General features: G+C 40.4%; 1 protein-coding gene across 1 annotated transcript; it reads left to right on the plus strand.

Annotated features, from left to right (window-relative positions):
• Positions 1-19,540: 19,540 nt before the first annotated feature.
• ANOS1 (anosmin 1) lies at positions 19,541-110,783 on the plus strand. Its single transcript, XM_081001337.1, has 14 exons — positions 19,541-20,049; positions 35,053-35,100; positions 67,456-67,518; positions 71,636-71,858; positions 77,019-77,203; positions 78,914-79,043; positions 93,637-93,842; positions 95,307-95,451; positions 98,842-98,985; positions 103,806-103,903; positions 105,075-105,246; positions 105,711-105,931; positions 106,067-106,205; positions 106,653-110,783. The coding sequence occupies exons 1-14, from the start codon at positions 19,804-19,806 to the stop codon at positions 106,709-106,711; spliced, it is 2,079 nt and encodes a 692-aa protein (XP_080857463.1). The 5' UTR covers positions 19,541-19,803; the 3' UTR covers positions 106,712-110,783.
• The last annotated feature ends 33,396 nt before the right edge of the window (positions 110,784-144,179 follow it).

Raw genomic sequence — 144,179 nt, forward strand, 5'->3', positions numbered from 1 at the left:
GTCACAATCAAATACAGAGTGAAGCACATTTGATCGTATTCATTTCAGTGGACTTAAGAATGCAGCTGCAGTTTGGGGTTTTCTTTGGGAGTCAATTTCTGCAGCATTTATTCAGACAGTGTTGCCACATCCCTTTCTTCAGCTCATGGATACTCTTACTAAGCAAACACTTGCTATAGTTATTTTCTTTTTAACTTTTTTTCAAATTCCATAGACACCTCCTTGAATAAGGCTTATAGGTCTTCTGGGGATCTTTCCAATTTACCTGACAGGAAATCTTTCAGCATGGTGATTTTTTTTCTGAGCAAACACTATCTGCACTCCTGAATCTGAGCTGGGATTTATGTTGTGCAATTTACTTTTGGGTTTAACTCTTTGATTATTCTCCAACGTCCCTCACCCCTGCCTTCCTGTTATTGATTTTGGTTGAGCACAGTTTCATTGTGAGGAAACCTTTAATATATCCACCAAAGTTTGCTGTTGCAGCTTTCAGCTGTTACAGAGTGTTTTATCACGTACTATTGTGTACCAAGTATTAGCCTATCTGGAGGACAGGGCGCACCTGTGAAGAAATCACAAATTGGTCGCTGCAGAGCTTCTAATGATGCATTTTCTGGTTAATCTTTAGGATGTGGTTGGGCATATGGGAAGAGGTGGTCTTTCAGGATAGGGGAAGCAGAGGATAACACACACAACCTTGAGCTCCTGAGTGGAAAAGCAAGATACAAAGATATGTTGCACAGCGCTTTGTTAACCTATGGAATATAGGGTGGCGTTTTGCTGAGGATAACAATACGTGAAAACAGTGAAGAACACAGAAAGTCCCAAGTCAGGCCCACTGGTCCATGTAGCTCAGTACACTGATGTCAGGAAATGGTCTGGATCTGAAGATTGGGGAATGCAGTCGCAGGCAGATCAGCTTCTCTCAGAAGATGAGGGGAAATATTTGTGCCCCCCAACTCCAGTGTTTTCAGAAGCAGAGAAAGAGGCAGACACAGACACAGAAGCTGAACAGCTTAGAGAGGAGTTACCTAGCTACGAGATAATGGCAAGGGAATCAGAAGGGAGGGGACAGCTAGGAGAGATGTCAATCGAGAGTGTGGGGGACCCCTCCCCCACAATGGAACGAATCAGAGAACAAAGGAGGCAGAAGGAGGGGAGGAACTTCCTGTTGGTGCCTTTCTTGCTGCGGAAATCAGAAGGAGGGTTTAGAGTAGGCAACTACCCTCCTTGCGGGGGGCTGTATATTGTGCTTGCAACACAATGCTATAATAAAAGGACTATAAATATACCAACTGCTTGTTAATTCTTACCTGTGAAGTTACCGAAGGGAGGGGGATGACTTGCCACACTCGACAGCTGACCAGCCGTGGTCTCCAGGTTCTGGACAGAAGTCAATCCCAGTCCTACTGAGAATTGAGCCTGGGATCTTCTGCTGTGTGGAACAGCCCCTATCTCCATCACCCAAATGCATCTTCTTCCACCCCTTTGCTTCTCCCCACCTCAGTTTTGGTTTCTGCTTTCTTTGCCCCTCCTTTGCACCCTCATGTAAACTATCTCTGCACCTGCCTCATCCATTCCACATTTCCTTATGTATCTCTTCCCCACTTTCTCTCCTGGTTCCTGCTCCTGGTTCCTCAATCTCATGTCTCTAGGTGCATCTCTTTCTCTCCCTTCTCCTATTTCTCCTAGCAAAAAGTCTGTTATGTGAGTCCAATAGTTTTATTTTTACTGGCAATTGACATGGGTGAATTAGGCATCCACTGTACATGAATATTTGTTTCCTAGCCCCCCCTTTTTTGGGGGGGAGCATGATTATTGCTTCCCTTGTCCTCCGATGTTTGTGATTTTGCAAACCTCAGAGTTCAGCTAGGCATGCTTTCATACCCTTCAACTGCCCTGGAAAATACAGGACATTCCATTTTCCCCTGTGAGAGTATGGCAACCATTTTGGGCCCCTTGCTTGCTGACCATTTTGGGCTGAGACCTTGCCCCGTAAAGCATTTTTTGGGGGGTCCGCAAACTGGTGCGGGTTGCATGAGTCACATGGGATTCAGTGTCCCAGATTTACGCTGTGTTGTATTGGAGGGTATGTATCTGTTATCTCCTTTTTGTGGGCGGCTGCTGCTGCTTTAGCTCCATAAGCTTTGGTGCACCATAAACATTGGGGTGGGGGTGGGAAAGAGCGAGCGACTGAAACGGTAATGAAAAAATAAAATTATGCAGGGACCTAGTATCAAGTTTAAAGTTCACAAATTCCAAAGGGCCAAGGCTAAGCTCACTGTTAGTTCTGAGGAAACTAGACCAGGTCTGAAGACAACCTGAGAGGCACTAGAGTGGTCTTTGAGAGAATTGTGGTTAAAGTCCTGTTGGTAGTCAGATAAACACAAGTGGGAGGTCTTGTTCATGTGTGCATGGATGACTTTGAATTCTGGCCGCCTAAGGGATTCTAGCAAAAGTATGCAATGACACTGAAAACAGGCTTCCTGTTTTGAACATTCTCACCTCAGTAGTAGGACAAGAATTACATATTCATATATAAACATTAATGAGGAAAAGAAACATAAGGAAGGTGGGCTGGATTTGTCAGCATGTCTTTAAAGTTCATTTTTATGATAAATATTTAATTTTTTGTGTAGGATTGCCTGGCTGACATCTGTCTAGTTCAGAATATTCTGGGACTGAAGAATATTATTTCGTGGGCTGACATCCTGATTTAGAAAGCGGAGGTCACAAGCCTCAAGTAATTTTTTCTGGTGGTATAGACCATTAATTTTAATAAGCCTTGTATTGGCTTTGTCAGGGACCGGGCAAATGTATTTGCTTACATGTACTCTTTCTGTTTTCCCTTAAAGAAATTTGAGATTATTTTCCCCCTTGTAAAATTAATTGCATGAGGTATTTATTGAATTTTCACAGGGTGAAACTTCCCTGGAATTATACTGTTCTTGAGTTATATTGGACAGGATTGATCCAGCAGCACAAAACATGATACTGGTGGTGAAGAACATCACATCAACATAATGATGTCCCTACATCTGCAGGATGCTACAGACAGCAAAATCTTTAAGCAGGTGGGAAATTGCAGGGGAAAGTGGCAGGAAAAGGAGCAGGGACATAGTGAGGGAGGAGAGGAGTTTAGGAGGGATCATATGCTTTCTCATGGTTTGCAGATATCCTGTGATGGCATAGCTATCCTTGCAAAACAGGTGCAAGGTTAGGACGCAAGATATAGCTAATCGTATCCCAGTAACATGCAGGTGAGATTATTACAATGTGCTGTATCTGCAATTGCTTTTGAAGACTGTTATACACCTTGGCTGCCATATTCTGTACCAGGTGAACTTGATGCAGTTGATGAATCTGTCGTTCAGGACAGATTATTCCTGTCTTAAAATACTTCCACTGGCTTCCAGTTTGTTTCTGGGTACAATTCAAAGAACTGGCTATGACTTATAAAGTTCTAAACAACTGCAGCCAGGGAATGGGGAATTTTGCCTGCCCACCCCGTGAGGCCCACCTTCAGAGGTGGGTGGTGACCAGGGATAGGGCCTTGTAAGTTGTGGTGCCTTGGTTGTGGAACATCTCCCCCAGACAGCTTAATCCTCCAGCGCCAAGTAAAAAAATAGTTTCATTTGTTCAACCAATTTTATATTATGCTTCTACTGCTTTTTTTTGGTCTATTCGTTTATTTGAAGAGTTTTAACTTGTTTTGTTTTTCTGGTGGAATTTGCATTTTATGGGTTGGATCTAGACAGGCAGTGCAATCAAAACTATTGGAAGCCATCACATTTTATGGCCAAGGTAAAATATGCCAATGTATGCCACACTGTGCCTGAACCTGGCCACCATTTTGCCAGTTCTTAGGTCATGTTGCTAGGTCATGTGACTGAGCTGAACAGACCTTGGAATAAGGGTAAGCCTCCCCCTGCTAGGGCTTACCCCAACCTCAACTCAGCCATATTCAGCTGAACTCTGATTAAATCCCAACTGACCTTGGATGGAGAACTTCAACTTTTGTATGTTGAACTTCAGCCAATGTAGCCACAGCTGAGTGCAAGCTTACTTGGAAATCCAGCTATTCCAGACACCAAACCCTGGCAGATCTAGGGTGCAGATTGCTCCCTCAGTTAGTTGAAATCATTGGGACTTGGGTCTTAAGTTGAACTAACCACCTGGATCCAATGCTGTGTTTAAATGTATTAATTATGCGAATCACATTGAAGGCTTATTGCATGGAATGGTGAGATACAAATATTTTAAGTAGGTTAATAAATAAGTCAAAACATGCCCACTGAAGTCAGTGGGCAACCCTCAACCATTGATACCTGTCACCTCCTTTTGCCCAGCTCAGTTGCATAACTCCTGTGATGTGTGAAACGATCATTTGCTTTCCCTGTCCCATCCCAACCCCAGAATTCCTCCACGGGAACTTCACTTGTCTGTTGTCACATCCTGGATCACAACTATCGTATGATGCTGGTTTCAGTCTTGGATGTCAGTGGAATTATTGAAGATAAATCAAGTTATTGCCATCTCATATCTCATCTCTAGTTTGGCCAAAGTTAATTCTTACTCATGTTCACATTTGCAATGGAAAGGAATTATTCCAAGCAAACGACACCGCTATGGTATTTGTGATGTTAAGGTAGTTTCGACCTGCCTACAGCTGTCAGAATCCGAGCCAAAGAAAGCAACTATATGGGGAACAAAGCACTTTTTGAGAAGGTGTCGTTTTCATGGCGGCACTTCTGAAAAAAACAACACATTAATTGGACACTGCAAAGCTAGACTAAATTAGACCCAGCAGCTGTGTTTTGGTTTGCAGACAGGTGTGCCTACAGGACTATATTCTCCCACTGAGCCTCTTCATTTGTCAACAGGCAAAATGCTGAAGGTATATATAAATGCACATACTTTGGTGAACATCTTTTAGGCTGCTCCTTCCCCGGTTTATGACTGTAAGGCAAAGTGTTATTGCAAGGCAAACCTGGGTTCTATGTACGTAATTTATGACGTAGTTTGGAATTGCTGTGGTTGGCATTATTGCGAGTCTGCAAATAATTTCTGGGCTTCTGATTCCCCCCTGGCAGTTTGCTAAATAAGTTTGGCTGGGAGAATGCTAAGCTGTTTGCTCAAAAGCACCATCCTCACGGGTGCTTCAATAATAAAAATAAAATAAAAATAATAGTAGTTATTATTTGGTTATTGGTTTGTTTCTGTTTGGTTATGTATTTTGTATTCTAATTTTGTATTTTTCTGTTGTGAACCAGCCTGGGATCTTTGAATAAAGGACAGTATACAAATTAAAAGACAGACAAACAAACAGATAGAAAATTAGTAAGGTAGTTCTATCAACCACATCTCTGGGACAGGCAACTTTCGTTTTGATCCCTGAGGAGGCGAATTGAAGCCAACAAGTCAATACCAGAAACAGGGGGAATCTAAGTCACTGACACTTGTATGGGAAAGAGATAACAGCAAATTTTGGAATTCTAGGAGGGAGGGAAGGAATATGGTCTGAACACCAGGTTCCTGGTGATTATTGGGACTGGTGGTTGTGAACAGGGTTAGCCATTCACTATATTTGTCCTAGTCTCTACCCTTCTTCAGGTGTTCCTCGTGTGAACAGAAAACTGCTGCAGGGCCATACACTTAGTCCCACCCCAAAGTCACACTGAATATACATAAGTCTATTTTGCATAACTCTCTCCATCTTGGAAACCTGATGCGATATAATGCAAGATGTGTGTACTTCAAGTAGTTGTATAGAAATGGAATTTTTGTCATGCAGGGCAAGAGACATTCCCTCATCTACAGTATGTTTTCTTTTTGATTGATTTTTTTTTACTGCATATTTATTAAAGAAATTAAAAATAAGAAATAAAAACACAAAAAGGGGAAAGCAAAACAACAATAAACAAAGACAGAATTGTCAGCCCACATCCACAACAGACATCAATAGATCCATCTTAATTTACACATACAGGTTGATATATTCCATCCAAAAATGTCCAAATAGGTATCCTTGAAGCTGATGTTTATATAAAGTATGTGGCAAGGGCATTAACTTCTTCAGGCTGTTGTGTTATAGATGGAGAGTATTTATACTTCCAGGCTCAAAGTATCAGTCCCTTGGCGACCATAAGGGCTTGTAAAAACCCATTTTTGTTGTCCCTCTTCTATGCTGAATTTCTCCCTTCTATGTATTTATTAAAGGTGCAGAGATGCCTTATTGTCCTTTGCACATGGTCACCTTAAAATTTACCCATGTATTTGAAATATAATTAAGTTTTCCTCTCTTTCTGCCAATAAATAGATTTTTTTTATAATAATTTTTTATTCATTTTCCAAACATTTTTATACAATCAACTCATATTAACTCTCACATTCATCAATTTTTGACTTCCCTCAGTTTCTCTGCAAATCTTTCATTAAAATTTCTATTGTTAACGCATTTCTGAACTTATTATTGCCTTTAACCATTCCTCTTCCTTTCTCCTACTTACTTTTTTACAATATTTCTTAATTTTTCACAGAGACTCTTCAAAACCAACATGCGTTGTCTGTGCATCACATATGCTTTTCAGATAATCTGTAAATTTTCCCCAGTCCTCGATAAACTTTTGGTCTTTCTGATATCGAATCTTCCCAGTCAATTTATCCAGTTCCGCATATTCAGTCAGTTTCATTCTCCATTCTTCCACTCTGCTAATAAATAGATTTGACTTCCATGCACACTTTTCTCACCAAAGTAAGTTTAAGGCTTGCAAAATAAACATGTCAAGGATTACGGTGCTATTACTTTAATGGGTTCTTCTGTCATGAACCTGCTGGTTTTCTGACTTCCCGGCTAAAATCTTGGTGTGAATATTGATTTGGGGCTGGTGATTATTGTAAATATTCCTTGGAAATGATTATTTAAACCTCAACCAGAATTCCTTTTAAATGATCTTTTTTATGCACTGTTAATTACTCCACATTACCAGTATGTGGCAGTGTTTTCTGTAGAAAAACAACCAATGACCTTCATAAAGCCTGATATTCAGGAAAGGTGGCTTATAGTTTCAGAGTTTCTAGTACTAGAGACTAGTTTCATATTATTGAACATCCATCTTTGTACTCCAGATTTTTCACTGGCTTGTTTGGGGACTGTATAAGTGTTGTTTCTGTTAGAATTACTTTCTGTATTGAGCTCAGAAATACCTTTTCCGTCTATCAGCAAGAACATGAGAATGCTATGATGTAAAACTTTCTAACTTATTATCCATTTCAAAATGGGTGGTGAGAAGAGAATTTCTAATATCAAAATGCAAAATGAAACCATGGCTAATGGTTGCTAAAAAGATAGTTCAAAAGGATACGTTTGTTTGCTTAGTGTGTGACTAATTCTATTATTTGTGGCTTCAAAAGGTCAAGCGTACTTCTGTGAGAAACTCAAATAATCATTCCTCTTAGGATTGCAAAAAATGTGAAAACTGTACATTTGACTTGCTTCCAAAACTGTGTTCTGTTAACCATGTAGTTTAATCCCTTTCACTGCACTGAAGGTATACATAGATACTTATAAATGTGCTGTTATGTTTTATTGGGTGTTTCCCTGACTACTTTATTTACAGAAGGATTGAACTAGTATCTGCTGTCTAGAGCTGCAGTCCCAAGCTTGCTTGCTTATAAGTGAGCAGGGTTTTATAAGACATTCCTGAGCTCCAGCTAGCCTGGGAAATCACATTGTGATTCAGACATTATTCCAAATAATGACTAACGAAGTTTAATTGTGGGTTTTTGTAATGTTTCTGTTGACAAACCATAGTTACGTCTTTGCAATCACCCTTCAAAGCTGCTGTGCATTTGAGACAGGTATGTTGAGCAGGAAAGCAAAAGCAGAGAAGCAGTTCTGAAACATGCCTTGCCAGTACATTTTATGGCTCATATTATGGTTTGGTTCATAAGCTACGTTCAGTACAGTCTATGGTTTCAGGTGTCATGCAAACTGTAGTTCATAGCTATGCAAACAAGCAACAAATCTTAGACATATACATTATGTACCTTCTTCTCCTGTCATGAGTGATGGCTCCCTTTTCTGGTCTGAGGCAAACCATAGGTTGCCATTTCATGTAGATTGACAAAATATAGCTTGCATTTGTTCTGAAAATCAGAACTCAACAATAGAATGAAACCATAGTTAGGGCATAGAAGGGACGTGGGTGGCGCTGTGGGTTAAACCACAGAGCCTAGGACTTGCTGATCAGAAGGTCGGCGGTTCGAATCCCCGCGACGGGGTGAGCTCCTGTTGCTCGGTCCCTGCTCCTGCCAACCTAGCAGTTCGAAAGCACGTCAAAGTGCAAGTAGATAAATAGGTACTGCTCCGGCGGGAAGGTAAACGGTGTTTCCATGTGCTGCTCTGGTTCACCAGAAGCAGCTTAGTCATGCTGGCCACATGACCCGGAAGCTGTACGCCAGCTCCCTCGGCCAATAAAGTGAGATGAGCGCTGCAACCCCAGAGTCGGTCACGACTGGACCTAATGGTCAGGGATCCCTTTACATTTTTATAGTTAGGACAAGCACAAACCATAGTTGCTGGTTCATAAAAAATAGGAAACGGGGAAGGATTTAGGGAATCACAGTGGGGTTGGGCAGTGAAAAGAACAAATGCATGAACCAGAGGCTGTTTTTGTAGTCTCATACCACTGAAACAACAGGTTGGCATTTTTTCTCTATGATCTCCTTCCTGGATGGGGGTGGATGCAGAATACCATTTACCTGGAGGCGAGAGGTAACCTTTCACCATATACATATGCACACTAGTTAAATGCTCACTTTTTTACATCTTCATATGATTTACTTTCTTTACCTCTACCGTTTCCTAGGGGTAAAGCGGTAGAGGAATATTCCTCATGTGCCATGTTTCTTTTTAGATTATAAGGACTGTGCCATTTTAATTTTTGTAAAATGGCTTGGCTGCAATCCTAACCTCACTTACCCAAGAGTAAGGAAGCAATAGGACTTCCTTTTGTCTTATTATGTCCCTATTATGTCTTTTTAGCTAAACAACATATCAAACTGGTGATCTAGAACATCTTCTTGCCAAACGGCATTCTCCTATTTCTTGATAATTCTAGCTGCATTCTGAGGACTGGTAATGTTTTTCTCATTATTTGCCATGATGCTACAGGTCACGGGTTATATGCATAGTTACATGTACTGTAGTAAGTTGTCACTTGGTTAATTTCCATCTGTATTCACTCAGAGTATAAAACAGATGTGTAGTGACTGAAAATGATTACACCGAGCTATTTCACTTGTTAAATGTCAACAAACACAGTTTTTGTCAGTTTATGTACTTAAGACAGGGAGCTACAGCCAATCCCAGCTCTCTGTGTAAATGTTTGCTACATGCACACATAATACGCATGTGAAATATTCTTAAGTGAACTGCACTCTGTACATGCCCAGATGATTTCTGCCCTTTAGTATTACTACTGATTTCCCAAGATGGAGCTCTCTCATTGAAAAGAAATTCCCAGACTTCAGTCATGGCTCAAATCAAGCCTTTCAAGTAATTTCCCTTGGAATTGAGGGGACTTGTACCTAAATGAATGTACAACCAAGGATTGAGTGCAAGTAGTGTTCACTCTTTATTATAGCCTGATCCTGCACACATCTAAGTTCAATCGAAATCAATAGACTTATTTCCATGTAAATGTATTTTAGGGCCGGGTTGGGTGTTCCTGCTCCTCGGAGGACAACATTTTATGTGGGAATCCAATTTTACTGGCGTAGAACAGCCAGCCTTTTGTCTGAACAACCAAGCTCCCACTTAAAAGGAATTCAAAGCAAGACTGATGATCTTGGTAACTATGACCTTTCTAACACAACCAACTGCATAATCTCTGTAACTACTCACTTTCAAATGAATAAGGGCTTTATGTCCTTTCTGCAGCTTTTTAATCTAAGGAAAGCAGAATTCATAGATTTTTTTTTAAAAAATGTGATCATGTTATACAAACATATGTTGATAATATTACTAGACATTAAAGTGAACAATGGAAAGTTGGAGAATTTTCAAACTTTTTTTTAAATAAAAAAATACATTTTAAAGTGAATTGGCATATATAACACCTGGTCACAGATTGCAAATATAAAAAGTACTGAATCTTGTCAAAGTCATTTATTGTTTCTTTCTAGACTTGGCTCTGCCAGAAAGTAAATGTGGAAATCCTTCTGTGAATCTATGCTATATCCCCCCCCCCATTATTGCCCACCAGCAAAGCTTTATTTTTATTTATTTCTTGCAACTGAATGACACTCTCAGTGCAATCTTGTGCATATCCCCACTAAGCCCCTTTGAACTCAACGAGCCTCACAGCATCGTATCGTCATGCTGTAGATGCCACAGTGTGTTGAAATTCCATATGTTTGCTCTGTGTTGGTGCTTCAATCCAAAAGGACAATAATAAATTCATCTTTTAGTCACAGGAGCGCCAACAAGTCCTGAAGCAGAGCCCAAGTTGTGTCAGTTCCTGATGGGTTTCATGCAAATCAGTAAAATAAAAATATGCATTAACTATTAAAGTGAACACATTGATCTAGGGAGGTACTGGTGAGCAGCGCTCCCCAACCCCAGGGGTTATGCAAGGGTATGCAGTATCATTGTAAGAGGGTTCCAGGAACAGCAAAGTGACCCTGACGTTCTAGGTGCATGCTTGCTACAGAAGACTGCTCATTTTAGGTTTCGGCAGAAAAGTAAGCTGTTTTATTATACAGCGGTACCTCGGGTTACAGACGCTTCAGGTTACAGACTCTGCTAACCCAGAAATAGTACCTCGGGTTAAGAAGTTTGCTTCAGGATGAGAACAGAAATCGCACGGCGGCGGCAGTGGGAGCCCCCATTAGCTAAAGTGGTACCTCAGGTTAAGAACAGTTTCAGGTTAAGAATGGACCTCCAGAACGAATTAAGTTCTTAACCCGAGGCACCACAGTATTTTATTATATTTTGGCAGGCCAGTAACCTGTCTTTCTTATGTTTCCCTTTATATTCTTATTTAATTAATTTGGAACCTGGAGCTTAATTGGATTCTTGCTCCACCCAAGTAATAATAATAATAATAATAATAAAATTGCACACGAAAGCTTATACCAAGAACAAACATAGTTGGTCTCTAAGGTGCTACTGGACAATTATTTATATATATATATATTTCGACTGCTTCAGACCAACACAGCTACCTACCTGAATCTAGAACAGGGCCTTTTTTGGGGGGGGAGAGGGGGGTACTCAAGGATACACAGTACTGGCACCTCTTTTTGTTGTTGTAAAATAATGTGACACTGACTGTAACAACTTCATGGTGAGCACCTATTTCTCTAGTGGGGAAAAGCACTGCTTGTGAGGCTGGTCATCTGTAGTGGATAGCATGGCTTGGCTGGATACCTTTCTTGACTTGCTGATGCTAGGGGTATCTGCTGGTAACGGAGAAAGAGGATTAAGAATTAAGTTGGCAATGAGATCAGCACGGTGAAGGCTCAGCAGCAGGAATAGTAGACTGTCGCTGTGCCTGCACCATACTGACCTCTCCCTTGCTCACTCCCGCTCTTGTTAACTGGCAGTGATCCCAGTACAGTGGTACCTCGGGTTACATGCACTTCAGGTTACATACGCTTCAGGTTACAGACTCCGCTAACCCAGAAATAGTGCTTCAGGTTAATAACTTTGCTTCAGGATGAGAACAGAAATCGTGCTCCAGCGGCGCAGCGGCAGCAGGAGGCCCCATTAGCTAAAGTGGTGCTTCAGGTTAAGAACAGTTCCAGGTTAAGAACGGACCTCCGGAACGAATTAAGTACTTAACCCGAGGTACCACTGTATTTGGAAGCCAGGTAAGCAGTGCTGCCCCAAACAAGTGACCACTACTGGTAATTGTTCCAGACTTGTATAGGGATACCGAATACATTCACCCAATTTTAAAAAGCAGCATTTTTGACACTTCTACACCTATAGGAAGAGGTAACATGGTTGTTTGGGGCTTCATTGACAGTGGAGTAGCGTGGGTTGTCAGGACCCGGGGCAAGGCAAGTAATTTGCGCCCCCTAACCCTAACCCCCAGATGTTGTGCCCGGTGCGGCCGGGCCCCCCTGCACCCCCACGCTACGCCACTGTTCATTGATCATTGTTTTGATGTTGTCATCTTCCTGGAAATGGGCTTTCAAATTTGCTGGGAGGCTACAGTATGTCAAAACCAGTAATAAGCATTTTCTGGTCTACATTTCATAGTCATCCAAACTATGGTTTACGGGTACTAGGCAAATGTATGGGCTCTCAAGGAGGATCTCTCAGCTGCTTTCCTCCTCCCCAGTCTTCTTTTACTCAACTATATGGCGACTGGAGGCAGAAAAAATGGCAATCCTCTGGAATCTGTGGTTGTTATATGTAACCTCATGGTAAGGCTGAGTCTCCCCAGGGGTCTAAAGTATCAGAGTTTAACAGAGCTAAGAGGGAAGTAGCATTTAACTTATATTTCTTACTGATAATATATAATCTGGAGCCAAAATATTCTGCCCTATGAGAAGAACTTTCTTACCTTTTAAAGGTTATATTCACAACATTATGGTTTAAATTAGGCTGCAGTATCTCTCCCCCTGTCATCTCACATGGTGTTGCTATTGAGGTAAAGCTAAATAACAGCAGCAGCAACAAAAGTGGGATGAAAAACAAGGCATGAAGCCAGTTTACAGTTAGTTGGGTTAGTTTGTTGACAGAACATAGGGGGTTCTTGTGACAGTGAGCCAGAACAGGGGGGAAGAATTTGTTAGTTTTTGCTAATTTCCAGAAAAAAATATAAAAGAATGAATAACTTTTTTGAGGAGCAGAATAGGCCCATTAGGGGCTGTGATGATTCTTCACATCTTTTGAATTAGCCTGTTGGGTCCAAATTCTCCAGTAAATGAAATGCTATTTTATAAGTAATCTGCCTATTTCAGTGCAATAGGTCCCACTGAAATTACTGGGATTTACTTTTGAGTGGAGATGTATTGGTGTGCCCTGCATATAAAACCACAGTGGCAATACCACAGGACCTATGCTGCATGTACTATTGGTGTATCAGGAAAAGGTGGATATAACTTACGGCACAATCCTAAGCATGTTTATTCAGAAATCCTACCGAATTCAAAAGTGCTTTCTCCCAGGTCAGTAGGGTTAGGACTTCAGTATTAGTTGTAGTCCAGTGGTGAATGTGACTCACAGGTTGGGTATATATGGGGTGGTTTTAGATCTTAACTGAAAGCAAAACATGGACACAATACTTAAAGCATTAGCGTGACCAGCTATTTTACTGATTCAACCAATAAAACACTTTTTTCTTAGCATACCAGTACAGAGGCTTAAAAAGCCAATATACGAACCCTTGAACACACACACGCTACAGAATGGAATGGAATTGTTTCACTCCCCAAGTGGCCTATAGATGAGATTCATATACACACCTTTGTGAATTGGAGGTGGGAGCAGAAAACCCCTGTGTGCATACTGAACAGGGCAGATGCCACTTTAGAACCCAGAACCAAACATGGTTTATCAGAGTTGTAACTGGGGGGTGGGTAGCCAGGTGCTTTGCCCCAGGTGAAGTCTCCAGAGGGGTGCCATTGAGGCTCTGAGCCTGTGTGTGTGTTGTGTGTTGTGTGTGTGTGTGTGTGTGTGTTGTGTGTTAACGTAAATGCATGTGGGTGTGCGGGTGTGCCAAACTGGGTCTTTGACCTGGGTGAAATAAAGTCTAGTTTCGCCTCTGGGTTTATATTGATTACTTGAATATCTGTTAACACTAGTGATTTGAGCACTCTGAAGCCCAATCCCATGCACTTTTACTTGGAGATATGTCCCACTAGTGAATTGATGCAATGTATATTTGTTCAAAATTAACAGGCCGAGTTCAATGGGATTTACTCTTAAGTAAATTGACATAAGAGGGTAGCCACTGTGGGACTTATTTGTGAGTAAAGTTACATAGGATTGGGCTGCAAATTTCTTGTGTCATGCTTATCTTCATGGAATGGAATGTGTGCTTAGCTGCATATTTAATACAAGTTAAATTCTTTCAATTCCCTGGCATTTACCTCTTAAGTACCTTTAATCTTAAGTACATCTAATGGAGGTTGGCAATGGAGTCCCCTGCTAATATATTATAGAAATGAGTCTAATTGGGACAGATCAGTTAGATATAAACAGAGTAGAAGTGATACACTTTGCAACACTTTGTTTCATTTATTTCTTTTTGTTTCTCTTAATAACATGTATCTCTATTGAAAAGAAACATACTGATGTAGCATATGCACTCTTCAGGTGTTCCTTCCATGAAGAGGCAAGGGTGGTAAAATGGGGGCAGTGGGACTATGCTTTTAGCCAGACTCCCCCAAAGTCTCATGGTTCCTTCTGCCCATGCCATGTTGGGGCCCTGTTCTACACATGGATACTGATGGCATGGTTTAGGAACCCTCATCTCCCAGGCTTCTAAATTGTCTGGAGCATCTCCACTGCTACGGCAGAGGTGTATGCCCACTGGGTGGTTATGCCCATTGGGTGGGGGTGGGTGGGAATGGCAAGGCATATGCCTTTGGGAAGTGTTGCTAAATATGCACTTCCACAGCCCCCTTACACTTTGCATGAAAGTAATGCCTGAAGAAGGCTAAAGTCAGTTAACCATATATTATAAACAGTGTGAGTATAAGGACATTGTGATGGAAATCTGAACTCAGAAAGCCTGTCACTTTTAAGACTCCAATATCCTCCAATAACACCTTCCTTTCTTCAGATATAGAATCACAGTAGAGTTGGAAGGGACTCTGTGTCCAACCCTGTGCAGTGCTGGAATCTCAACTAAACCTCTGCTTAAAAGCATCCAAGGAATTAGAGTCCAGCACCTCCCGAGGCAGACTGTCAATCAGCTCTTCCTGATGTTAAGTTGGAATCTCCTTTCTTGTGACTTGAAGCCATTGGTTCAGGTCCTACGCTCCAGAGCAAGAGAAAACAAGCTTGCTCCGTCTTCATGTGACAGCCCTTAAGATATTTGAAGATACCTATTACTGGTATATCTCCTCTCAGTTTCCTCTTTTCCAGGCTGAACATACCTGACTCCCTCAACTGTTCCTCATAAGGCTTGGTTGCCAAACCCTTGATCATCTTGGTTTACATGTCTACATGCAGGCTCACACCCCAGTCAATTGCCCTTTGGCTGCCACTCAAGAGCTTTCTGATTAAGCTAGCAGACAATATTGAAATTTCCTTTTATGCTTTGTCACTTCCCAACTATTGTAAGAGTCTGCTGGAAACAGCAAAGTGACCCTGACTTTCTAGGTGCATGCTTGCTACAGAAGACTGCTTATTTTAGGTTTTGGCAGAACAGTAAGCTGTTTTATTATATTTAATTATATTTTGGCAGGCCAATAAGCTGCCTTTCTTATGTTTCCCTTTATATTCTTATTTAATTAATAAAACTTAATTAATTTGGAACCTGGAGCTTGATTGGATTCTTGCTCCACCTGCAATATAGTTCCCTTCAGGGCTTTTTTTCAGGGGGCACACAATACCGGCACCTCTTTTTGTTGTTAAAAAGTGTGGCACTTACTGTAACAACTTCACGGTGAATATGGTGGGTGGAAAGCTGTGCAGGCTTTCAGTTAAAAGGGGAAGATGGGCTGATGCTTGAGCGGTATGGACTGAGAACTTAGCTGGTAGTTGTGTTCCTGGGTTATTAACAATAAGTCATGGGGTGCTCACTAGCCGGATATAGGCTGTCTAGCTGTATATCCACCCTGGTGTGTGTGTGTGTGTGTGTGTGTGTGTGTGTGAGAGAGAGAGAGAGAGAGAGAGAGAGAGAGACAGACAGACAGATAGACAGAGAAAATTATATCAGAAGTTTGAAGACCGTGTGACTCCAAGAATTAAGGCTTTCACAGAATTGTAGAGTTGGAGGGGACAATGAGGATCATCTAGTCCAACACCTATGTCTTGAGAGGAGTTGAGAAATGGAATGTTAGGGTTTGCAAAACAAATTAGGGAGTGATGGGGAGGTCATGGATATTGCTTCAAGTCTCATATGGAAGTACTCACTCTTGTTCTATTCAGTTTACTTGCAACCCTACCTTTTCAAACGCTTGTTTTTATATTTTTTTAATGTTTGTTTTTGGAAGTTGCTTTGAGTTCCTTTTTTTCGGGGGGGGGGAAGACTAATAATACTAATATATAATACGTAATACTTTGAGGATTCAATCTACAGTGGTACCTCGGGTTACATACGCTTCAGGTTACGTATGCTTCAGGTTACATACGCTTCAGGTTACAGACTCCGCTAACCCAGAAATTGTACCTCGGGTTAAGAACTTTGCTTCAGGATGAGAACAGAAATGGTGCAGCGGCAGCGCAGCGGCAGCAGGAGGCCCCATTAGCTAAAGTAGTGCTTCAGGTTAAGAACAGTTTCAGGTTAAAAAAGGACCTCTGGAACGAATTAAGTACTTAACCTGAGGTACCACTGTACATGCTACAGTTAGAAATGTATGCTCACACCAAGGCATATTTTCATAATACATATAGCCCAGCATGTACATGTCAGGGCCAGCCTGGTCTCTAGCTAGCAACAGCCTTAGACACATCCGTCTCCAGATTCCTGCTGATGACTGAAGTGCAGCTGAGAGAGGTTACTTGAACAAGCAAGGGCAGATGGCCAGGCTTCTCCTGTTTATGCCAGGCCTTGCCAATCCAGAGGCTTCATACTGCCTGCCAATTGCCTGGTCTCGTCTTGCACGTCCCTTATTCCCTTCTGCACTCGAAGAGTGTTATAAGCTGGATAAGCAAACACACTAACTTCCAGGTAGCTTTAGGCTGCAATCCTACACCCTGTTACCCAAGCCTCATTGAACTCAATGGATCTTATAGAATTGCTCTGTTACTAGGTTAGGATACCAGCACTAGGCTGTGAAGTATCTCTACTACAGTACTTTCAATTTACAGAGTTTGATGTCGTGTGAATGCCAGTTATAACAGCTAAAAATAAAAAAGAAAGTAGTTCTTATCCATAACTTCAGCAAACTTTTAACAGCTCAAGATGTTTGGCATTTTAAAATGTTGCAGTTTTTACCTAAGGGCACTGGACTTAATGATTTCAAAACTTCATGTTTAAACAACGCACTGAGGTTTTCTACAAGCTTCACCTGCTACATTCAGCATGAAATTGGAATAAGCACAGCTATTTGGAAACAAGTCTCACTTTAAACAGAAAGGCTTAGTTCCAAATAAATATGTTAAAGATTAGGTTGCCAAGCTATTATCTCTTGACACTTTTTTTTTTTTACAGCCTTAGGAAAAGTAAGGTTTGTAGTTCAGTTGTGCCAAGCTATGGTAGCTGGGGGTGCAAGAAGGGCTGAAGTTTCTGCTGTTGCCACAACATGAAATCACTGCCAAATTCCAGGCAAAGCCACTGACAAGACTCAGTGCAGAACCATGCAAAAATTCCAGGAACCTTTGGAGCTGGAAAGACCTTTTAGGATGGTGCTGCATAAACAGAACGTTCTTGCCAAGGTTTCTTCCAATCTTCTAGTGATATTGCCAAGATGCAAATTTATGTTCATCTTTGATCTGGGATGTCAGAGCTGCCCTCTTGTTGCAGCATTGTCCCAATTGATACATATGTCCTCTTTTCTGTTTTGATGGCAGTTCAAAGGAAAAAAAGCAATTGCCCCTTTGCTGAATTTCTAAGGCAAAATGATATGTTTAGTTAAAAAAAAAAACAACCCATGAAATATTCCGGCAACCAAAGAAATATGAAATTTGAACAAAGAAAATGCAACAGGACCTACAAGAATTGAAAAATGTCTGTTCTTATGTCACTAGGCTTAGTGTGCTTGTGACTATAAGCAGTGTTTATATGCACACCAGCTAATTTTATAGGAGAACATATTTGTCTGCTCTTACGATATGCGTAAAGAGTAAAACGGTTTTAAATAAAGAGGTAACACCACAGCTCTAAATATTCTGCTTCCATAACTGTCTTCTCTAAGAATTTGTGAACATTTATAAATATATTAAGTGGCTGTATCTGAACTTTGCCTTAGGCTGCAGTTTCAGTTTCAATAACTCCTGTTTTTCCATTGTCAGGTTTGGAAATTACTTCAGTGCCAGAATGTTACATTTGAGTCAAGAGTCAAGATGCAAGACTGAAAAGAGTTTGTGCCAGTATTAAGACTGGTGCATTTAAAGTCAGCACCTAACTTAAAGGTGTCCTCTTAAGGCGCAGCCTTAAAGTCTGTGTCTGGGCACAGTGGACATTGTCCTGACGTGGGGCAGTTGTCCCTCTCTCTGATTAGTTCTCTGCCCCAGACCATAGGAGGCAATTCCTAGGGGCCGAGATCCCATTGCCCCCCCATAAAATATTTCAGGGGGCCAGGCCACCTCAAAGTTACTGGGTATTACCATTCAAATGGGGTGTGTGCGCCATGTTATGTGATCGATTATGTAGCATGGGGCTTAGCTGCCCCCCTATATTTTATTCAAGATGGCACCCCTGCCCCCGACAATACCAGCCCTACCATTAGGTAGGAGGCGGTGGATGCCTCGGGCTGCTTGTTTAGAGCAGGGGTCAGCAAACTTTTTCAGCAGGGGGCCGGTCCACTGTCCCTCAGACCTTGTGGGGGGCCGGACTATATTTTGAAAAAATAATGAACGAATTCCTACTCACCACAAATAACCCAGAGATGCATTTTAAATAAAAGGGCACATTCTACTCATGTAAAAACACAGATTCCCAGACCATCCTCGGGCTGGATTTAGAAGGTTATTGGGCTGGATCCAGCCCCTGGGCCTTAGTTCGCCTGCCCATGGTTCAGAATGTCAGTAAAGGGATGCTGATAAATAATAATTATAATAATTCTTAATTTTTACTGTTGGGGAGGGGAGGTACTTGTGGGATTTCGTGCCTCAGGCGTCAAAATAACTCAATACTTGTGGGTGTGTCATAGCTGTCAACGTTTTCCCTTTTTTTAAAGGAAATTCCCTTATTCCGAATAGGATTCCTCGGAAGAAAAGGGAAAAGTTGACAGCTATGGTTTGTGTGTGTGTGTGTGGGGGGGGGGATCATTTGGCGCTCCACCTCAGGCAGCCCAACTTCCCCTCAGACCCTCATCCCTTCGAGCCTTTGCCCCTTTGCCCGCGCGCTGCACTTGGCAAAGGTGCTCCGTCAGGTGTTTTGCGCGCGACAGATGCACGATTCCCGCCCGCCCGCCTGCCTGGAGAGGGGCGCCCGTCTTCGCGGGAGCTTCGCAACGCTTCAGCCCATGCCGTGTGCAGCACGGCAGAAAGTTCTTCACCCGAAGCCTCCCGCCTTTTCCACAACGCCAAGCCCCCTCCCCGCCCGCCCGCCCCACAACCCATTCCCTCGCTTCAGCAGCACCGCCGCTCGCGCGACCTGCCCGCGGTCAGACACCCCGCCCCCTCCCGCCGCGCTGCCACTCAGGCCTCCCGCAGCCAATCGCGCCGCCTTCTGTCACCCCTCTCCCCACCCCCTCCTGGGAGTGAGGGGAGGGCGGTGAGCTCGGCGGAGTCTGGCGGGGGGTTGAAGAGAGTTGGATGGTTGAACTTTTTCTCTCGCGCCCCCCCTCCCCTCCTCGCCGAGTTTGCTCCGCGCGCCGAGGCTGCCTCGTCTCGCCTCCTTTCGCCTCAGTGGCGCACCGAGAGCGTCCTGAAGGCGGCTGCTGTCGGGGCTTCGCCGCTCCTCCTCCTCCCGCGCTTCCTTCTCGCCGGCGCGCGTTATACACAAAGCCATGGGGTTTCAGGAGCCCGGCGTGCCTTTGACCCTTCTCCTCTGGATTACGGCTTCTTCCTGGGGCTGCCTGCCCGGAGTGGCGGCCGGCGGCGCTGCTGCTGCCTCCGCAGCCGCCGCTGCAGGAGAGGCGGCTCGCAGGCAGGACGACTCCTTCTCGGCGGCCAGCGTCTACGGAGCGAGGTGCACCTCCAGGTGCCTCAGTCTGCAGATCACGCGCATCTCCGCCTTCTTCAAGCATTTCCAGGTACGGGCGGCGGCGGAGGGAAAGCGAGAAGCTTCCCGGGCGGGCAGGGCGAAGCCTCTCTCCCTCCGCAGAGACTTGGTTCGCACCTGGCTTGCTCCAACTCGCGCGCTCCTCTCCGTGGGAAGGAAGCGCGAGGCTGAGCGGCTTCAGCCGTGAGAGAGGGAGCGGGAGGAAGGGGACGAGGGGACGTGAGGGGTCGCGGGCGGCACCTGCGCGCAAGGCTGAGGAGCCTCCTTCGCGTTTTACGCGAGTCCCGTGGAACGCGGCGGGATTTGCTCCCCGGGAGACACGCGTAAAACTGGAGGAGGTGGGGGGGGGGCCTCGGGAGGCGTTAAGCGCAGTGAGCGGAGAGCGGCAGTTGCCCCCCCTCCCGATTACTTATTTACACAAACCCAAGGGTCACACAGACATACACGTCTCTGTGATTCTATGGGAGAAGTGGATTCGTGTTTGCATTGACCATAGAACCAGAAGGTGGTCAGTTACTCCGGATCAAGCCACGCCGATCTTGAAGTGGGGCGATAGGGGTGCCTGGTCTGACAGGGCGATCGCCGAACCTCTGAAAGCAGATTATTTACTCCTTAACAGTCATCGCAACCCCACTAGCAACTCACACAATTAAAAAATAAATAAATAAGGGCTGACGTCCCCTTTCCTTTCCGCGATGCCTGTTCACGTGTGGGACATATTTCCCATCTAGGTTAGTACAGTAATTGTTATTTTACCCGAGTGCTCAACGAGGTCTCTATTCTTTCTAGTGAGTGCGAGTAACTAGAGAGAGGTGGTTATTCTGGATTCACCAACCCATGATAAAAGTTTGTGGTTTCCAGTTAGCTTCTTTCTTACTGGAAAGCGTTATGGCATGTCTATATTGCTTGACTCCTGAAATTGCTGAAAAGGTAGAAGAAGGTACACAGAGGAATCCCTCCCTTGTCCAATAAAACATTCAGTTCATTCTTACTGGACCCTTTCAGTACAAGCCTGCGAGTGTCTGCATGTGTGAATGAGAGAGAGTCCTGGTAGATGCTGAAGTTGTTCTTACACTTCGCTGTGGCTGAATGCAGCCCTGCATTCTACAGTTGTGTCTTTGCAATAAGGCTCGCAACCGGTTTGCTAGTTTGATTGGCCAAGGACAGTTTAGCACCCAAGCTGCTTGATTCTACTGAAATCACGGGCTTTAGATGTTCCAGCCTGCCTAACGCAGCATAGGGTTGGGCTGTAAGTTCAGAAAACAGGGCTCTTTGAAAAAGGTGACCCCTGAAGGCAGGGAGGGAAGAAGTTAATTTCTTATGTGGATCTCTGCAGGTGTCCCATTTACTTTGCATTTCTTTCTCTGGCAGTTATTTTGATAGCACAGAGTGTGTAATGTAGCTTCTGTGCTTCCTGCCAAAGGCAATGTGCTGGAGCAATTTTCCCTGATCACTCACGTGCAGATCGTGTTTTGATTTTGCCTGGAAAAAGAAGCAGGAGACGATAATGGCTCAATTTCCCACCAGTGCTTTTGACTCCAAAAGCAACTGAATGGGGGTGGTGATGTGATAATCAATAACTGTATTTTCTGTTACCTACCCTAAGCATTTTTGCAGCATATAGTATCTTGTTTCTTATGTATGCATGCCTTTAAAAAGTAGGCACATTTGATGGTACTGTGTTTTAGGTTGACATTCTGATAGTATGAAGTGGTAAGATGATGGGACCATAAGCTACTTTATATTCAGAATTCATGTGTGTTGGGGAATAGTTTTTCCTTCAGTAAAGGTTTTCTTGATTTTCATTGTTTCAGAAATTCATTTATATAAATGTTCATTGTCAGACCAGAAGAAAAAAGATACAGCAAAACATCCCTCTATACTGCCTCTTAGAATATGGATGTTACATGCAACCATGGTTTTATTGTGCAGAATTACAAAAACCTCGTACAGAATAGGTACTGGTTTCCTGAGTGAGAGGGTTATTTTTGTAGCCTTCTGATCTGGTTTTTAAAAAAAAATTAAAAGAAAAAAATAAATTCAGGCTTTTCCTGCCATCACTTTCTATGCTTAAACTACAGTTACTCTAAAAATCCAGATGAGCACAACCTCTGTGATCATGTGAGGCTAGCAGCACAAGCCTTTATCTTGGCACCTACTCAGAAGTAAGTCTCATTATGCCCAATGAGGCTTCTTCTTATGTAATAGAATATAGGACTGTGGCCTAATTGTACTTTCCCCCCAGTCCAAAGCTTGCTATCTAAATGCGCATCTGCGTCTCACAATTATATTCCTTGGACCTTTGAACCTTGCTTCTTGTATGGGTATGCATGAATCTATTAGTGTTGTTTAGTTCTTCTTCACTTCCTGGCAATTCACACCATGGAACAGAATCATCCAGGTATCTGTTCTGCCAGTGCAGCTTGCATGAGTAGTTCTGGGATAACCAAGGCAGGGATAAAGGGCACCTTGTTTAACAAGGAGGCTATTTGTGTGCATCTCTTGCTTATTGCAAGCGTTCAATCAACAGCGTGGGAAGCTGCCGGGTGGGAGGGATACAGTGTGTCCCCTAAGGCTACAATCCTATGTCCAGTTAAGTGTGCTTAAGCCTTGTTGAAATAAATAGGATGTGGGTGTGTTACAGGGTACAGAGTTGTAGTCTAGTTGTAGAGGGCACCTGCTGTTACATTTATACAGATGTGGCCTCTCCAGATTCTACAACAGAACATAGCATATCTTGTGCCACAGAGTTCTACTTTCATCAATTTGAGTAGATTTTATTTCAAAGATAAGAGCAAGCTGGCTACTGGTAACTCCAATATGGACATATTTATCATATCCATAAGTTCTTCATTTTAAAATTCAGCACATATTGCTGACACAGTGACTCAGGAACTCTGATAAATTAAAAGACTCTTGATACATCACGGTTGCTTGGTTTTTAAACAAACCCACTTTAATTACTTTCTCTGTTCACATGTGCTGTATCCACTTTGTGGGGAGGAGAGTGTAATAACTGGAGTGAGCAGAGATAAGTTCCTGTGCTCATTTTGAAGGGTTTGGAGGAAAGCTATTGTATATAAAAATATGATTGAGCCTTGCTAACTGGTGGCAGGGAACATCAACATTTGTAGAGTACCGTATTTTTCGCCCTATAGGACGCACTTTTTCCCCTCCACAAATGAAGGGGAAATGTGGGTGCGTCCTATGGCATGAATACAGGCTTTCGCTGAAACCTGGAGAGTGAGAGGCTCTCGCTCTCCAGGCTTCAGGAAGCTCTGCGCAAGCCGCGTCGGCCTCCGGAGGGTCGCGCAGAGCTGCCTGCGCTCCCGGGCTCCGTGCAGCTCTGCGCGACCCTCGGGCGCCCGGCGCCAAGCTGCGTGGCTCCCTAGGCTTGCGGACAGCAGGCTGTTCTGGGGGCTGGGGTAGGGGGAAGCTCGGGCTTCCCCCGCGCCAGCCCCGTGCCGGCGGGGGGGGGGGGAATAAACTTTTTTTCTTTATTTCCCCCCCAAAAAAACTAGGTGCGTCCTATAGGGCGGTGCGTCTTATGGGGCGAAAAATACGGTATTTCTCGATGAGCTAAGCTCTCACATTAAATACATGCATAGCACAATGTATATATGATTACTTATATTCCATGAAGTAGACAAGAATTACAATACAGACTAGTCAGCAAAGATATGACATGAGAGTACTCTCACTTATTACCTGTGACTAAATCCTGCTGACTCAATGGGAGATCGTATTAAGCAAATGTATATTGTATAGGATTGACTGCACCTATTTGTATTGGTGCATTCTGTAGCACACTTCTAAAGGCTGAAGTAGACTTTGGTCCATTAAAGTTTATGCCATAGTGAGTTTTTTTAAGGCTATAAAATGCTACAAGACCTTATGGTTCTTACTAAAGAATGGTTATGAAAGGTGCTATTCATCTACTTTTGCATTTTTTTTTCCTTTTTGCATTCATGGGAGAGATATCCAATGTTAGTCCTACTCAGAGGAGATGTAATGAAATCAGTGGGTCTGCTTCTATTACTCTTAGTTTTCATTCACTTTCGTGTTTTCATTTATTCTTTACTTGGTTGTTGAGACCTAGAAACAGAATAAGATCTGAACCATGAACTGAATGAATTATAATAATTTCCCAGCATCCCATTTGCAAGTGAAAACTAACACATTCACTTTTTAGACAAGCTCTTCACTTGAATGCAGAATGTATGTATGATTATTCCAAAGCACAGCAAAGCAAGACAAATAAAAGCAAATCCAGACTAGATGATGAAAAAGTAAAGAGATAGAGCTTGATTGTCATCCTTACTATTATCCTATGGAGCACTTGGACTTCACATTCAAGGAACAATCTGTGGTAGGGCAAGAACATTTCATCTGTCTATGAAAATGCCTACTTTGGTAGGCAATGTATTATTCTTCACCCAGGTGAACCAGAAAGAAGAAGAATCAGAAGTGCACTCTGTTGTTTCAAGAATGCAGGGTGTATAGAGCATGCGCGCACCCCCCCCACACACTGTAACCCATCTGCATTCATGATTAGTATAGGTAAGTATTGATTAGATAAAGATACACTGGATAAAAATCCAAACCAAAAACTGCCTTCTATGAACATGTCTTTTCTTCAGGAGATATATCAAAAGCTGGAAATTGTTAAACCCAGTTAATTATCCTGAAAAGGGATTAGTTACCCCCCTTTTTTTTACTGTTGTCAGTTGGTTGTAACTCTTTTTGTTTTACAGTTTCACTGGCTAAAGAAAGCAATTTACACCAGCCAGTTCTTAGTGAAAGGCCTTTTTATGTGCGTGCTTTCTTGGCATGATTTCTTTCTGAAGTAAAAACTGCTGACAGAATGCACATTGCCAAACAATAGTGATTACATTTTAATTAGCTGGGGTGAAATAAGCTGCAAATTACTCAGTTAGGACTTAATAACTGGTTGGTCTCCCCCCCCCCCCATGTAAATCAATTGCAAATCAGTGGCTTTAATCCTAACCTGTGAAAGAAAAATTCAATCCATCTAAATTATAGGGGATTAAATACTTCTAAAACTTGAAGCAGTGGTAACATACAAAAGGCAAAGTGATCTTGTTAATAAAGGTTAAACTTTCTGTTCTCTTTTAATTGAGAAAAGAGAGGAAGTGAAGAGGGATATGGCAAACATAACATTGTCCTTACTACTTGGGATATACAGGTGATGTCCAGGTCAAGCAGGTGTGGTCAGCATTGTTCTGTCATGAAAACAAAGGTAACTTTGCACTGTTACTTTACCATAGCCAATTCAGAAGGACATTTAAAGTGTAAATGATGCTGCAGTACAATAATCCATTACCTGTCTTCAGACTTTAAAAGGAGTGAAAACTGCTATAGCTTGAACAGCAGACCAATTGTCTTATAGCAAGAAATACAAGACTTGCATGTTTCGTCCTAAGATATCTCTGATTCATCTGCACCAGTCTTTGATTTACTGTATGGAGACATTGCTTTGATGGCAGTTACTAAGCTGGTCTCAAAGGAAGTAAAGTAGGTTAAATGATGCTTTTTACTGGGCCACAATCTGTAGGGAATAGTATGCAAGCTTTGGAGTTTTGTCAGAGCTGTTTTTTTTTAAATAGTTCCATACATACACACTTTTTCTCTACATAAAATGCTCCGGAGGAATGGGATTGAACTGTTCGTGTGTTCTGTAATTGGTAAAAAAAGGATAGTGCAACTCAAGTAGTAAAATACCCCTGTGCACTTGTGAATAGCAATAGATGTGTGGCGCTGCAGGGCGGAGTATGGCAGATTACAGTTGGGAGAAAACATAGCTAAATCTTTGTTGCGTGAAGACGGAAATAGGTCGTGTTCTATTGTATTAGACATCCACATTGTGCAGAGGATTTCAGAAACTTCTGTGCACCTTGTATGGTCCAGTTGTTGTTCACATTCAGTTAGGTAGTTGGCATTGGGTGAAGGAGAATTGGGTAATTTCCCCTCTCAGTCCTGAAGCTCACTAGGAAATCTGAGGCCCAACCTGTGGAAGAAAGTTGTTCTGAGGCTAAAGTGGGATAATAATCTCCATGTGTGCCATTTTGAGCTCCTTGGAGAAAGATCAGGATTTGAGATACAGTGGTACCTCGGGTTACATACGCTTCAGGTTACATACGCTTCAGGTTACAGACTCCGCTAACCCAGAAATAGTGCTTCAGGTTAAGAACTTTGCTTCAGGATAAGAACAGAATACAAGGCTATTAAGAACACAGCCATAGCCATAGTTTTCAGCCATAGTTGTTGAAATTGAGTCTCTTCTAAGATGTGAATGGCTCGTACTCTTCTTTAGGGGGTGAGATAAAACCAGGGGTCATCAAGCCTTACTGGGCATGGGGTGGATCACTCCCGCGGAGATCCTCCATGGGCTGAACTAGCGCAGCATCTGCACATGTCTACTGCATCGGAAATTGCTTCTGTGCATGCTCAGACGCTGAAAATCACGGCTGCACAGATGCGATTTCTGGTGCCTGGGCATGCGCAGAAGCAATTTCCAGAGCTGCAGAAGAGAGTCCCCACGCCATGCTGTGCTGGTTTAGCGCAGCGTGTGGGGGACTCACCGAGCGGGCAACTTGGTTCGGGGGCGGCTCATGGGCCAGTTAAGTGACCCTCATGGTTGCCGACCTCTGGATAAAACTTCTTAATCCCTGCTTGGCTGTGAACCATATTGTGGTTTTTCTTGTGTCTAATGACTCCATATATCATTTTTGTATCATACACTTCATAATTTGCTATAATCTTGGGAGCATGGCAATGAAATTCTAATTTGGATTGAGCTGCCTGGTTCTCTGTCATGCATGAAAACTGCACCAACTGTAGAGAAGCTTAAAGACACAAGGTACTTTGGCGCAACAGAACTTTCTGGTTTTGTGGTTGGATGTTGTGTGTTCTTAGTGGTGTTGTTGCTGCTGCTGTTCTACAGCACTTTTAGCTTTTGGGGGAAAATATTATAGAAATATCTTAATAAATGAAATAAAAGAGGGGTGTGTGGGTGTGTTTCTTAACTTTTAACAACTCGTTAATGTTTTCCTGTGTAATCTCTCCAAGTAGGCCCAAGACAGTAAAAAAAAGCCTTGAAGGGAAGCAATGAAAAGGGAAATGGACAAGCAACATACCTGCATTTCATTCTTAGTGTTTTCATTGCTTATGTAAATGTAGTCACTCTGGCAAGAATTACTATTTCACTTCCTGCCATGTATAGATCTCTGTAACTGTGTAACTGTGATATGCTTAGTGGTATCCATATGTAACTTAACCAGTGTCATTGGTAGAGAATCAGACTCTTAATCTCAGGGCCATAGCTTTGAGCCACACATTGGGCAAAAGATCCCTGGATTGCAGGGGGCTGGACTAGATGACCCTTGTGGTCCCTTCCAACCCTACAATTCTAGAAAAATTTAGTTCGCTACATGGAAAAATTACTACACTTTATCCACATGTTCTAGATCAGGGATGGGCAGCCTGTGGCCTTCTGGATGTTGCTAAGCTATAAATCACACCATCCCTGACCATTGGCTATGCTGGCTGAGGCTGATTGTAATTGGAGCCCAACAACAGCCCAGCAACAGCTGGAGGGCCATAGGTTCTCCACCCCTGTTTTAGACAAATGGAAAAGTCTGTGTGTCTGTCTAGAAGAGATGCCTCTGGAGAACCTTCAGATTTCAGTATATTAGGCTTTTATATGAATCTCTAGAGCCATGTAGTCTGCAGAGCATTGCTTATAATGTGATAAAATAGGAGAGACAGTATTCTTAGCCCATATGCACAGGTGTGATCCAGTTCCTATTCCTGTGTTCTTTATTCCATTAGAGGAAAACCAGACTTTTTGAGAGTGGCAAAGTGCAGATGGATAGACATAGGCAGAAGAATGCTACCTAATAAATTACATTGTGTGTTATGTTGATTAAGTGCTAGACATGCAGATGTTTCCATATAGAGTTTAGTTGTGTAGGTGGATTTCAAGGTTCTGGAGATAATCCAAAATAGATTTCTAAGATGAAACCTTGGATATTTAAACTTGTTTGTTTAGGACAGACATCAGGGAATCCCTGACTGACGAATGTGAATTTGCTTCTTAGTATTTTTTGGAAATTCCATACCTCCCTTGAATCTCATTTGTGTGTTATTTTTTTCATTTTGTGTTGATGCTCATTGGGAGTCTGCGTAAGCTTTTACAAGAATGATCTTGGAAAAAGCAAACTTACAGAAGATAATAATTTCACTTGCAAGTGAACCTTGATGTGCCATTCCAAAATGTATGCATGTATTTATGTTTATTTCAACATATACCCCTTAATATCGTAGTTTCTAAGTGGTGTACAATATATTTTACAAAAGAGACACCCTAGATGAAATCAGTCAAAATGAATCATAAAACTGAATAACATGTAAAGTGCCTGCTCATATTTATTTCAACAATGCATTGTGACTAAGGCTTCACTTCTTCAAACAAATTTTTAGGACGCAGAGTGGAATCTGGACCTGCACAGTACTACATCAGAATAGGTACTTAAATTCTCCCATGTTTATGTGAATTTGGGTGAAGAACTGGGAGTGGTCAAGCTGTAGAGGGAGACTATTTCAGGGGGGAAATAAATACTTTATGAATATATGAAACTAAAAAGGTAAAGGTACCCTTGACCATTAGGTCCAGTCGCGGATGACTCTGGGGTTGTGCGCTCATCTCGCTCTGTAGGCCGAGGGAGCCAGCGTTTGTCCACGGACAGCTTCCGGATCATGTGGCCAGCATAACTAAGCTGCTTCTGGCAAACCAGAGTAGCACATGGAAACGCCGTTTACCTTCCCGCTGAAACAGTACCTATTTACTGTATCTACTTGCACTTTGATGTGCTTTCGAACTGCTAGATGGGCAGGAGCTGGGACTGAACAACGGGGGCTCACCCCGTTGCAGGGATTCGAACTGCCGACCTTCTGATCGGCAAGCCCTAGGCTCTGTGGTTTAGACCACAGTGCCACCCGCGTCCCTCAATGAAGCTATCTTATATCAAATTAGACCTTCCAACCTAATATTGCCTGCTCTGACTAGCAGTGGGCTCCCAGGGTATTTTTCAGCCCTACTACCTGAATCCTTTTCAATGGAGAAGCCAAGGACTTAACCTGGGAACTTCTACATGCATGTTCTCTACCACTGAGGGGGTGTGTGTGTTTGCAGGTGTGTATAGTATGTATGTATGTGTACATGACTAAAGGACTTCTCTGAGCTGGAAGTCCTTTTAGCACTTTTATGGCATGTACCACACTACTCATGTGCTATATGTAAGATGCAGTTGCAACTATGAAAATTGTAGCCTTGTTTTGAGATAGTCTTGGCCAGTGTTTCAAGGTAGTTTGAGGTAGTAATGATAAATGCAATCGTTAGCTTTGTGCTCCCTTGTGCAAGGGAATGGGTTGCATTCTGTTGGGATCCTTGGTGCCCTAAACGATGCAGAAGAATTAAACACTTTATATTCTTATACTGTAAATCAGGAATCCCCAACCTGTGGCCCTCCAGATGTTTTGCACAACACTTCCCACCATCCCTGACCACTGGTCCTGTTAGCTAGGGATCATGGGAGTTGTAGGCCAAAACATCTGGAGGGCTACAGGTTGAGGATGCCTGTTTTTTAAAGTTCTCATAAAATGAGGGAGAGTGCCATTTCCATGATATCATTTATCTGTATTCTATTTTTCTTTTTCTTCTTTCACCACATTTCTGGTATTGAATGAAAGGCAGTTTTCCTAAAAAAAGGATAACAACTTTGGTCAGCCCTCATGGCCCTTCACTTCATCAAATCTGGCCCTCTTTGAAAAAAGTTTGGACACCACTGACTTAAGGGTTTGGAAGGGCATTAAAAAGGTGCTAAATGAACGGTGAACGATATTGAATGTCACAATTGCATTGTGGTATAATTCTACATCTAATATACATATGCTAATTGAAAAATAGTAATTTATTTATTTATCTGGAACATTTGTACCCTACTCTTCCACCAAAAAGGTCTCCCAGAGTGGCTTAAAGGTAAAGGTAAAGGGACCCCTGACCTTAGGTCCAGTCGTGGATGACTCTGGGGTTGCAGCGCTCATCTTGCTTTACTGGCCGAGGAAGCCGGCGTACAGTTTCCGGGTCATGTGGCCAGCATGACTAAGCCACTTCTGGTGAACCAGAGCAGCGCACGGGAACACCGTGAGTGGTACCTATTTATCTACCTGCACTTTGACGTGCTTTCGAACTGCTAGATTAGCAGGAGCTGGGACCGAACAATGGGAGCTCACCCCTTCGTGGGGATTCGAACTGCTGACCTTCCGATCAGCAAGCCCTAGGCTCTGTGGTTCAGACCACAGCACCACCAGTGTCCCTCCCAAAGTGGCTTACATACAATCAAATAGGATAAGACAGGTCCCTGCCCACAGCCTTACAATTTAAAAATCCACGGCACACAAGGCAAAGGGACAGGGAGGGAAGGGGGGGAATGTCACAATTTTCCTTGCCCTGATTTCCTCTTGTTGAGCATGGATGTCTGGAGTAGGGAAGCCTATATGTACATGTATGTCCTGTGTGATGAATCTGTCAAGGAAGCTAGGGAGAAGGACCATTCAAGAATTATTCAGCCATTTAAGTTCTAAGCTTGCATTCTGAAGTGGTACCAACCAAGCACATATAGTAACTTTATTGCCAGGAAAGGTAAGAATGGAGGGACACTGTTAGATTGGCATTTTATTGGGCATGAATAGTTCTTATATAAATCAATTCCTCCAAGACACTTTCTGATAATTATACCATGTGTTTTTAATTTGGTTCATCCACCAAAAAATAGCCTTAAATGCATGAAATGCATCAGTATTGTTCATCATTTGTATGTGCAATAAATATCTCTACCTACCTTTGTGCTTTAGCTCAAGATTTAGATGCTCTACCTTTTCCATTTGCAGCGATCAATTTTGTCAAATACCATCAAATCATCACATGCCTGCAAAAAGCATACTTCATGATCTTGCAATTTAAATCTTTGTCCTTGGGCACTGTGATGAAACAAAATAGATGAGAAGAAGGTTGCTTCTTGTTCAAAAGGGTTTTCTTCCATATTCCCGAAGATAGATTTTCTGTCATTCTTGGTTATGAAAAGAAAGGTATTGGAAAAGAACTTGAATGAATTTTTAAACTACTTGCACATTGCCCGGAGGCCTGTAGATATACCACATATGCATCTGTGGGCAGTAACACTGTTGTGGATTTGGCTGGCTTCATCATGGTGAATGAGTGGCTAGGGCCTTTGTTTTCTCAGGGTTATGTTTTTAATGACTGTGGATGGTCCCCTGAATGGGCAATTTATTTTACAGGATTAGGGTCTCAGACCAGTGCTTTCCAGAGTTTGTGCATGAGTGAGCTGAGTGGCTGGAGCTAGCTGAAAGTGAGAGAGACCTGCACAAGTTGCTTTCTGATGTTTGCATATAAAAGTATATAATTTGGGATTTGCAACAATATTCCTCTTGCATAAACAGAAGTGTTCTTGAAACAGAAACCTATAGCACTGCAGGGCAGGGAGGAGAAAGATTTTAGGAGGAGGAAAATGTACACATTTGTCTCTTCCCACACTTCTGAAGTCTTTCCTGTTGTGCTATGTCAGGGATGAGGATGTTGGATTTCACTTGCATCAGCCCACAGACAGTGGCGGAGCTTCATGCTCTGGCACCGGAGGGGGGTGGGGGTGGGGTGGAGAGCAGGTGGGGGCATGGCTGGCATGCGTCCCAGGGGCATGGTGCGCCGCCTGCAGGGGTGTGACGCATGTCCTGGGGGCATGACGTGTGTCCTGGGGGCATGACGTGCCATCTGCGGGGGCGTGGTGCCCAGAATGGGGGGGGGGGGGAGCCGTGATGGCACCCCACTGGGATCGCGCTGCCGGGGACAGTGCGCTCCCTTCGCACGCCTCCGCCAATGCCCATAGATAGCATGACCAATGGTCATGAATGACTGTAGTCCAGTAATATAGGACGACAGATTTCACATCCTTGTGCTAACTACTGCTAAAGTGCTCAGATTCAGGGGCAGAAAACTTAATAGCTATGTAAAGAGATAGGAGTTCCCTGAATTTGCAGAAGCTAGTACTTTTTCTGACAGTGGCCCATTTCACAGCCAAAGTGATACGCATACCAACTTTGGTATTAGAAGGAATGTGGGGGCACAACACTTGCTTGCATGTTCCATAGCTGTATCTAGATATATATTTGGTGTTCATTTGAAAGTCTCATTCCTCATTTTGAAAGAAGTGGAAAAAGACTTACATGGGTGGTTAAAGTTTGATTAAACCACAGAGACCTCAGAAAGTAAAATAATGGCATGAGTGATAATTGGCTTGTAAATCTTACTCCCATTTTGGCTATACATACTAAATAATTTTGCAGGCAAGCAACTTTTGTAGGCTGTTTTAATTTAGTGGTGCCAACTTGAATAAAATATTGGGGGATCAGGTAAGCCCCACTCCACAAGACGCAGTACATGCACACCATTTGAATGGCAATGCCCATAAACTTCGGTGGGGCAGCCCCCTCAATATTTTATTGGGGGAAGCTGAAGGAACCTTGGCCCCTAGAAGTTGGCTCCTATGACCTCCTGCCAGTTTTCATTTATTGCACTTTACATAAAAAGTTAAAATGCACCCATATTGTGAACAGAAATATTTTCAGAAGGAGGGGGGGATAGAAAATGGGAAATTCACTCTAAATGTAACAAAAAGCTAGTCTTCTATTATATTGCTTATAATACTAAGAATTAGAAGACAGCAATGACAGATTCTGAAAGGAAATAGTTCTACTTTGCCATAGCAATAGTCTTGCCACTTGATGCATTAGACAGCAGTACTAACCCCACTTTCCTGGGAGTATGTCCATTGAATTCAGCAGGGTTCCTTTTAAGTAGACATTGTTAGAACTGAAGCCTGTCTGTGGTATTTATGAAGAACCCATTCCCTGATTCTTCCTAGTATTCCAAAGAAGCCTGAATAATTGCAGTCACACCTATCCCAAACATTGGGATTTGAAAGAAATGGCTACAAATATTGGACTATGTGCAGAGGTTACGCTCTGACTGAGGCTACAATCCTATGAATCCTTACCTGGGATTTTGAACACTGTGGGACTTGTGTTGGAGGAAATATGTATAGACATGTACTGCAAATGTATCTGGCATATGAGTGCACACAGTTAGCAGGTCCGCCACTTACACAAGGGTTTGACTCCAAAGGTCCATGTACAAAGGCAAAATCATGCAAAGTCAGGAACCCCTGGAACCACTTCCCTGAGAGGTGTAGTCCTACTTATTGGGTTCTGGGAAGTTTGAAGGGCCCTGGGACCCTCCGAGAGCATGGCAAGCAAGGAAAACCTGGATGTGCAGGTGGAAGAAAAACAAGTAAACGGAGAACAGGGAATGGCAGATTTCCCCTGCTCTCCATTTGTTTATTTATTTTCTCCCTGCACACGTTTGCATTCACATATGTAAAGGGAATGCCAGTTGTGGGCCCACTGTAGAATTTTAGCTTGCAATTTATAAGCAGATTTTGTTTGTGTTTTGAAATTGTGTTTGAAGCCTCTAGTGTGGCAGTTTTCAAGGCAAGAAGAAGCAGCCTCTGCATTTGGGATATTTATCATGATAGAATGTTCCAGGTGACCAACATATTCCAAAAGCAGGAGTGCTTCATCTGATTTAGTGAAAAGAGGCCACCGAGCTGTAAAACTATGCAGCTAGTTGCTACTAATCTGCAGCTGCAATCATTGTTCTCTTCTGTCATTCCTTTATAGGAAGAATAAAGGATTGAAAGCAGTCCATGAGATATTAGTTTAACATTACTACTGGCTAGGTTTTGGAAAAGGAAATAATAAATTCTTGGCTGGCACGGGGACTGCTAAAGTACTTCTGTTAACTGTATGTTATTTATGACATCCTCCTAAACTTTTATGTCTTCTGTTCCTGTCCATTCACAAGTGTTTGCATGAGTCTTATGTTTCACATTTATTTATATGTGTGCTTTAGTATATTTAAGATAATTTTATGGGTAGTTGCTGCCAACCAAAGAGCATTAGATTTTAAGATGACATGGTTTTAAGAGCTGAAGATGTAATGTGCTAATGAGGATAAGATCAGGGGAGGCGGAAATGTTTATGTTTCTAAATATTTTGGAAGAATCTCCACCTTTAATGTATTTGGAAAGGTATTTATTTGGCTATCATGACTAGTGTAAGGCATGGTAATGACTCAAGAAGCACCTTTCAAAAGCACCACATGCGCTAGGGATAGTGAACACAATGTCAAGAGCTACAGCACCCTGTCTCTTATCAGTTATGCTTCAAAAAAGAAGATTAAAAAGATCAAAGGAACTGGGTGGATGAACATATGGATTTTGCCTCCTAGTGCTTCATCCCATGTTATTTTACATCTGCTGTGAGGTATATGTCCAGAATTGTATGTATCATTTTTAAAATAAATAAAATAAAAGCTATATACGAATTATTTGGACTTCACACAAACCTGCCAGTTTACTCTCTGGTTCCAATCTGCAGACCCCACTCAAGATGAACTGCCCTGGGCCAACTAGGGACCACCCTCTGCACCTTGGATATAGTCCCAAATTACTTTGTGGGCAGGGTCTAATGTTTAAGAAGGGGGGGAACCTAATTAAACACACAACCATGATGGAGTGGGAAAGGAGACATCGTTGCACTCCCTTGACTGAGCAGGGGGTTCTGTTCTCCAGGATGTTCTTCACAAGTGGCTTATCTTGCGAGTGAGCACCCTTGTTATCACATTGTTGGTCAAGTCAGCAAGGGAAGTTGGCATCACAAAAAATTCTTAGAAAGTCACCAACCTAACCAGAAACGGAAACAAATTCTTGTTTTGTTTTCAGAGTGGGAAAGAGGTACTATGGGAATGCACAGGAAATATTGGCCTAGCCTGAGAAGGAGATATGTTACTAATACTTCTACTTTTTTCTCTCTCCCCCAGAATAATGGTTCCTTAGTCTGGTGCCAGAATCACAAACAGTGTTCAAAGGTATGAAACTTCCTCTCTCTCTCTCTCAAAGATACAGTACAAAAATGTTATCCATCATTGTACTTTATTTTTTATGGATTGCTATACATTTCATTTTGTTCTAAGCACTGCAATGCATTTATTTCCATATTCTTCGCATACAACAAAACTCTTAAAATCTTGTTAACAATGAATATTTGTATGTAATCACTTGCTGTATATTAAAACTTCATGGTTTCTTCTTCTCCTCCTCCTCCTCCTCCTCCTCCTCCTCCTCCTCCTCCTCCTTCTTCTTCTATCCTGCCCTGTAAGAACTTCCCTGCAGAGGCATAGCAAGCCCAGGTGGTACCCGGTGCAAATTTTTTTTTTTGTCACCTCCCCCTCATTGACAGCTCGGGGTATGTTTGGAAGTCATGGGTGGGTGCAGAATGTCCGCCCCCTTTCCTACTCCTCTGCGCCCCACCCCCACAACTCTAAAGTAACCCAAGCCATCGGGGGAAGTGGGGAGCTATGCCGCTTTGCCGGGGTGCTGGCAAAGCTGTGAAGCTTGTCCTCTCGGGAGCCATGACTCCCGTCCGTCTGTCCTCCTCCCTCCCTCCCCGGCTCGCTGTAAAGTGGCAAAGCGGGAGCCGCTTACGGCGAGCCAGGGAGGGAGGGAGGCTGGGAGGGGGGCCCATGGCTCGCCATAAGTGGCTCCCGCTTTGCCGCTCAGCAAGCCGGGGAAGGAGGGATGGGGAGCCGTGGCTCCCGTCCATCCCTCCCTGGCTCGCTGTAAAGCAGCAAAGCAGGAGCCTCTTACGGCGAGCCGGGGAAGAGGGATCCCACCACGGTCTGTATGGTGCTCCAGCGGTGCCAGTGGCAAACCCCTATGTACAGTGCATGTGTGGCGTCACTACATACAGCGCATGCATGCGACACTGCACATGCGTTGTACATAGCTGTTTGCTGCCAGCGCCGCTTGAACGCCGCACGGACAGTGGTGGGATCTTCTTCTCGCGGCTACAGTCGCGAACAGAGGATCTTTCACATGCGGCTGCGGCGGCAGGGCAAGCACCCCACGGGGTGCCTTCTTGTCACCCTCCCAGACGTGGAACTCGGGGTGAATCACCCCCTTGCCCCCATCTTGTGATGCAACCGCTTCCCTGTTCCATTTACTTCAATTAAACATCTTGGCTCTCTTCTGTTTGTAATTAATGGGCAATAGCCAGTGTTAGTCATACTCAGAGTAGACCCATTAATATAACAGAGCTCAATAGCTTGATTTCACATTTCATACTAAGCCCAGACTATGGCTTAGTGCAAAAAGGCTGGCTCGTGAGGAGAAGGATAGCAGCCCCTTTGGCCAATGTTTTGCTTGGCGTGACATCTGAACCCAATTACAAATGATGGTTAAGGAGGAAATAGCCTAGGCTTGGACAACACACCAAACCAAACCAAACCAAACCATGACTTAGCTGCTGCATGGAGCTCAAAAGGCCAGGGAGAAGCAAAGCTCCAGGAGCTATCTTATTTGTGCTGAACGGTAAGACAACATGCAAACCAAGTCATTGAGCCTATTCTGAGTATGACTTCGTAGTTGGATACCACCCTGTGGGGTTTTACAGTTGCTTTATTAGAGCTGGATTGTGCCAGTTAATTTTACATGACCTAAAATGTACTTCATATTTATTCTACAAGCAATTCTTGTTCAAGAAAGGAGAAGTGTTTTTCCCTGAGATTATATATTTTATGCTATTCAGTAATTTAATTTCTTTGGGGCTTTCAGCTAGTCTTACTGTTGTCTTTGTGTGTGTGTGTTGACTCTTTGACCCTTGAAAGATTAGAGTGCAAGTGAGCTAATAACTATTTGATTCTACTGGAAAAGCATCTTGCTAAGTTGCCTGGAGAGAAGCAACAATTATTATTCAGCTTTAGAGGGTCAGAGTGGAACCACAGGGCTTAGCCACTGACTGCTCTTTTCATTCCCATACAATGCCGAGTGCATCTATTCCCTGCTTTAGAATTTTACCTTCTAAACTATTAAACCAGTGTTGTAGAAAAATGGTAGGTAAAACAGTATTTAGCCAAAATTTCCATGATTTCATAATGGTACAAGGACATGCACTGCAGTATGCTGAGATCTATATTTAATACGTAGTTGACTTTCTGTAGAATTTATATTAAGTGGGGACCAAAATCCCAGAAGCTCTGAGGTGCTGTAAGGAGTGATATTCAGTGAAGAACTGCCCTGTTTTATGAATTGAGACATTCCGTTTGAAACAAAAAGGTACATGGATTTCTCAACAACAGTGAATCTCAATAAGCTGGTGTGTGTGTCTGTGCGTGCAACTGAAATACTTTTTCTGTGATGTTTTCTTTGTGAGTTCCTGGCCATCAGGAAGACTTCAGTTTAGACTTCTATGAGTGCTAACTGGAGGAGAAGTTGGGAGAAGGGCTATTTGTTTTGATCAGAAGAGGAACTGGTTTAATGGAATAGCTACTATACAAGCAAGAATGCAAGTATAGTAATTCTATCTAACCCGCTAAATCATATTATCCTGTAAATACAATTCAGCAGTGGACAGTTGGGTGGCATGACTGTGTTCACCTGTCTTCCGGAAGATTTTGCTGCTGCTTATAGGGAGGTAAGGAGGAGGGGGGAGGTTGGTGTGGTGCAAATGCACTCATGGGATCAGTGGATTGGCTACACAGTCCATTTGCACTGTGCTGTTCTGTTGCTCCTGCTGTTGCACTTGTATTTCACTGACCTTGCTCCTTCCACCACCTAGTGAGCAGCAGTGACATGACTGACTGGAGGTCAGGTGAACAGCGCTTCCTCACCAAGCTGTCTGCTACTAGTATTGATTGAATAAATAATATATTTGCTTAACCTTTAAAGTAAGCCTCCTTGTTTATCTGTCTTACGCCTGCTACCGTTTATGTGTCATTTGGGGAATAAGATATTACCAGAAATGTCTGGTAGCAGCAGAAATTAGGGGATTAAGGAAGCAGTTATAGTCCTCATGTAAGATGGATGCTGGTGGGAGTCCTCCACATAAAGGGTCAGTTAGGGAGGTAATCCTCCAAATTTCACAATTACTTAGTTTAGTTTGGGATTAGTTGTCATGTCCTTTATAGAATTTCTGTACAGATACAGGATTTCTTTTAAGAAATAATGTTTAACCCTGGTGTCTCCTCCATTGATTGAGTGATGCAGTTGTGCTGTGAAATAAGGAACATCCATCAAGCTATTTCCCATGTGATGTTCACAAGCGACTCTTTAAATTAGGACTACTAAACTTCATAAAAACCAACGAAGGGCAACAAAGCCTGTCACTGTCTCATGACTGCTGCTGGTAATTAATGTTGACATGAATAGGTTGTTATGACCCAAAGTAAGCTACCTGAAAACAAAACCGTAATGAAACAATGAAAACGATTTCATACAGTCATCTGTTCTTCAATATTGTTTTGTTCTGCATATTCTCTCTCACTCCACCCCCTCTATCTTTCTCTCCCTCTCTCTGACACACCCACACCCACACCTACACCCACATACCCACTTTCTCTCTTTAGGTTAAATTGCCACAAAATTGGTTAAAATGTGAGCGGCAGACTACATTAAATGTAAGCATATTCATTGCCCCTGAATTCATTATTTTTCATTCAGAAATAGCCAGCACCGAATGCCCAATCAGGATTGGTACTTGTTTGTGTATGGGGTGTGTGTAGGAGAGCTTTAGCCCTTTACCCTCTTCTGTGCTATATATCTATGTATATGGGTTGGTATCTAGTTAGGAAATAACAAGAATGCTGGTTTCTGGCAATTGCTAGCTCTTGTGGCACACGTGTTTCATGGTTAATCACGGAATAGGACTTCTAGTGGCTCTCTAATTTTTTTTTGCCATTTTATCAAGGTACCTCTCCACGCCTCTCTGTGCAGCAAGTGTATTGTTAGGCATTAGTGGGATGATTTTTCTTTTTCTTTTTAATAATGAGCGATTTGATCACTTAACGATGACCACGTGAACATACTTAGTGAACATCCTTACAAGTAAAAAAAGATTACTGACAAATATCTGTGTAGTGCCAACTCTGTCCTGGAAAGGAACCATTGCTAGGGGTGGAGTGAACAGTACACCTTAAACAACATAGCCATAGAGCTGTTGCCAAAAGAAGTTGTTATGTGGTGAGTGATTTGTGGCTGAAACAAATAGAACAATGTATGGTGGGGTTGTCCTCCATAATGTTGTGCATCTCGGACCTGGAATGTGTTTCTGGTGCCTAATTTGAGAATCTGAAGATTTGCAGTATCACAGTTCTTAATGCAGCAAGTAGGTTCACGTGGTATGGCTGGGTTTGCTTGCCATGGGGAAGTCCAGTTTTAGTATAATTTATTGGCCAAGAAAGGATAAGGAGGCAATAGCTGTAGAGAGGGGCAGCATGGTAGAAGACACAGAAGAGAGTAGGAAGCAAATGGTCATGTAAATCTATTCATTAAACTCGACTTCAACATGAATTTTGGTTCTAAGATATTCATTTATTCAGTTTCTGCATTGGAGGAGAAAAGTGGTGACCGACTCATGCTATGGTCCATGTGAGGCTATGCCATTCTGCTATTTTCTGTAAACTGCTTTGAGGTTTTTCACAATCAAGCAGTGTATAAATTTTAGGAAATAAATATATAATGTGCATTGAAGCTCCATTTTTCCTTCTGTTATATTGGTTCCAGACTCTTGGCAAGTCTTAGTTAAGGCAGTTGACAATGTCGGGGGAGGGGGGGGGAGAAAGGTCAGAATTTAACTTCTGTACCAGCATTGTCTACTATTTCAGGTTTCCCAAATTTCCCCATTAACAGCAAATATCAGAACCCTGAAGTTGTTGCTGCTGGATTGTTTGTGGAATATGATAGGCTGCTGAATGTTCTCAAGGATATCTGTATCTTGTCTAATGAAACATCAACTGAAAAAGAGTTAATTAAATCTAAACTTTGTTCCATAGAGTCTTGTCTTTGATTTTTCTTCTTCCTTGAATCCGGCCATTCATTCACAATTATGTACCGCAGTTGGTTTAATCTTCTTGTCATCACCTTCAAAGATCTGCATAACCATCATTCCTCCTTAATTATCCATTGCCTCACAAGTGTCAAGTTGTGCTGATTCTGTCCACTCCATTAATACGTCTAAGTGTGCATCCCTGTTTGTCAGTTTCTAATAAGATACCTTTGTGCTGCATGGTTGTCTACAGGCTTCTGTACACAAGCACATTTGGATCCCCCAAAGCCCCCTATATGTCAACAGAAGAAATCACTTCTTCCTCAGTACAATAAGCTGGTTATATATAAACTTCATATAATTTCATGCTCTTGTAATTTGTAATTAGTGTAACAACATGGGTGGGAAGGACCCCAACTGCTTTTAAATACTGCTAATTAATTTTTATTAAATAGTATTCATTACTACTAAGGGCTGGTTCATAGTGGGCTAACTTACTTATTTTAGCACTAGCAAGGGTTGCTCATTCCTTTCAGCAACGTAATTTATGAGCCTATAGTTTAGAATTGCAGCTGCAAGAGCTTTCTCTGGCACTTTGAAATGTGCATAGGAGACAGAAGTAGCTGAGAACTGTAAACTTCCAGCTCATATATTAAGTTGATCGTATGAATAAATGACTTCTGTGAAGGCAACAGGCTAGTGCAAGAAGGCCACCCTACGGTGTGAAACAGGCCATTATAGTGAATAAACACTGATGATATGTTTCTGATGGGATGAATTACTTCAAACATAATTAAGTCTGCAAGCATTTTATGAGAAAGGAAATTCTACTTTGAGGTAATTTTTGAATACTGATAATTCTACACCTTTGAATTCTAGTACTACAGTTTGAGCACAGTTGAAAACTAAGTGACCAGAGAGCATAATTTAGGGATGCCTATTCAGTGGCATTTACAAGGGCTGGAAATAAGTGGTGATACATCATGACGCACCATGAATCTCAATCTGGTATTCTTTTCCTTTTTCTTCTCTGTGCCGACAATACATTGACAATAGTCATTGATTGATTGACCCAGTGGCAAGGCCAAAAGGCCATCTGTAGTCTTCAGAACAGAGAGGATTTTGTGAAAGAAAAGCTAACTAAGGATACAAACGCAGCAGCCAGATAAACATCATGTTTCAGAAAAAAACCCAATTTATTTGTAGAATAGCTTACACTCCAAAATGCTGCTGTGAGCTGTTCTTCAGGCTTCCTACTGGGTTCTTCCCAGAGAGAATGCAGGTGGAAAGATGAGTTAATGATCTAAACAATTAGAGATTTGCTGCACCCTTCCATCTGTCAAAGTCCGCTGAAATAAAAGTGCACAGTTTTCATTTGTGCCTCCAGCATCAAACTCAGCCTGAAATCATGTTGTGATTTGCCCTGCCCCATGGTACTGTCATTCTTATGGTAAGTGTTCTATGTTTTCATGCTGGGAGACTTCTATCAAACATTTTAGTGTGCATTTGAGGACTAATGGGAACATTTCATTACAAAAAATACAAATATAATTCTAGGAGCAGCCCTTTATTTTGGGAAGTATGCTGAGTTACTGTTGTATGGTTTATAAAATTGCATCACAGCTCTAAAATTTTTTAAAAAAACATGCAAGGTTGTAACTTTATAGTAGAGCAATGGTTTTAAGTATTACCTGTGAGAAAGTGGGATAAGTTACTTTTGAAATCAGGCTTTATACCAACAGAGAAGAAAGAGAATGGCTTCCTCTACTGGTGTATCTTAATAAAAATAAAAATAAAAATGCTGATTAAAATGTGGCATATTCACAAAATATGTATGAAAATTATGGTAATATGGATGATATTTGAAGTTAGGGCACATTTTACTTCAAATATCTTGGGGTATATTTGCTTAGAATGTGTTTTAGCTTTAAAAATATACCTAAGAAAGCATGTTGCTTACCTTTCCCATACATGTGATGACCTTAAATCAGGCACGTCCAAAGTCTATTTCGAGGGCCTAATCTGGCCCGTCAGTCAATTTAATCTGGCCCCCATGGCAGTATATGTCCTGGTGTAAAATCCTTTAAAAAGCTCAACAACTTTGGTCGGCCCAGACACATGTTCACTTCATCAAATCTGGCCCTCTTTGAAAAAAGTTTGGGCACTCCTGCATAAAGGAAAACTGCATTCTGCAAGACAATCTTCACTTGTCACTGCTCATGCAATTTGCTATATATAGGGATTTCTTATCTGTAAGAGCTAAAATGTTTTGGGGTGCTTATAAATCACAAAGTAGCAGAGCTGGATTTAAAATGCAGCAAATGATATAGATCCTGTGCATATTCCTACTAACAAAATGGCCAAATGCACACAGTAGTTGACTCATTCAACTGTTGCTACCAAGTGTCATGGATTGGCTGGATGCAGAGGAGTGGAGGGAGGCACCAGTTGAGGAACCCCCAAGAAGGCTCAGAGCCAGGAGATTGGTGGTATGATGACAGTGAGTGATCAGAGGGAGAAGAGGGAGCAGATGGTGAGGAGGAGGTGCTGGAAGCTGAAGAGGCAACATGGTTTAGTGAGCAGGAAGAGTCTGTGGCAGAGAGCAGTCCAGAAGCAGAGGCAGAAGAGGAGGCTGGAGAGGAGGGAGGCCAAGAGGCAGCGATGAATCAGGTTAGTGTCCTCCTGGCAGTGGCGAGGGCTGGGTGGGTGTGGTGGAGTCTGTTCATCCTATGTGCCTTGCCCTGCCCCAGGCACCATGAAAACACACTCCATCATTGCCCTAGTCTAGAATGATGGGAGCAATGGTCCAACAGCATCTGGAGCTGCAGAAGTTTCCCATTCCTGTCTTACCTTTGACAAAACACATTACAGAATTCCTTTTGTACAAGTAGCCAGAGTTTAGAATCCTGTCCATATCAATAAGTATTAAGATTCCTGCATTTTTCTTAAAGAATCTCTCCACTTTGGAAACAATTCCTAACAAAGAAGTTACCATCAAGCCCCTTCAATGGATGGCTGACTTCAAAAGTGGAAGCATGCTTCCTGTTGATGTGATTAGAACACTTGTTTGCTTAACAGTTTCAAACCTTTCTGCCTTGTGCCTATCTATCAAAAGACAATAGCTGGCGATGCTGAAAAACAGCTGCTTTAAACTACCCTTTAAAAGCTGTTCTTTCCCAGTTCTAAATGCTCTTTATGTTTCAGACGTTATTTTCTTTTGCATTAAAAATGCCTTGTTAAATGCAGATGCAATCTATGCTTTCAAGTGTACTTTCTTGCAGTAAATACACAGGAACTTGCTTCAGATGTATTGAAGGATAGGGTGTTCTAACATTACGATGTGTCTGTCTGTCAGAATTGAGTTAGTTGTGTGTAATTCCCTTTATACTTACAGTTTCTGTAGCCATTGAGGGGAGAAGGAGCCATTTATCAGTAAGAAGGATTTGCGTTTCATGTTTAGTGACACCCTGCATTTACTCACTGATACAAATTTGCACTAAGATTATATTTTGCAGAGGAAACCACTGGGTGTCTTGCTTCTCTCTTCTACTGAATTATTTGTCCCAGTTTTGATCACTGTATTCTTGGTCTGTAACTGAATTGTTGAACTTAACTTGCCAAAGATAAAGTATTCATTGCTGAGTACTGCTTTCCCCTCGCTCCAAAGGACACAGAATCATTGCTAACTTCTGAATTGTGCCACTTTTGAGGACTAGTAATGTAAACCTCATAGCTTTTTCCTAACGAAACATTTGAGGCTTAGTTTTACATCTCCAGCTATAGTATATGCGTGTCTGCTCAATAAAGGGATGTGGGGAAAAGTGGTGTACCAAGGCTTTTTAAAAAGCACACACAAAAAGATACTTATTAAGGCTGGCATTTTGAAGCAGTAAATGCTCCTTTAATGTGGCTTTATCTGCTTCAGTGAGCACTGTGTTGAGAATCTGGGATATTCACACTGCAGATTCTAACCAAGCCCCTTTTCCATTCTTTTGAGCAATTTGGGCACAAAAACAATCCTTTCCTAGAACTTTTAGCAAAAGCAACTGAACTATGCAGGCTAATCAGCTGTAAATCTTTGCCATCTATAAAGCAGTTGATTAAGTGCCATGTAACAGTAGTTCAATCAGTGCCGAAGCAGAGTTGATCAAACAGATTTAAAGACAGACAGTGCTTTGAGACAGTAGACAAATTAACAGTCAAGTCTATTTCAAAGTAAGTAACAGATTTACTGCGTAAAACTTTTAAACAGCATTCCCATGTCTCTAGTCGCACAGTTTTCCCTAACCTTTGTATGTCTTGCTCTCCGTAATTGGGATTGGAGAAAAGGTATGAAATCAACGGCTCTAGGACTTACGGATGTAAACTTGCAGAAATTTTGAAGCCATGTAAAAGCAGTATGTGTGTGTGTGTGTTTCGCCCCTAGGGAAAAAGTGGAAATTTGGGAAAACAATGAAATATTTTGTTCTGTTTGTCAAACATTTTCATATCACAGGAGAAGTATGATGTATAACTTTGAAGACTGTCTTCAGAGGGGTAGCCATATTAGACTAGTTTTTGATGCAAGGGACTAACAACTTCATTATGGCACAAGCATTCTTGAACTATAGCCCACTTCCTCAGATTCATGAAACAAGCCACACTGAACATACAGTCTCACTTTTAAGGAAACATGGATAATATTGTTATTCGATTTCATCAAGTGGACCAAAATTCTAGTATTATGAGAGAGAAATTTCTTTTTCCAGTTTCTCTAAATGATGAATAATTTCATAAACTCATATTATGTCCCAGTTGCCTTTTACCTAAATAAAGAAGTCCTGATTATTACTATAATTTCAGACCTCAATAGTTTATAGGTGAAATTAGAACCCTATTTCCTGCCATGGCTATCACTTTATAGGTACTTAACAATGAACTTTTTTCCAGCATATTGTTGTCTGTTGAGCCCTAATTGGAGAAATTCTTCTGGAGTTATTTTTCCATTTTTTTAAACCATATTTAATATTTTGGTGCTGTCCACCAACTTTGCTACCTGTGATTCAAACCTACTTATAAATAATGAAATAGAACATTTATTCCAAGTACAGGTAGGGGACCTCACTACTTTTTTGTTTAAATTGTGAAAATTGTTGTTTTACTCCTACCCTTCACATCATGTTCTTTAATCACTTACTGATCTAGAAGAAACCCAGTCCTGCAAAGGATTGGTGAAGCAGGATTTCTGTTTGCAGAAGCCTTGCTGACTCTGCCTATCAGCAGTGCTTGTTCTTCTATATGATTAACAGTTCTAGCACTGAATAATGCTTTCAACTAATGTGCCTTGACAGATCCCTGTTACAATATCTAGTCATTTCTAGTCATTTGGTTAGAAGGCTGACTTTTAGTGGTGAGTTGCATATTTGTGTTACAAGATAGACAATTTTATTTGACAACATTAAGGACTCTCATTGTGTGCCATTTGGACCTAAAGATGTATTAATTTGTAATGTGTCAGTTAACTAATCCTAGAGCCCTGTTGCTCAGTGATTTAGTAGGTGGTGGAAGACGTTATAGCACAGTTTAGATGAATGACACTAAACATGGACTAGCAAAAACCAATAACAACCCTGCTTGACAAGGCCTTTATCCAGAGGCCTTGTTTTCACTTTTACTGAAAATATTATCAATGGCTTTTCAGCAATGCATCAGGGGAGGAAAGAGCACATGCTTGCTTCAATCCTTATAATTATGAGCCCCAGTGCTGATGCTATTTGCATTTTAAAAATATTTTGTGTCAAACACAATAAGATGCATTTAACCATTTCTGATTTGGTCCTGTGATGTAAATGAAGAAGACATTTCTGATTTGAAAAAGCCACACCAGGCTCTGTTCATCATTTGGTATATAATTCTCTTGAAATTTCAAACTAGCCCACAGGTTCACTATTTTAGTACTTTTTTCTTTTTGCCTGAGAAAAAAAAAAGTAGTAGTTGGGGTCAAAACAAATGCAGAATTTATTTTGGAGCCTTTACCATGTTTGTCTCTTCTCCAGTCATTACCTGGAAAATATATACTTTTTTGCTTGCCTCTCTATCCTTATATTTACTCCTACAGGGGGAACTGCAACTTTGCTGAGGGGTGGAAGCAGGAAAGGAAGTATCTTGAACAGGGAAGCTGTATATTTACAGGATTAAACCCCCTTCCTTCATAATTGGGTCATATTCAATTTGGAAACCCTCACAGTTGCTTTTAAGGGGGAAAAGTTGGGATTCTAGATCATGGATCATCTGAATTTCAGTTGGTTTGGTCCTAATGTTAGAGGGGGAGAATCAGTGGACAGCCTTTCTTATCAGCCCCCCAAAGAGAGACTCTCCTGAACTTCTGTTTCTTGAATCACTTGTTTTGACCGGGTTACTGGTTTTGTGTATTCAGGGGGTTGACATTTACGGTTAAATCTAAGTTTTGTTTCATTGCGAAAGCATCTCATTAAAAGAGCTTCTGGTTTCAGTTTTGCCTTGACTTCCTCTTCCCAAGAATTAAAGATACAAGGGGCAATATAAAACCTTTTACGCAAGAGTCAAGCTACTCACTGTTCATTAAGGTTAGTCATCAATGCAAATACTGATTTTACAGGACTTGATGGATGAATAAGACCATACAGATGATCATTTTACCACACGCTTTTCCATAGACCTGCATTTCATATGTGGCAAAGTACTATATTTTTCCCTCTTGGGAAGATGATATAGATGACCAACTACTCTGGAATGAGACAGTGCTCTCTGCAGGGTTGTTGCCATCTGTATGGGCTCAGTGCCTTAAGAAACACATAACCATCACTTCTCCCCTGAAAAGATGGGTCTGGATCCAGTGCTTCTCTGTGAGCTAGATATTTTTGTTCTTGGGTGGCAAAAGTGCTGATTTGGAGTTTGGCTGTGCTCAGCAGGAAGGGAGCTGTCCGCTTAACGGTTGTTAATATTTGTTTGGTTCTGGACTATACTGCTGTCTGATATCTGTAACTCTCATTATTCACTCACTGGGTGGCAGTTACGGATGTAAAGTTCATTAAAAGCATTTGCTGAGAAAAAATTTAGGCAAGGTCAGAAGTTGTTGCTTGAAAACTTGCACAAGATGGACAGCTGACACCTACTATTTAAGCCTCTGAAAACAAATATCTATCCATTTTTAGCTATCTGCGAGGAAATTACAGATTTGCTAAGTATTTCTTAAATTACAGCTGGCAACTAAATGGGAGGTGGACATTTCCTCCCCATTGGTGGTGTTTTGTTGTGGAGTAAACTTCAAGTTTGTTTACATTTTCTGGTATCCTTATTTTGGTTAAGTATATCTACATGACAATAGCATTGGGTAATTGAATAATATCTCTGTGGTTGCTGGACATTCTCTAACTGAAGTTATTAATACCTTTTTTAAGATTTGAAAATCAGTATTTTTTAAATACTCCCACTTGTAAAATTTTCTATAGAGATGTGAATTTAACATTGAAAAGATGAAGAAATGTTATGAACTAGTACCACATCCCCACATAGCACAACACCGTGTAACCTGAACATAAAGTTTTATTCCTTGTAATGTTTCATCCTTAGCAACAGTAAAGACCTAAGCTTTATGTGGGATCATATAATTTATCTACTCTGAGCATCCTCCTGTGTAAGCATTGGTTGTAAACTTTTGGTACTTTCGGTCATTGCTTCTGCACAGATCGGATTCTCAGGACAAATTGGCTATTGTTGTTGCTTATTTCGTTTATGAATTGCTTACCATGAGGTTTCTTGAAGTTATTTGCAATAAAAATGACTTATCAAACTGTTACATATATAAAAACAGTTAAATACAATTGCATATAAAAACAATTGCAAGAACGGTAAATATAAAAACAGTTTAAAACAGCAATACATACATAAAATCAGTTCAGATCCAGGACGGATACCAGCTGCAATAAATATTTTAGATGTGTTGGTAGAAGGCAATTCTAGCTAGTGAGGTTACCTGGGCCTAGAGTGACAGAGATGGATCTAAGAGCACCTCCGGTTTATAAACCTTATCCAAAGCAGGCAGTTGACCAATTGCCTGGACTCAGGAGTAGCCCATCCACAGCACCTCCAGCTTGCCAGGATTGAGTGTTGATTTATTGGCCCTCATCCAGCCCACACCCAAGTCCAGGCTCCAGTCCAGGGCTTGCACAGTCTCTGCTGATTCAAAGAAATAGAGCCGGGTATCAGTGGCGTACTAATCACACCTCACCCCAATCTAATGAGTGCTCTCAATGGCCTCATGTAGATGTTAAATAGAGGCATCTTGTGGTGCAGTTGTCAGGGGACAACACTTAATCACCCAGTGCTATTATCTGAAACCAACCCTGGATATTGGACTTTTCTAAAGGCAGGCTGAACTTCAGGAGGACCACCAAGAATGCCCCATCAGAAGATCTTGATGGTCTGGTGGAGCACGGCCCTTAAGTACTTTAGGCTCAAGTTGTTTAGGGTTTTTCAAACTAGCACAAGAACCTTAAACTTGGCCTGGTACCAAAGTGGCAAATGTTGTAAAGAATATAAGAAGACCTTTATATAAAATGATAATTAGTAGTGTAACATTTGTATCCTACTCTCCCCATCAAGGAATTTAGGGGAGTGCATCCCCATTTTATCCTCCCACAAGCCTGTAGGGTAGATGAAGGTGAGCGTGAAGTAGTTAGCCAAGGTTATCCTTGTATCTGTTCTGTGACAACAAGATTTGTAACACTTTTAATAATACTAATACTAATGCTACTAATAATTTATTTATACCCCACCCATACAGCATTAAACATAAAAAACTTCCCTAAACAGGGCTGCCTTCAGATGTCTTCTAAAAGTAAGATAGGCCTAGTTGCTTATTTCCTTGACATCTGAAGGGAAGGCATTCCACAGGGCAGGCGCCACTGCCAAGAAGGCCCTCTGCCTGGTTCCCTGTAACCTCACTTCTTACAGTGAGGGAACCACCAGAAGGACTTCGGTGCTGGACCTCAGTGTCCGGGCTGAACAATGGGGGTGGAGACGCTCCTTCAGGTATACAGGACTGAGGCCGTAACTTATACATACGAGATCAGTATTTTAGACAAAACTATACAGTTAGCATATACTGAAGAATCAGAAAGTGAATTAGTTTGTTTCCAGCATTATCTCAGGTAAAACTGAAAGATACACACAGCTTCGTGAGGTGTTAAATTCTGAGTTTCACAATTTCTTTTAAAGTAAAAAAAGCAACATTTGTATTTGATTTTGATGGGTGAACAAACATCATTAAAACATCATTAAAAGCTTGTTGGACATAGAGCTGTTTAACACCTTAATTAGAAACCAGGATGAAACTTGTGTCACTTGGAACAAGAAGCTTAGTGTGTTTCGGACATCTGTCATGGCAAAGTCAAGACTATAAAGTTGTCAGACCTTCTTTGACCTTTTTGCTCCTTTATTTACTCTGATGATTTCGGTTTAGCACCTATTTTCACACTTGATATTTAAATTGCTACATGATACACTGCTTTGTTTGATAAGAAGGCATCCTAATTGTTGTTTACTATCTGTAACAATCCATTTTTATTTACTTAAAAGTCACAGACCTTTTAAAAGTATATGTGTTTAATGCCTGCTTTCTTACTTCTTCAAATACAAATGATTCTCATGGTTGGGAAATTTTAGGATCGTGGCCAGTCCTTCTTCATGACCTCATTGAAGCAGAACATTATGTGCATCAGCAGTTACATGAGCTCCACTGTTGTACCCAATTTGCACATTGAGTTATATTCTATCAAGCTTGTGGATAACATGATACTGTGTCCTTGTTTGATTATGGATCACAGTTACTGTGAATGCTGCAAGAACAGTAAATAGAGCCTGGAAGAGCTGTCAAGTCCCCACTCCCCCTTGCCATGACTTTTCAAGGCAATGTCATGTAATTTTATCTTTGCCTTGTAGTAAGAAAAGATTTAACTGTGTTACATTGAGCTTTTATCGCTCACAACCTAAAAATGCCACTTGCTGTATACAATACAAGTGAAAAGACACTTGCTACATTCTTAAGAACTTTAAAGAAAATAAAATCAATGGATGCCCCTTCTTTGTTCTTGGTAATGGACAGAATTAACCCAGTTACTTGTTTCTTAATGCTGGTTGAAGCATTAGCATTCAGAGTCTTTGGAGATCCCTATTTGGCTGAACATTAAATAATTTTAGTTTGGACTTGTCTATTTTTGCCTTTTGAAATATTCTAAAGTTCAGATATCCACAATTTATGTAGCTGGGATCTGTTGTTAGCAATTTTCTATACACATATGTCTGTTCTCCAGAAGTCTTTTGATCTTGTGGCACAAGGCAAAACTCATGGCATCTGAATTGTCTGATTAATTTTCTGTTAGCTCATGTCAGTATTTTTCATGCCATCATTAAAAGTACTTACAGTATTTCATATTTTGTTGATTAAAGGCATATCAACACTATTAGTAATACTCTCATCCACAGCGAATGGTTGATCATGCTCATGCTCAGAAGCTACTTGGAGTGGTGTATGTGTAGTATTCACAACATTTCTTTTCACATATTTGCCTCCCTATGTGATTAAAAATGTGCATTTGAGTCTTTACAAACTGACTCGGGGAATATCTCTTGGAGAGAGATGTACTGAATACTATTGAACTTGTCAGAATTGAAGTCCAAGGCCTGATTTGTTCTCCAGTTCACTTATTCATACATAGCACCTTTTTCTGAGCCTTCTGGGCCAAGGTCCATATGCATGGTAACATTTTAAGGGGAAGTGATGTGTGTAAGTTGAATTATAACAGATCAGAAGTAATGATGTGACGTATGTGCTCTATGTGGAGGTGATCATGGGCCTTGGAGGTGGAACATTTCCTTAACATGTGATGCTGTATGAATGGGAAATGAGTGTGCCTTTCCTCCATGTTTTTGACTCAGAATGCTAGCCCAGTGAGTACATAAACTGGACCTTGGAGTTGTGTTTCAACTTACAGTAGAAATTATTGATTTGTATTATTCAGAAGATATTTGGGGAAGCTCAGTGGCAGAGCACATGCTTTTCATGCCAAAGATCCCATATTCAATCCCCAGCATCTCCAGGTGGAGATTGGAAAGACTCTTGCCTAACACAACATACTGGGGAACCGCCGCTACCAGTCAATGTGGACAATGTTGAGCTGGATGGGACCCAGTGTCTGACTCAGTAGAAGGTACCGTCCTTTGTTCCTGGCCCCATTTTTACATGTTTGGCTAGAATACTGAATTTTCATAAAATAGCATAATTAATAGCATATGCTTACGTTAGCATGATAATATCTGCCCACAGTAATATCTGATGGTAACAATATGACTCTGCTTCTAAAAAGGATCTGCAGAGATGTAAAATTTTCCAGTTGTTCAGTATGTTCCTATAACTGAATCTGGGGAATGCAATTTCCATGGGTTTTGTTCTCACTTGTGCTTCTGGATCAGTACCAGGTAAAATCCGTTAGGAAAGTGTTAGGTCCATGCCATACACTCTTAGGGGCAAGAAAGGGGAACCATTTTATTATGTCCTGCTTGGTCCCCTGTTCCCATCTTTGCTTTTTCCATATGAGATCAACTGTTTGAATCTAGCTTCACTTTTGCTATTTTAACATTTTCTGGCTTGCAAATGTTATTTTTTTCAACATTTACTCAATAGAACAAAAGGATCTGCCATTGAGAAGATACTCTCATTTCTATATTTAAACCTCCAGTCATATGGGGGGGGGGAGTGAAATAGATGTGTAACTTTGAAAAGTACTACTTTGGTTTGTATTCTGTGACTCAACTGTTTTTAAAATGCCCTCCCCCATCCACCCGAATAACTATTCTTTTGCTGAAAACATGTGTGCTCCTGATGAATATCCCAACTGTAATACCCACATATTTTCTCTCTGCTTCAGAGAAACCCATACGTCTTCCATTTGCAAGTTTGTAAATTTAAAATTAGGCTGAAACAAACAGAAATGTAAAGAAAGTATAATTTATTTGCCCCTGACCACCTGGAACAGCAATTGTGTTGATAAAGAGACTCAAAGGATTCATGAAATAAAATCCCTAAATGCCAAATGCTTTAAAGCTTTGCTTTTTTCTTCTTCTTGCAAATCTTTCATTGTAGTCAGTGTGAATTCTTAGTGTGAAAAGGAAGTTATGACCTGGCAAACATTTACTGCTCTGTGGATATTCTCATGGAAGCTTTCCACAAATCCAAGCAAGGTGAAATTATTTAAGTAAGAAATTGAACTGGATTAGAAGGCTATAAAAATCAGGGCATATTACTACTGAGATGATATTGTGTTTCATGTGTTTCATGTTTTATTTTCCAATTTGGCTAAGGGATACTGACTTTTAAGAATCTGAACATTATATTTGGTAACGTCGTGTGTGGGAAGCAGTGGTGTTTTTCTAGTAAAAGAGGTGTCAGAACTCACCATGAACATCTCCCTTGTTCTCTTAGAATGACAATGGTGCCCACCTAAGAGGTGCCAGAACTGAGTTCATGTGAGCTCTCCCTGAATAAAAGCCCCAGTGGGAAATACTGCACAACAGAAGTTAAACATACTGTGCACCTATATTATAAGGAGTCTGTGCTCTGGCTTTACATGCTTGTGTAAGGTGCAAGATCTGCCTAATAAACAGGTAAGGCAAAGTAGAGTTCTAAGGTGGAGAGGAAGTTCATCAAGCAGAAGGAAGAACTGGGAAAACTGAAACTGGTTCTCACCTCAGCCCAGGGCAGGAGGGCTCAGAGAAGCTCTTGAAAGACTTCATAGCTTGGATTCAGTATCAGGAAAGTTGAAATAAGTCTTGTGGAAGTTTCCTAGTGAGAATGAGAGGAGTTTGATTTTTGATTCTAGTGTTGCACTAGAAGCAAGGCTTGGCTACTGCTAAGGAAAATCAAGGAGTGGCAGTTTCCATCAGCAGAAGTTTGTGAGGCAGGTGGTACTGTTGCTATTTACCCAGCCAGGGATGGGGTGAGGCAGCAGCAAGGCCAGGGGAGCTATGGTTGGCAGCAGTAGTTGGCCTGCAGGTATGTGCACACTTGTGGGGAAGCCACCAAACTAGAACTCCCCCAACCTCCGTGTGCTGTGTCCTGGTGAGTGGCAGTGCTACTGCCCATAGGAGGACACTGTTGCCACTCCCTCACATCCCACTGATTCCCCACATGTCCCTCTTTCTTCATTTGTATTTCTAAACATTCAATTTCCCACCTTCACTTACCCCTTAACTCTTTATGGCTTGGTGCCCCCCCCCCCCAATTATGACAGTGATAGTTAAGAAGTGTTATGGAAGTACGTGTTATCAGGCTTATTAGTAATCTCTCAGCTTGATCTGGTGTTATGATGCTTTTGGGGGGGGTGTATGTGTGGTGGTGTTTTTTTAATGAAAACACAAATTATCCCATCTACCTTTTTCTTAATTCTTTCCCTCCCCTGTGCTCAAAGCACATAGCAAGATGGCAGCCAAGTGATAGATAAAATGCTTATGTTTTCTTTGCTAAAATCCCTGTGGTGCAAATCTGGATTTTGCTTTTTTTATTTGGAATGGGACTTGGAAGCTTTCAGACAACTGATAAATTTTGGACACAAATTTTCTAAGAATGGAAATTGGATATACTATTCCATGAATAACAGGAAATGTGCAGCCAGCAGAAGAGCATTAGAATAGATCTTTCTTTGTGGTGGGTGGCTTTTTATTTATTTTTCCAAATATTAGTGCCAAGCAGAAGTTTGTATGACTCTTACAATTCCAAAAGATGCTTAATGCTGGTATAAGTTTCTCTAAGCTGTGTTGGCTTTGCTGTGCATAAAAACCTTCTGATTATTAGCTTCAAGCTAACTTGGATGAGGTGAATCTGTCAATTTTGGTTTCTCATTTTACAATCTTAAATTTAGTTCTTCATATTTCCACATCAGTTTGTGATTTATTTTTTTTAATAAATAAAACCCCTCATAAAAACTTGGGATTTTAGTGCAAATTTTCCCCAATAGAATATATAGTGTACATTTTTGTATGCAATTTTGCCTTTATATAATTTCCATAATGGAATGCATTTTTGTATGTTAACTGTGGTTTAAGTGTGCATAAAATGCATGTATTAGCAAAGCATTACATTTTTGAGCATATTACTTGCCGGGAAAACTGCACTGCAAAATCCAGGAAAATTCCAATTTTAAAAGATCAATGTGTTTTAGTTTGTATATTGCAGTGATGGCTAAACTTGGTCCTCCAGCTGTTTTGGGACTACAACTCCCATCATCCCTAGCTAACAGGACCAGTGGTCAGGGATGATGGGAATTGTAGTCCCAAATCAGCTGGAGGGCCAAGTTTGGCCATCACTGGTGTATTGGTTGGAAAGGTGCATATTAGGTAATTTCTCATTGAAATGCAAATAAGATCAAATTTGTCCCCCATTCCTAGTGAAAACACCCAGATTTGCAATATTAAAGTTTTGAATTGGTCTCCCACTTTCATTCCTGCTTTGTTGTAATAAGCAGCTCAATGGGCCTGGAACAGTGGAGAGGGAAGATATTGGCTGTGTCTTCTTGATCCTCCAAAAGGGATTTGGCAGTAGAAAATGAATTTAGTTTTTTTGTGCAACTTGTTCATCAGTTGTCAGCATCAGTGAATGGAGAGTTGGCCAGTAGGGAAACAAATGTGAAAATACAGCCTCCTACCTGATATACTGTATTTTTTGCTCCATAAGACACACCTAGTTTTTAAAGGAGAAAAACAGGAAAAAAATATTCTGAACGAAACAGTGGATGTGTGATTTTTGTGGTTCATGCTGTGGCCACAGACATGTGATTTGACGGTGAGTTTGGGGTAGCCCAATGCAAAAATCCTGAGAATCCATGTGGATCCATGCTTTGTAACCATGTTTTGTGCCATTGCGGCCCCACGAAACAGTGGGTGCGTGATTTTTTTGGTGCAGGCTGTAGCCATGGACATGCTATGTGATCTGATGGTGAATTTGGGGTGATCCAATGCAAAAATCCTGAGGATCCATGGGCTTTTACCTCCCCCCTCCCAGGCAGCCTCGACCCTTATCTCCGTCCCGATTGCTTGCTGATCAGCTGCTTCCTTTCATTTTTTAAAAAATAATATTTATTACTTTTCCAACAATTTGAACACACAACAAAATAAAAAGAAAAAAGAACAACACAATACAATACAAAAACACTACACAACACATTAAACTAACAAAACGAAACAAAAACAGTTTTAAAAAAACATCAAACAATTTCAATATCTTATCTTTCATTCACTTATTTCAGTGACCTCCTCACACCTCCCTTTTTGTATTCCACGTCTGTTGATTGTTTCAGCAATTCCTTTCCATCTTCCTCTGCTTTCTATCCTTTAATTATCTTAACAGATTCTAGCCTTATTTTTCCCTTTAATACTCTATTAATCTATTTATACTTAATTCCTTATAACATTTCTACTAAAGCCATATAACTTCATTCCAACATTTTTCTAACATTCATTAATTTTACAATATTTCTGTAAATAGTCTTTAAACTTTTTCCAGTCTTCTTCCACCGACTCTTCTCCCTGGTCTCGGATTCTGCCAGTCATTTCCGCCAATTCCATATAGTCCATCAACTTCATCTGCCATTCTTCCCGAGTGGCAGCTGCTTCCTTTCAACACCCACTTCCCTCTTAGTGCCTTAGTGACTTTTCCTTAGCTGAAGCAGTTTTTTGCTCCTCCTTTTCTTCTAATTTCTGTCCTCATTGCTTGTTTTAGTATTCCTGTCTCCACTCCTTGCAAGTTCGCTCTCTTTACCTCCCCCCCTTCCCCGGCAGCCTCCTTTACCAGCAGCTTTATCTCCCTCCTGATCGCTTGCCGATCAGCGGCTTTGTTTCAACATCCACTTCCCTCCCCCCCCAAAAAAAAGCATAATCTGCTTTTCACCCCATGGCAATTAATTCGGCTCCAGGGACCACACATTCACTCCACAAGATGTACAGACATTTTAGGAAGAAAAAAAGTGCATCTTGTGGAGCGAAAAATACGGTACTTTGAAAAAAAATGTGTTTTGCTACATGTGCTTGTTGAAAAGTAACATATACAGCAGATAATATGTCTATAGTGTTGTTCACTGCTTTTTTCATGATATACTGAAGTTAATAAACAGGACATTGCATGGGACAATAGGGGATTAGTGTGTGTGATTGTAAGTATACAGCAGAGGTCAACCAAAGATGTTGAAAGGGGAGTTTTAAAGAGGCTGAACTGGAGCACACTCTGAAAAACTGGAACACAATGTCATAAATCTTGGTTCTTACCTCTTCCCTTCCTCTTTTGACATTACTTTAATGAGCTTTTTAAAAGGCCATTTCTTAGTTCTTGTAGCCACTGTTATAACACTCCTTGTTATGCAAGCTAAATTGTCCTGGAGCCATGGCTGACCATTTGCTACCTGCCCTATAGGTCTGTAGGTATTGTGATCTCTGGGGTGTGAGTATATGTGTGAAAAATGCATACATGTGAATACAGTATTGCTTCTCCTAATGCTTTCTGGGGAGGACTGTTTGGGCACACATTTTCAGTATGTGTGTTATGCAAAAATGGACCTCAGGCTTTTTTTTAAGGAACATAGGTAGCTGCCTTATGAGTCAGACATCTGTTTTGTCCACCTCAGTAATGTTTGTAGTGAAGACTTCATACTTTGTCAGTGTCTTTCCAGCTTTTCAGGAAGTAGTCTTTTTCCCGAGAAGGACACCTTGCCATTTGTTCTAGAATTGGGCTGCAGCCTGAAAAGATACCTCATAGTGTTATAATATGAACCATCTATTTTAGTGGCATTGCATTCACACGTAGAGCTAATCTAACACAGTGGTACCTTTTGGTTAAGAACGTAATTCGTTCTGGAGGTCCGTTCTTAACCTGAAGCACCATTTTAGCTAATGGGGCCTCCTGCTGCTGCCGTGCCACTGGAGCACGATTTCTGTTCTCATCCTGAAGCAAAGTTCTTAACCCGAGGTACTATTGCTGGATTAGCAGAGTCTGTAACCTGAAGCGTCTGTAACCCAAGGTATCACTGTTTAATTGGATTTAATCTTCATACGTAAAAGAGCACTTTCCAAAGGGCTGAGCATACGGTTGGCAACATCCCGTGTGCTGCACTTCCCAAGCACGTGACAGTCAAGTCGAGTAATAATGACTTCATGTGATTGACAGGTGGGTTGACCCACCCTTGGGGTCCCTTTCAACTCTACAGTTCTATGATTCCATCGTCCACTGAAGACCTGTACACCTGTGAAAGTGGGGGGAAAGCATTAATGGTGGAATATTTCTTAAGCAGGAATGAAGCATATAGCTCAAAGCATGACAACTTTTTGACAAATCTCTGTTTTATGTACTGTGACCATTTTTAATTCTAGAGCAGTCAGTAGTAGTTTTAGTACATTCTTTTGGGAGCCACAGTTATGCTCTATGAAAGATCCACTTGTTAACAAATGCCGGAGGTTAAATTTACAATCCCACAGTGGAGTGCATAGGCCAAGTGCCATTTAAATTCTGCATGCATAATAATTTATGGTTTTAAATTGAATTTATTCTAACATTTCTGCAGAGTAGAATTTCGTTCCACTAATATTGATTCTATTGCATTTGTTAACAAAAGGCTGTGAAATTCAGAATCCAATACCTGTTGTTTGATTTAAGGTTGTAAGCACACCTACCTGGACAAATATGTCATGGAAGGATTAGAGAGCACATCAGTCAATATGCTAAAGAGGAGTTTAATTGTCTCTCTGAAATAAGAACAGAGCAGACACAGGAAATTTCTGACTCCTTTCAGTTTCAGCTAAGTCCAGTTGCATTGTAAGCCTCATTGAAGTAAGCTTACTTCTGAGCAAACTTTTGTATGTCCTACAATCATGCAAACTTACATGTAATCAGGTCAACTTAATCTAATGAGTTCCATGTAAACATGCATAAAAAGGTAAAGGACCCCTGACAGTTAAGTCCAGTCACGAATGACTCTGGGGTTGTGGTGCTCATCTCGCTTTACTGGCCGAGGGAGCCGACGTTTGTCCGCAGACAGTTTTTCTGGGTCATGTGGCCAGCATGACTAAGCTGCTTTGAATCCTGCCATGTAAAATTTAGTGCATCATGTCAGTATATTGATCAAAAAGCCACAGTTCCATAATACAACAAGGCGCTGCAGTGTAAAAGTCCAGAGAGAAGTGTTAATACGTATTATACCTAGTGAAACTAACCCTGTGGTTTGTATTGTGTTGGATTCCACCTAATTACATTTAGTTATCTTAAATTGTGATTGTTTAAAACAACAAATTTATGGTTTGATGTACATATAACATCCCTGCCAGTGTATTTTTTTTAATGTCAAGAACACACAAGATATTGAGTAGATATTTGGAGATAACTTAAGCAAAAGTGATACCATCTAATTGACACACATGAATTTACTGCTTGAGATTAATCCCTAACTTCTTGCTGATTGTACAACTATTTTAATAGTTTTTCAGTAGCTGATAGAACATGAAAACTAATACTTTGTGTATTCAACAGGTCTTGGATTTCTTAAGTGCAAAACATGTTTCACATGCTCAGTCTATTGACCATAGACCTTTTTTGAATTACAAATTATTTGCAGCTTGAAAGGCTGTTGTTTGTGAAACACAGGCAGGGAATGCTAATTTGAATCTGTGTAAGCAGCTCACTACTGCAGATTGTGTAGCCTGTTTTTACTTTGCCAGTTTGTTATAAAATGTATATATGCACATGAAAAGTATGTGCTGGAGATTGAGACAGCTTTATATCTTGTTAAAGAACTAAAGCAGAAATTAGGTTCTGTTTTCACTGTAGCTCAAACAGTGCTTAGCTAATCAACTGGCTTGTATGCAAATGTGCCTAGAAATAATTTCCTTGTGCAAAGAGAAGTAAAGGAGCTTACTTTCTTTATTCTTATGCAAATAAGTGGGCTGCTGTTACACAGGTCATCCTGTAACTACTTTGAGGAGACTGATAAATCTATTACAGTAGCTGTCAACAACAGTATCTGCCACAGACACAGTTCAGCCAGGCAAGTAACAACTTTGTTGCTGTACAGTTGCTATTGTCTCTTCAGAGCATGCACCATGCTCTTCCAGTTAGAGATGGAACCCCATCTTGTTTCAATGAGCTTGCATGTCACTTGTGAATTTTGTCCCTCTGTAGAATCTTGTGTCTAGGGAAAAGGGCATCTTCAGATGTTCTGTTACAAATTGTTTGCTTCCGCTGTAGTCATGTTTTTGGCACAATCGTTACCCTTACCTGGTGGTTCAAAATCTGGTTTGCTTTTCCTGCACATTCATGCTTATACATGGTCTATCATATTCCAGCATTATCATGCTAATAAGAAGTAAAATAAATAATATGGGGTGGGATTTAGATGTAGATTATCTAAATCTAGATTATTAGAACCATGTCAGAACATTTTGAAAGAGGAACAGCGAGAGAGAAATTGGGTGGAAAATTTTGGATTCTCCCCCACCCGCTCCAGAGTACAGTATTGATAGATTCAGTTTGTGTAGATCCAAGTGAAAATTATCTTGCATTTGCATGGAAGCTGTAGTAGAACCATCTGGATCCACATAGTTTCCAGAATCTGGTCCAGTGATTTGGAGTCCTAACAGAGTGGCTTCTGAGAAGACGACACTTGGAGAGAAGTGGGTTAGTTAGTGTTCAGTGACAATGTTCATGCAGGGTCTTTGGATTCAAGCCCTTCTCCTCTCCAGTTCTTTGTGACTTGTTATTCACTGAAACTGTTAGCATGTAATGCTACACCAAACTATGTGATCCCATGATCCCATGTGCTCCTGGATAAGATATTGCAGCTGCTTTCCTCCTGTCCTTCTGTGTGCTGTGAGCTAAATTATAGTTTAGCTTAGCATGTCATCCAGACCTGGCCTCATGGTTTGTACCACTCCAGTCAAAGCTTGAGCTGTGAACCAAGAGCTATGGTTTTTCGCTTAGTAGTACGTGTGAACTCTGCCCATGTTTCTATTTTAATGAAATTGCTGCAACTGATCCCAAGCTCATGATATAGTGACGGTTGTCAACATAAATGAATAAGTCACATGGTCATTGAGGATTTGGTTTGTTTTGGCTCCGTATGCATGATGTGCACCATCTGTTTACAGTTTTAGGCTTTTTGCACATTATTGGAAAAATGTATTAAATATAGGGTTTTAATCTGGCCTGGTTAAAAGCATGGCTTTGCAAGTAACGTTTTATTTACCATTTGTGGGCAGCCAATGCTTACAGTAAGTGGAAACACCTCTTGTTATTATGTCAGTTGGAGAACTGTTTTAAACACCTGGGCAGGAATGTTTAAACCAGGGGGTTCCCAAACTATGGCTGCAAACTTCATTCATATGGTCTGTGGCATACCTATAGATTTGTTATTGAAAATGGGAGATGGCACACCAATCACATTAACTATATTGATTCCCCCCCAGTAAAATAAGAAATAAAAGAAGCAATAAAATTACAATAAAAAAATCATAGAATGCCCACTACAGTTGCTATGATAGGCCATGGTCAGCCATGACACTTAGAATTTTTAAAGTGGTGCATGGGGGGGGGGGGGAGGTTTGGGGACCATTGGTCTAAATCATTAAAATAAAAAAGCTTGAAAGTTACTCTGCAGAGCATATATTTCTAGCAATATTTAGTAAAGATTGTGCTTTTGAATGGAACATTAGAGATGATAGAGCTTCTTAAATATTACATTGGACCCCCACCCCCATACACGCACTACATGGAATCCCACCTTAAATTCTATTCACTATGCTGAAAATAACAAGATGTCTGTTACAGTTTGGTTTCATTTGAAATGACATTTATAGCCAACGTGGCATGGATACTTTGGAAAATTAGCTTAATTCTGTAAAGAGATTTATTAAATTATAAAGCAAAAATATGAGCAATGGAAGCGTTCCATAATCTGATAGATATATTACATTTTAAGGAGAGATTGCTTGTTACTTTTATAAAAGATAGGTTTATAACCTGAAAGAAGGGAGGACAGTCTTATTTTTATAAATATAAACTTAATATTTATGAAAATAAAATTTACCCTCCCTTTTAATGCTTAGCATATTTTCATCCGTGCCTTGGCCAGCAAAGTAATTGTGGAAGCATACAACACAGTTAAGGGTTTTGTTTATATTCCTGCGTGGAAAAATATTGGCCTCTTAGATTTTTCTCTGTGATAAATTTGTCTTAATGTCTTTGAAACTTGGCAGTTTGTATAAGTAAGTACAAACATTGTAGCCTGTAAAGTTGAGCATCATTCTTTTGGGTTAGCGGTAACAGAATTAGTTATGGATATTATATCTCATGACTCTTCCATGGTATCCTTTTGAGTGGCTTTTGAAATGTTTTTAGCAATTATTCTTATGGATTGTAACTCCTATTTAGATAATTCTAGCTTTCTAATGTGAGTATTTTTTATGACAAATCTTATTTCCAACCATAATGGGTAAGAGCTGTTGTTAATTTTTTTAAATAAAAATAATACACTGGGTTGTAGTATATTTAAGGAGATGCAGAGGTTTTTAAAAGAGCCTAAAGAGAATACGCATTAACTGTTGAATAATTATTAGTGTATTCTGTTTCTTCTCCCTGAATATTTGTTAACGAGACTTGGTGCCCAAGTTTGAACAAGGCTTAAGCTTGGCTGTTTATAGAGCAGATTCAAAGTTGGCTGTTGCTGCTGTTGCCATTGTTACTGTAACTTTCCAAGCTTGGTCTTACTGCAGCAAGCATCGGTGCTCTGTCCCTCTCTCCCTTTAATCTTTCATGGTCTACAAAAAGCTTTTGGTTAGTGAATCTTAATTGGCCACTAGAGTTAAGATCCTGTGATTTTTGTGTGTGTGGCTAATTGTAGGACTTATTCCCAATGCTAAGCTCAAAGTCAAATGCATGGCTTTTCTCACAGGCTAATATTAAACAAACAGCTCTGGACCTGATGGGCAGGCTAGTCAATGCCTACAGATGCCTTTGACATATTCATTGACTGTTGCTGAATACAGAAATTGTCCATAGCCATTTGTTTTGGGAGTAAATTTAGGGGAAACCAAGAAGTTCTGGATTTTTTTCACCCTGCTTTTTTACAATACTTGATACATCTGACAATGGGCAGGTTTGCACATAATGCTAAGCCTAAGGAATGATAGAAGTTTGTCAGCTTGGCTGGAATTAAGATTTCGCCCCGCATCCCTAAGAACTGGTATAATTTGGTGAGGCAGGCTGAAAACTAGAAGAGGTTCCAGAAGGCAGTGAAGGGAAAGGAAGGGAAGGAAGACCAGTCAAATGGTGGGGCAGAGTAGCAGTAGCAGGGGCACCAACTATAGGGGGCTCTGGGTGCCTGAACACCCACAAATTTTTTTATTGCAGGTGCTCAGCACCCACACTTCAGGGCCCCCAAGGTCTCACAAGGCTTCGGAACTTGATTTCCAGTGCACCGAAAGTCAGGTTCTGAGGCGGGGTGGTGCATGATGTCACGATGTCACATGCATTGGGCACCCATAACCAGGGGCTCCCTTGAGCAGTAGTCTTAAAGCAAACACCAGAGGAAGTGATTAGTGGTGAATACCTATCTGGTCATAGAATCACAGAACTGCAGAGTTTGAAGGGATCCCGAGGGTCATCTAGTCCAGCTCCGCCACGAATCATCAGTGACAGGTGGCTTATATTAATTTATATGTTTAATTTAAGAAATACTGCTTATCATTGAATCCTTAATGTGAGGTGATGGTTTATTGTTGTTGTTATTATTTTATTTCTTTTTTTAAATTTCTTTTTTATTTTATTCTTTATTAAAGTTGGGAATAAAAAAATAAGAAACACTGAGAACCACCTTGTGAGGACTTTCCTTAAAAGGCAGCTTAAACGTTTTCCCAGTAAATGAACTCCTGATAATATTCTGAGGAATCTCAGGGGTTGTTGCTGTGGGAAAACAGATGGAAATCAGTATTAATATGAACTGTAATCATCTTCACCTACAGCCCTTTTCTGCCATTTCCTCTATGATGTAGTAGCCACAATGCAGTACTCTGCTTTCCTACACTGCAAATGTCAGAAAATGTCATTTTGAGAACCCAAAGAGTTCACAACATGGTTCTTGTCCATACCAGCATTGCTCCAGTTTTTGGGAGGGCCGGTGTGGGTGTGACAAGAAGCTACATTGTGGCCTCCTCCCACATGATCTATGGCTTTTGATCTTGCCTTCATAGCAGTGGAAAAACCTGCTATGCAGTGCCTGCCAAACCATGGAAGTAACATGAGTCAGGGACCTTAGTAAAGGGCTGTGTGATTTTAACCGTGATCCTTCTAAGCAAGAACCATATCAACCCTTAAAGTAAGGAACAGAAATGTAGCAACGTTTGTAGTGCTAAGTGTGTTTAAAATGCAACTAGCTGAAATAGTTTCACAGTAGACTCTAATAATTAGGGCCTAATTGATTTGTGCACCCCAAGGGAGAACCTAAATTGATCTGTACTTCACTTATATTGGTATAATGGGAACAGAATAGGCCTAATTTCTTTAGTGAGGAAGATCATTATTAAGAACCTTGCATCGCTTTCCTTGTTTACGCTTTCTCTTTCCCACCGCCATCCCAGCTTGGGGAAGTACAGATGCCTGATGCCGGAATGTGGTAACCTGGCCATCAAATGGGCCTCACAAAGAAAGCCCTTTCAGGTCTTTCAGTGAAACAACTACTGCATCTTATTATAGCGTGAAATTAGAAGTGAAAAGCCCTACAGTTTTTTTGCTATTTAGTAATGCGGAATATGTCGCCGTGGATGGCAATGGTAGTGCTAGAAAGAGAAGCCAGAAGCCAAAAAGAGAAACCTAGTAGCAGTTCAGACAAAGACGGTCCCTTCTCTCCCTGTTTCTGACTGTTCGGTGGTCTGTAAAACTCAAGTTCTGTAGTGGAAACTGAGCAAAAGTATTTTGTTGCATCTCCTTCAATAAGGTGCTCAAATGTAAGTTTGCAATAGAGTGTAAGAAGAGGAATAATCTGATGGCAGTTCAATTCTAATAACTAAAATATAAGTTGGTTGCAGTTTTACAAGTTAAGCAACCACTTTTACAAAAAACGGAGATTTGATGTTCTGACCATCTAATGCTATAACTAGATGGGGTTTTCAAGAAGGCAGAATGAAGTTATCTGAAGCCACCTTGTAACAGCTAGAAATGGAAAACTTGCCAAGTCACTATCCTTCCATAGTTTTAAAGTACCATTTTCATTTCAAAAAAAAAAAAGCTAAATAAATTTGTTTTCTGTGCGCTTTTTGTACAATGCCAATAATGTTCCCTGAGGACTTAATTAAATGTAGTAAAGTAATTGTAACTTTAAATAACTGAATTATGTGGTAAATGAAGCCTTTTGGAAGTTGGTGGAGGGGGGGAGAGAGATTATTGTGGTATCTTCTTATGTTTGTTTTGCAGATCACGAAAAATAACCTCAAATGTTTTAAATATATACTTAATAAAAATACTGACTAAAACAGATCTAGGACATAAGCTCTCGCATGGATCATGTGGAAAGGCATTCTAAGGTTTGTGGTATCACACTGCTGGCTATGTCTTTTGGTTTTGCCTGTTAGCAGAGTAAAGAAATAGATTTCAGAGAAATCTGAATAAAGAAAATAGATTTCAGAGACGAATGAAACTGAGATAACTGAACAAGAACCTGGTATAGCTTAGCTAATGAGACTTGGGTTCAAATTCCCACTCAGCTGTTAATTATTATTGTTTTTATTTATTTATTTATTTATTTCTAACTAAATTTATATAGCTGCCGCCCTAAGACATTATATGATTGGCCCAAGGAACAATCTCATTTGATGATCTTGATGCAGTCACACTATCTCCTCCTAAACTTCCTCACAAGATTGCTGTGAGAATAAACTGGGAGATGAGCACTGTGAATACGTCCTTGAAGACCTTAGAGACAGGGCTAGCCCGCCCATGAGGCAAGGTGAGGTGATTGTTTCAGGCAGCAGGTTCCACAGGGACAGGAGACCCTGATGTAGATTATTTATTTCCTCCTCTTCCTGATGTAGAACTTCACTCTCAACTTCTTCCCTGGTTGGGAGCAGGCTCCATTTTGCGATTCACCTGAGGTGCCAACATATCTTCGGCTGGCCTTACTTTGAGAAAATATGACATGCAAATAAATTATGTGCAAGCAAGAAGAGCCATGGAATTTGTATAAAGCGTATTATTTATAGGAAGTTGTAGCCCCTGTGATTGTGAAAAATGGCATTTTAAATTATTGTTCCTTAATCAATGCTTGCCTTTTGCTTTGATATGCACCGGGACATGCCTTCTATGGATATCAACAACTTGACAGGCAATAAAAACAGTAGATAGTGGATTATAGCAAATGCAATAAAAGGGTTTCTTTCCAACTAGCTTACCATCAAGACTCTCACTCTGCATCCTTTTTGTGTTTATGTTAATACTTGCATTTTTATATATATATATATAAAATCTAACCCACGAATAAAAACAATGTAAATCTAATCATATGTCTCACCCTTCAAATTTAATGACCATTGCAAATCCAAGGCCTGGCTTTCTTTCAAAAGTGGCATTTCAGTCATCAAATGGTTTCAAGCAGCATTGCCTGTTTTCCCAGTATACATGACAGTGTTGCCAAGTAAACCTTAGCTGGAACTAATTGACTTAAGACTCTAGGCTTTGATTATAAAATTTCCCCTTCCCACCAAAGGGTGGTGCTCACTAACCAAAAGTCGTTTAAACACAGTCAGATCAGATTTGCACCCACTAACTGTTATTTCACTTAATTGACTCCCCCACCCCCGTTCCCCATTTACAGCTGTTAGAGTTTGCTATTTCCTTAAAAACGTACTCAAAATGGATGCTCAAAAAATCTGGAAAACAGTCTCACAGATCTCCTACTTTGAGCTTTATCACAGGCTTCATAATCACCACATGGTTTTTTACAGAGAAAAATGTTAAGGTGATGTGGTTATAATCAGGAAGGATTTTCTTTTTCCTCCAGGAAGGGGTCACAATCATTTGTTAATGTTATTAAGGAACAATTGGAGTTGTAGAGGAACTGGTAATGGGAAAGTATCTTCATAAGTTTGTATCATGTACTTGTGACTACTACAAGTGTTTTGTATTAGAAGGTGCAAAATATCTAGATGGGAAAATGAATGGCCCTCTATATGTTTTTGGACTACAAATCTACAACCATTGGCAATGCTGGCCAGTGCTAATGGAGTTGGAGTCCAACAAGATCTGGAGGGCCACAGTTTTTTCACTGCTGATCAAGAAAACTCTGTTCTCATCCTGGAAACAATGATGAATTTAAGTTGAACCACAGGTAACTTGGGCTTTTGCTGCAAGAGTAGGTGAAAGAAAAAGATGTCTCTGACCTAAGGGTCAAAAGCTGCTGGGAGCTTGCACTTCCTTTTTCATCCTCAGCTGCTAGGTAGCCTGAAAAATTAGAGAAGGAACCTTTGACAGATCAGAAATGTGAACAGGGACAGTTCAGAGTAGGAATATCAGAAGAGCCCTGCTGGATCAGACCAAAGACCTATCTAGTTCTGTATCCTTTTCTTGCAGCAACGAACTCAATGCCTATGCCATGCCTTCTAGTATTGTGTGACTGGAAAAAATTGCTTCCATCTCCTCTCCCATTTCAGTTCAGGACAACTGGGCTCTGTTGCAAACTGGTAGCCTTGGGTGAAATAAATGGGTTTTTACACATGGAACACTTGCCTCCTATATAAATGGAATATGTGACTGAGGCGGAACTTTTATAGAAGAAAGTACAATTTGATATCATGGGTAGGCAAAGTACTATCATACTATTTCATCTGTTAATACTCTGTAGAAATGATTTTCTCTATCTTCCTCTGATGTCTCTAAGCTCTGTAGAATAATCAAGTGCAATGGAGCTATAATTGGAACCCTTGTTAAGCAAGCATGTTAATGGAACGTGGGCATAAGAAACAGATGCTACTATAGAGGAAAGAGTATTGGAAATGTTAATCTAATAATGGTTCAGAATAACTTCGGTTATGTGACAGATGTAACGTAAAGTATTCTGAATGTGCTGCTAGTTCCCTTTAATATGAAAAGAATGTTGACAGCACATTCACAGTGCTGAGCTCCTTTTAGATTACATCTATCTTTAGTCTTTGCTTGGTAGCTATGGAACATGCCTTGTCTTCCTGATAAACTCTGTTCAAAATTTCTTTTATTAATGCTTCCAATAAACAGGCTTGTCCTGTAGGCTGAACAAGTTGAGACATATATATATTCCTGACAGTTTATTTATTAATTTTTCCTTCTTTTTAGTGTCTGGAGCCCTGCAAAGAATCCTGGGACTTGAAGAAAAACCATTGCCAAAGTTTCTGTGAGGTATGCCATTTCTAAAGACCTCTTTTTAAAATTCTGTCCTGTATATTTCATTCACACTACTAAATGTGTTTGTTTGATGACAGCGAACTAACAAATAGGATATATTCTCTATTTCCAGTAGCTGAACAGGACTACAACTGATCGATGACCATAAGCATTTTGAAATGGTCTTCAGCATCTTTGAAATAATTACTGTCGTATCATTCTATAAGTTTCCTATCAAGTTGTTATGTGTCAATTAACTTTTCTTTCTTGGGCTGCTGTCTTATATGTACAATTGATGTATACATGAGTCATCAGTGTTCTTTTTCCTTTCGTTGCTGCAACAGCAAGATGTCTTCCACATTTGTTTGTTTATTTAAATGCTTAAAGTAACCTACCAACTTTTGATTGACCAATTCAAATGTGCACACAAGTCATGCAATACAACCATCTATACAGCACATGGGAAATTGTTTGAAAGCAACTGTACCTCAAAATGATTTGCAGGTGTAGAAGTCCTAAAACATAGACTCAAACAGAGTCAAGATTATGTTGGAAGTTGGCTTATTGATATGGAAGCTGTCCACGTGCAAGAGGACTTCAGCATGAGTGTACTTTCAAACAAGTGGCTTTTCATGTGCTTTTTGAGGTGGCCTAGGGCTGTGAGGAGGGTTGTGCAGTGTCAGAAGCATCTAGACTCTAGGAATTGGCTACAATGCACATCTTTCTGCTACTCCTTAGTATAGTTTCATTCAGTGGTAAATGCAAAATACATGCCAGTTATTGATGATATACATGTGGAAATTGTCATCCTTCTTAGCAAAAGCGGTGATTATGTGGGCACAGATCTTTTCCTAAGAGAAATCTCTGAGACATGAACAACTGTGTTTGGCCTATATTAGAGCTATAGTACTATGTGAAAAGACCATCCCAAAATAGGTATGATGGATATGACCTTCTTATCATGTGAGCACTGTACTTGTTCATGGGAAACAAGCTGTAATGTCATAAGCTCACCACCTCTATATTCTCTTAAACTGGTTGCACAAGTCCACTCCCATAACATTGTTTACCTTGAGGCATTATGCCAGGTTCCACTGTGGAACCTAATTATATTCAACATTGTTCACCAGTACTGTAGTTAAATAGCACTAAATATGATTTAAGCATGTCTCTGTTGAACTATATTACATTATTGGGCTGAACACAGCATGAATTTTCAATGGCTTAGTCTCTGTTGTTTTTGCTTCTGTCCCTTGGGTTTAAGGAAATGGCACTGAGCTTTATTTTATACATTTGTGCTCCACTTTTCCCATAGTTCAAGGTGGTTAACAAAGCACTTCAAAAATGCATATAAAAATAGGGGAATGATAAATTTAAAACTATTAAAGTAATATATAAAACCAGATCCATAAGACCAACTAAAATTCCAACAAAATTTGCAAGCTTGATGTTTACAACTTCATTAAGTTTTAGGTTTATTTGACATACACTGTAAATTGTTTTTAAATTATGGCAACTCATTTTTAACAGGGCCTAATGCACAGCTTTTAGTAGCAACAACCAAGCTACATTGACTCGGTTTCATTTAAACTAAGTGGGATCTTGTGTCTTTAACTCCCTTTTTATCAGTGTAAACAATAACAGATAGGTTTTTTAAAAAGAGTTCTTCCTAGCTGCTTCTTGTGTCTTAGCTTCTGCATGAAAATTATGTAGCCGAAGTGCATAGCAATAGAGGCATCTGCCACATGTGTCTTGATTATCATACTTCAGTAAAAGGGAATTAAAAAGCACTTTGCTTGTGTTTTAGCTTGGGTAAAAAGTGACTGAGGTGCATAACTGTACATTGGCAGGGATAGTGCAGAAGATTCCTTGAGATTGGTGGTTTATTATGTACACTACATTGGTTAGATTCAATCCCAGACATCCAATTGGCTATCACATATCATATGTAGATTACCCTGCTGGACATATCTAATGTTTATGTAAAATGTGGATCCTATTTCTGTCCACTGCATGATAAGGAACATCATGCTATATTTCTGGTAAAATCTGAAGCAGGAATGTAGTAGACTTTGGAACTATAAGACAGAAGTAAGTTACACTAGGTTTTTAATTTAAGGGCAGATGTTTGGATTTATTTTTAAGTACACTTGCACTTACAGGATAAGAGGAATCTTAAATTTTTTCTTTATTGATTCAGATGTCTGGATGTGTACCAGCAAGGGAGGTTTGTTGTGTAGAAAGTGGGCTTCAGATTTTGTAACTTGGAAATTACTTACATGAGTTTAAAAAAAGAAAAGAAAGTATCAACACACCCCTTCTGGAATCCTATCAGAAGAATAATGATGAGCTTGACAATGATGAGCTATAAGTGTAATATGAAGTTGTTATGTTTGTGAGATGTTTATTGAGCAAAGGAGTTGGCTGAGTAGGGAGAATAAACACTTCCCAGTTGTAGTTAGGATCTGCTAATATCCCTGTTTAATTAGTGATTTTAAGTTTGAAACTAAGCTTGAAACTTAAAAGGCTGGAAGTAAAAAGTTGCACATTTAACAGTTCACTGAAAAAATAAGTTGTGAACTAGGGTGAAGAACAGAAGCTTCAAAGGCATATTATGCCTCAAGGGACTAGAAAAGATTTTTAATTAAGTAGCTGAAAATTTGTGATGTTTTATATAGGCACATACCCAGACATGTACACCTGCCCATTTCTGATCACAGACATAAATCACAAAAGCAGGTGCATTTTGTTTCTATTAACCTCTGCCCTTGTCAGCTACAATCACAAATCACAATCTCCTTACCCAGCATTATATTTGAAAGCAACCATTTAGCTATGATCATGGTTCCAAAAGAGAGAATAAGTTAAGCAAGCTTAGAGTTATTCCCCAGGCTCTGTTTTCCATGGATGATCTAGCTCTGCCAGGCACTGTAGCCCATGGCTGCCATAGAAAGGCAACCAGACTGCAATCTCTGATGATATATGGTGAAATAATAGTGATTGAATAAATGTAGCTCTCTCTCTCTCTCCATACAATCAGAATGGAGGCATTCTGAGCTCTACTGTAAGAACAAATGCTGTATATTTATTGTTGATGAGTGATATTTCACTAAAGCACAAAATGTGTGGTATAAAGTGGGTGTGAGTGTGAATGTAAGAAATGATGGGATAGAATGTGCAAAACAGCAAACACTGAACTAAGGACACATTATGGGCAAGGCATCTGTATCACAAACTTGATTGCTGCTTTTTCACAGGGAAGTGCTGCAGTGGATGAGAGTTGGAACATAGAAAGGATTTTTCATCCTTTTCTTACTCATTTCTGGTCCTCCCCCTCTTCGGAGTTTCAAAGACATGTTTGTGACAGGAACCACAGTGAGTGGGTAGCAGGAAGTGTCTTAGGGGGCAGAGCAGATCAAGGATTAAGCACTTTCTGTTCCTCCTGCTATTTTTCTGCTCCTGAAGCTCCCTTTTCATAGGAAAAGCAGTTGGATTTTTGCTTCTTGTATATGAATGCGACACAAAGCTTTGGCCTAAGAAGAATGAAATAAATTTGCATATACTCATTTGCAAATACAGTAGTTTGCAATGTAGCCATCAGTTCTGCAGTGATTTGTGGCAATGGAAAGCTTTATATGGAAGACCTGGCAGAGGCAAATGATTTAATTTAGTAAGGGATGATGATACAGCTTCAGAGACATCACCATTCTGTATTTTGCAGCTATTGTTCAGAAGCTATAAATCTATATGAATTCTCAAGGCTAGACATGTAACTGGTAGCAGTTCGTTTGGGGGGGGGTAGGGCAGTGGTGCTCACCTGACCTCCCATGCCACTGCTTACCAGAAGATGTAGGGGGAGGCAGCAAGGATGTTGATGTGGTATATTTGCACTGGTGGCAGTGCCATTATTAGCTCCACTGTTGTATTTGCCCCATGCCAACCTACCTGCTGCCACTCCCCCATGCCTTCTGGCAAGCAGCAGAAATGCAAGCAACAGCAGGTCAGGAGACCTCTGCTGGACAGCTACTGCCTGTAATCTGAATGATCTTTTCAGCAACATCTTGGAAATATTTCAGCAATATTTTGATATTCCTACTGAAGGCTTTCTACAATTTTCTTGTTTTCCCTTTAGCCTCTTTTCCCCAAGAAGAACTATGAATGCTTAACTAGCTGTGAATTCCTCAAATACATCTTGTCGGTGAAGCAAGGAGACTGCCCAGCACCTGAGAAGGCCAGTGGCTTTGCGGCTGCCTGTGTTGAAAGCTGTGAGGCTGACAGCGAATGCTCTGGCGTGAAAAAATGCTGTTCCAATGGATGTGGACATACATGCCAAGTACCAAAAAACTTATACAAAGGTAGAGATTGTTTGTAGGCATTTATTTTGGAGCCCATAGCAAATAAAAGGAGTCTATTGCATATTGTAGCAGGAGTGCAAAGTGTGTTGGAGAATGGGAAAAGGGGTTGGGGGAAATGAAATAGAGGTTCATAATTCTTCCAGCCCCATAGGTCTGCCTACAGAATACAATTTAGTACGTGGGATTTCATACTCCCTGTCCCATCTAAGCACTTCCGGTGCATCAATCCTCCCCCTTTTCTCTGTTGCTAGAAGCATGATTAGTCATTGTGTGCAAACTTAGAGGGATAAATCAGGGACTGACACATAAGTCCAAAGGAGGTTTTAAAAAAGAAGTTGAAGAGTGAACATCAGTTTGTGTCAACAAGAGTTAACATTGGTGGGGTCGTTATGACAATCTATTAAAGCTAGCAAGGCTAATTCATGCATGTGGTGGTAGGAGCTGGAGAAAGAGAGTGTGAAAGCAGCTATTCTGGATCATTTGACTGTAGTTAAGGGGTGGATGTGGTTACTTCTGCACCACCCCAAAAAACAACTGAAGAGTTTTTAAAGCGCTTAGTGGAATAGAAGTGTGATGGCTTCCAATGTTCATTTGAGCCTTGTTCATATTTTGTCAAAAGGTTTCTTCAGGCTATTGCTGGAATTACTTTATACCAGAGGTTTTCAACCTTTCTGAGTCCACGACTTCCTTGACCAACTACATTCTTTCTGTGGCACCCCTGTGGGGATCAGGAGCCCAATTATGTCACCCCTTCCCTGCAGAGCTGGCAGCCTCTCACCCTTTTTCGAACACCCACCCTTGTGGGGTGTTCCCTCAGACTCCTCTCCGCTCCCCTTTTGTTGTGAGTCTTCTGGGCAGCTGCTGCAGAGCTGGCACCCCAAAAAGAGGTGCCTCCCAGAGGCACCATTTGCCTGTGGAGCTTATAGCCAGGGCTGCTGCAGTAAACAGCTGTGCAAGCCTTTGGGAGGCAGAGATGTAAAAGGGCATCACAGAAGGGAGGGAAAGAAAGAAGGACACAATCTAGTCTTGCCCACAGCATCCCTGACCATCATTCAAGGCACCCTAGGGTGCCATGGCACACTGGTTGAAAACTACTGCTTTATACCTTCTAACATTTTAGGTGAAAACAGTTGTGTTTTCTTCCTCATAAATACTTTCGAAGTCAGATTTTACATGACTGCACTTCTTGCTTTTAAGTTTATTGCATCAGAAGATTATAGTTCCCATGATTTCTTACAGGAAGTTGTAGCAGACAAACTTTCTTAAGAACAATGTTATGCTCCGAAAAATTGTACTGTAGAAGAAATTTGTATTGTTATAAAAAAATATAATACAGGAATGATACATCGCTATTACTTTAGTTAGGTTAAGATAAAAAATATAACCCCCCCCCAATGAAAATACTTTTTAAAATTTCAGTTGATTAAAGCTGAATGAATTAATTTGGATTTAAAAGCAGAAAGATATTTCAAATGAATAATTCACTTATTTCACTAGATTTAATGGACATGGGATTAGATCCTCTGTAATAATGAAAAATGATTAACCTTGGTTGACCTTTTCCATTCCCACCTTAGTGACTCTTAGTTATATCCTCACAGGAAAGGGATGGCATACAGACAGTATTGGTAACACCCACTTATTGGGTGTTGCATGTTTGAATGCACTCCTACATTTATTTTAAAAATCCCGACTCTAATCAGAGTTGTTGCTTGTAGGTGATTACATGATTAGCTCTTCTGCCAGAAACTGGAATATGCTGGAAGTGTGCTGGAAGTTTTTTTAGGGTGGGGACAGGGGCAGAGGTAAGCTGTGCTTGAGAAAAACAATTCATACACTACAGCAAATGCCCTTAATTTAGTGAGTATTGACATACATGGGGGAATGCTGATGATCGGAGATGAATTTTGAGCAGCCCCATACAGAATTCATTGCAGGAATCCAAGCTGAGGCTCATCAGTGTATGTACAGTATTGGACCAGTATTCCAGTCCAGAAACAGATGTTATCTGTCTTGTGCTCCAACCTCCAAAAGCCATCCCCCATGGTAATAAAGACACAGTGGAGACAGAATTTGGTTTTAATGTTAATGGGCAAATTTTGGCCACAACTTTATTAAATACAGAAATGTGACTGGTATTGGCTTAGGCATTGGTATCAAAACTATAACTGGCTCCTGCCCCACCCTGCAGGAAGTCTGGAAGGGTAAACTACCAGCAAGGGAAGCTCCATCAATGTATATTGACTGGTGCTCACCCCTGGGGTTCCCGGGGGTCCTGGCATGGCCCTAGCTCCTCTCTGGGCTTCGGACAAGATCCAGACCCCCGGATTCCTTTAATGGAATACCCTATTAATTGGAGGGGCAGGTGATGGCCGCACATTCCCCTAAACCAATGCCTAACTGCCAAACCTTACAAAGTTGTGACGATTGCTAAGAGGTAGGCAAAAACCAAGTGGCCACAGCCAATCTGTCACATTGGAAAAAAATCCTACCCGGCCCCCGTTCCAAAACAGGTGACCAACTGAAGTCCAAAGCAAGGCCAAACATAACCTAATTAACAGGTGGGCGGCTGGGTGTTCGGCAGTGCAAAGCAAGAGGGAGGCCCCACGTCACGCTGCCAAATAAATACCCCAAAGCTTGCCAACGCTGCTGATTGGCTAAAGGCAGGGGCGTAAGTGTGGCATCACCAGCTGAAGTGGGGCAAGCCCCGCCCACAAGCCAGTTGGGGAAGAGTTCCAGGGCCAAGCACAACATGGACCCTCTGTTAGGAGGATCAAACTTGCCAGCCATAGCTGGTAAAGATATTCCTAGCCGCTGAGGTCACCCAAGCCTCTAGTGACAGAGATTGAGGAGCACCCCACCAAAATATGAACCTGCTCCTTTAGGGGGAGTATGACCTCTTCCAAAGCAGGCATTTGACCATTTATCCAGGCTTGAGAGTCGCCAATTCACAGGACCATCTTTGGGGAGTTATAGTAATGAATGCTGGCAATCACATTTTGATTATCAGTTTTTCTGATGTATCTCGATGTTGACACACACTGGGTATGAAGGCTAACTTTCACCATACTTCAGATATTCACTGTAACTTATAAAGGCATTACAATTTTTGATAATATGTGCTGTGGCTAAAAGGAGATTTATTTATTTGTTGTTGGAGAACCTGACTTAACTGCTCTTAATACATCAAATCTATATTTGTTCTTATAATTTACTGAGGAGCACTGGTGTGTTGAACTTGATTTGTGTTCCATGTGCTGCTACTCAAGCTGCCACACAGGTTTGTAGCATCTAAATTTAGAATCTAAGCTAGTAAGCCTTTGATGTTCTTTTGAATACTGCCTACTGTGGAAGTTCAGCCCAACCTGTCACCATTTAATGCTAAGTCTACATGGTGGACAACAGCATTTCCACAACGGCAGCTCTGCATGTAAAAAAATAAAATAAATAATGGCAGGGGGGAGAGAAGAAATAAAACTTGTCTGGTATTAACCCAGTAAAAGGCCAAGAGGTACACATTTTTCCAAAAGCCAAGAGTTCAGAGGACTAATTTGTGCTTCAATGATGGATACAAATCTTTTTATCTAATAAAAAGCACATTTCTAAATGACTGCAAATGTACATCTGGACTTGAAATTGATTATTCTGGTTGTATTGGAATATTCCAAAATGCACTTGTGCTATGTTCTGCTTGCACTCATGAGAACCATCTGAACACAATTACAGCCACCAGGGGGGCTAAGTTAGTTCCAATCAAGTGAATCCAACGAACCCTAATGTAAAACAGATGGAAGGTTTCTCAGCATGCAGATTGGAGGGTTATTATACATAATAATTAAGCATGGATTTTCAGATGCATAAAGCTGAAATATCATTCTTAGCAATATTAGTTACAGTGTATGAAGACTGGCGGCTATCTAGTGATATCCAGAAATAAATGTATGAGCTTTTGATGATATGTTTTATTCCTGGCAATTTTAGCGCTCTCTCTCTCTCTCTCTCTCTCTCTCTCTCTGGTGTGTGTGTAATACATTGGAACACTTGGAGAAAGGGTCTGTTTTTCGATCTCTAGGAAAGGTGGTTTGTTTATCCATAGAAGTGTAGAAGTTGAAACAATAAACCTCAGATTTTGCCAAAGTCATAAACTAAGCTGGGAATTTATGTAAATCTCAAACAGTCCTCTAAATCTGCAGTCACTTCAAAAAATGGGAGTGGAGGGGAGAGAGAAATTCCAGCTTGACCTCTCTGGAAGCAGAACTGCCTATTATGATAAATGTGGAGCAGCTGCTAAAACCAGTACAGTGGTACCTCAGGCTAAGAACTTAATTCGTTCTGGAAGTCCGTTCTTAACCTGAAACTGTTCTTAACCTGAGGTACCACTTTAGCTAATGCGGCCTCCTGTTGCCGCCGCACGATTTCTGTTTTCATCCTGAAGCAAAGTTCTTAACCCGGGCTACTATTTCTGGGGTAGTGGAGTCTGTAACCTGAAGCATCTAACCTGAAGCATCCGTAACCCGAGGTACCACTGTAACTGTTAAGGTATTCTCATTTTTTTGCAAGATGTAAGTATACTTACCTGTGAACTTACAGCACAGTGTTGTGCCCTTCCTCACAAGTGGCAGCCAATCATGTGGAAAGTGGGCAGGGAACCACCCCAAGACACAGGAAGAGAAACTGTGTGTGTACAGTTCACTGCTTCCCAAGCCATCTGGGTAAAAGTCGGATTCAGTAGAATTAATCTGAGCCTTGAAATAACAGAGTGCTACAAGAGGAAGTGGGAAAGAGCATTTCTCTTAAAGCTTCCTCCTTAAGCTCTACATACTTCTTGGGGGGGGGGGGAGGCGGGGACAGGTAACCACCTTGGCCACCTCATAACTGTGTGAAGTGGCGCAGAGGCTTTGTGGGCACTAATGGAAGCTCTTGGAGTTGTCATTGCAACTACAGGCACTGTTTGCAACTCTTGGGATGGCTTGTGGTTGAATAGTGTGACTCATCAATATGCTTCTGTTCTGATTCAGTCACTGGAGAAGAACAGTAAGATAAAGTGCATGATAATGAGGATAGATCTCTTTGGGCTATAAATTTAGTGGTAGTAAATATATAGTTGATCCACAAATTTACTTACACACAGCTTTTTTGCATGCATCACTTACGTTTCAGGTGTCCCTTTGAAACCCAGAAAAGAATTAAAATTCAGTGAACTTCAATCTGGACAGCTGGAAGTGAAGTGGTCTTCAAAATTCAATATCTCTATTGAGCCTGTGCTTTATGTGGTGCAAAGGAGATGGAACTATGGGATTCATCCCAGCGAGGATGATGCTACCAGTTGGCAAACTGTAGCTCAGGTTAGTCCTTTCTACATAAATTATTTTTAGGCTGTTCATCCTGAGTATCAGGCATTGAAATAATTTTGGCTGGTCTTGGTGGCCAGCTATGGATTTGTTGTCCCAGAGACTCACTTCCTCCAAAGTGCAGCCTTTAATCTAGACTTTTGCTGCACCAAGTGAAGCGAGGTCCATAAAAATTGCTGCTCCTCTTTCCAGGGTTAAGCGTAGATGACTGATTCTGCCAATTTAAAATGAAGCCCCTGGTCCCCTTAAGCTCAGAGCAAGACAGAAGTCAGTGGTTTGCCATGACTTTGTGCTTTCTGGGGACTCAGAAGACTCACCAGGTGCAGGGGCAAGCCATGGAACTCCTGACTTCAGTTCCAAGGTGGGGAAACATTGGCTTGCTCTGTGCCTGTAGGTGTCAAATATCAGACACAGAGGGAAGCCTGCAGCTGGAGACAGGAGCTGGAGGCTTGATATGTCTGACAAGCACAGAGCCAATAAAAATTCCAGACTTCTGCTGAGCTTTTGGGCTTTGAGGGGTGGAGGTCATCTCCAGTTCTGTTTCACGGCTCCGGGGTTGGGAGAGAACTTCTCTTACTTGCCAAAAACAAGTATAGCAAAAATCTCGATCTCTGGTATTCATTCATAGATGCATTGTTCAATGTTGTGTTGCTTGAGCTTGCATACAGAGGCATATCTTTGTTAATCTGTTGCATCAGATACTGGGATAGGTTCCATTTTACAGTTGATGGACTGAAGGTAGCGTAAAGAAAAAGTTTTTTTCATCTACTATACAGGAAACTCTAAAAGAAGCTAAGTTAAATTCCCATCTATGGCAAATAAATGTTCTTGGTGTTGCGTCGGGTTGCCATCCGCCCAGAATTTCCCGGACACAGCTGGTATTTAGCCCTTATAAACAGCATCCAGGCAGAAATCGGTTACATGCCTGGGAAAATCTGGCCATGTGGCAGCCCATGTTGGTAGTATAGATTTTGGTGACTTTCATTAAAAATAGCTCAAAAACTCAATTTTTAAATAAAAGCTCAACTGATTTTTTGTCTGGATTTTCACTTTTTGAAATATGGCATCCCTTGTGTTGCATTACCTAAGTAACACATTCCATGAAGGAGTGAAATACAGCTAGTCATACAAAATGGTGTGGTGTGAAATTACTAATGAAGATCCAACCTACATCTGTGGTTCACAAGTTCATATGGTGGTAGTTCACTTGCTCTACATGCAGACTGTCCTAGGTTCAATCTGTAGAAACTTTATTAAATTAAGGCCCTGATTCAACTAAATCATTGCACTAATGGGAGCCAGAGCAGCAAGTCCTTCTAGCACAATAGGTCTCCCTCCCTCTTTCCTGCTATGCCTCCCCAAATTGGGACTGCAAGGTCAGGAGAACCTTCAGAACAGCACATGTGTGGAGGGTGGGGGTGGGGCGGAGGAGAATGGAAATTGGTCCATGTGGCAAGCATGTGCTGACAGTGATCTCCTTAGTGCTACTTTGAATTCCACCCTTTATCAGGTAGCACAGGAAAGACTCAATAAACAAAGAGTTTCTTGACATAAGGCCATTTTCTGTGCACCCAAGGATATGAAGAAGGGGAAAACCATGATCCAAGGCTTCCGCCTTCCTGAATAAACAAAGTATAAGTGAATATAGGATTCACTCACTCAGAGTAAACTAAGTTTCTGTGTTAACCTGGTTTCCTACTGCAGACTACAGAGGAGAGAATACAACTGTCCGACATCAGGCCAAGCAGGTGGTACCAATTCCGAGTGGCTGCCATTAACGTGCATGGAACTAGAGGCTTCACAGCTCCTAGCAAACACTTCCGCTCTTCAAAAGGTTGGTGCCAACATTGTGCATATCACATCTGTCTTTACCTGGAATGCAACCCAACCCTCTACATTTCTGTGGTTGCAACTTCCCAACAGGTGATTCTTCGTGCATTGAATCATTGCCTTTATGTTTTTGTTTTTGTTTTTTTAAAAAAGATATTTATTAAAAGTTTAACAATTACAGAAAAAGAGAAAAAAAAGAGAACAGTAAAAAATTACAATACATTACATCAAAATAAAATAGAAACCAGATTGAAAAAGGAAACAATGCAGCACAACAATAAAAACAAAAACAAAAACAAAAACATTTAAAAACAAAAAACATTCAAAAACACATCCAATATTCCTTATCTTTACCTTTCATTTACCTGTTTCATCGACCTCCTCACACCTCCCTTTTTGTATTCTAGTTCAGTTAACTATTTCAGCAAATTCTTTCCATCTTTCTCAATTTTTATTCTATAATTTATCTTAACAGTCTAACCTTTAATTTTTCCATTTTTACCCATTATCAATCAACTTTTACTTAAATCTTTATTACATTTCTGTTAAAACCATATAGCTTCATTCCAACATCTTTCTAACATTCATTAATTTTGCAATGTTTTGTAAATATACTTCAAATTTTTTCCAATCTTCTTCCACCAACTCTTCTCCCTGGTCTTGGATTCTGCCAGTCATTTCCGCCAGTTCCATGTAGTCCATCAGCTTCATCTGCCATTCTTCCTGGGTGGGTAAATCTTGTGTCTTCCAATACTTTGCGATAAGTATTCTTGCTGCTGTTGTAGCATACATAAAGAAAGTTCTATCCTTCTTCATCACCAATTGGCTGACCATGCCCAGGAGAAAGGCCTCTGGTTTCTTCAGGAAGGTATATTTAAATACCTTTTTAATTTCATTATAGATCATCTCCCAGAATGCCTTAATCTTTGGGCATGTCCACCAAAGGTGAAAGAATGTACCTTCAGTTTCATTACATTTCTAACATTTGTTATCGGGCAAATGATAAATTTTTGCAAGCTTGACTGGTGTTATGTACCACCTATAAATCATTTTCATTAAATTTTCTTTTAAGGCATTACATGCTGTAAACTTCATGCCAGTGGTCCATAACTGTTCCCAGTCAGCCATCATGATATTATGTCCAACATCTTGTGCCCATTTAATCATAGCAGATTTCACCATTTCATCTTGTGTATTCCATTTCAACAGCAAGTTATACATTTTTGACAAATTCTTAACTTTAGGGTCTAAGAATTCTGTTTCCAGTTTTGATTTTTCCACCTGGAAGCCTAATTTTTTATCCAAATTATATGCCTCCATTATTTGATAATAGTGGAGCCAATCTCGTACTCTATTTTTGAGTTTTTCAAAACTCTGCAATTTTAATCTGTCTCCCTCTTGTTCCAGGATTTCCCAATACTTCGGCCATTTGGCCTCCATATTAAGTTTTTTCTGTGCCTTTGCTTCCATTGGTGACAACCATCTTGGGGTTTTATTTTCTAACAAATCCTTCTATCTTATCCAGACATTAAACAGTGCTTTTCTAATAATATGGTTTTTAAACGCTTTGTGTGCTTTAACCTTATCATACCACAGGTATGCATGCCAACCAAATACATTGTTGAAACCTTCCAAGTCCAGCACATCCGTGTTTTCAAGAAGCATCCATTCTCTCAGCCAGCAAAATGCGGCTGATTCATAATAAAGTTTAAGGTCTGGCAGGGCAAATCCACCTCTTTCTTTAACATCTGTTAATATCTTAAATTTTATTCGAGGTTTCTTGCCCTGCCAGATAAATCTAGAGATATCTCTCTGCCACTTCTTGAAACAGTCCATTTTATCCAAAATTTGCAAAGTTTGAAACAAAAACAGCATTCTTGGCAATACGTTCATTTTTATCGCAGCAATTCGGCCTAACAATGATAACTTCAAATTTGACCATATTTCTAGATCCTTTTTCACTTCAACCCAGCATTTTTCATAATTCTCCTTAAATAAATTCACATTCTTAGCAGTCATGTTAACCCCTAGATATTTTACTTTCTTTACCAGTGTTAATCCTGTCTCTTTCTGAAACTTATCTCTCTCCATTTCACTTAAGTTTTTCTCTAAAACTTTAGTTTTCATCTTGTTCAACTTAAATCCTGCTACCTGACCAAATTCTTGAATCAGCTCTAATACTCTTTTAGTACTTGATTCTGGTTCCTGTAAAGTCAATACCAAATCATCAGCGAATGCTTTCCATTTGTACTGTTTGGCTCCCACTTGTATACCTTTTACCAATTGGTCCCTTCTAATCATGTTTAGCAAAACCTCCAGGACCGAGATAAAAAGCAATGGAGAGATTGGGCAACCTTGTCGTGTTCCTTTCTCAATCTTAAATTCTTCCGTCACTACGTTGTTCACAATTAATTTAGCCTTTTGTTCTGAATAAATTGCACCTATACCGTTTCCAAAACCTTGACCAACCCCCATCCCCAGTAAATTCTTTTTCATAAAACTCCAGGAAATGTTGTCAAAGGCTTTCTCCGCGTCCACAAATATCAAAACTGCTTTAGTATTGATCTTCACTTGTAATTTTTCTAGGATATTAATTATATTCCTCGTATTATCAGACAAGTGTCTACCCGGGAGAAAGCCCGCTTGATCTTTATGAATTACTTCCGTTAGCACCTTTTTTAATCTTTTAGCCAAAATGTCTGCAAAGATTTTATAATCCACATTAAGCAATGATATGGGCCGGTAGTTCTTAAGCTGCGTCTTTTCAGTCTCTGTTTTCGGTATAAGTGTGATGTACGCTTCCTTCCACGACTCTGGTGCCCTTTTCCCTTCCAATATTTCATTACAGACTTCCTTTAAAGGTTGTATTAACCATTCTTTCAAAGATCTATAATATCTAGAAGTTAGTCCATCCGGTCCTGGAGATTTACCCAATTGCATATTCTGAATGGCCCCTTCTGAATCATTGCCTTTATGAATGGCTTCAGGGTAGTTTATCATTTTCTTTTTGAAGGTGCCATTGATCCTTCAAGCAATGCTGTAACGAATAGGCCTCCCTTTTCGTTTCTTTGAACATTATCATTAGTAATAACAACTGAGATTTCTTTATGTATTTGTGCAACATGGAACATCAAATGTGAAAATAATCTGAGACTGTTTATCTGCTGGCCCGGTCAGCGTCTAATACAGTTTGGCTTATTTTTGAGCTTTGCTAGTGATTCTGACTTCTTGCCATTTTATGAAAACAGTTTTTGAACATTTAGAATTTTATTTCCGTCTTTTATTTGCTTCTGTTTGTGCTGTTACTAGGATGCAGCATTTCTATCTCATTGTATGTTGTATTTATTTTACAATCACATTTCATGACATAATCATGTTTTCACACATAAACAATTGCTCTGGAAAAAAAATTAAGACATACTTTCTTTAGTGTGTGTAAATTCTGGCTTTCTTTTCTTTTAAATTAGGAACATTTAATAATCCACTAAGCTTTAAAAATACTAGAGTTACTGGATTGGTCTAGTCCTTTACAAGAGCCACCCAGCTTCCTCTAATTCATAAGCAAGTTCCAAAAGGAAAAGCCCCAATGTCTCTCTGCAAATAATACCTTAATGCTTATAAAAATATATATATATAATCCAAAAATACACTAAAAAGACCTGTTTCATTTATGGTGTACTGCTACAAACGTTCTGATCAGGTAATAGTGCCATTATGTGAAACCATTATTATATTCAATTCAGTGCTACATTAAACTCAAACTGTTGTGTGACTGTGCTGGTGGTCCAGCAATATATTTTCTGAGTCCATGGCCAATTCACTCAACATATTTAAAGTGTTTTTAACACAAACATTATTAAAATCCTGCAAACAGCAAGCAATAATTATTGGACAAAGTTGTGATTACTTCCTCAGTTATAGTATCTTAGAGTGACTCCATTCTTACAATTGATAGTGATTAGCTGCTATTAATTTTTAACTTCTCAAAGGAGGCAAATTTTTATATGCTGTGAAATAATGATGACCTTTAGGTTTGTATGCGCCATTGTGTGTGTGTGTGTGTGTGTGTGTGTGTGTGTGTATTTTATATATATATAAAATGCCAGCCAGCCAAGGTACCACAAAAAGTTTATAATTTGGTTAATATGTGTATTAAAAAAACATTGGTGTCAATACTATTTGAAGGCTGACATTTTATAATCTATTTCCTCTTTCACAACTGCAAAATGATAAAGTTTTTGAAAACCTGAAAGCATAATCCTGCTGTCCCATAGTAGATTTCTTTTCATGTAGTGAATATCACATTCTGAAAAGCATGTGAGAACCTATCAATAGACACTAGGAAGTGTTAATAGGTTTCTCATTCCTTTGGTGTTAGCAGGCTCTGTTGTCGCAGAATGGGATGCAATACAAATGAACAGATTCCTTTCCTCCTGCCTCAATCAGGATAAAATTTAGGTGAAGTTTAGTGGGAGTAATAAAGCCTTGCACTGTCAGCAAAGTTTGATGTTACCGTGTTCTTTTAATGATTCCCACACCGTCTTGTTTGCTTTTTAAAATGGCCTCAAACAGAGTAAACAGTCTCTTAAAAAAACACCTATAAAAAACTTGTTAAAACAAATGACTTTATTCGGCCATATACCTTAACGAGAACATATATGCTGAAGTATCAGCATGGAATAGAATCCCAAATCAACAATGCTTGCATAATTACTGGGATGTGCAATCTGAAACAAAGATGAAAGATCCCATTCATATTTCATTTGGATTTAATAAATATGAGTGCTTTGTTTGAAGAGAACACCTTCACACATATAGTGGTATTTGAAAAGGTTTCCTTGGAAAATGGATCAGTAAACCTCCCCAGGAGGTTCACAAAATACATGCTGGTGTCAAGAGAGTGGCAGGGGACCCCTACTCCTTCCTCCATTGTCGTCAAACACAGGAGTTATTAATTCCCAAATAGGGCTTAAATACCTCTTAGTCAACTGGGGTACTAAACATTGCCAAATAACATATTTGATGGAAAGCAATCTGAATTCTACAACTGCAACAAACAATTGTTTTTTGCTTGTTCATCTCATTCACAGGTACATTAACTTAGCCAGTTTTGTAATACAGCTTTTAGATCTACAAGAGTTATATTTAGTAAGATTGACAGAGATAAACTTGTGTATTCTATCATAAGTTGCTTTCAACATAGGCTTTATATACTGGTACCAACTTGAGTTAGGCCAGAACTTGTTTTTCTAGTTTAATGACAGCTTGGAACTCATCAAATAAGAGAAAGAAATAGGGTTGTGTTTTAGTTTACATTTTGTTTAATCTTTACTAAATGATACAGCTGCTCTTAATGACAGTTGACAGGCACAGACTATCAGTATTGTGTGTGAGCAACATAGCGCTTCATTCTCATATGCATACAGGTGTATGTAGGCTACCAGTGTTGGTATTTATTGCATATATATTGTACTTTGAGAAGTAGTAGTAGTAGCAGTTGTTTTTGCAAACTCATCTCCTTTGCACATGTGATAGCTTATAGAGCTAGTTATACACATTTTTGCAGTATGCTTTTTAAAAAGCACCTTAATTGAAAAGTACATAATTGAAGAATTATAGCAGAATTATATATTGCTCTAATATGAACTTAATTTTCAGAAATTGCAGGTTCAAGTGCTCCAGCAGTTGAAAGTCACAAGCCCTACCAAAATTTCAGGATTTATATATTGTTGTTTTTTTTCTAAATTAAGACACAAAGAGGTATAACATGTAGGAAGGGCTGTTCATTGGTTTGCTTCATTAAGGTTAACCTGATCTTTCATAAAAATGTTATTGACAGCTTTTTCATTGTCACTGAAATACTTGACGTTTTTCTTCATAGGTGAAGGTGAACTTGGCAAATTTAAACAAAATGAATCTCAGCAATTCCTTTCCTATACAATATGGTTAAGAGGTTCAGAAATTCATTACAATACTTTTTATGCAATGCTAGTATGCTTTTTGTTGTTGTTGCTAAATTTGTATTTTATGGTCTTGGGTGCAATCTAGATAGAGTTAAGCATGCTTGACTCCCATTGCAGTCATTGGGGTTCAAGCTCTTAACTGTGTTCTTAAGCACCATTGACTGAAACCTAATGGAATCTAAGCATTCTTAAATTTCTGGATAACACTGCATTGCTCTTATCTCAAGAACCATAGGTGCAGCAGAAGGCAGTGAACACTCTACTGTACTTGAGGTTAACAGTATCCAGTTGACATTGATATATTTGCATGTATTTCTTCTTGAATGAAATATGTTGTCCCTCACATTTTGGATGCAATCTGTTTTGGGTTATATCTGAATCAGTACTGGAGTTCTGGATCAGGACATTTATGTCTATATACTCAAGTGGCAACCACCTCTTCATTCTGTTTCAATTGATGCAAGAGGGAGGACATATCTCCTTACAGATGACACAAGAAGAGTTACTTTACATCTGCCTGTCTCAGATTTTTATTTACTTATCCCACATTTCTTTCAAAGCAGCATACATGGTGTGTCTTCCCCTCACGCCATTCACATCTAGTGAATTGCCTTTAGTCACTGCTTTTGAGAACAGCTTTCAGCTACCTGGAAATAAATCTGGGAATACAGCACTTGTTGAAGAATGATGAGAAACATAATGGATAGAATGAAGAGGAAGATGTGTGTGCTAGTTGAGACAGCACAATTTTTGTACATGGTTTTTGGGACTTGAGTACCGACTTGAGTAAAAAGCTGGTGGGGATGTTGAAAAAAGCAACCCCATCCCAGAAATCAGGCATGAGTTTTGCCATTTGGCAAGATGACTTTTATAATAAGAAAAGGACGGGGCCACTAGGGGCGCATCGGAAGATGGCTGACAATAACATCTCTCCGACCCACACGAGGTAATTAGGAGGCTGTGATGGGAGTAAATAGCCTCCCTACCCCCCCCCCCAAGGTTGTGGGGGGGGGCTGCCCTTGCCTGCTGTGCCCTACACCACCCCCAAATTTGTGGGGATGGGGGCACTAGGCAGAAAGCCCTCCTGTGGATCTCGGCGCTCCTGGACGCTGTCTCTGATCCGCGCCTCTAGCTGCAATAACTTCAAAAGAAACAATTAGGAGGAAGCGAATGCACATATTTCAAGGAAGGAGGGGGAGTAAAGACTGCTAATGGAAGAGATCTCTCATAAACAAGATGGGTCGGAGGAACAAGAATAAATCATGAGAAGATCACCAAGGCTCGGTATGGCAAAGGGACTGGATGGGGGAGGGGGAAAAAACTTTTCTTTCTTTCCTCTGTGATTAAACAAGAATCCCCCCCCACAAGTCAGAAATGCCATTTTAATGACTTAAGCTGTGGATTTATGTCTGTGTGGAGATAATTTTCTAACCAAAGCATGTTTCAAGAAGATCGTGGAAAGTATAAGAGCTTTGGAATGACGCAGTTAAAAATACCGTCGCCATGTTGGCAAGTTCTGTCGGAGGACTTAAGTCTGGGAGGAGGAACAGAGCTGTTTTTATATTATGGGTGAGATTCCTCAGAAGGACTTAAGAGCGACAGATCTGCGAGATTAATGATGGAAAGAGCGATGTTATTTATGAAAGTGATGATATAGGGAAACCATCTTGATATGAGGATTGGACGAACGGAAAAATTCACACAGGATTATAATTGGTGTTTATCTGCTTAAGGGGATTATCAGAAGAGATCATAAATAAAAAAATAAAAAAATATATAAACAAGATGAGATGTGGAAACAGCAAGATAAGACTGGATAGAATTATGAACATTATTTGGACTGATTTGGATATTAATGCAGTAGCAAGAAGATGATCGGAATCCCCCTTCGGAACTTGAAATATGGGTCCCCTCAACAAAAAATTAAAATTCGGCTTTGTAATTTGGAATTTATGTGATGTGATTTGATTTGATTTGATTGGTCGGCTAATAAAAAATATTTTTTTTTAAAAAAATATAATAAGAAAAGGACACACGCCGCTGAGAGTTGAGTACATACCTGCAGATTAGTTGTAAGATTGAATGTGACCTTAAATCTGTTTAGTGTTCTCTGCACTATGTTGAACGCCTGTACAATGTCATGGTAGTGGAACCAAAATTATGTCCTATCAGCAAACAGATATGTATTCTTGTCCAAAAGCTGGAAACAGATTTTCTTCCCTAAGGTGAATGGTGTTAGCATTTCCTACAAAATCAGGAGTAAGTGAAGCGGGCAGTATTGTTTTCACAGGACATAAGTGCCCATGCTGTATTGTGATTTCATGCATACACATACACAGAGTGTTTGTAAAAGCAGAACAGTCTCCCACTAGTAGCAATAAAATTCTCTCTGCTGTTCCTTTGGGGCCAATGATTTTTTTTATATATTGTTGCACAGCTGGTTTGTATGTGCCAATTCCAGTGGGCAAAGCATAAACCTTTGTATATGCCATGAAGCTGTTTAATAATTGGAAACTTGTCTGTGGTTCAGGTTCAATGGTCCTTTAAAGAGTTACATTTTTTAAAAAAAGAGAGAGCCGTGGGTGATCCCACCTTAAATTAGAAGAGAAAAGCACTCTCATCTAAAGTGTAAAAGGATTTTGAATTTATAGCTAAACCTGCAGTTACACACACAGTTGAAAATGAGTTTTCCAGATTCTTATGTACCTTCCCCCTATGGCACACATTGTGGAATGAATTCATTTATTCTCTTTCTTTTCTCTCACCATTTAAGTATGCTCACCAGTTAAATATGCAACACTAATGTTCATCCAGATGTGATACATTTTCAATGGTAATTTTTAGTGGCCTCGGGCAGGTCATGGATTCTCAGGGCAGCCTGGGCCAGGAACCAGGGGTGACTCTGCTTTATATCATTTTCTTCTGCAACCTGTCTAACAATACATGTCAAGACCTCACACCTGGATGTCAAATCTACCTAATCCTCTATGACTTCTTACCTATTGCCTGTGTTGAGAGTTCAGTTTAAAGTATCAGACAACTTGCCACAGCTCTGTCCACACTCTGTGGAGACCTACTCAGCAATTATTGCAAGCAAACTGAACTACAAGCTATACTTACCTGACCAAATGGGGGTAATGTTGCCTCATTACCTCTATAGCCATAGTTGTGGCCCGTTGAGACATTACCAGATGATTTTATTTGGTTACTTACTAGACACTCTAGCAAATGAGAAGGTAAAAAACCCATGGATTGGGATTCCCTAACACTGACTGCATCTGGCTGTGTAGGCTACTTAGTCTGCACTGTTGTCTCCGTCAGTCGTCTACAACTAGAGGATTAACATAGACTAAATCACCTTGCATGCCTGCACCTATTGGTACAGAGATAACTCCATCCTCACCCTAACTGAATCCACTGGGTTGTGTACTACTGTACCAGCACCAGTCTTCAAATTTACACCAAGAGGAATCCCAACAGTAAAATTTGGGGTCAGGGCTATCCCTTGGATAGTATTTTTTTTTGCTAAACAATCAGTATCCAACTGTTGATCTTTAATAAAACTAAAACTAAACCATGGCTCAAGAAAAAACCCTGTAGGCAGAGTTTGGCTTTGCTTTTGGAAAGGCTCTTCTTTGTCTAGACTGATCAGCTTTAATTTGCAAACTACACTGCCATCGGCTTCTGTTTGAAGGAGAAGTTTCCATAGACTTGGTGGAGCTGTGTTCAAACTTGAAATCTAGGTTGGAAAAGGAACTGGAATCATGATTTAAAGTTGTAATGAAGCTTTCTGATTAAGGACAGAAACAAATACCTCATGGGCATAGTTTGTTCGGTGCTTGTTAGCCAATTGCTGTATTTGCAGTGTTTTGCAAGGGTGATGTTAATCTTGACTCAGAGGCTATTGCTTTCTCGGAGTGAAAGGTGTTATATCTGTCACATTGTTTAGTCCAAGGCTTGTTCACAATAAGGATAGCTCTGTGAGCTAAACCAAAACCCATCTGTTTATTGTTTGCCTCGACTACATTACTGACCACCAAGGACTGAATTAAAAAAAGACAAATATCCATCTGTGAACACCCAAACATATTCAGTATAATTCCTTCACATAGAATAGCTATGCTGAATAGCCTCATAACTTGATGGTAATGTAACATGCAACAGTAGCAGTCAAACTAATATTGTGCATGCTTTTCATACTCTAATGACAGGCCTTTACCTCACATAAATATGCCCATCCATATTGGGTTTAGAGATGGTGAATGAAGGGACAGATTTGTGGAGTGGAAAGCTGATACATTATTACAGAATGTCAAGACTGTAAGATTAGGTATTCAAGTTTTATAGAAGGTACGGTCTACCAACAACTACACATGACAGACTCTAGTACAGTACTGTCTTGGCACAGGTGAAACAGGTGTTGGCAACTTGAATAAAATATTAGTGGGGGCAGGCAAGCCCCACTCCAAATAATCAATTACAAGATACGGCACACGCACACCATTTGAATGGCAATATCCATCAATGGGGGGGGGGCTGTCCCCCTCAAATATTTTTTGGGGGGCAAAGGGACCTCAGGTCCTAAGGAGTTGGCTTCTATGGAAATGTCTAACCATACTGCTCTTGCCAGATCAGTAAACCTCTTATCAGTGCAGCCCTTTCCTAATGGTGGGCATGGTCTTGGCTATTTCAGAAGTCATTCTGTGCCTTGCCTTGCTTGCCTTCCCTCTATGCTTTCTGCAGGCTATGAGGAGAGAAAAACAAAGCAGGATGTGCTGGGAAAATCAAAAGGCACATATCCATTTTACCCTTCAACAGAAGTGCAGGCAAATGAAAGGAAACTAGAGGTAAGACAACAATTGCCTGTCTCCTCTTTCCGAAACATAGCAGTTTGCCTGAGGAAAAAAAGAGAATACTATCGTAGGACAGCTAAACTGTTCTGAGAAGTAAGCATTTCCCCCCATCATGCAAGTAATGTTTACATTGCTCAGAAGTGTTGAGCAAAACACAGCAATAAATTTGCTGTGTTTACAACCCAGGACTTTGACTGGTATGTGTCAAGATGGAAGCACATACAGTTCAATTTTCTCCCATGATGATTAATTATTTCATATTTAAAGGTAAAGGTAAAGGGACCCCTGACCATTAGGTCCAGTTGTGGCAGACTCTAGGGTTGCGGCGCTCATCTTGCTTTATTGGCCAAGGGAGCCGGCGTACAGCTTCCGGGTTATGTGGCCAGCATGACTAAGCTGCTTCTGGCGAACCAGAGCAGCACACAGAAATGCCGTTTACATTCCCGCTGGAGCGGTACCTATTTATCCACTTGCACTTTGACGTGCTTTTCAACTGCTAGGTTGGCAGGACCAGGGACCGAGCAACGGGAGCTCACCTTGTCGCAGGGATTCAAACCGCTGACCTTCTGATCAGCAAGCCCTAGCGCCACCCGCGTCCCTTATTTCATATCTACTAATCCCTAAATAGGAAGTCTTGTCTTCCTTAATTGTAGTTGTGTCAGTTTGTATACCACAAATGAGAGGATTTTTCAGTGAACTCGTTAATCTTGGAGTTTATTTGATGAACTTAATGTGTCTGGCCATGGACAGCGCATTTGGCATCTTATTTACCATTACAAAAACAATTAAGTGAACTGTGCATTAAATGAGGAAATGTCAATGTCTATTTTTAAATGTTCAGTTAAATACAATAACTTTTCTTCTGGCTTGAATTGGGTTCATTTGGCTTACACTTTTGAGAAAATGTTCACTTTCAATTCTATTTTTAATAACTCTGCAGAAAACAGTTACTATCTGCGACAGTGATGGTTCACTCAGTGCCAAGTAGTAGCTCAAAAAGAAGGATGTACACACACACACACACCACACTCACACATTCTGTGTGAATTATATGCAGCATGTTTTATCATTCTTCTGTTCATTTGTTTCCTATTGTTTAACATTGTTTCGAATTTTCTGGGACACATTTTTATTTGTAAATCAATCCGAGTAAGATTGATCATATAAAGGTTGGGGTATAAATGAATAATAATAATAAAACATCAGGAGTATCAAAAGATTTCTTCTAGCAAATGCATTTTTAAACAATGTGGTACTCTCTAGTTACCATAATATTAGTATACACACTGCTTTGGAGCCACTATCTTCCTTTGATTTTGACAAAAGGTGGAAAGGGTGGATTCTTCTTCTATTAAAGGCAGATAAATATTCAGCACCTTCAAAAGAAAACCATTCCCATGATTCCTTGCCATTAAACTGGGTTTTAAAAAAGTTCACCTCCCACAAAGATTTTCTTCTGTTGTGTACAGTAGCTATTCTTTTCTCTTTTTTATCTCTAGCATAATACATCACTGAAATTTTAAAATACTGGAGAGTGTGCTAATGTTACTTCATTTAGGCTAAATGCTAAAGAAACTAGTCCTAGAGAATTTGAGTTCTCTTTGTATTTTCTCTTTGTATTTTCAAAGCAAATGCATTTTTTTGTATAGTGAATATGCAGTGGCAGAGCTTTATGCTCCGGCACCGGGGGGGGGAGGGGCATGGCATGGCACACCACCTGCAGGGGCGTGATGTGTGTCCTGGGGGCATGGCTCCCCCCGCACCCCTCTTCCTCCGCCAGTGTGAATATGTTGATGTCATAGTGAATATGACATTCAAAATGAAGTGTGGTTTGCAAAATACTATAGCAGCATTTCAATATGGCATAGTAGACATGTGGTTTCTCTCGCAGCTCAATTGGCTGGGGCAACCAAACTGGATAGGAAGGGTACAAATAAAATAATAATAATAATAATAATAATAATATAATAACAACAATAATAATAATTGCAAGTTATCAATAGCTATACCCTTCATGCTTCTCAAGATAAAGCTACTATATCATATGGTAAATTTCAACTGCCAGTTCAGTCTGGGGGATTAAATTTTCTGAATCTAATACTGCATTTCTGGGCATTTGTCATTCCTTAAGCAGTGAGGGGCTGAAGTCGAACTGGTGTTAACAATCCTAAACTAGGCTAGTTTTTATTGAGTGGTTAGATTGCATTAACCTCATGTTATCAGGTTAAGGCAGATAGGCCACTTATTACTGTGGCTAGTATAGATATCTTTTTACAGAAAGATATCTGTAAAATCCTACAGTTTGGGTATGCTCCCTAAAGCACCCCCTCCTTGTGCCATGGACTGGCTGGATGCAGAAGAGTGGTGGGAGGCAGCAGCTGGTGAACCCTCAAGGGAACGCCATGGGAAAGAAGGTGCAGAGCTAGGGAAGTGGTGGTCAGATGACAATGTGTGGTCAGAGGAGGAAGGAGCAGACTTGGGAGAGGAAGATGTGTTGGAAGCAGAAGAGGTAACAGGGTTTAGTAAGCAGGAAGAGGCTGTAGCAGAGGGCAGTTCAAACTTTAAGACTGAAGCAGAGGCTGAAGAGGAGAGGGGCCAGGAGGCAGAGTTGAAATAGGCTGCTGAAGAATCCAGGGAGTCTCTCCCTCCTGCTGCGACTAGATCCCTTGCCTGCTGGTCTCCCAGACCACACAGAGAAATGAACAGAGCAGAGAAGAGATTGGTTGTGCACAGACACAGTTTGCGACTGTTTGGGAAAGAACCTGGGAAGGAGGAGCCTTAGAGAGTGGTGCGAAGGCAAGGACCTTCATCCTCACAACTGCCTCACTGGGACAAGACCTACTGGGATGAGTTGCTAGGATCACTAGACCCATGCTGTTTGGACTTATTTGAATAAATAGTTAACTTCAATGATGCCATTTTTTATTTTATTGCTGACCTACCCTTGACTCCAGCTCTGATACCCTGTGAGACCTACTAGTTTGGTTTGCAGTGCAAGGGTGAATTCTCTGGGATTAGGGGCTATAAAATTGCAGTACAAATTGTGCTGCATGTAAGTTGCAATACTAGACAGAGGGCCTTCTCGGTAGTGGTGCCCGCCCTGTGGAACACCCCTCCCATCAGGTGTCAAGGAAATAAGCAGCTATCCTATTTTTAAAAGACATCTGAAGGCAGCCCTGTTTAGGGAAGTTTTTAATATTTAATGCTGTATTAACACTTGATTGGGAACCGCACACAATGGCTGGGGAAACTCAGCCAGATGAGTGGGGTATAAATAATAAATAAATAAATAAATAATAATTAGGCTAATCTGAGGCTAAATGTTAGTTGCACAAAAATAATCAGAAAGTGATCTTTGAACTATCAGCTTTGGCCTAACAGCAAAAATGTGTATTCTGCAAATGGATAATTCTGGCATCTTAGATTTTTTAAAATATTGAACATTTTCCATTATGATACTTGGTTCCTATCCATTTATCCCTAATCCATTTCTCTGGATTATTGACTTAATTTTTTATATAATGACCTAATTATTACGTGGTTGTAATTCATTTTTTTGGTAAATATTCATACTGTGTATGTTAACTTTATTTTCAAATGGATATTTCATTGAATTTTCAGTTTATATCAATACAGCACACATCAGAGGCAGCAAAAAAACCAGGTTGTGGTTGCACTGCCTGATACTTATGTATCTTGTAGCTTGGTATGCACATTTGGATGTTTACACATGTGCAAAGCAACACAAATTGCCGTCTTAACTTTACTTCTCCCCCACCAGACCCATCAGCTCCACCTGCGCCATCTAATCTCCGAATTGCCAACTCAACAGTGAACAGTGATGGAAGTGTAAGTGTCAAGATTATTTGGGATCTTCCAGAGGAACCTGACATTCCAGTCCATCACTACAAAGTCTTCTGGAGTTGGACAGTCAACAGCAAGTCTTTTGTACCAGCTAAAAAGAAGAGAAGGAAGACTACAGATGGGGTAATTAAATTTAAAAATGTGACACTGTAGATTCCTTGTTAACTTTGACTTACCAGTAAGTCAGAGATACTTAACACCTTGACTTAAGATGATACTTAAAAGGAAAGAGAGAGAATATTAAGGTATTGGCTATAATCAAAGGGGAACATAAAAACTTTAAAGAAGGCTATTAAATGATGACATATTTATTTTTGTTGTGTGTGGAAAATAATAAAACGATGTTTGATTTCACACCATTGGCAACTTGTGGTTCATTCACTGAAGTAGCAAACACTAAGCCCCCTTCCTATATAACTGTAATTTACTGTGTTCAGACATTTCCATAGTTGCCGCACAGAAACCTGTGTAGGCTACCTTTGACTACATTCACGTTGTAGTAATAGAAAAAGCAATACAGTGGTACCTCAGGTTACATACGCTTCAGGTTACATACGCTTCAGGTTACATACTCTGCTAACCCAGAAATAGTGCTTCAGGTTAAGAACTTTGCTTCAGGTTGAGAACAGAAATCGTCCTCCAGTGGCGCGGCAGCAGCAGGAGGCCCCATTAGCTAAAGTGGTGCTTCAGGTTAAGAACAGTTTCAGGTTAAGTATGGACCTTCGGAACGAATTAAGTACTTAACCCAAGGTACCACTGTATAATAGTTTAAGGTAGTATCTGGTGCCATTTAAACCAAAGCTGATTGTGTTTAGTGTGAGAATAACAATAAAGAACACTGTAGTCTTGTATCACCCCCAAAACACATCTGGGCAATGATTTTCATATGCTCCACTGATTTGGGTTTTTAAAACTAAAACTACAGCAAGGGCAAAAGGCAAAAAAAATGGTAAGAGATAGTGTGGGTATGTCCCACTACTTTGCTGAACACAGATGAATTCACGATTCACTGGGACTGTGCCCTGCTGCTACTAAGCCCATAGGGTGCACTAACTGATTGGCAACTAGTCTTCAGTTTGCATACCTGTAAAGAAAGATTTGACACCCCAGCACATACGGATACATGCTGTAGTAAGCTAATTGTTGCCAAATCTGATACAAATCAAATACAATAGTGTCAAATGTACTATAGTGTGATGTAGCCAAATGTTGCTAACTCAACAAAAGAAATGAAGGAAGAGGAGATGGTTCTAGTTGCTCCAGCTCTGAGTGCTAAAATCTAACTACCTTCCAATCCCATTTTTTTTAAAAAACAAAATCTCAGTTTTTACAAATTTTTACTTGACAAGTCCCCTTGTTGGATCAATGCAATGGCCAGCTTTGTGACTGGTAAATGTTTCCTAACCGTCATATTGTACCTATATTGTAGGCAAAATGGTTGCTTTATTGAATTTACGTTGGCGTAGAAGACAGCAACAGTTTATCTACTTTCACCTGTTCATTTGATAGAACACACAACTTCTAATGTGATTGTGTTTTAGGAAATCCATCACTGAACTGTGCATATGTTTTATTTTTTAATTATAGTCCCAGAATTATGTAGTTCTTGAAGGCCTACAGCCGAACAGTAACTTCATGGTGGAACTGCAGGCAGTTACATACTGGGGTCAAGTACGCCTGAAAAGTGCCAAAGTGTCTCTTTACTTCAGTTCCACTCAGACAGCTGTGAACAGTAAGTGCCGTTTTTAGAAAGAAACCTAACATCTCATAACATTTGCTTAAGGGGATATCTGTCTATACGAATGTTCTAGGTGACACCTTTGCTACATGTCCAATTCATAGTTTATGCTCTCTGCTCTCCCACTTCATTAGCAATCTACTTGCAGCACAACCTTCCTGTGTGTGGAGAATAGTTTGACTGATATAGCTTGAAAATTGCCTCCTCCTTTCATTCAGGGATGTGTGAGTCCAGAGGTGCATTGAAAATGAGTGCCACAGAGGTTAGTGCTGAATATGGTAGCATTTGAAAGAGACTGAAAAACAGATCCTTTGTTTCTTCTGAATTGGGTGCCCTTAGAAACTCACCCAGACATGTGGGAGTTGCTGCTGCTTGTCCATGAGCACTTCCCACATGGCTGGGACCGTATTTAAGTGACTAACTACATGGGCAGGACCCAGTCATGTTACACAGTCAGAACCTTCTCCCACGGCAGTGCTGATTCTGTGGTAAAGTCTGGAATCTGGTCTGCCTGTGTGGTTCTTCTAGATTCTTTGGAGTTCCAGCAGGAATCTCTGAGTTGGGTAAAAATTACCGTATTTTTCGCCCTATAGGACGCACCGTCCCATAAGGCACACCTAGATTTTTTGGGGTGGAAATAAAGGGGGAAAAATTATTTCCCCCCCAGGTGCGGGGCTGGGGCGGGGGAAGCCCAAGCTTCCCCCGACCCCAGCCCCCAGAACAGGCAACTCTCCGCAAGCCGTGGGAGCCTGGTGCGGGAGCGGGAGCGCAGTGTGCCCAGCCTTTGGCATGCAGGCAACTCTCCGCAAGCCGTGGGAGCCTGGCGCAGGCTCCCGCGCCTTGCGGAGATCTGCGCGAAGCCTGGAGAGCGAGAGGGGTCGGTGCGCACTGACCCCTCTCACTCTCCAGGCTTCAGCGAATGCCTGCATTCGCCCCATAGGACGCACACACATTTTCCCTTCATTTTTGGAGGGAAAAAAGTGCGTCCTATGGGGCGAAAAATACAGTATGTGTGTTATATGTCTAGCTCACGTTATGTGTCTGGCTCATAGATTCTATGTTGTCCAGTGTTAGCTAAATGGAAGGCACTAAGAAGTACTTACACATGGGAATATGTGAACTATTATTCTCTTTTTATAGTTTGTGGTTGTCCCATGAGAGCCAGTATTGGTCTTCAGTTCCTATAGCATGTACACATGCGGAGCCAATTTAAATGCTGCAAGGAGGCAGGAGATAATTCATAATTATCTACGGTGTACAGACAGCAAAAGCATGAACATAGCTGTTATGTATTATGAGAGATACTGTGAGGACACATGTTATACAAAGAGTTCCATAATGCTTATTTCTATAATTTATGAAGCAGCCCTGAGTGACGTACGGCAGGAAGTTCATTTCTGTATGTGTCTTGTCTCCTAGTCAATATATTGAGGACATTCTTTTGTAAAGCACCAGTCTCAGTTCTATTTATTTATTGAGGGATTTCAGGAAATACATTATGTAAGGTTAAATATCTGAAATCGAATTGCTTTGTTCATCTTCTTGGCTAAAATGTTTGATGTTTAAGTGGTCACCATCAATAGAGTTTCTTTTTGTACATGTTACGTGTGTCCAACTTCTGAAACTTCATCTAGTTTCCCTACGCACATTAGAAGTGATGGAGAAAAAGAGTAGTTGTTACATTTTTTCTTTTTGATAGTTAGCTTCCGTTCTCTGCTTCATATCATATTCAATTTGCAGTGTACGAAATCTTTGCCAGTCTAGCTTCAGTTACCCTAATCTGCTCATGTGAATTTTGTGGTTTCAGCAGTTTATATTCACTCCCTCTTTCCATTACCACAGCTAGTTTTAAATTCACACCTTCAGCTACTTTGGGACTTTTAATATTTTCTTGACTTTCCTTCTTCCTCTTTTGTAGATCATATTTCTGTGAAATGTGTTATCTGTCCCATCATATCCCCAATTGATTTTTATATTTTGGATTGGCAGTTCAGAAGCAGTGTCACAGATCACTTTAGCTATTGTTGTCTATGCATGACTTGCAAAGGTCTAATCTTTGTAGTCCTGACACTAACAGTGTGTTTTATATTGCAAACAGCCCTGTGAAGGTAGTATAGAATTATTATTATTATTATTTATTAAACAACTTTTTTATGACACAATCTTGGCAGGTGGTGGTACTGATGGGTTTAAGGTGACCTTCTTTGTAAAGCTTCATTTTAATAGTTAGCTCATGAGAAACTGGCATGTCCACTGCCCTAGATTAGCTTAACTAGGAATTCTTTTGTAATTCGTTTAAAAGGATTCTACCTTAAAATGTCTTCGTGAAACACATTCTCCTATGTAACACATTCTTCTATGTAATGTACAGAACTGATAGAGTTATTACTACAACTCACTTTAAAAACACTGCTTTAGGGCTGTCTAATATTTCCTATTTCTTCAGCAAATAGCAGAGAATGTAGTTATGTGAAGTCTGCTGTCCATTTCACCTGTGAGGTTTCCCCCCACATATTCTGATCCAGTTTAGTTAATTTATATTTTTTGGGTTGGCTCTTGTATCGTTTTATTAACTACTGCTTTGGTTGGCTCTATATAAGGCCTAGCCAAATATTGCATTTATTTGAATGTTCAACTATCGGAATAATATGAATTCATAATGGCAGCAATTCATTTTGATTCACTTTGGCTTATGAATATATACCATGATCTTCCAAGGGAATTTTTGGCTTCTTTGAGAAAGAAGCAGAAAATAAGTGAATCTGAGAGAAAAAAAAGTGTAGGTATTTGGATTTATTTTCCCCAGTTCATTATTTATGTGAAAAGGGAGGACTGGCAATAAATAGTAGTACTGTTTGATCATAGTCTTTTGTGTTTATATTTAATCTACATTTGTAGAGATTCCTCCCCAAAATATTGGGTCAGAAGTGGGGGCATGCCCCACCCCAAATGTGCATGCTCTCAGGCATACTCCAACTATGTCTTTATGTGGCTGAGTAGCTTTTAAAAGTGGTTTCATGTAGTTTTCAGTTGTGGCTCATGCCAGATCTTGACCTCTTCAAATATGATAAGCCCTGAATGGGACCGAAGCTGTCAAAAAAAGTTAAATCCAGATGCTTAAGAAAGGGGCAATTTCTGATTCTTAGGATATAGCTACACCACATTTTTATATCATTTTTAACCATAACTCTCTACATCATTCCTCTTCCCCAAGGAACTTGGGAATTGTAATTTAATGGGATGTCTTACAGTATGTGTACTTTTCTTTTTTTAAAAAACCCTATACTTATGGAATAATTTGCAATATCCTGTGAATTCAATGAAATCAAAGCAATGCCCTTCATCAATGAAAACACAGATTTCTCACTGATGTTTGTTTTGCAGAAGAACAGGTATCTATAGTTGAGAAAGCAACTGATGCTGCCCCATCCTTTAAAGGAAGAAGACCCACTCGTCTTCTTGAAATCGGAGTGCCTTTTTATCAAGATGATCAACTTCAGGTGAAAGTCTATTGGAAGAAAACAGAAGGTTGGTAAAAATCTATTTGAAATCCAGATAGGTTGATGGTGACCCAACTACAGAAGGACTTCTGCTAGTTGTACAAAGTTTGATTGGCATTTTAGGAGAAGGATAATAAAATCTTCTGGGAATTTGTGATGAGAGCAGTTGTGGACTAAATATACTTTTTGTTACAAGTGAAGAAATTGAAATACAAGTCACAGAACCACATTTTAAGTACAGGACCCTTTTGAATTATTTATATTTGCATTGTCCCCACCTTTTCAGTGGGCTGGGTACTGATCCGGCTGTCCAACCTGCCATATTTTCCAGCAATTTAGTGCAAATTTAGTGACTGAGATGTTCTATTGAGACCAATCACAGGACCTTTTGTGGAAACCCCTTCGCAGCCTACAACAAAGCTTCGTCCTGCCTCACCAGAAAGAAAGGTTCTGTGTTTTGATGTGATTCTTTACGGAGTTAACTAGGGTATATGCTTAGTTGTAAAACTCACAACAGAAAATTAAGTGTTGTAGTCTAAGTTCTAAGTTCTACTCAGAGTAAACCCACTAAAATTAATGAACCTTGGTTAGTCATGTCCATTAACTTCAATGGATTTTCTCTGAGTAGGACTGGCATTGGATAGAACCCAATACATTTCTATCAGAATACAGTATAATTGGAGGGTATATGTTTAATGTGCTTCCTCCTTGAATACTATCTCTACTATCAAATATGCACTATAGAAGCTAAAGCTGTTATAAAGTGATGTGAACTAAAATGCAGATTGAATTAAGCAGTAGAACAATTCTACTCGGTGATTGAATTATAGAAACGTTTTAAAACTAAGTTGTGGATTAAGCCAAGCAGTGCCAGATTTAGGGTGGTGCGAGTGGTTCCTGCACATAGGGCACTGAGCTGAAGGGCGTATAATAATAATAATAATAATAATAATAATAATAATATATTTATACAAGTACCTATTGAGAGTACAAAAAATACTATGAAAATAAGAAATATGAAGTGGGGCATGTTTTGTCATCACCCAGGGTGCCATATTACCAAAGTCTGCCCCTGAGCCAAGCCAAAGTGGACCAGCACTGTGTTCCTTGACTTTCATTCATTCTTACTGTTTACATGCTTTGGTAAATGCTGTTCATCTGGCTGGTAGCTGGTTCTTGTCACTTAGGAAACAAGTTCTTTTAAGATTAAGGTGGCTGAATTGGAGAAATATGATAACGTGCTAAGCATACACCTCTGTCTGTTGTGTGGGAGATTTTATAACTTGGAAACATAATGGTGGGTTTGCGATGCTTGTCTTGACTTGCCTGCCTGCTTAAAATCCATTTCACAACGATGAATTTTGCCATCTTCCTAGCTTTAAATATATATATATTATATTTCCCTAAAAACAAAATAAAAACTTAATTAGAATATTATTCCTTATTCCTGTCATTTTAGATTTATCAGTTTGTGATATTTGAAGAGCAATGCTATTTTCCCTCAGTATAATCTTCCTTTTTATGTGACTTCGCTGAGCATATTGTAATAGACAACATCCTTTTTTCTTTTTTTAAAGAAACTGTTTCCCCCTTATATGAGCTGTAAGTGACTAATGTTGTTGCTATTCACATACAGGGATCTAGGAGTGTGTCACTTATTCAGGGCCACCCAGCGAGTTAATTATTGAGCTGGGATTTAAATCTCTGGAAGCCAGGTTCACATAGATAGTGCTCTATCCAGTATGCCACACTGCCTGAAAGCATTTGTGGAATGCAAAGAATGCAGTATCTGGAATAGTTTGTTAAAATCTTAATCACATTTTAAAATGAAATTAAGCCTGAAATACTTTTTTTATGATAGCAATAATACATTCACTTTGGGATGCGTATTAACATGAATAGACACATGCCTGAGGTAGTATAAAAAGTTTAGGAAATATTCATGATTTACTTAGGTATAATTGTCACTGAAGTATATAGCAATTAGGTGAGGACAATGGGTTTCTGTTTTGGAAAAATAAAAGATGTCTTTCATTTGCTCCTTTTGACACAGAGCCGGGATTAGAGAAATGCTGTAGATCCCACAAACAGCCTGAATTCAACCCTTGTCAATGAGGGGTGTGTGTGCTTGTGGCTGCATTTTTTTTGGCCATTTTAGCTGTGTGAAATTAGAAATTATGTGCTATTTATGTAACACAGGGGAACTTACTCAAATGCTTTTAACTCTTTGGCACTGGGAGCTGACAACTCTGGGACTATGTTGCCAGGAAGAGATGCATACTCAACTCTCAGCCTGAGATGATTAACTGCATGTGACAATTAGGGTCATGTGCAGTACTGAAATTGCTAAAATTAAAGTTTCTCATGTCACCCTCTCCACTCCACTGTTTGATAGAATTGGGAGTTTCGCATTTGTATGAGAAGCCTCTAAGTCCTTTCAGTGTCAATATCCGCAAGCTTTTAAAGTAAAACATTTCTTCCCCTAATTTTTAAAGGCTTTAATTGGTTCGAACTTACTGCAGTAATTGTGATCACTTTGCCATTTTGGCCCTCTGATCTCATTGGTGCTGGGCTAGGTGGAAGGAAGTGGCATGAGAAATCTAGTGCTTATGAAAGCCATGAGATTTTGGAGGCAGTCTGGAAAATTGGGTAGCTATTGGGATGCACAAGCAAAAAAAAGGATCAAGTATTTCTAAAAGGACAGTTCTGATGTGTACAAAAAACTTGAAGGTACTTGTGGATCACCAATTCTGCTTCCTTCACTTCACTCTTTGATAGTTTCCTGAGAGCCCAGCAACTTATGTGCAGCAGCAGGGATGGTGGCGAGAGCACTCCCAGAATATTTTTGGTCATTTTGCCATAAGGACTCTGAGACTAGTAGCCACAGCCCCTGTGGGAGAAGACACATGCTAAGGTTATGGGAGTATCTTCTGCTGCTACCACCCTCTTTTTCTGCCCTGCTCACCTTGATACTGCTCTCAAGTATTCAATAGGGATGTTCAGTTTTGTGAGTACTTATATTCAAACAGTCTAGGAGCTATTTGGCTTTCCCCCACCCCAGTCACCATGAGGTTAGCCAAGTTACGTCAAATGTGGGATGCATATTTTAGTTTTGTGCTGATTATTTTATTATCCTTTGGGTCATTCACTGTTTTCCCCAAAGGCTGCACATGGAGTGTCTGGGGCAACACAATTACCTTTTAATACTCACACTTAATATGAAACTGTGTACTATACTCAGGCACACCCTGGGTGATTTGTTATATATGAGTATCTCAGAATGACTGCAGTTTCTCAGTGTAGCGTAAAATGTCTGCTCTTCCCATCTGAATACTTGTAGTGGTTGGATGGTAAACTTTATCTCTGGGTTTTTAATGAAGCAAAATGCACCATAGATCAGCACTGTACCACAACCATCATGCATACATGTAGAGAATCTCCTGTCCTACACTCAACTTGTCCAGTCTTATTTTCAGCAAATGGAAAGTGTGCTAGCTAATAAATAAACCTTGGTTCAACAGTAAGGACTGCACTGGAAATATATAATAAGCTAGAGAGCAAGCATTGCTTGTTGATTGATGTGCATGATTTACACATGGCTTTCATTGATGTGGCAGATTCCAAACCACAGTGGAACAAGCAGTACTTAGTCTGCTGTTTACTAAGAACCTGTTCATGGGCAGCTGTGCCTGTGTCATAGGCAGCTTTCTTATACTGAATAAGACAAAATAGATCATCTAATGCTGTCTTGAGCTGAGCTCACCCCATCATTATGCAACTGAAGTCTACCTTAATATGGCCTATAGCGCAACAAGTTGAATTTGATGCTTGGCCACACATGCAGAACATGCGCAAATCACTGTGCCATCTAAGACTAGAAACACCTAGAGGTCATCATGGGCAGGCTGTTTTTATGGTCACCTCATGTAGAAGTAATTGTGATAACAGGACCTAATACAGAAATGATTATGTTTGTGAAATATTGCATTGAAATAAATGTCCAACTAACAATAATAAAAAACATTGAAAAACAGGAACAAAGTATTACATCTTTGCTTTATTGGTTAAAAATTTTTGAGCTGTTGGTATACATATATTGGGTGTGCACCAGGACAAAATGAGGGTGCCAGTGTAAAATAGCGGCAAAAAAGAGGTAGACATTTAAAAAATGGGTATTAGTATTCCATACCAGTGAGTGTCATCACAAGAAAGTTCTCTCTCTCTCTCTCTCTCTCTCTCTCTCTCTCTCTCTCTCTCCTATTTCATGCAGCTGATACTGATCTTAATTAAAGTATTACCTTAAGCAAGGATTGCTGACTCAGGCCTCCTTAAGGTTTTTGCTTTTGTAGAATCAATAGGAATGCTCATTAATTCATATTGTTCTCCACTAATGAGATATATAATCAGTATTCTTTTTAGAATGTCCTCCACACCAATAAATTGAAATATGTTTCTTTCTTGGTTATCACATGGGTGCATGCAACCTTTCAACGAGAACATGAAGCAAACGGTTCCTTCTCACTATCCGTTTAGATCTTGTGTGGAGCTGCATCGCAATGTTCTGAATGTATAACAAGTTAGAAAGTTTGCACAGACTCCCTTTGATCATTCACCAAATATTTTGCAAGAGAAGGCTATTGTGTCTTCTGTGGAAATAGCAACTGATTGTTACATTTCTGCTATATTATATATTGGCTTAGCTGTGTCCTTTTTACTTGGTTATGTTTTCCTTTTTTTGTACATGAGATTGTGAAATACTTATGAATGATGAGGGACTGGCAGTGATTTTTTAAAAGTTGCAAGTTATTTTAACGTGTAAATAGTATTTTCCTATTTTGTTCCATTAAGATGCCAGCAGCAGGAGCAGATATCATGTCCAATGGTTCCCAGAGTCTTGTTTGCACAATGATACAAAAGGGTCTGAAAAATCCAGTGGTATAACGTATGTAAGTAGAACTTTAGTAATCAAAAATTGAAAATAGAAAGAGGGGTATCTTAATAAAGAACATATGGGGGTATGGAAACTATCTTTATAAAAAATCCATTGCATCCAATTCTTCTCACTGTTTTCAGAGGAGCCACAACAGAGGAAACCTACCTCTCCTGTTATCCTATTTATCATCCTATCTCTATTCCCTTCCATATCTAGCACAGACTCCGTGTCCTTACCTTTTGAAACCTCACACTATCTCATGGTCCTTGTTTCTCATTATGTTCCCATCCATGAAATCCTCCATCTCTAGCACCTGAGTCAAGCCAAAGATCTCCTACATTAAATGACTCTGCTGTTCTTCCTTGCTGCTTTTATGTCTTGAACGTCCTCCCTAATAGATGATGCCTCCTCAGCCCTCCCATCTTCAAAGCACACCTCAAAAGCTACCTATTCTGTGTGGCATGTGACTTATATCCTTCATCTTTATTCCCAACTGTAAACAAGCTGTAAGAAAATGTAATTTCATTCTTCCCCTCCTGTCCATTTGGTCTATGTAAAGTTAGTAGTGGTGCGTAGTAGTGGTTGCATAGAAACTCCTTCCTGACACTGGCATTACTGCTGCTTACCTGGGCAGGGAGCAGGACTCAATAGCTGTACTGGTGCATTCACATAACCCGGATCTCACTACACCCCCACCGTGCCCCAACCATTTCCAGGCATCAGAAGGAACAAGAGTTGCTGATTTGTGATGGCTCCCATAAATTCTAGATGGTCAAGAAGTTTGAGGACTACTCTTCCACTCTGTGTCCTTTGGTTTCAGAGTGCTGTGATGCCATCAAGTAGCTTGGATTTGAATTGCTACCATTATGCTGATGACACGTAGCCATAACTTTCATTTCCATAACCAGATGCTAGGTGGGTGGTGTAAACTCTGAACTGGGGTTTGGAGATAGTTTGTGTCTGGATGATGGTAAGGATACGTTGACTAGGGTAGGATAGCAGAAGATGACTTAACTGCGTGATAAGGAAACTAGTCATTTAATTTTTGTAATCTTGTTTTCTAAATCAAAACCACTTTGGCATAAATAGCTTGATGTAGGGGTGGAAGTAAACATTTAATCTGAAGCCAGGTACCTCAAATGAAAGATAAGAAACTGATTTATATGTAAACTATCTTTTTGTAGGAAAACTATATAATTCTTCAAGACCTGTTATTTTCCTGCAAATACAAAGTTACAGTCCAGCCAGCAAGATCCAAAGGCCAATTAAAGGCTGAAAGTATTTTCTTTACTACTCCGCCTTGTTCTGATCTTAAAGGAAAGAAGCACAAGCACATCAGTTGCCCCACTGAAGGAGGTAAGGCAGAGATCTGGAAAACTGGCAGAATTTTTATTTTTATTATTATGTATTGAATTTGTATCACTCCTAATACCTGCAGATCTCAGGACGGCTCACAACATAAAATCACAATATACACAATTTGGTTGCTCTTGAAAACCATTCTGAAAGATTAGAATAAAATAAAATTATGAGAGATTTCATTGTAAATAGGCGTGTTGGCAAGTCAAAGCAGGTGGAACTCTGGGGTGGTGGAGAGTCCTGCAAGCAGTCAGTTCAGAACCCTGAGAAGAATGAACTGTCCCTTACCTATAACCCTCTAGGGAGGGATGCAGGGAGGAAAAGTGAGAATCAGAAAAATAGAGAGGGGTAGAATAAGTAAAAGAATTATGTGTGTCTATATTTTTTATGTGTCTATGTTTTTAGGCTCGAAAGAAATGCTAATATATTGTTTCTTCTTGTTGTGATGGTGATTTTTGCAGTTCCAGTTGTCCCTAAAGTGTTGGCCAAGCCCGAGAATCTTTCTGCCTCTTTCATTGTCCAGGACATCAACATTACTGGGCACTTTTCCTGGAAAATATCAAAAGTAAATCTTCACCAACCCATGACAGGGTTCCAAGTCACTTGGGCAGAGGTTACAACTGAGAGCAGACAAAACAGCTTGCCCAACAGCATTATTTCCCAGTCACAAATACTGCCAGTAGTAAGTATCTGCTACTTCTGTGTTGTGGGATAGGAGGGAAGACTTGAGGGGACAATAACATGTGCACCATTGTAATGAACATCCTTGATTTAGCTAATGCTTTTTTTTTTTTTACTGTTCCTATTTTCTTTTAAGGATCATTATGTACTGACAGTTCCCAACCTGAGGCCATCAACCCTCTACCGTTTAGAAGTACAAGTTCTGACAACAGGTGGAGAGGGACCGGCTACAATAAAATCATTCCGAACACCTGACTTGCTGATGTCTCCACACAGTGAGTATTGACAATTTATGGGGAAGTATTTTGAAAGATGTCCAGGTAGTATATCTGTTTACTAGAAAATTATTTGTCCTTCTGAGGTACAGATCACACCTGGCAGGTACTTTGATGCCCATACAAACCTTGATGGAATACCCACTCAAGGTTATTTTTGTTTGTTTCATTTAAACATGGTGGAACCAAACCCTGTTGCCAGAATTCACCATACACCGTGGCCTTGATTCAGTGGCTCAGGTTTGTGCACCAGACTTCTAAGAAGCAGGAGAACTATCGGTGCCGCAATGAGCAGCTTACATGTCTGCCAGCCTTCCACTGCCCAGAAACACCCCCCCCCCGCTTATTTAATCTTCAGAGTGATGCAAAAGAAAATATTTTTTCTTCTACCAACATTAATACAGATTTGTATCAGTCATAGTTGATTTATAATGTTTTCCTTTATAGGACCTCATCTGAAGCAACACCACTCACATCATTATAAGCCGCCACCTGAAAAGTACTAAATTGCATTGGATTATTAACTAACTGGAAAAGAACATAAAAGAGCTCTTGCGAAAATATCAGAAAAACGCATCTATACTGGACTATGAAATGGTCTGTGCTTTCAGTGGATGCTCATCATTTGAAAAAATGTTTTATGAACTCCAGGATGAAGTATGCCAGGCAAGGATCACGGTATTCAAGTAAATAGAAACATCCAATGTCTATGAAAATTTAAAGAGTATATGAATATAGTGATTTACCAGCATCATAGCGTACACTGTTTGACATTCACACTCTTCTCAGTCTTTATTACTGTCTATGTGCATGGTGGTTTTTTTGTATTATAGAGAGTTTCAAATGTATAGATGTAAACAAACATTTATCTGTTATCAATTTACTATATCTCTGATCCTGTAACTATTTGTCAAGAGAAACAGAATCTGTTGACAGGGCAGTCTCCAGCTACAATACAAGCACAACCACTTTTAGCTGCACAGTATAAATTCCCTTCCCACTTCTATTTCTTTGGGCCGGAGTAACTGTTTAGATGGCTACCACCCACAAATCTCATATTTTGATTGGTTTAATGAAGACCCTTGATGCACTGTGGCAGATGGGAACCCAACCCCCCAGCTAAAGTATTATCATTCATTTGTATATGCTGCCAATCCCAGATGATCTTGGCAGAAATGTGTGTGCATTAGGAGAAATATACAAGAGGTTTGTTGGCATCCATCTGTCCCAAGAGACAATGGCAGGAGTTGCTGGAATGAGGGGTACAAGGTGCCACCCAAACATCTTAGGGACTCTCCTCCAGATTTGTGTATGGTTTACTCCTTAGCCTTTTCTTCTCCCAAAGATAGCCTGCAAGGCAGTGGAGGTTTATGATCAGGGTTTTCCTTTTCCTAGATGGGCTACCTTCCCAGGTTGATGATCCCCATTTGCCTCTCACTGCCATCTACAACATGTGCAGAAACTGCCTTTTTGACCATTAGATCCATTATTGGTCTCATCTGCTCAATCCACTGGAGCCTGTCTCTGCATGCAGGGGCAATCCCTAACTTACAGAGGCTTTGAGACCCATTGGCTACCATCACCTGGTTTAGCTGGCCAGTTGAAGCCATTCCTCAGGTGTGGCTGCTATCACATGCTGACAGCTTCTAGGACCTACAGGTAAGAGCTGAGTGCAGAGTGAGGACCAAAGGTGGACAAACTACCCCAGAAGGAGCATGACGTGTCCCACAGCAGAGGTACTACACCTCCCCCAAACAAGAGGTTTAATATCTAAATAATAGTGCATTTTGTGTGCATGCACAAGAATGCTTATTGCAATCTGTTCTCTTGCCATAAATCAGAGAAAGGAAAACCCTGTTCAGTCTGAAGGACATATTTTCACATGGGGAGCTTTCCAGGCCACCTGGCAGTGGTTGGATAGACTAGAGGAAAAAAGTGGACTAGGCAACTTGTACCTTTGTACAGTAGGCTACATTCCTGTTATGAAAAGGTCAGAAGTCCACTCCGCCAATATCTCCATCTCTCGGGCAAGCAAGAGACATTATTACAGTTCAAGAACACATTCCAGCCAGGCAAATGCATTTGAGGAGGGTGCAGAGCAAGGACAGTGAGGGGTGTTAACTTTGGGAAGATTTGTGACTTATTGAGAGTTCTGAGGGCTGGATAGAGAGGCCTGAGGTTTCCCACCTCTAATGTAAATGAACATAGAAGCAGATACAGAGAGAGCTTTATGTAGAAATTCCAATACACATGATCCTCAGGATGAAGCTGTTAGAATTACATGTGTTCTTAAATATTCAAATATTGATGTCATTTTATTGAACTAAGCAACACCTCAGAGGATTTTGAATATATTTTTTTAAATGAAACCTCCTTTACTGTGTTATGAAGCACCACAGCCAAACTTTATTAGCCTAAATAATTTCCACATGTTTTCAGCAAAATAGTACAAGGTGACGCCTTCAGATTTACAGTTAATCATTTTTCTCTTGCCCATTTTGCTTTGTAAGCATAAATCAACATGCTTGATAGAAAGTTTCTAGATATCCTGCATGTTAATGAATGCACAGTTCTGATTTTGGTGATAAGCCCTAGAAGACATTTTCCTTCATATTTTTATGTTTTATCTTCTTAAAAAAAAATATCTAAGCACACATGGGTTTTTTTTTGTTTTTTGTTTTTAAAGAGTCTTCATTAGCCCTTCATTTTAAGCTCTGTATTCATAGAGAAGAATAAAAATCTAGGGAAAGGGAAAGGACCCATGGTTAAGTCCAGTCAAACTTGATTATGGGGTGTCGCTTTCCAGTACTTATAAATAAAGAATATCTGAACTACATCTGAAAGTAGGTCCCATAATTTAGGCTTGCCATACGTCAGGAAAATTCCTGACATGTCCTGGTTTTTGGGTGTAAAAATGACAGCAGGGAAAATTTTGTGGGTGCCAGGAATGTTACTTTTTGAAATATGGCAACCCTACCATAATTGCCAGGTGATCCGAAAGTGGATTAACTTCATGGGAGGGTGTAGAATTCTGAACAATGCCTAGTTCATCTTCATGTTCATTCTCTCATCCCACCCTCAGCAGCAGGCCTGGATTTTTAGCTTTCTTTTTCTTTTCTTTTTCTTTTAAGTAAGGCACTCTATAAAGAAAGCTAGAAAACAAAGTGTGGAGGCAACATTCTAAGGCTTACTAGGCAGATGTCCTTGAATTATTCCTTAGGCATTTTTGGGCTTGAGCAACAACTCTGTACTTGTTGTTGCAAATACAATTCATTGTTTCAGAGAGGTTACATGTGTTCATCACTTCACCACAGTATCAGGAGAAGATTTTAACACCTATGAAGCAGCCATTACATTTCAAGCATTGCAATCATATATAGCTTTTGTGCCATTTCATTTCACCTGGATGGTGAACACAGTTATATGGAGACAGCTTCCAAATATTGAGGGACTGAGAACAGCTTGTATGCATTCAGTTTTCATGTAATGCTTTTGTTTCTGTTCAATAGATAGAACAAAAACCCACATACATGCTGAGTCCTAATCTCTCCAGTTTGGATTTTAGCCCTAAACTATGGTAGAGTGTTGGATGTGAATGTGGCCAATGCTGTTCAATAGCATCGGTTTATGTAATCAGTTGCAAGTAATCAAGTTAATCACATGTATCAGTGAACATCCATGAGCATGGAGAGTAAAACTTCAGCTGATATCTGTGCAGTTCTGACAGTTAAATAGATACTTAAATGGCATTGAAATCACTGAGTTATATCATTATGCCAGGGCTTGTCTATGTAGGGATGAGTCTAACTACAAGAATATCATCTGCCTTCAACCAGATCTTGAAGAATATAGGATCAGGGCCCAAATAGTTTTATTCCAATGTATTGCCCTTGACAAAAAAGGTGATATACCAGCAAATACTAACTTATTTATTTTCAGAATACATATCCTTTTCCTTAATCCTTTTGTTGTGGCTGTTAAGTGTTCTTAAACCTTTGATTGATACCTGTGGACATGCAAGTTGCTATAAATGTCATATACACTTGCACATTGTAACCAGGAATATGATGCTTATATGTTGTTGCATGTTTTTTTTATTATAAAAAAATTAAAACTTTATTTAAATTAGTAAATTAATACCTACAGATGTTGATGGCTCTATATGGTTTGCATGCCAAAACTCATAATTCAGTTATAGGCATGAAGTCTATAGCTGTATTACCTCTCTTGAATATATTGGTAAGGTACAATTTGAAAAGTAATTAATAGAGGTTCTATATGTAAAAATATTTTTCTGTTTTATGTAATTATATTGTAGTGTGGAGATAACAAAACTACTTATCTGTTAACTAAATTGGCTGTAGAAATCATGTTTTTACAACAGTCATTTAAAAGTCAGTATTTATTTATATATGTTTTACAAAAGATGGTTCATTTGTGTGTGTCAATGTTACTTAGAATAATCCTTGTAAAAACATTTTGTAAAAAAAAATGTAAATAGGCTGCTGTTTCCTCATTATTTTAATGTTTAGATTTTGTACATAAGTTTAAGTAATAAACTACCCTTCTATATAGAAATTTAGTCTCATGTAATTGTTAATTCATTGAGTCAAAGTGCCTTCCTATAACCACAGTTCTCTATAGAGAGTGGTTGCGATTCTGACCTATGCATGAGGCTGGTCATTCATAGCCCCTGTTTTATACTCTAGTCTAATGCATCTAGGGTAGAGAGGGAGGACTAAATTCAGCATACCCACACCCTGCTCTAAACAACTGTGCAGCACTAGGCAGAAGGCATTCTTGCTCTCACTTGGTTTGCTGTTTTCTTAAAGAAACTTGAAAGGTGGTGTGCTTGGGCTACACACATTCTTTGCTTCTCATGAAACTCCCGCTAACCAGTTTGCAATTTATGTTTCTTCCACGCCAGTTTATGTTTCTTCTATTGTATGGTTACCAGATTTTTTTCAATAAATCCGTGGAAACTTTTTTTTTAAAATTACATGCTTTATTATCCATAATTACATCTATATATCAGTTGTTTTGCTGTCTCGAGAAGTCCGGAGGAGGAGAGAAACCTGGGGGATGGAGTTGGAAGCAGAGTTTGAGAATATGACTGTGGGATGATCACAGAATCACAGATTTGGAAAGGACCTCTGAGGGGCATCTAGGCCAACCCCCTGCAATGGAGGTACCTCAACTCAAGCAGCCTCAGCTTAAAAGAACATAAGGCTTCCCTGCTCCATTTACAGCTATTGTGACACAGAAGGTACCCCCCCAAGCCCCATCCCACCAATCTCTCCCTTTTTATCAAAGAGGAGGGGAGGGAGGCAAGCAAGCAAGCAAGCAAGCAAGCAAGCAAGCAAGCAAGCAAGCAAGCAGAGGTAGCCTCCTTTAATATTTTTAAAGGTTCCTTTTAATTTTTTAAGGTTCATTTTTAATAAGGAGGGAACAGGAAAGCTGTTAACATAAACACCCCCCAAAATAAACATAAAACATTCCTCCTCCCCTTTTATTTTTTGCTAGTGGGGGTGGGTGCAAGGGAAGAAAAATGAAGAAGCAGCACATATTGATGTATAGGGTTGGGGAACCAAATGTGTGAAAAGACTAAGGGAGAATTGGGAAGAGTTTATGAGTAAGGAGGAAAAAATGGGGAGAGAGAAGGGAGGGAGGGAAGGCAGTCCAATGTAGCTCACAAACATGCAGAATGGAGCAAAAGAGGCAAAACAATTCCCCCCCCTCACCACCGTTAATTTTGAAGCAACAGCGAGCGAAGGGAAGGCTCAAGGCAGCATCCTGCTTTTTGCTGGCTTGGTAGCTCAGCTCACAAGCAGGCGGAATGCAGCAAAGGGGGCTTTAAAGGCATGAAAAAGTGATCCTTCTTCCTCTTGAGCAAGCAGGAGAGACCCGGCTCAAGCAAGCAAGCAGGAGGAGCAGGGCTGTTTGCAGAGCTGACAGGGCTGTCCCCCCCCCCCGCCTCAGCTGTTAGGTGGAAGAGTTACAGCAAAGCCCCACTGCACCTCCGGCTCCTGAGGAGACCCTCTCTGGAGTTGTACCAGATGACTGCTTCGGGCTCTAGGAAGGGTCTCCTCACGAGCCAGAGGTGCAGCGGGGTTTTGTTGAGGCTGCCACTGAGCCTGCATGTGCCCGCCATGTTCCCTCTCTGGAAGTCCCCAGGCATATGATTAATCTGGGGACATTACATTAAATCCAGGGACATTCCGGGGGAGGGGCAGGATTCTGCCCGGGGACAGATTGGTGGATCTAGGGGCTGTCCCCGGGAACCGGGGAAGTCTGGTAACCATATTCTATTGCCTCTGTTATTAAAGTTCTCAATGCTAAGATAATTTTTCAGGTCCTTTATGGAGCTGCTATTTGAATCAGGTTGGATGAAATCTTTGGATTTAAATGGTGTTTCTTACAAGCGCTTTCCCCCCTATACCTGTTTCTAATGCAGCTATGCTATTGGAAACAGAGGGGACTAACCCTTTGAAGCAAGAGCCAGGCAGGCAGTCCTGCTTAAAATTTATACCTTTAGGATGGCAGCAGGGGTTGTTGTGTCTTCTTGATGGCAGTGATGGTAGTGTTTGGACAAAACATGTCACCCCTAGAACCTTGTAGCATTGGAATTCCACCCTCCCTTGTCCTTCAGTTGGGAATATCACTCAGCATCAACTTTGGTAAAGCAAAGATTATGGGATATTTTTCTGGACCGTTTTGCTCATTCTTTTCTGGACCGTTTTGCTTGCCTGCCTTGTACCTTAGTCATTTCTAACATTGATCCTTTTCAGTTAGCTGCTTGTTTTAGGGATTTGCATGTAGTTAAATAGCAAAAAGCTTTTACTGTGGACAGATTTAAGTTATTGCCTTCTCAAAATTGCTTTTTGGTAGATGTGCTGGTGTTCTTTTCTCCTTGTAAGAGCCCGAAGGTAGAATCTGTGGTATATGTTCTGTTTCCTAATTTTTAGGCTGAAACTCATCTTCCAACGATTGTCCTTTCACTGGCCAAACTATCAGGAAGGTCAGCTCAATTGTATTTTAAATACTTGCTGGGAAATAAAATGCCATAGGTGTCATTGATAGGGGCCAATTTTTTTACCAGCGGCTGTGAAAGCAGGAGGCAATTAACCATCTCAAGCTGGAAGTCTATGTTTGGGAGGGGGAGCCTACATATAGCAAATACAATACTATGTGGCACCAAACCAAATTGAATCTGATTTAGTGATGGTTTATTGCTCTTCAAATATGCTACCGGTATTACACTATTCAAGGTGCATTATTTGGCAAAGGGGAAGGAATGTCTATGTCTTTTGTTTACAGGTGATATAATTTTATTACCTGGAATGAACCCAATCTCCTCAAGAAAGGCCTGAAGCCAAAATACTGGCTTTTCTCCAATGACAATACAACATAAGGAAAATCAAAGGAACCAGACTGTGGATTGCAGACAGATATGAGCTTTGGAAAATGTATAACTGCAGGTGATGCGACAGAGAATTAATCTTGCCAGTAAGACACTGGATTTCCCCACCTTTGTTCCTGCTGTCAAGGTAACACTTCTTTGTGTCTTAACATTTGGGGCTGGTTTGTAGCCATCATTCTTGAACCTGCAGAAGTAAAGGCTAATAATATCCCAAAGATAACACATTCTACTTTCCCATAAGTTCTGGAGGAGATACATTTATTTTAGCCTTATGCAGATTGGAAAGGGCATAGTGAAAGTCCATTGGGGAGATTGAATTTTTTATTATTTTTACTATGCATGTAGGTTTCAATGAGGGCATAACTTGCTAGGTAGTAAGGTGGGGGAAAGGATGGAATTTATGTACTAAAATATTTGTTTCTGGCCTAATTTTTACACTCAAAAGGGAAAGGAGCAGATCCCCCATGGTAGGGTCTAATTTAGGTTGAAGAGAAGACTCCCTGGAAAAGACTGATGTTGGGAAAGACTGAGGGCACAAGGAGAAGGGGACGACAGAAGACGAGATGGTTGGACAGTGTTCTCGAAGCTACAAACATGAGTTTGACCAAACTGCAGGAGGCAGTGGAAGACAGGAGTGCCTGGCATGCTCTGGTCCATGGGGTCATGAAGAGTCGGACACGACTAAACGACTAAACAACAGCAATGAACTGCATCTCTTTTCTAATAGAGAATGATATTCTTTCTAAAGTCTAGTAGCCGGTTTGCTGCCTCTTTGAACTTGAAATCATGTTATGCAATCATCAGGGTGACTAAAGTCAATCACCTTCTGGGGTCATGATCAAGACAAAATGAACAGTATGATTCGCTGAAAAGAAGCTAAGTGGGCTGAACCTAACTGGAAGAGAAAATAGGTTAACAGCAATTAAAGTTTGCAAAAAAGAAAAAAAAATCTCACTGCATATATACCCACATACTTGGGAGTTGATCTCACTGATCTGATCCGAATAACTGCATTCAGAGCCGACTTTCTGCTTAAGTACTTCAACTCTGAGATCATTCTAACAGTTGAAAGCAGAATGTGACATCTTAAACCAATACAGGTTGTGATATCTGCACACCTGCTTTATGAATTTATCTCTGCCAGAAAGCCAGAGAAAAACAAAGGACAGATCACTCCTCGTTTTAATAACCTTGGCTGTGATTAATTAGATACTTTCCCAATGGTAAAGGCCTACTGGATTACTCTTGAGATTCTTACTTTATTTTGCCCATGTCAAATATGCATCATCTTTTGAAATACTTGGCTGCAGTGATCTCAAGAAGTAGCGTAATTTATACGTTGTTTGGTGCAGCTGCTTATCAGTTCCATCAGACTACTTTGTAACTTGCCCAGATATATTGCTTCAAACGTGTTTGCCAAATACTTTTGCTAAAAGAAAAAAGTTGAATTGTCACCTATAGCTTGGCAAATTCTGCCAGGCGTACAAATTATGCTAGAGTTACATGACCTAGATTGTGGAAGAACCCACTTTCTGTTAGTTGGCTTAAAAAGATGTGAATGAATAGCAGAGACGGTCCGATAATCGGACAGCCAGAAAGAGCAGTTTAAGTTCCCTATGTCTGGATAATATCATGCAGCACAAAGCTGACACTACTTTAAATCTTTGCTGTATGTTTGTCCCTCAGGAACTACAAATGTGTATCCATTTCATACCTTTATGGGGGGGGGTATCTCACTTGAATGATTTGCATTTTGTTTTCATACGTAGTCTCAGCAGTGCGAAAAGAGACTTTTGTTTCAAAGTTTTCTGATAATAATTATCCTAAAGTCAGCTAGGGAATGTAGCAATACATGTGCAGGCTAAATACGAAATACTACTTAAAAGAGAGGCCATTTTAGATCCTGTTTGGTTTATTTTGCCTTTGGATTCTTTCTCTTCCTGAAATCCAAGCTAAGACCAAGCTTAGGTTTCTGTTCTTGGGGCTACTAGAGCATTTTTAATTATTTTTTTACAGTTATGGTTTCTTAAAGCCTTTATTCGATTATTTAAGACAGTATATTTTTTCACAGATAATTTTTGTCAGAATTCTTTGAGGGTATTTATTTTTGTATGTTAGCTTATCTCTACAGCTGTAAAATTATTTCTCACCCACAAAGTTACCATATTTGTGATGGGGGGGGGGGGAAAGCTGCTTGCAAAATAAAATCTCTGCATTTAAAATCCACGTTTGGTAATGGGATAATTAAACACCCATTTTGACATTAACTGGCTAATAAAAACCTCATGGGAAAAAATGTGTCTGAATGCCATGGATAATTTAGTTAGACAAATCAAATCATACAGAAGTCAAAACAATTGCCTTCGCACAAAGATTAAGGGTTATTTTGCTCCCAACATGAACTCGAACAGTGACAAAGTTAGCAGGGATTTGTTCTCTCTGAATGCAGGCTGAAACAGTATTTGTGCTCCTCTGTAATTTGCAGTGCATGTGCTCCTGGAAATCCTGATCTTCAAAGTACACCACAGGATTAATTAATTTAAATGTGGCTTGCTACAGTTCAGATTTTAGGCTATTCTGTCAGTGGGGCTCTCACCCCAAATTGAAACGATGCAATACAATATGGAGTGAAAGGGCAATAGAAAGCTTGGATAGAAATTCCAGACCTTGTTGGCCAACTTTGTTGGCCTAGCATTGAAGCTGCTTTAGGTCTATATACCACTGGAAAAGGGATTTGCTTTCATCAGCAAAAAAATCCATATTTGGGGGGATTTTCTCTCTCTCTAGTGCAGTAAGAGTTACAGTAGGAGCGATCCCATCTCTCATCATCTGTCAGATAGAACTTGATAACTTGATTTGCAGTGAAATCCTTTTAACCGATATGAAAATGTTATGTTAGACTTCCCTGATGCTCAGATAGCGGGCAAAATTATTCCACAATAAGCAGTTGATTTTATCATCACATAATAAACTATACCCGACATATTCAAAGAATGACTTGTTTTCTTATCTCATTGAAATAGAAGCCCCACTTGTTTAAAATGGCAATAATATGTGTGAGAGAGGTCTGCATTTCCTTCGAAGACATATATTCTCCGTGTGTGTTTTTCTACACAGAAAGGAATGTGGTAATAATATAATTTTTTAAAAGCATTACTGAGCCTCAAATCCTGTTTATGGATTCTTGCCATTGGTGTCTTGCTACTACAGACACCACTTTATTGCTGAAGCACTGGTTCATATTATCTTGTTCCTTATGTTGTCAAACGGGCAGCATTTACACCCAAAAGGGAGGAATCAGCAATCTAAGGGAGAGATCCAAGGTTTGCAGAAGTTCAGCAACAACAAAATCTTTGGAAAGTAGGAAAAAATCTAAAAGAGGCAGCAGCAGCAGCGGTGGCGGTGGGGGGGAACGGGACTCAAAGCAGGCTAGTGCATACTGAGCATGCTCAGTGGGCACAAGAAGTTGACTAACCATCAAGGTACTGGCTAGATGCTGAACAGTGGTGGCTAGATACTGATCAACCACCTGTCTCCAACCAGCTACTGACACAACAACCTTTCAAGGAGGCTTTCTAATTAAAGTGCTGTGTGTTGTTACTAAAAAACAACAACATTTTAGCTGAGCTTTTGATGACAAAGGAAGCAATATTGACAATGCCTCTTCCTGCACCTGCTTCCTGCTGTTGACCACGGAGGACTACCATCAACTAGAAAGAAGATAAAAGTCTCAGAGCTCCAATAAGCTTAAACTATTCCTTTAGCTTATTTTATTTAAATAAGAACCCTGTTTTATCTTAAATGCAAGGATTGGTTAATGATGGTTTTAAAATTTAAATTAACTTAATAAACTGCTATTAGAATGAAATTACAGTGCCGTAGCCTACTAGTGTAGCTTCACTCCTTAAACACAGCCATTTTTTTTTAAGTGGTTTCAGTACTTCCCAAAGATACTAAATGAGAACAGCAGCAACCATGGAAATGGGTGTCCATTAACTGAACATGGCCCACTCACCCCTTCACAAAATTTGAAGACATGCTGAGTTAGTCATCTGTAGGATTACCCCATGATAACTTAAACATAACTACTCATATACATGGAAAGTGGTGTGAGTGTCTGTATCTAACATAAGACTCCAAGAGCAGGTTCTTCCATATTTGTTTTCTCCTTGCAAGCCCATGCAAACACACTGATTATAAATATTTTAGAAAGCATCAGTGCCAATGCAATGGACTGCCTTAACAACCTTTGGGATATATCAGCTGTTAGTGCTTCTAGAGCCCTACACCTTGAAGCAATGAGTGAGCTCTTTATAGGAGGGAACTAACCCTATTGAAGTCAAGCTTCTAGCCATTATAATTACTAATCCAACCAGATATGCTCAGGGCAGAGGAAGGTCCTCACCTGCTATTGCATGCCTGCCACCAGACTGAGTGAACTTTCCTCTTTGTTCTGAAGGCCTGGCCAACCTGTCAGCACACCTGTCAAGTCAAGTCAAGTCAAAGGTTCAAAGTCCGGGGGTCAATCCATGCAAGCGAAGTCCAAAGGTCAGGAAACATAGTCCAGTGTCAATCCAAGTAAGCCAAGTCTGAAGTCCATCAGTCAAGGTACAGAGTCAAACCCAAAGAACAGCTCCATAGAGGTCCAGGAGCATCCAAGCCAAACTCCATCAACATGGACAGTTAAGCAGACACAGGACCTCAGCCCTGCTTCCCTTAGATACTTTGCATGCTGATTGCAGCATCTGGGCTTGATGAGACATGTGGCCCTCACCTGTTCCGAGCCTACTCCATCTGAGGAATCACATACTTTCTCCCAGAGCTAGCAAACCCCACCAGCTAAGGAGCAGAGCTGTGGGCTGTTACTGCCTCAGCATCCTAGAACACTCCTCCTGATGCTCCCTACACCTCAGTGCCTGCTGTGTTCGTGGAGGCCGCTCTGGTGATGGGTCCTGCTGCTCTGCTTCCTGTACATTGAGCCCCATGGACTTGCCATGCTCCGTCACTCCGTGAGTACTTCCTTCCCCATCCCCTGCTTGCCTTGGAACTTAATGCAGGAATTCTGTTCTTGCATTCATTGTCACCTCTCTTTGGCACATGAAATGCTCCTCTCCATCTGCACTACAGAGAAAGGGTCAGAGGGGAATAATTTGCCAGGACCAGTAATCAGCTTCCATGATGAGGCTGTCAGGAGTTCAGCCTACACTTGAGTAGGACCCTGGCAGAGACACATGCCCGACTAACATGTTTCCTCCCTCCTGGTCGATCGTTCGGGAGCTTCATAAGCATTCATAAGCCTGAACATCACAGTGACTGATGCCAACAGACATCAGCACACTTAGGGATCCACAGAGTCTTCGCAGCTTGCGTAACAGACCTCAGCAACTCAGCATTTTGGCTAATCTATTTACATATAAACACACACGGAGCACTGCAACATGGCTCCCTCTCTCTCTAGCATCAAACAGCAAAGAAAAAAAGAACAAAGGACAATAGTCCCACTTCACAGAACACAAACATACTGTCTCCGTCACATCCCACTCTGTGGAGTCAAAACATACACCGTCATGTGATAGATAAAAATCCCATGACTGCAATCATAGATCAGGAATTCTAACAGAGGCATGCATGCATGCAGATACTCTTAGACATTATTACAATGCTAAAAATAATTTTACACTTATTTAGGAAAATCACTGTTCAATTCTTCTGCCAAAGCTGAGCTTCAAAATTTAAATGGATTAAACGTTTCTTTCAGATTCAAAATGTGATTTTACGGCCCGCAGGACTTAAACCACATTATAGAATAATTCAACTGATTTCAATAGCATGACTCCAAAGTAAGCAGTCTAAAGTTTGTAGCTTAACCCATTTTTAGGAGCATGGCTTTACAGTGAGATACTAAACATTTTTGCTTGGGAATAAATTCCATTGGGTGGTATTCAATACCTGTCTTACTCTGAGTAGACCCATTGAAGTTAATGGAAAGGCCTAACTTAATGTCATTAATTTCAATGGGTCTACCTTGAATAGGACTTTGGTGTTGTTGTTTTTTAAAAAACTAATTCCATTGGTATCAGAAATATTGATCAGCAATTTAAATAATACGCCATTTATGTCATTTGAACCTTGAAATAATGTGTGATTAGAAGAACCTATGGGAGATGGAAATCAGAAATAGGTTACACTGAATGAAGGAAATGTCCTTTAGTCCCATCAGAAATGTTAATCAGAATGAATCTGCATCCAAGCAGGTTAAAATGGAAATGTCCCCATGCTTCAGCTTAGGGCTTTAAATGTATGCAGTTAGTGCTTGTTATGTCACCATAGTAGAATGGTGGGCACCTCAGCATTGCTTGTGGCTCCATTGAATATCAAACACAGTCAAGTATATACAAACATAAAGTATAATTGTAACTGAGGACTGAGCCTGGCAATTGTCTATGAGGTCGTGGAAAATTCCTAGTGAAATTCTAAAGCCTGCAGGTGGTAGATTCAAGATGAAATCGCAAAAGAGCACTATCACTTAAGAGCATATGTTGTGCTTTACTTCTTGCTCATAATCACCAGAGAGGCAGAGGTGCATCTGAGGAATACATGTGGTCTGAAACATAGACCACATTGTGTCTGTGTCTGTGTGTTTGAGAGAGTCAGTCAGTCCTACATATTTTCTTCCTTCTCTAAATGGTGCCCATGGGATTATCTCTTATTCCAAGACCTTGCTGCTTCGTGGTACAAAGCAGATGTTCTTTATTTTAAAACCCATAGGTTTAATAAAGTCCCACATTTTTGAAATGTTGACGTTGCATCACCTCATCCCAAAGCCCACTTAGAGTGGGGGATGACAGAATATTACATGCTTACCTCGAGGGACCGCCCTGGTCCAAAAAACGGTGATTCCATTGGTTGTTGATGGCAATTAGTACCATTGCAGGTTTCTGTAGAGGGGGAAAGGTTCACAGAAAGGATCAAATACTTCTTCTGAGATATATTCAAGATTAAATTCCAGAAAACCAATGTATTTTTAGAACATGTGTCATAATAACCTGAAACATAGTTACCTCTGGGGAAAAATCAGAAATCAAGCTAACAAACTTTTCATAAAAGAATGGAAATGGTTTGTTGAATATTTACAAGCAAACTGTAAACAGATAAGAACATTGGCAGGATTATTGTAATAACCTGTAGTTTGATAAGAGTATATATTTAAAATAGACGAATAAATGAACAAATTATGATCAAGGTGTCTCCCAGCCAGGATTCTGGGTTTCTGGGGTTTTTCCTGTTGTTATTCGGTCTCTCTCACAGCTACAATAAACCTACGATTAAAATTATGGACTGGTCATTTCTTCGTCAGAGGGCAAATGGGCAAATTTAGCAGGGGATCAAATACTCCCCCCCTCACTGTATAGTCACCCTGGCTGTGAACAGTAGGAAGTCACATAAAGTCTATTGTGATTTGTGATCCTGAAATCAGAATCCCAATTTGATAACTAGAATTTCCCACAAGCTGGACCTATGGTTAAGGAAGCATACTGTCATGCACCATGGAAAGGTAGAGTTCTGTACTTTTAAAAATGAAGGCTTCCTTTATGCTAAATATCAGACTGCCTGGTTCCTCCCCCCTCATTGTCACAATTTACAAATAAAAAAAATCTAGGAAATAAACAGTTTGATACTATCACCAAGCAATCCCAATACTCTCTTATCAGGTACTATATTAAACAGCTAGCACAGAATTTAAATAAGCTTCAGTAGTTTTGAACTTGTATAAAACCTGAGCTTTTGAAAAATCACCTATTATTACAAAGCATTGCACTGTGAATTGTGCTTCTAAAATGGATGTAAATTGCATTGTTGTAATCAATTTTCTATCATTAAGGAAAGCAGATGTTTAAGCATAAGGCACTAATCACATCTCAGTGCACGTCAAAACCACCAACTTCATATACACCTATAGTATAGTATGATCCTCTAGAGAATAACATTTCCCTTTTTCTCCAATAATGCCCCATTTGACTTCAAATCTCTGTCTACCTTCCCCTCTTGAACTAGTGCTTTGACATTTCTGCAGGACACTTACTGCTGGAAATCTGAGGAGGAAATGCTTAATAAACAATGTTTGTTTGAAGAACCTGCAGTCTTACTCCTTGAGGAGAGCTTCCCACATGACCATTCTCTGTTAGGAATTACCTAGGTGAATTGCACAATTTTACTGCTTTAGGTTGGGTGCATAGCTGTCTTTATGATACGGGATGCCAATACCCCAAGTCCTACTTCCAACTGCATTCCCAGCAACCACATAGAATGCCAAGGATAGGAAGAAATTTGAGCATATTAAGATACAAGACTGAACATGAGACTACTAGCGCCACACACAATCTTCTGTTAGCTTTAATTCAGCAACGAAAGTCTACTACTGCACTCATGTTGAGCTACATCTCATAGTTCCAATTGTATGTTTGGTAGAAAGGGAAAATAGTGTAGAAAATGAGGCCCAAATCCAGACTTGGTGCCCTCCTTTTCTATCCATTTACCTTTGATGACTGCTGAAAAGGCTTCATTAGAAGCCATTTAGAGCGTCTGTTCCCTGCTAGGCAGGGGAAGAAGGACACAATGCGACTGAATCCAGGCAGGTAATTGGACTAAGACTAGTTCCTTTCTAACACCAGATAAAGTTCCTCACAGTTCTAATCTGACACGGGTGGAATTTACACCCATATAAAAATGTCATGAGAAAGCTTTTTTAAAAAAAGTTTTGAAAAATATATTGAATTTGCCATAGCTCACTGTCACCATCTAGTGTCACATTTGTATATTTCATTTTACAACACACTTAAAACGCTTTATTTGCAGCTGCATAGCTGAGTCCAGGGAGCCACTAGACGTGCAAGCAAGTTGTTTGAGACTTTCTCCCCCTCTCTCTATGCATTGCAGGTATGTTCTATACCTGGTGACCATGTCCACCCTGAAATGTTTAGGATTCAAGTATTCTATCATAATATCTTTTGGCATTCTGGGAAACTTCATAGTTCACCTTTGGGGCTTCTATTTCCTGTCACAATCCTTTTGTAGCTGACATCACATGAAATTTTAAACTTAGCTTCTCCTCGAAAAGATCTGGTAGGTTTCTCGCCCAAATTTCCAGTGCATTGCACTTCAAAGAAATACTTCCCCTTAGCAGAACATGAAAGTATGTCAAAGGTACATAAATTCAAGGCTGATTAATTAGCAGACTCATTTCAAGGGCAGAACAGAAAGCTGTTCCTACCTGTTGTCAAACTGAAAGGACAGCTTTGGCAGCCTGACCCAACAAAGACCCTATTTTCGTACTTAACCTGTGATTTCTTGGGCATCACATGTACCATAATCTTGTTTCTTTTGACATTTTTTCACACCCACTAATCCTATCCACCCTGTGACATGCAAACCTTTCTAATATGCAACAGTGCACAAGAATATGAGAGCTTTCGGTTTCAGCTACTTAGATTTGCCATTGTAGTTCAGTCATTGGCACCAAGACTTGGCATATGGGATGGCTAAAAACACACACGTCAAAGAGTTGTGCATGTTTTTAAAAATATGCTCTTTCAGATGTCAAAGCTTTGTAAGACCCCTATTGAAGCCTTTGGACCATTGTTTCCAAATGGAGGCCTAGACAGTGGATAGTCCAGTGGTCTAATTTAGGAGAAGTGTCAAATGTTCAGTGATCTGCTGGGTGGTATTTTCAAGGGAAAACATGGATGCCACTGCAGACCTACCTGTTGTAAGTAAAGGTAAAGGTAAAGGTAAAGGGACCCCTGAACATTAGGTCCAGTCGTGACCGACTCTGGACAGCTTCCGGGTCATGTGGCCAGCATGACTAAGCCACTTCTGGCAAACCAGAGCAGCACACGGAAACGCCGTTTACCTTCCCGCCGGAGTGGTACCTATTTATCTACTTGCACTTTGACATGCTTTCGAACTGCTAGGTGGGCAGGAGCTGGGACTGAGCAACGGGAGCTCACCCCGTCGCAGGGATTCGAACCGCCGACCTTCTGAACGGCAAGTCCTAGGCTCTGTGGTTTAACCCACAGCTCCACCTGTGTCCCTTCTGTTGTAAGTAGGTGAGACTTAAACAGTGTATTATTTGTCTTCCAGCTTTATGTACCATTTCTTTCTTTGAAATTCTTCCTAGGTTCCAAACTACTTTATTATACTCTGTGGGCTAACATTTCACCTAACATGTCACAGTGTTCCATATATGTCTACTATCCATTGGACACACCAAGCTCTATGTTGGGGACGTTTCTTCGAAGGTTTGGCATTTTGGGAAGTCTATATTGACCTATTACTGCTACCACGCGAATGACTGATTGTTTCCAGAAAGAAAGGCGGGGGGGGGGGGACGGAACATAAAGCAGAATCATTAAGCCTTCTAGACATGAAGCACGTTCCAAACAGTGGACTTGTTTTCATAAATTAGCTAAATGGCTTCCAGAGAATTATGTACTCACCTAAAAAAATGTGTTCGGGCCACACTCGTAAAGAAATAAAGATGAAAAGAATCTCTGAGTACTTCCAAATGGAGCCTATTGGTTTCAATTAAATAGAGAGCGAGAGAGCGAGAGTGGTCACCTGGACAATGTCTGTAGAAACGAGAAAGTGACAAAGTATAACGAACTTACTATAAAATTTAACCACTTTTGATCCATAGTGTTTTTTAAAACAGTAACATGCCGCTTACTGAATGCTGAAAGAAATTCTTTAAATGTAGCATATGGTAATGAAGTCATGGATTACCCTTTAGTCCCCAAAACTTACCAAAGCAAAGCTGACAGTGCAATATGTCTACTCAGAAGTACGGATGGGAGAGAAATCTGCTTTGAATTGTATTTTAATGCAAACCTACCTAATTTGTGTTGGTATTTTGTTAAAAGGGGAAATACTTAGTATGGTAAAATCAAATGGGAATTCCCTGGAGGTCTAGATCCAGGTTTGGTGCAAGTACTCTTTGGTGAGAGCCCCAACAGACATTTAAAATCACAAAACATGCAGCAAAGTAAAACATGGAAATTTGGGTTGTGTTAGACCTTTAAAATATTCTCTTCTAAATTGCTTCTAAATTTTCCCACTCCCCTTAACATAGAAAGAGACCACACATTTGGGAAGTTAAAAATGGTTTACATTGGTACCTTGGTTAAGTACTTAATTCGTTCTGGAGGTACGTTCTTAACCTGAAACGGTTCTTAACCTGAAGCACCACTTTAGCTAATGGGGCCTCCCACTGCCGCTGAGCCGCCGGAGCACAATTTCTGTTCTTACCCAGAAGCAAAGTTCTTAACCTGAGGTACTATTTCTGGGTTAGCGGAGTCTGTAACCTGAAGCATCTGTAATCTGAATCGTATGTAACCCAAGGTACCACTGTACTTACAAACTCTCTAAAGGTCAGATTCATGTGGTTTTCCATATAGAAGCAAGAAAAGGCAGACTGTTTAACTTAGGTTACAAAATGTTAATGTTTCTTTATTATGTGCATAGAAACACAAAGATGGAGCATCCAACTTAGACCTCCTTCCTGGTAGGGTTCACATGGAAGTGAGGAGGTGTGACCTTGCTAAGCCTGGAAGGACTGTTTAGTCTTAACCCCTTCATGCATTAATTAGAGTCAAGCACCTTAGCTACATGAGGCATGCCATACCGGCACCCCACAATTTGCACTTTTCAGAACCATGTGCAAACTGAGAAGTGCTTACCCTTTGAAATTCAACCTATTCCAATTTTTGCAATGTAGTTCTCAAAGAAATGTATAAAATGCATATATTGGAGGAAAGTGTACACAACAATCCATATATTAGTGAAAAAAAAATGCATTATTTCAGAGGAAACAGCATGCAAAAATGTGTCTGTGTGCACTACAATGCTGATTAACTTTAACAAGGACTTTTAAAAATGGCAAACTGATGAGGAAATGTACTGAACTGAAATGGGGGAAAATGAGAAATTGAGAAAAACTCAGATTTGTCCATTCCTACTTGGAAGTTTGTTTCACTGAGTGTGTACAGGATTACAGCCTTAGTATACATGTAAATAATCAATAAGCATATTCTTTTTTCTGTTCCCACCCTGGTTTTTCTGTCTCCTCTGTGCCAATATTTTTATCATGAGTTCCTCTTGGGCCTCGTACAATGTCAAGCACATTGATGGTGAATTATCATAGCAATATTAAGGAGCTGTGTAGAACCATGTGTAGAACCATAAAGAGAACAAAGAAACAACATTTCAGTAGTTATGCATTATCAGAAAGACGGAGAGCAAACAAACAGAATTGTGTAGCGAAGTACAAACTACCAGGTTCAAATGGTCATACATTTTTCGAGTGTTTTCTGAACTTTCTTCCAAGTTGCATTAAATATTAAATATAACTGCCACCAAATGATTTAATCTGGTTGAACAAATGCGTGCAACACCAGAGATATATTTCTTAGCTAATCGAAGCTAGAAGGCAGTAATGACCCAATATCTTTTCCAGGCATGTAGCCTTACTTCAGGAGAGAATAAACTTGGGGATGTTTACACACATTCTTTTGAGAACATTCCTAGTGACAGATGCTGCACCATTGGACATAGCATGTGGCACAGCTCACTTAGTGGCTGAACAGGGTTAGGTTGTTTTACTGAAGCCAAGTGGAAGAGACCATAGTTTATTGCTGAAGTGCATATTTTGCATGCCAAAGGTCCTATTTCAGTTCCTGGCATCTCCAGCTAAAGGATCTCAGGTAGCAGTACTTGTAAAGAATTATGTCTCTGGGGACTTGAAAGGGCTGCCAATCACTATATACAATGTAGACCACTGGTCTGAAGTTAGCTTCCATGTATTCAAGCAGAGTAATGGGCAAAATCCTGCAGAAATTACTGCTGGAAGGAGATTCAACAGTAAAGAAAGCTGAACAAGTATATTATTCCAAGCACAACTCAAAATTTTTTAAAACAAAGAGCTTGAAGTCTATTTTCTCTCTACTAAGTTTTTTAACAGCATCATAATAAACATTTCATTTGTATACTGCTTTATATTTTAAAGAAAAAATCTCAATGCGGTGTACAACACATTAACCATCAAATAAAGCAATCTAGAATAAAACATTACTGAAGGAAGTCAAATATAAAGTATACATTCAAAGTTACATAATTAACAGGAAACTAAAATATTATCTTAAAGATTTCAAAAAATTAAACATTACAAAGGTCAACTACAAAAGACACATTTTATGCAGCAAAGTTGACAAAGAATTCCAAAATTTCAAAAGAAAACCTTTCTAAAGGAAGCCAAATATAAAATGCACGTTTAAAACCACATAACTGACAAAAGAATAAAATATTATCCTAAGCATACAACGTATCTGCTGCTGACAGTCCTGCCAATGGTGGTTTGTGGTGGCCAGTGGCTGTTGAAGCTCAGGCTCGATATGAGCTAAGAGACAGCCAAAATGGCATAAGAAACTCCACTACTAGTATTGTACTAGATAGTACACTAATCTCTGTAGTTGCTCACTTGGCTCTAGCTCAGTTGGTAGAGGATGAGGCTCATCTCAGAGTTGTGAGTTTGAGCCCCACATTGGGTAAAAGGTTCCTGCATTTCAGGGGCTTGGATTAGATGACCCTTGCGGTCCCTTCAAACTCTACAGTTCTAAAATTCTCTGGTGTCTGTGCAGGTCCCACAATAAAAACTGCACGATCATTAGACTCCTTTTTAAAAGAGATTTTTTTTAATCCCCTCACCCCCCCACAGCAATGGTCAATGAGCTAGATTAACTCTATATCCCAGCGAAATTTGGATTCAGTGAGGGTCAAAAATCCATAGGAATGTGAAAGGTACATTGGTAGAAAGCTAGGAAGAAAATGATATGTACTTGGTGGTTGGTGTGAGAAAAAAGAAGAGGGGTTGCTTTGGCTGGTTTCTGTGTCTTTCTTTCTAATAATAATAATAATAATAATAATAATAATAATAATATATTTATATCCCGCCCATCTGGCTGGGTTTCCCCAGCCACTCTGGGAGGCTTCCAACAAAGATTAAAAATACATTAAAATGTCACACATTAAAAACTTCCCTAAACAGGGAATGGTGCAATGGTGCAAGCTAAAGCATGTGCTATCACACAGCCCTACATGCTACAGATTACAGTAGTCTAGCCTAGATGAGATTAGAACATGGATGACAGTGACCGTGCTTTCTCTGTCCAGAAAGTGTTGCAGCTGCCCCTTCTCTGATTCATGGAAGTGTCACATAAGAAAAACAATATTATATTATGCCCCAGCAAACTAATGTATCATTTTAAGCTATGCAACTGTTACTGATGTGAACATTCTGCGTGGGACCACAACAATAATTCATACACGATCAGCCTCTCGGCAGGATTCATTAGAGGAAACAACCTGATTGCTGTGATTGATCTTAGCCATGAGTTTGTACAAAGGAAGGATCAACACAGTACATTATAAATGAGCATAAAATGTGTGTAAAATATGCCAAAGTGCATGATTTAAATGAACTGACACAGCAGTGTATCAGCCTTGAAAATACACAACCACAAACCCTCTCCTACTTCTGTGGTGTAGGAGGTCTTTTGCACAGCTTCTGACAAATATTATTGCTGAGAATCGACTTCCTTTATTAAAGTGAAGAGATAAATGATCTCTAATTTGATCTCAGGGAGGAAACCTTTCACACATTCATTTTAGAACCCAAAGCTCCAGGGAATTGTTGATGTCATGGCAAACAGCCTTAGGTTGCAGGCCGAAAGTGCAAAGTGCCAACTATAGACAAGGTAGCTGCGTACATAAAGATGTTAAGGCTGCATTGCTGTACACACTTACTCTCATGTAAGTTACACCAAACTCAGTGGGACATATTTCTGAATGCACAGGATTGTGCTATCATTTGCTTTGGCCGGGGGAGGTCTTGCTCTATGTATCAAAAACAACCAGTGCTCCAAGGGAGGGAGAAATGGCCAGTCTCCTTTATACATTGTGTGAAGGCCCTCCTTCTAGAAGGTTCCAGGGAAGAGCTACAATTTGACTCAAATGGGATGAAACTAAAAGGTGTCACAAGTTTGTGGCCTTCATTAAGGGCCCTCCTATATCTCCCGCTTCCGTAATTTGAACTCTGAAGGCAACAACCCATCAAATCCATTCATGTCATTGGACTTACTTTCAGAACCATGGTGTTGGGAGGCCTGAAGTGGACATGAAATGGGCTTTCTGGCAACACAGTCAAAACCAACCAGCGTTGAATGAGACTGTACTCACAAGACAATACAGGGAGATGGGAGTGTTGCCTGCTGGCCTTGAAGCAATGAAGTGGTACATTCCACTTCAGTAAGATCTTGAGGCCTAAGTCTTTTGGCAGGTACTCTGCCAATTTATGCAAGACTGATCAGAAGCAGCATAATATAACAGACCAGTAAATGCATACAAGAGTCAATAAACACTGGACCTGGCCTTCTCTCAGCTGAAAAAGAACTTTTAACAGTAATATATATATATATATATATATATATATATATATATATATAATCTATCTATCTATCTATCTGGTAAATATGAGGCATAGAATGATTAAGAATACAGTTTCAATTTAATGTATTTTCTTCTATGAAATCAAGGCCATTTTGCTTACAATAGAAGGCAAGACACATAGCCAAATAGACTGATAGACAAAGCTGACACATAGTTAAAAGATTTGTAACTTCTGGCAAAACACTATAAAACACTGTCTAGACTCGTCCTTTGAAAAACCATCCCTGTATAAAATAGGTGTGTTTTCTCTCATTACTTGAAGCAATATTTACGGGCATGCTCATCAAGCTGTTCACTAAAATCGACACAGACGGAGTTAGTGACAAATCACAATGTTAGCATATTTAATAAATATATGACATGCTAGATTATTGCATTATTGGTTCTCTGGTTAACAAAAGTTCACTTCAGACGTTCAGTAGGAGTGCGAGGAATTACACAGGGGAAGGGGTCAGCAATTTATGGGATTTTGTACTACCCAGGAGTCAGGAGTCAGCGCTGGAGGAAGGGGAAGAATCTGAGCAGTTGGAGACTGGGGAGGAGGTGCAGGACCCAGCGGCGTAGCGTGGGTTATCAGCACCCGGGGCAAGGCAAGTAATTTGCGCCCCCTAACCTGGGGCAAGGCAAATAATTTGCGCCCCCTAACCCGGGGCAAGGCAAGTACAGTAATTTACTCTCCCAAGCAGCAGCAGCAGCAGCAGCAGCAGCAGCGAGGCTTCTCTTTCCCCCGCGCTCTCCTGGAGCTGCCTCTTTTCTTTCCTTTTTTCCCTTTCTCCAAGGCTTTTCGCTTTCTCTCCTTAATTGATTCCTCCTCCACACCGCAGCGTTTCCTAGCTGCTTCCCCCCCCTTCCCCTCTCTCTCCTCCTCGCTCTGCTTGCCTTGCCCTGCACCGGCAGCAGCAGGCGCAGCCAGACCCCCGCCAGCCAGCCTGCCCGCCCGCCCACCCGGCTTCCTCTCCTTTTTTTGCCCGCGGCAGAAGGCTTCGCTCTCCCCCTTCCGCGACCTCCTCGCCAAGCCGAGCGAGCGCGGGCTCCCTAACCTGTGGATTTTAGTAGGGGCAGAGAGCTGCTAGTGCGAGCGCGCCCCCCGCCCATGTTGCGCCCGGTGCGGCCGGCCCCCCTGGCACCCCCCACGCTACGCCACTGGCAGGACCCATCAGAAGTGCGGGGAAAGCCTGTTCCTGAGAGGGCCAGGCTGGTAGAATCCCCTCTGTCCCTTTCCCCATTGACTCCAAGGACCAGGAGGGGCTTGAAGAGGGAAGGGGATGCCAGCTACCTAGTCACCAGGTGTGTGTGTGTGTGTGTGTGTGTGTGTGCACATGCTCAGTGGACCTTAGAAGCTACTGTATGTGCTTTGTCAATAAAGAATTAAACTACTGGCCATCTGACTGCCTTGGGCTGGGTGTGCTCAGGACACCTAATACAGGTATTGCCCTAATATTGATTATGGAAGAAAGTGGATCTCTTTTATATAACTCACTAAAACCCTATTTGTCAGGAATGTGGTAGGTTTAACCCACTCTTGGAAGGCTTATGTGTCTACAAATTTATTCTGCTTTTGCCAACAGGGGAAAATGTCTTAGCCATTTTTAGAATCCCCATAAGAGTGAATGGGGATCACAAAGCTTCGTTTTATACAGAGCAGTTCTGAACCAAAATCACAGATCGAAGCACAGGACATTTTAGATATGGATAAAACACACCCACTGACCCCTACCATTTCCTACAACACTGGAAAATGCCCTGTATGCTCTTAACACTTGGTGTGGTGTCCTGGTTACAGTGCTGGTATAGGATTGCAAATCCCTGCTGAGTTTTGACGTTTACTGGGGGTTCTTGGGCCAGTCACTCTCTCTCAGCCTAACCTACATCACAGGCTGATATGAGAATAAAGAAGTACTGAGATGGTAAAAAAGTAATTCACTGAACTGACTGGGATTTACTTCCGCATAGACATAGATAGGAATGCATTGCTTGCCACAAAAGTCGCTTATGTGCACTGAAATCACTGTACAGCAGTGAAACATGTTTTAAAAGAAATTTTATAGCAAAATATCTGCTAAATATCAGCTAAAACAAAATGATTTTTAGTTGTACAGTTTCTCTAATTTTCATTTCAATAAGGATTAATTTTGGATTGCCCTCCCTCCTCCTATGTCCAGATGGTATGCTGAGACAATAGCAATAAAGTTCATTTTGAGAAGATTAATCAGATCTAATGGATCGAGATTTTAAAACTAATACTGTTTTAATGTTTAATTTCAACCCCCTCCGCCCAGCCAGATTTATAAGCATGATGTCGTTCCTCAACATGTAGGTCATCTAATGTTTTCAGATTTTCTTGGGACTAAAGCTGATGGTACTAAAAATATGTACAGTACATCCACAATCAGAAACCTCAATTTAATTATAATTGCCCTTTTCTCATAAAAATAAATACATTGTATTGCATATATAATCTGTGTTTGCTCAGAAAATTGATTAGGAGCTTAAAGTAAACCATGTAATTATTTTGGACCTTGCCTTGAAAGCCAGAAAACATTGCTAGTATCATTTTGTTTTTGTTGTAAATTTGAGCATTTTTGATGTGTAGGATCACTCAGTGAATCTTTAACAAAACTCTTGTAGTGTGCCTCGATGTTTAATGGCAAAGAGTAGTTTGTTGTTTTAATTAATATATCCAAAATATGATGTGGTGTCCCTTAGATGCTTTGCCTTTGATGACTTCATTTATTGGTCAGCTGTTACTGAGGGCTTGATCCAGGATGAAGAGTCTAGGCTTGCATCATCAAGCCTTGGGTGACCAAGAAGAGGGATGCTGATTTCTTGCAGCTTCATCCATCTTCACAGTACAGTTTTAGCATATGTTTAAAGGCCATACGAGGGTGGGGAGAAAGACATAGCTCAGCAGCAGAGTACATTACTGGCATGAAAAAAGTCCCAGGTATCTCCACGTAGGGTTAGGAAATCCTGCTTCAAATTCTGAACAGCCACTGTTAGTCAGTGTAGACAGAATTAGATGGTCTAACTCAGTATCAGGCATCTTCCAGTTCTCACTTTGTTTCAGGGCCCACATTGGTGCATCAGATCAAGCCTCTATTCACTTTGGATCACTTCAGTATATGTGTGTGCATCCTCCCATTGACTTGCATTGGAAAACCAAAATGGCCATAACTTTGATTTTTCACCTAGGTACATGAAAGCTGCAGACACAATAGCTCCATCAGAGGGGATTAATTCTGCCAATTTTTTTACAGATAGATAGAGGGTGTTTTGTGCTTAGTCACCTTTAAAGTTTGCTTATCTCAATATATTTTCAAATGTAAAATGGCCATTGTACTTTCAGTTTCTTTCATGTAAGTATGAAATGACAGACATCTGGAGAAACATTGATAACACAGGTAAATCGAAAAACCTACCAAAAGCACCATCTATTAGATATTGTTTTAGGACAAAATAAGAAGGAAATTTGTTACACCAGTTCCTGGGCTGGCATAGATTTATTCTTTTTTTTGGGGGGGGGGATCCATTGCCTTCTTTGATATTCCTGCTCCCCACCCAATAGAAGTTCCAGAGGACAAATGGTCATGGAGGTTTCTGTGATCACAAGGAGATATCTGAGGACAGTCCTTTCTCCCCTTTAGACTTGTAGAGAGGAAAATGTCCACAATATTTTATTCCCCCCTGAGACGCCTTTAAACTCTTCCCATGTGGAAGTGACTCCCATTTCACTAGTGCTGTGTGAACAAAACTTTATTCACCACTAACTTTTACTGGATGGTGCACGCAACTGAGCTGTAAATTTGGCCTTTTCTCATATCTTGGGTGAAGTTGGGTAATGGGATCCTCTTAGACGAGGGTCCTTCTTGCGCACGGGTCACGCTCCACCCCCCCACCTGGCGGGAGCCAGGCTTTGCCCCAACCCTGCTGGGATGGCCCCGTGATTGTGCCAGGCTCTTGCAAACAATGGTGTTTGGGTGGTGCGATTCAGGGGGCCTATATAAGGGTAGTGCGATTCAGGGGGCCTGCGTGTCGTGAGACTAGTGCTTGCTTCTTGCAGATGAACACCCACCCGCCCGCCCTGTAGTTGGATTTTCCTTTGGCCTTGCTTTGGACTTTGGTTGCTCGTCTGTTTTGGAACAGGGGCTGGGTAGGAATTCCTTTCCATTTGGAAGATTGGCAGCGGACACTTGGGTTTTGCCTACCTCTTAGCAATTGTCACAACTTTGTAAGGTTTGGCGGTTAGGCATTGGTTTAGTGATGTGGGTGGGAGGGGAGGTGCGGCCATCACCTGCCCCACCATGAATAAGGGTATTCCGTTAAAGGAATCTGGGGGTCTGGATCTAGTCCGAAGTCCAAGGGGGGCTAGGCCGATGCCAGAACCCAGAGGAAACCCCGGGGTGAGCTTCAGTTGGTCGCTATCGATGGAACTCCCTCTTTTGGTGGTTTACCCCGCAGGGCGGGCAGGAGTCCGATATAGTCTGTTGCCAGTGCCGAAGCCAATACCGCTCACATTGCTGTAATCAATAAAGTTGTGGCCAAAATTTGCCCAGTAACATTTAAACTAAAATTACGTGTCAGTGTGACTTTATTTCCTTGGGGGTGGCTTGGGACCTTGATGTGCAAAAAGTATGTAGAAACATACTTCCGTAGTCAAGGAAGCTAAGGTAAACTGGGCTGCGATTTATATCTGTTGTTTCTATTGCATGCAGTTGAGGAAAAAAAAGTAGTTTTAGCAAAGTCTACAAGAACTGATTTTACACAACTGTTTGTACCTTAAATATACTTGCAAAACTTAAAATATACCTGGGAGTTTAGAGGAAAAAATAGATCATCTCATTATCTGTATCTGTGTAAACTGTATTTCAGCTCTACATTTCCCAGCTTGGGATAATTATGCTCTCAATAGTTTATCCATTTTCATTTAAACTTAAACTTACATTATTACTTATTTCCCACTGAGGGATTTAGGATTGCTGCCTTGGGAATTATATGTATGTGGGTTAATACTTAAAGTAGATGAGAACTTAATAAGCCAAGAAACCTGAAATATTTAGATAGGAATTAAATTGATTAGCTGTCCAAAGATAATTAGCTGTTGATAGATGTTCTAGGATTATTTCACAATGTGTGGAGACTCTAGGACTTCAGCATTCCTTGGCAGATAGATTTTTTTTTTTAGTAAGGCTGCAATCTTAACTACGTCTACTGTTGAATTCAGTGGGAATTACTTGCAGGTAGGTGGGGTCAGGATTACAGCCTTAACTATCAACTCATCGTTGCTCTATCTAGTGGAGTAGGAGAAAATTTCGTGTCTCCTCTCATGTTATTTATATTGTTATAAAGCCAGTGTCTTTGAAGAGACAGTTTTACCAGTGCCTTTTTAAAAAAAAGAAAAACCACACATTCCAAAGAAAATGCTGTGGGAGAGCCAAATGTCATCTGCCCTGATAAAATAGCCACTACAGAAATCTAGATTCTATCTTCCAGCTTGAACGTCAGTTTCTGGAGAAGGGCATTTCCCTCTATTAGCTGGGAAGAATCACTTTCTTCAGTGGCCCAAATTTTACCTCACCCCTCCAGCCTGGTAGGAGGCAGTGTAGCAGAAAATAAGTTTTCTATCATGACCTTGCGAACTTTCTGTTAGAAATGTAGCTTCTGGGCTTAAATCCAGCTGCTCTTTGTGGTAACTTTTTATTTTATTTGAAAGAAAGCACTTTCTAAAGATGGAACACCCTCCCATCAGATGTCAAGGAGATAAACAGCAATATGACATCTGAAGGCAGCCCTTTATAGGGAAGTTTTTTATTTTCTCTTGGAAACCTCCCAGAGTGGTTGGGGCAACCCAGTCAGATGGGCAGGGTACAATTATTATTATTATTATTTCCCTGAAGAGAGTTTATATTGTGGCTGTATCATCAGAGAGTGGAAATGATATGTTAGAATAATGGATGGTGTTTATTCAAATGTGCAGAGTTCACCACACGTCTGCATTTTCTTCCACTTTGATTACTTACAAATAATGTAATTTATAAAAGAAATATATATGTATTCTATAAAAATAATAAAGAGATGGGTGCTATTGAATTTTTTTTTAAAAAAAACACACATTTTGAAAACTTCCAATTGAAGCATAGGGCTTCTTTGCTTTTGTTTTTGTTAGAAAAAATGAGAGTTGGCGTGTGCAAAGATAATCTTTAGTTAAAATTGCATGATGGTACAGCAGCTTGCTAATATAATCTTTCACTGATTAAAATTATTAACATCTCCACTTCAGACAAGCAAATCATAGACTCTGCAATATTCTTATCACAAATACCGATAATTCAATTCATGTCTCATCCTATCTGATGATTAAACACCACATCCCATTTTGGCATCATCTCAATAGCTTGTACAGCATTAACTAGCCTATAAAGTTGGATCTGAATTGCATAAGGTCATAGTGCTCAGTCACATTAAAAACGACATTGATTTTGGTGTGTGCATGTGTAGAGCTAAAAAGATAACCCTGTGCATACATATTCAGAAGCAATCTCATTATTTTCAAAGGTGCTTACTGGGGGTAAGTTTCTTTATGTGTCTTTGAGTTGCCTGTAGCAAGAAAAAAATGACTAATAGATTTAATAAATAGTAATAATAAGTGCACATCAGAAAAATGCTTCAAAAGAATGATTCATTATGCCAACACCTATGCATTAAATTTAAACTGACAAAACAGGCTACAATATTGTACTGGAACTTTCAGTTGTTTGTGAATATTTGGATGGGGTTAGTAAATGGGGCAGCTTGAAGGAATATCAGTAACTCCATGACGTGCATGTTCTTGTTCCAGACTGTCCACTGGCAACATGGACAGTCTGGAACAAGAACATTCTGGTCCTTGACATCTGGCAGACAACAGACATTACACCACCAATTTACATCTTAAACTCTGATTCTGTCAGAACTGCATATTTTTACCCTTTGCAAAAATGAATCACCCAGGACAGCTCTATCTTTATGCTGAAACCATGACGGCTGTATATTCTGCACAGATATCATGCTGATGTTTCTGTGTGAGATGTCGTTGTATACCAGTGTTCAACGGCCTATATCAAATGAAGTCATCTCAATAGTGCAAGGACTTCCGCTTTCACAGCAGAAATTCCTCTCCAACTCCTTCCCCTGGACTCTACCTCAAATCTGTTCCAAACCCTCTGGGAGGAGTATGGGGAGGCATGGAGACAGGAAAGGGAGTTCCATTGTACAAGTGGAAGTCCTTGCTCTAGCAGGACAGCTTTGTTGGATACACACCAATATGTCTTCAAGTATACATAGACTTAGAAAACTTGGCTCAGTCAAAGGGTTGTGTCAGGAGTAGGAAGCCCATGGATCTCCAGATGTTGTTTGACTCTAACTCCTATCACTTAAAGTCTAGCAACATCTGAAGGACCTTACCCTGGTCCTCCATACTTTGCAAGTTTATAGTGGGAAGCACAGCTGAAATGTAGGTGTGTGCATGCAGCAGTTATTTATGTTTAGAATCAAGAAGATTTAGGCTCCAAATCATACTAAGATCTGAAGTTCTCTTGGCTAATTACTATCTCAAAGCCTAACCCATGGATAGGCAACTAAGGCCCGGGGGCCAGATCCTGCCCAATCACCTTCTGAATCCGGCCTGCGGACGGTCTGGGAATCAGTGTGTTTGTACATGAGTAGAATGTGTTATTTAAAATGCATCTCTGGGTTATTTGTGGGGCACAGGAATTCGTTCATCCCCCACAAAAAAAATATAGTTCGGCCCCTCACAAGGTCTGAGGGACAGTGGACCGGCCCCCTGCTGAAAAAGTTTGCTGACCCCTGGCCTAACCTATGTCACAACCTAACCCTAGTGCACTAGGGAAAGTGTAGTATACGAAAATGTAATAAACAAATAAAAGCAATCTGATATTTATTAAAGGCCAATCTCTGCAAAGACTACTAGGAAAAGCTCTATTTTTACTCACTGAATAAAGTCAAACAAGAAATTTTATAGGATGTAAAAGCCATCTGTTGATTTCTCTTCAGCAGCCTGAAAATAAAGATTAAAACCTGGAGATAGACGTCATTTGCTTCTTTACACTTGTTGGAGGGAAATGAAGCCTAATTGTCATGTTACTAATTGATGTGATAAAGCTACCATGAAATGAGCTTCATATGGGAAATATTCTGAATGTGTCTTATGAGGTGAAGAATGATATATGTACCACACAAGAGAAAAAATGTTTATACTCAAAGTTGTCTGAAATTAAGTAAATAAAAGGATCTTTTCAGAGGATTCCTGATTATTTGAGGAAAGTTTTCTGCATGTAGAACAGTAAATGCCGAGGGGATTTTCAGATTACATATGAATGTATGAAGACCAGCCATGTGTAGTTTCATTCCCCTTCCTTCCATGCCGTCATATAACATATGAAAATGGACATGTTTAGGCCCAGACGAAAAGGGGCTGAAATTGAACTTTCAGTTATTTCGAGTCTTGAAACTGGTTTTGAAGCTTTGGAAGTGGAGACCTGAAAAATAATTCAAATGTTTTTAGTGGAAAGGTTGGTGTTCACTTATCATAGTGATAAGTGGCAGAGGCCAACAGGTGTGAAAAAGAGGATACTACCACTGACTGCTGCGATAGGCACCCTGTAAACCAAAATTATCTAGCCTGTTTCAGCTCCCTTATCCCCACATGTTTGCTACCTGTAAATGGAATGGTGAATTTTGGAGACCCCTTTCTTTCAGTATCAGATATATATGAAAGCATATATCTGGCGGTGATTTGCCCCATTTAAAGCTAATGTGAGAATTAACTGGAGAGCTAATTTTGTGTATTGTGGATATGGTAGCTTGCCCCTGAACTTATGGCTTGCTTGCATCCACCAATGGGTGTTATGCTTATTTGCTCTATGGACGAAAGCTAGATGTTCCATTCAGCCATGCTACCTCACAATAATTACTGTTACCTAAATGTTCTTGAATTGGATCCAGATGGCCAATCTAGAGGAAGACACTAGACATCATGTAAAGTGACACAGCTCTGCAGCATGAAGCCCAAACATCATCTTTTTTGTGCTTGTTGGTTTCTTCTGATCTGGAAAGCAGGAAAATAATTGAGATTCCCTGGATGATGTGTCCTTCCCCCTGTTGCTGCAATTCTTCAACCTCTGGTGGCTACAAATCAGATTGCGAGTACATTATTGATGAGGCATCTGCTAATATTTCATTTGCGGGTTGTGTTGTTTCTGTAGCATTGGAGGGAAAACCTGGCTCCCATTTCTCAGCCCTGTCAGCGACTGGAGAAACTTCTGTAACCTTTAGTTATTGTTATTCATAAACTGACTCATAATGTTATCGTAAAACGAATACGTGCCCAAGGTAACTAAATCTACACTTCCCAACCATGCAAAAGGAAAAGCATTTATTACTTGATGTGATTGCACATGTGGGCTGTGATCCTCTGTGTGTGTGTGTGTGTGCACCAACTTATTCTGAGAATTTTCATGTTAAATAAATTTCCCAGGCAGCTCCCGATCTTATCTTTAAACAATCTCAAGATATTCTGATATTTCCTGCAATAGCTTAAAAAAAGCATAAATATGCTGATATTGGCCAGCCTGTTTGTTTCCTCCCAGAGATGTGGACATAAATTGTGGCAGTTCACAATGACAAATCCCCTGGGCTTAACATGACCTGACTGTCCCTTGGGATAAGGTGAAGAGAATAACATCCAAATGCAGTCATGGTTGGATTTTTGGAACAGCTTATCCTTTGAATAAATAAATTCAAAATATTTAATAAGTGCTCCTGTAATCATTGAAAGTGCTACAGCAAGGAGTCTGCTTTTCCTGCCTGTCCCAGAAAAGAAATCGGGCAATTCAAACATTCCAAAAAATGCTCAAGTAGGTGCACAGATTTTAAAAGAGTGTTTGACAGAGCACTTCAACTGCCCAGTTTAGCTACTGGTCCTACTTCTATGTTGTCCCACCCCAACAGGAGAGGCTAGGGTGCATCTTTTGTAGTCATGCATCATGGGGTTCTGGGCCAGCCTGCCCAAGGCATTTTGCTGCCTGAGGCAACAGACAAGATGGCACTTCTTACCATTCCATGTATCAGAGTTGACCAGAATGACAGTTGAATCATACTTACTGGGACACTGTCTTTGACTGAACCAGAGAGCAGCAGGCTGGCTTAGGAAGCACAATGCAGGCCATTGTCTACATACAGTTCTGTCTTCAAACATCTTCCTGCTGTTCTCCATTCACCAACATCTGCCACCTGAAGCAACAGTCTCACTTTGCTTAATGGTAGGGTCAGCCCCAGTGGGGTCTGTGGTCAAGCCAACACTCTGATCTGTGGCTGAAAGATCCCTTCTGAGGAGGCTACTCTATGGGGCCCACTGTTGGTAACTGTTGGTTACCAATCTGTTGATATGGTTGGTAACGCTACCTGTTACTCTGTTCCTTTTCATAGGTGGGGACTTGTGAAAAGAGTAACAGAGGGAAAGTCAGGGGGTTGAAGGCATGATAAAGTCCCAATCTGAGTTGAGCCATTTGTGAAGGGAACTTTATCCAACACAAAATGGGTTCACATTTCAAGTTGCCTCTCTTTAGTGAAATTACAGGGGAATGAGGGGAAAGCTAAATACTGGAAGGTGCCACATCTCACATTATGTCTTCTACATGATGGCAAGCTTCAGGCATGGCTTTGTAGTGATTGGTACACATTACCTAAAGGTGCTGTAGGTCCTGTAAATGTACCCTATGGCTATTTGGGAGATGGAATTCGGAAAGCAAAGCTCTTGGGAAGAAGTAAGCTATGAACCAGGAAAATGTCAGTGACCATATATCAGCCAGCTTTCCTTTTCCTCCCTCTCCCCTTCCCCCTCATTTGCTGTGATTTAAAATGAGTAGTGATTAGCACAGTGACCCTGAAAGGTGATTACTCTGAAGAGGCCATAAACTACATTGTTTAAACACATGGCATGAAATATGCTTGAGCCAAGACCCACCTTTTAGTGTTGGGAAAGGAGCAAACCTAAGAGACACATGACTTTCTTTTAGCACTCTTACTAATTGCCAGATTGGCTGGCACTGGTGTGTGAATGTGCCTGAGACAGGTCCCAGTACTTTAACGCTATAAAAAGAGGAAAACACAGGAGACATGACCAGGTGTTTGTTACTTGCACTGGGTGGAATGAACTGTGCATCTCACTTCACTGCCTGCTTGCAATCGCTGTCTGATCTCTTTCCACTTGATAGTGTGTGCTCCTGTCAGTTTTCTCGCTCTTGTTTTTATAATCCCGTTTTATACTGTGTGTATTGATTTCAATTATGCAGTCACCAAGTCATAGCTTGTAAAGCTTTAAATAGTATTTTAGGTGTTCCTGATGAATAATCACATGTGAAAAATGGAAGCCAAGAGGGAAACTGGAACCCTGGAACCAATACCATAATGACTTACGTTTGCCAGCTTGGCTTCACTGGCATCCAACCTCATTTTACAAGCTAGTAATATTTGAAAAGCTTCTGGTCATAACAAGTTTCTGTATGTTTCTGTTGAGTAATATAGTCCTGGGACTCTAAATCTGACTATCTGCCTCAAGGGTGCTGAACGCCATCAGTGGTGAAGTAATATTCAACTGCCAGTTGAATCATGTGATGTGGAAGGCACATCACCTTGTCTTTCACCTTAGGCAGCAAAATGTCGTGGCAAGTTTGGCTGATTATATAAGAACACACAAAAGTCATTTTTAAATGTGAGTAATGGAACAAGAAACAAATAATGGAACAAGAAACTTCCACTACAGTTTTAAGCTAGCTTTGCTCCTGAATTACATTGTGTGTCTATCTATCTACTCATTGGTGAGAGAACCCCTAGCAGAGATTTAAAGTCACAAAATCTGCAGCAAAGTAAATCATGGAAATATAGGCTGTTAGACCTTTAAAATATGCCTTTCTAAGTGAGTTCCAAAATTTCCCTCTTCCCTCAGCATAGGAAAACACTTCAAAGATCAGGTTCATGTTCTTTTTCATACATCAGTCAGGCAATAAAACATAGCTTAGTTACAAAGTGGTGAAAGTTCCTAGATAATTATTTGTATAGGAACTCAAGAGAGAATTGTGAGAGCCATGCGGTTGAGCTGGAGCAATCAGTTCAAACCTCTTCACACACTGAGCTTCTCAGGTACACTGGGGAGGGGGGACAATAGGCTTGATTACCTATTTGCTCCCAAGGTAAGGGGAAATGATATAGCTAAGCCTGGCAGGACAGTTTACTCTATTGTGTTAACTCTTTCATGCATTAATTAGACTTAAGCACGTTGGTTATGTGAGGTTGGTCATACCACAAATTACACACTTCCTCAATACTTGGCTATAACTGAGAGTTATTGTATGGGTTGGAAGGGAAATGAACATTCTTGATTTATTTTATCCACAGTGCCAGAGATAGAGGACACGAATGTTTTAGTGCTGAATCATCAAATATGAATGAAAGAAATGTCTGAATGAAAAAAAAGAAAAGAAACTTGGAAGAATATTGTGCTTTTCTGTCTGTTTTTTTACCTACAGACCTAGTTAGGTATTGCTCTGCTGGCAAACAATAAAGAAAGTCTCAGGTATTTGTGAAATCCCCATAGGTTAAAATTGAATTTTCCAATTTTTTGGTTTGCTCATGCTGGTGCATTATTATTATTATTATTATTATTATTATTACTATCATTTTTATTATTATGCTTCCTCTGTGCAAAGCCTTCAGAAATAATTCTGTCCTTTAGTAGTACAGAAAATATGAACATATTTAATGGTTTTGATGAATAGGGTTGATTTGCTGAACGAAAGTTTCCTGTAAACCTTGGCAGTTTCCTGCGTTCTGTGGATGGTACTTTCCAGACCAATATTCTTTGTAGGTGGAAGGTGGGAGGCAAAAAATCAAAACCACAGTCTTTCAAGATGGAGGGAAAGTCCACATCCTGTAATACCATGAAGATGAATAGCAACCTAATGATCAGTAGAAATGCTTTGATCTTTTTGCATATAAGAATAGTAGCATAAACCACTTCCTGTACTAATAATACAGTTTGTGTGTTGCCAGAGCCAATAAAGAGGAAAATGATTACGGAGCCAAAATATCTAAGGAAGCAGACTTAAAGGAGACAGCTACAATTTAAGCTAGATTTAGTAAAATATGACACGATGCTAGAAGTTGAAATCACTACTAAATAATTTATTTCATTCGAATATATATATATTCATCAGTGAGTTTCTCTAAACATGTACATTTTGGCAAAGCAGTTTCCCACAATATAATGCACTAATATACCATGGAGGCTGGTCAACTAGCCTAAGTAATGTAAACATCACCATATCAAAATTTGAGATATACTTATACAGTAAACCCACAACTTATACACATTTAACTTGTGCACATTCAACTTTACGTATATGGCAATCTATTTTTTAAAAAAATAAAAAGGGGACAGAAGGAGGTGCGGTTCTGGGAAAAATGACATTGGCGATCCCACCTGCCATTGAACCCAATGAGTTTTGACTATATGCGATTTTGGCCCTAGGTGTGATTCCTGGAATGCAAACCCACATAAGTTGTGGGCTTATTGTATATAGCCAGCAAGATTGGGTCACTAAACCTACAGTCCTTACACAGAGGTAAGTTTCTTTGCGCTCAATAGCTCACCCATCTGAGTGGGCATGTATAGGACCTCCATTGTTGCTTTTCTTGCAGAGGTCAATCTAGCAAAGGGCATAATCCTATATGTGAAGATCTGCCAGCATGGGGTTCAGGGATTCAGCACAAGCCCTGTGATTTTAAGGAAGCTCCAAATACAGTGGTACCATGATAAATGCAATGGAACACCTTCAGATACACTGGCAGAATGGTGAACCAACAGAGCTGCCCTATCAGCAAAGATACGGATGAAACAGAGTATGTGTGGGAATTGGGCAGCACAGGAGAGGAGCACACAAACACCGTATTCTACACTTCTTCAATCCATGCTTGGACTTCAATGGAACAGGGGTGGGGATTGAAAATACGGTAACCCCTAACTCAGGGGAGGGCATCATATAGCAAGATGTAAAGGATATAACTAAAGCATAGCTGAAGAATTTCAGGAAGGCAGCAGATGAGGTCATGTGCAGTAAACAGGATTCAAGCATGAATGAGAATACTTATTTTCAGTGCTTTTTTTGAGGGGGGTACAGGGGTACGCATACCCCTAAACATTTTGTGAATCTACGTTTGGTCTCATTAAAAGGCAGTATTTCAATATGAGTAGGAAAATGAGAGTACCCCTAAACATTTTTTTTAGAAAAAAAGCACTGCTTATTTTATAATATAATTTCATCTACCTGTCCCCCCCATCCCCCGGCATAAAAACATCGACCTTGTCTTTTTTTAAGGTGTGACTAATTCTTTCATAGTGCTCCTTGGCAATATGGGAAGTATTTTAGGGGTTCTATTTAAGTTTATTCAAAACAGCTTTTGAGCAAGAATATCAAGGTTTGGGAAGTATGTGTCATGCAACACTTCTTGATTAAATGTTTTAAAAATAGTCACTCTGTCGTTAATTAAAATTTACTGACAAGCATTGGTTCATACCAGTGCAGTGCTTTGAAGCGCACCGTAAATGTTTTTTGAAAAAGAGAGATGCCACATCAAATGTAAAAAATTCTTCATTATGTTCAGTTCCAGAAACACGTGTCTTAATGGAAAGCACATGCCCTGTTCATTTTGCTTATCAAAATGTCACCGTCAAGTGTAATGTAGATAAACCATTAAGAAGCCCATCCATTTGGGATAAATTGAAAGAAACATATCTGGGCCTCCTGCAACTGTGATGTAGATTTATTTGTGCTGTGATCCTAAGTGCACTTGGAAATAAGTTCTACTGAAACCATCCCAACAATTGTGACCAAATGGACAAGTTGACAATGAAAAATAATTATCAGCTGGGGTAGCACTTGTGT

The sequence above is a fragment of the Podarcis pityusensis genome (genome assembly GCF_964106645.2).
Source record: "Podarcis pityusensis genome assembly, chromosome: 4".
Lineage (NCBI taxonomy): Eukaryota > Metazoa > Chordata > Lepidosauria > Squamata > Lacertidae > Podarcis > Podarcis pityusensis.

Bases quoted from the DNA above. Each gene is read 5' to 3' on its own strand.
- ANOS1 (XM_081001337.1), top strand. From the start codon at position 19,804: ATGGGGTTTCAGGAGCCCGGCGTGCCTTTGACCCTTCTCCTCTGGATT. The intron at 93,843-95,306 runs GTAATTAAATTT...TTTTAATTATAG, and splicing joins GAAGGAAGACTACAGATGGG to TCCCAGAATTATGTAGTTCT. The intron at 103,904-105,074 runs GTAAGTAGAACT...ATCTTTTTGTAG, and splicing joins AATCCAGTGGTATAACGTAT to GAAAACTATATAATTCTTCA.